At 39.3% G+C, this 121896-nt stretch overlaps 7 protein-coding genes across 11 annotated transcripts; 5 read left to right on the plus strand and 2 right to left on the minus strand.

Moving 5' to 3' along the window:
• The first annotated feature begins 52776 nt into the window (after positions 1–52776).
• On the plus strand, positions 52777–59585 carry AFG2B (AFG2 AAA ATPase homolog B). Its single transcript, XM_066559037.1, has 8 exons — positions 52777–53853; positions 54837–55022; positions 55630–55794; positions 56266–56475; positions 56880–57107; positions 57981–58115; positions 58767–58892; positions 59235–59585. Exons 1-8 carry the CDS (start codon positions 52777–52779, stop codon positions 59385–59387), a joined length of 2280 nt encoding a protein of 759 aa, XP_066415134.1. The 3' UTR covers positions 59388–59585.
• A 1831-nt stretch (positions 59586–61416) lies between these two features.
• Positions 61417–65279, plus strand: C13H15orf48 (chromosome 13 C15orf48 homolog). Its single transcript, XM_066559038.1, has 4 exons — positions 61417–61503; positions 61828–61916; positions 62663–62723; positions 63361–65279. Exons 1-4 carry the CDS (start codon positions 61462–61464, stop codon positions 63427–63429), a joined length of 261 nt encoding a protein of 86 aa, XP_066415135.1. The 5' UTR covers positions 61417–61461; the 3' UTR covers positions 63430–65279.
• A 7981-nt stretch (positions 65280–73260) lies between these two features.
• SLC30A4 (solute carrier family 30 member 4) lies at positions 73261–89798 on the minus strand. Its single transcript, XM_066558982.1, has 7 exons — positions 89408–89798; positions 84484–84630; positions 79443–79596; positions 78934–79192; positions 78558–78663; positions 76132–76266; positions 73261–75486 (listed from the first exon to the last, which is right to left on the minus strand). Exons 1-7 carry the CDS (start codon positions 89796–89798, stop codon positions 75332–75334), a joined length of 1347 nt encoding a protein of 448 aa, XP_066415079.1. The 3' UTR covers positions 73261–75331.
• Positions 89799–94094: 4296 nt separating this feature from the next.
• BLOC1S6 (biogenesis of lysosomal organelles complex 1 subunit 6) lies at positions 94095–100044 on the plus strand. Of its 2 annotated transcripts, none has more exons than XM_066559158.1 (5): positions 94095–94317; positions 95023–95167; positions 96128–96215; positions 96811–96897; positions 97684–100044. In XM_066559158.1, exons 1-5 carry the CDS (start codon positions 94251–94253, stop codon positions 97801–97803), a joined length of 507 nt encoding a protein of 168 aa, XP_066415255.1. In that variant the 5' UTR covers positions 94095–94250; the 3' UTR covers positions 97804–100044. The 2 variants fall into 2 exon arrangements, with proteins under 2 accessions (XP_066415255.1, XP_066415256.1); XM_066559159.1 differs by having other exon boundaries at positions 94095–94296.
• Positions 100045–101525: 1481 nt separating this feature from the next.
• SQOR (sulfide quinone oxidoreductase) lies at positions 101526–110150 on the plus strand. Of its 2 annotated transcripts, XM_066559155.1 has the most exons (10): positions 101526–101624; positions 102917–103162; positions 103508–103678; positions 104152–104205; positions 105750–105944; positions 106816–107025; positions 107493–107676; positions 108483–108550; positions 109386–109564; positions 109767–110150. In XM_066559155.1, the coding sequence occupies exons 2-10, from the start codon at positions 102935–102937 to the stop codon at positions 109822–109824; spliced, it is 1347 nt and encodes a 448-aa protein (XP_066415252.1). In that variant the 5' UTR covers positions 101526–101624; positions 102917–102934; the 3' UTR covers positions 109825–110150. The 2 variants fall into 2 exon arrangements, with proteins under 2 accessions (XP_066415252.1, XP_066415253.1); XM_066559156.1 differs by lacking the exon at positions 101526–101624 and having other exon boundaries at positions 102866–103162.
• Positions 110151–110509: 359 nt separating this feature from the next.
• Positions 110510–113331, minus strand: LOC136562372 (nicotinamide riboside kinase 2-like). The gene is made up of 8 exons (XM_066559157.1): positions 113192–113331; positions 112954–113044; positions 112530–112575; positions 112204–112390; positions 111895–111966; positions 111100–111206; positions 110808–110899; positions 110510–110700 (listed from the first exon to the last, which is right to left on the minus strand). Exons 1-8 carry the CDS (start codon positions 113215–113217, stop codon positions 110695–110697), a joined length of 627 nt encoding a protein of 208 aa, XP_066415254.1. The 5' UTR covers positions 113218–113331; the 3' UTR covers positions 110510–110694.
• A 2418-nt stretch (positions 113332–115749) lies between these two features.
• LOC136562074 (CDC42 small effector protein 2-B-like) lies at positions 115750–121649 on the plus strand. Of its 3 annotated transcripts, none has more exons than XM_066558687.1 (4): positions 115750–116439; positions 117824–118030; positions 118457–118558; positions 119094–121649. In XM_066558687.1, exons 2-4 carry the CDS (start codon positions 117977–117979, stop codon positions 119166–119168), a joined length of 231 nt encoding a protein of 76 aa, XP_066414784.1. In that variant the 5' UTR covers positions 115750–116439; positions 117824–117976; the 3' UTR covers positions 119169–121649. The 3 variants fall into 3 exon arrangements, with proteins under 3 accessions (XP_066414784.1, XP_066414786.1, XP_066414785.1); XM_066558689.1 differs by having other exon boundaries at positions 115750–116423; XM_066558688.1 differs by having other exon boundaries at positions 115750–116379.
• The last annotated feature ends 247 nt before the right edge of the window (positions 121650–121896 follow it).

Consider the following 121896-nt stretch of genomic DNA (forward strand, 5'->3'; position numbering starts at 1 on the left):
AAGCCAGAGATTAAATGAGCTGGGAGGCCAGTCAGGGAACTGGTTACAAAACCATATGGTGCTTATTTTTGAGAATAAGAAATCAAGTACTTCTTCAAATGAAAAAACACCTCATGATTGTCTGATAAGAATCACATTGCACAATGTGTTTCACAGATTAACTGCACTCTAGACAATCCCAAGGAGGAAGATAGTGATACCTTCAAAACCTAAATTCCTTGCAAGTACATCTGGATTAATACCACGTCTCTAATATCCCTTAGTATTATTATAAAAGCAGAACATTGAAAAAACCCCAAACAAATCCTAAATGCCATGCTCCAAAACCAATTTACATTGAATTCTGACCTTGGACACTGTACCCTAAGTTTTTGTTTCTTTCTTTCATTACACCATTCCAGGATAGCCATCTGGACACTAAACTCGCTGGTTTATCTTATATGAGGTCACACATGTTGGCTTCCATACACATCCTGGAGTAAATCAACATCATAATGAAGTATGGCAGCCCCAGAAGTCATCAATACAAGGTAAAATTGAAATACTGTAGCTGGCTCTCCAGAACAGGCCATTGTGGTGACCTACCACCTGGGGGACAGTGGTAGCAAGAATTCTGCTTCACAGCCCATGGTCCAGGTTGGTTCCTGATGAGACTTATCCTTTTTGGGTAAATTCACAAATACTGAAATGACAGCATTTTAAACTGCTTCAGCTAATGGGTCTTTACAAACATATAGTTGCACCTTTATATCATCATACCATCATACACTGCCCAACTTTGCTTTTCCACATCACACTGGAATTTAGTCCTCATCTGAAAATTATACTAATTTTAATGATAATCCCATAAAAGCTACCATTAATATTAAAAACTGTTCTATATCACAACTTTAAATTTGTGAAAATAGGCAAATCTGGATTGGTTTTTCTTTTCCTATATCTCAAATTGAACACTCAAAATTCTTGTTAATGAAGGAATTAGTTTAAAAGCATTTATGGATGTCATTGTTTAAAAGGATGTTCCCATGCTTATAAAAGTCACAGTGCATAAACCAGACAGAATTGTCTCTGACTAATATTCCAGTTTGTGGTTTTATTACTTTGAAAGACTTTGCTTTATTACCCCATAACACTTTTGTAAGGACTCCCTGACAGACTTGCAGTGACTTAAAGGAAAGACAATCTTTATTACTGCAATGTTGACTACTTTTTAATTTATTAGAGCAAAACTGATGTTATTTGTATTTTCCCTGCACATCAATTATTTCTAAATACTAGTGTATAATCTACACCTAAAAAATGTCAAATTCTGCAGGATGAGTAATTTCTACTTACTCCTAAGCCTCAGCTCCATATAATTATTGATCATTCTTTCACTGACTCCATCATACTCCTACTACTTAGAATTGAAGATTTCTTCCCCAATTTCACATTTAAGAAAGCAAACCAAACAAGTTTAATAACTCTTATTAGAAATGGTAACTCTTTTTACTAGAGAGGGTAAATAGGGAGATATGTCATACACATGAGTCCTTTCAGAGGTAAATATAACAAATTAATTACTTTGAGTCTGAATTGAAAATTACTAGGAAATCATTAGCAAAGCAAATACTCTAAATCACTGATTAAAAACAGGTAAAACAAACATGAAGCCATTACTTACTAATAGTTTTTAGTAAATGCCTAGATACATGCATATTTATTAAGCATTTTGTGCTAATGGGGACTTAGTTTGAGCTCTCCAATGCCATAAGCAGAATCTTACCTGGAATAAGACCTGACCTAATAAAAGTTCCACTTTTAAACAATCTACCAACAAATCATCACTGGTACACGAGGGCCTAATCTGTTCATGTGTGAGCAGTGCCTGTGCCATCCAGCTGCAGCTGGCTCCAAACCCTCAGCCTCCAAAAGCTGCCAGCCCAGCACAGGGCACCCCTGCTCACACAGGGCAGCTCCTAAGGCAGGAGATGGGAAGAGATACAGAGGGACACACATGGAGTGCTGAGGGGACAGGCAGCTGGACAGACAGACTGACTCCTGGAAACCTGCACTGCCCACCCAAGGGAGTTCTCCAGGTGAGGAACAGGAGCCCAGGGTGACCCATGCTGGGGTAGGGACAGCCATGAGGGGTGGGGGTCAAACAGCTGCACACAACCCCACCTTCAAAGGGACTGGGATGGACTGGGTATAATATGCAGGGAAAACAGAGGAAGGCTGAGTCTAGGAAGGAAGGGGGAAGATGATGCTTTTCTTAAATTGGACCTAGGAAGTATGGAGGCAGCATATATTAAATGATGTTCTCTTTTTCTGGATATTGAAATCAATAATTTGAATTTTGTGTTAATTAGCAATGAATTAACTACAATTTCTGGTAGCCGCATGACAGAAAGAAACCTTCCAGACTGTTTTTGAATGACAATGTTTTGCTTCAGTGCAAAGCAAAGCAGAACTTTAACCAGAATGTTTTATAAAGTGTTAACAGTGTTCTAGATTCTAAGACATATTTTCTTACTCCACCTGGTATCAAATCCCCTGACAGCAATTTCCATTGCTTTGGCAGCTACTGCTGCAGCCAGCCCCACAACGCCACCACCAATTATCAGCATCTAGAGAGATCAAACAGAGACTAAAGTGCATTCTATGTTCACTTATTCCATCACATGCTGTGTCTGCAATATGCCTTATCTTCAAAAGCACTTGAACCTTAAAGAGCATCAGAGGCTAAAAATTGTTAAGTACTTCAGAGAAATTAACAAAAAATCTTATCTTAACAATACAACATTGTTAAACAGCTGGTTTGGTCTATAAGAGCGGGTGGTCATCTGTACAAAAGGTACCAAATGTAGAAAATAAGAGAAAAAAGTTAGAAAAAGTAAGTTAAACAAGACATGAGTAGAGGCACTTTTTCTGTTCCACAAGACATAGACTTTAACTCAAACTTTGATAGCAAAGGATGCTGACATTATTTGTCCAGTTATGCAAGCGCTTTCCTTTACTCAGCTCTTCTCAGCTATGAATTCTGACAGCTGTGCTGCAACAAATCACAGGGCAGGGCTCAGTCTCAGAATGAAAAAACAGACTGGCATAAGGTCCTTTAAAAAACAGAACATCCTTCTGAAGCAGGATGTGACAATGCACTTTTACACTGAAAGTAATTGATCAAGCATTTGCCAAAAATAAATAAGAAATGCAAGGCTGAACTTAAATGTACATAACACATTCACTGCAAACTTCAATTGCCCTTGGCTGCACTGTATTAAGGCAGGTGAGAGCAAAAGAACTCCTTGATATTGGTGTCCTGCCTAAGCAGAAGCAGGTCTAGTAAAATGTGTTTTTGGGACCATCCTGGGAAGAATCTAGTCATAAGCCCTTGAGAAGGTCTTAAAAGGTTCTGATCAAGTAAATTCTGCATTCAGAAATGCTCACATTCATTTAAATCAACTTTTAAAGGATGGTTTAAATATCTAAAGACAGTACAGTACAACATCCCAAATAAAATCCCAAGGAATCAATTGCTATTAGGTATCTCTTGGAAAAGTCACGTAGGAGAGCTGAACTGCCTTCTTACATCAGTAATACAACTGTATTTTCACAGGAGAAACTTGTTCTGCTGTCCCTATCTGAGCAGTAAAATCCCTGCCTAAGTCATTATGTGCCAGCACTACTGATTTGTACCTATAACAAGTAAACAAATATCAGTGTAGATAAGTTGTGACACCATCAGATAAAATAACATTGTGGATGACACTCCTTAGGGTTCAGATGCCAGGACACAACTTAGAGAAGCAGAGCCAGATCCATAAACCAGATCAATTAGATAACTGATAGAAGTCTCTTAATAGCATAATGGACATCTTAAAGTAATAAATTTTCAAACAATACATTCAAAAGTAATTAAAATTTATACCAGTGGCTTGAAACTTAAGAGTTTGTTGGAGGAAAAATGCTGGAAAAGATGTATACCAAAACAGTGGCTCATAGCATAAGGTGCTTCTTGAGACTGCAGTATTTGAATTATTTATTTTTACCTCTGTGGATCAGCTGACAAGCCTGTACTTCACTGCTAGCCCACTTGCATATAACATGAACAGTGCAGAGGGCTGCTCATAGCTATTTCAGGAATTTCCAGCACAGATCCCCTCGGTAAAGTAGGGCACTGATGAGCGTATACTTTACATGAACTGGAAAACAGGTCCAACATTTCAGCTCCCTTCAAAAGAAAATATGTTTGAAACAGAGACTCCCTACATTGTTAAATTGTACAAGAATGCTTAAGTACCATGCATCTCTCCCTCTAAGTTACTGCTCAAAAATATTTTCAATTTATTGTTCCTCATTCAAAGTAGTAGAGGTAGCCTCAAAAATATACACTAAAAGGATGTTTTGTCTGAACTTTGTGTTCTCTTGGACCCCACTAGAATATACTTTTGTTACAGGCTTTTTTTGTTTCCAACATCTAATACTTGTAGGATGTTTCTTTGCAGTTTTTGTTGGGTTTTTTTACTCATTGGGGAATTAAGAAAATAATTACTGATTCCTTCAAAAGAGTTATGTAGGTATGTAGTAATTTAAACGAGAGCTGCAGCTGTTTTGTGCTTGTTCTGTCAACAAAAGATTTTCAAACCAGATAACTATGGGTTTCTCAGTCCTTTATGGTATTTGGCCTAAAGGCCAAGCAACTTCAAGACTTCACTTAACAAAATAGAATAGTATAAAGATAACTGGATTTCCAAATTGTTCCTTCTTTAAATCCTTTTCTTCTTTCAAATCTTAACTATCAAACTAAACTGGGCAAGGGAATAAAATCCTCTTTATCCCAAAGGAGTAACAGATACAAAACCAATTTAATATCAGTGATCTAAATGCTGAAGCAAGGTGCACCCAGGGAAGCTCTCCTGATTCCTTGGTTACAGACAGCAGAGAATTTAGTCCACTGTCAGTACTGCAGGAGAAGATAGGCAGTCATTCTGGGAATTCCTACACAACTCTAGAAAATTAATATTTTGTAGCTAAAGGTATGGAATATTTTTTCCTTACTGAACTTAATGACAAAATTTTTACTAGCTTTACTGAAGTGAAATTTCACGCAGTGGAAGGAAATGAAAGACTGGCAAAAACAAGAGTTGCTAATATCCAAGCTGAGCCACAGCAAGACAGCCATTGTATACACAGGCTTTCTGTACTAGAGAAAAAAATGTTTTTCTTCTGTGGGTACCATCTGATTCAGTGTCATAGCCATAGAACTGAGGTAATTATTTATTTTGGTACACAGGCAAATAAAAGGATAAATGTTAAAACCAAATATTTTAAGAGAAGTTGGTATTAAAAAAAAAAAATCAACATTGTTTAAGGCCCTGTGTTAGAACATTGGAGGGAAATCAGAGAGTTTGACACTAGGTTAATTAGATTTAAATAGTTTCAGGGAGAGAGAGAGAATGTGTAACAGGAAAATACTATTCATCTTTGTAGCCAGATTGCTTAAATTTACCAGAGCTGTCATCGAGACCTTTTAGAGACTAGTTGCATGATTTTGTTTATGGTTCTGTAAAGAGAAACAATATTGACTGCTGACATTTATCATGGCTTGTAATTTTTCCTCCCCTTAACTTCACTGTGGTTTACTACATGGAAAGTGATTTGTTTTGCTTCATCTTCTTCATCAAGAAAAAAAAAACACCCCTTTGAATAAGGTAAGAGGATGCAACTGAAGGCCCCAACCTAGATGATGAGGCTCTTTCAATTGCAAACACCCCACAATCTCCCTCCAAGATGGAAAAAATAATAGGTAGATTGTTTCCTATGACTTACTGAAAGTGAAGAGGGCCAAACCAGGGAGGATACATAATAGACACTTCTGTCCATCCACTTGCAAGCAGATGGGTCACAGAAAACTGCTTTGTACCATTGTGCTGATCTGGCCAGGGTCAGAGTTGCTGCCTAGACAAAGGGTTCACTGCCACCATTTGCACAGAGCTGGCTCCATCTGAACCCAAGCGAGGTTTCTTATTGGGATGATGTGAGGAAAACCAGAAAACCAAAAACATCAGACCAGACATAACTTATTCTTAAAGCTCATCAAAGTCTAAGGAAAGTTTTTCATAGAAGCATAGATGTTTAACAATTTAACACTAAAAGTTAAGCTCATTGTTTATGGATTCTCAAGCCACTCAAAGTATCCAAATCCTGGAACAGTTTTTGTGTAAATAAAAATACCAGGAAACAGTTGTTGTTGTTTTACATACACACACACACATTTAGCAGAGTGGCCCAGGGAAGGGCTCAAACATCCTCCTTGCTATGAAAGGGCACTTAATTTTTCCGTTATACAGAGAGCAGAAGAGAAATGCATAAAATTACTTTGCTACAGCCTGTTCTGTATGATGTGGAACACAGAGGACTACATTCACTCTTACCTCCACAGTGGAATGGTATATCATACACAGTGAGATGAAAAACACTTTTCAGATGATTTATGGATACAACGGTGGCAAGGCAACAAGTGGCAGGGAAAATGCCTTGTTTAATGAAGCAGTTATGTGCTGGATACCTTTACCAAATTGATTCAAATTTAAAACTGTTTCAATATGCAGCCTATGTACATAAATAATTGGTTCAGCATTCAAACTAGTTGTTTGTGTTTGGCAGTTTTTTTAATGAATTCCTTATAGAAATCTAACTGCCTTTGAAACTAGTTCCAAATATGCATTATTTCAAAATGTGTCTTATATTGAATGACAACTGCTCTTGACTATTATTTGGCCATTAATGCAAAGTGATATTACATGGAGAGCCAGAATTCAGAACCAGCTTTTGCACCTTTAGTTGTCAGAGGCAGCCGTTTTGGGAAGGTAATAAATTCTTTTACCAAATTCATACTGTCCCCAGGGCAAGGCCTCAAAATGAACACAGTAGCTTCAAAGACAGCATTACTGTCAGCTCCAGACTGCAGGCAGTCCTGTTTGCATGTTGTGATCAGTTCACACTTCCCATTGCAAACAATCTTAGATTACAGTCCTACTTATGTGAGAGATTATTTTGGAAAAATAATAAAAAGTGGTATGTTAAAGCTATGCCAAATATAAGACACATTTATCATGCTGTCAATGGAATTTTTTACCATATGTCTCAATGGATTTACTAAAATTAGTTTTGTTTTATACCTATAATAGCTATAGGTCTTAGGCCATATATAACGTATTTCACAAAAAGAAAGACCGTTGTTCAAGCAGCAGGAAAAAACCCAAAACACATGACATATGTGCCCTAAAAGAAAATAAAGCTCAACTTTTTGGGAAAGGAGTCAAAAGTACTTCTCTAGATCTGCTTGTGTAAAGGTGAAGCTAGAAAATGATGGAGTATCCCTAAAGCTCAAGTTGCTATAATTTCTAAACTGATAATCATTATTTAGTTTGCACAAATTAGTCTTCAGAATAAATATGGTTACATTATTCACAAATTACAAACTTATCTTTAATTATATATAATTTTCAAACATTAATTGCTACCCTGGCTTGTCTGTATTGTTCAGCAGAGAATTTTGCTTTTTGTCAACTTATGTTCCCCTTTCAATTTCAGTTGACGTTTTACCAAGGACTAGACACCAGGAGGAAAGTGCAACCTACTTCCTACCATGACATTTCTCTGGTAAATCCCACACTATAGGTGCTCACTATTAAGTTCTTCTTGTGAACACCTCTAAAACAGAAAATATAACTAAATGCAAAGGCTTTTTCCAGTCCAGATCATATAAATTTCATTTTATTTCCTTTAAAGGCACAAATTTCAACATCCAATGGATGTCTGCAGACACGGTTTCTCTGAAGTTTGAAAATTCCATCCATATATCCAATCCAGTAAAGTTTTATGTACTTATATTATTCTTAAAGAGGTGTAATCACTGGTTGACCTCAGTGGGATGGTTAGCGTGAGAGAAGGTGGCAGGATTGGGCCCCAAGTTTTCATAAATAACACAGAACATCTCCAGATGAACATTCCACTGTTAGTTTTTATAGTGCCTTCCACAGCCAGCCCACATGGTCTCTCACACACATTCCTACATGCCAGAACAATAACAAATTAAAGTTTGGTTTATAAAAGGGCCTTGGCTCAGATGCTGCTTATACAAGTTTGCATGCTGTTTACTCTGAAAAAGGTGTGGAACTGACCACAATGAGGTGACAACCTCAATTCCACTCACACATGAGGTGAGAAAACCAATAACAAAACTGCAGGATTAGGAAAGGACACTTTGTTTCTCCTGGCTGGCATGTGAATAAAGGCATTTTATTAAGAAAGAAATGAACCCTCTGTGTGAAGCAGACAAAGGAACATCTCTCTTCCTCCTTAGTACACATATGCATACAAACATTTTATATATCTATATATAAATATGTGTCTGATTGTACACACATATCCCTACTACAGATGTTGATCCACAGAAGTAGGAGTCCTAGATCACCACTGCCCTACCTTGCAGTCAGTGAAGATTTTCATTGACTTCAGGGAAACTGGATTTCAAAGCATTACACTCCCCCTGTGCTGAGCATTGGTTCAAGGACATTATTACACCCAAACCCTGCCTGTGCTTTCAAAACAGTTTAAGTGATTGAAGGGTTACATTCTGCTTCCCTGAACTATTTCAATTTACCTGCATTATCATTTACCTTGATACTCCAGAATACCCTTAAAATCCAATGTTGTCTGTTAAAATAGAATAAGGGAAATACCTTGGAAGCTGACTCAGTTTCATCTAAGTACTATTTCTGTCCAATTCAACATGAATGTTCTCACAAATATCAAGGGGACCTGACATTTAGCCCCAATTAGAACGATTTAAAAAAGGGAAACAAATATTTCACCACACACGCATAACTTCAAAGGGTTTTCTGCAATGTTTTTTTAAATTTTATATACAACCAAATGCATGATTGCAGACATCATAAAACTTGGTTGTCCCCATAATTAACTGGGGATACCCCAAGCTACATTAATTACTAGCAGAGATGCAAAAACTGAAGTATGTTTGCTTAAACATACGGTCAGTTCAATGCCAGAAAACATTCTACAAGAGATTACACAGACCAAGCAGATACATGTGGCAGGGACATTTCTATTAGAAACACTCTAAACAAAGCCATTTAGTACAGAGTACATTTTGCTTAAAAGATATACACATGGCATTAGAGCAAAGCTGGGAACAACTATAAGAACTTTAATTGACTGAAAAAATAACTGCCAGTATTTATAATTCTACAAAGAAAAGTGTCATAACGAGTTCACTGGGAAAAAAAAATCTCAGTTCTATCCTGCACGTGTGCACATGATATTTTCAGGCCATTAAGGCAGCAAAAACTAGAAGAGAATATTCCTTTTTTACAGTACTTTTTTTGTGAAGTATTACAGAAAACTGGAAGGTTTTTTTTACAATTCTGAGACGATACATAATCAACATCATTAAAGAAAGAAAAAGTGCTTCAGATACACAATTAATAGCTCTCTCCTGTCTTTGAGGAGAGAGGCAATAATTCTTCACTATCAGCAATTACAATGCACTTGCAGTATCTCCTCTGCTTGATTCATGAGTAGCAGGTAAAGTAAAGCAAAATCTCCCTCTAATCCCTGCCCATTTGCTGTAGGAAGGAAAGAAATAAACACAGAATACCTCTGATGTGACTTCTAAGTAACCCAAAGGAGAAGCAAAAAGATTCTGGAAGTGCTTAACCTATTACCTGTTCTACCCCATAGGGTTAATGGAATTATACAAGTCTAAGAAACAAAAGATTTAACTCACAGTAATTTTTGTATTCTAGATTCCTCTAAGGTCAGACAGAAAGGCACTGTTCTCATTTTATTTATTAATCCCAAAGAACATTCTAATATTTTGCACACTGGTTGCACAATATAGGAAGAATTGGTTTTCAGCACTAGCCTTCAATCTGTAGTCACTTCTATACGTCATCTCTAGCAGCTTTCATTCTTTGATGTTACGAGAGCATTACAGACCAGCATCAGGTCATTGAATTTAGGTTCCAGTTTTATATTGGAAATGGTATTTTCATTTATATACCAAATTTAAAAAGGCTTAATCCTCAGATCTCTTGTATAACCTATCACTGCTTCAATACCATGCAAGTCACAAACACTATAGCCCAAAAGTGAAATGCTATTCTAGACTAGAAGTTTGTGCAGAATAGACCACATTGATAAAAAAACCACCTTAAACCTACAATTTCTGTTAATAAAATCCTTTCCTTAGTCATTTTTGAGGGAAAGAAAAGGTCATTTTTTTATTATCTCTATATATGCAAAAGCAGTAAAAGTTCTGGCAGACCTAGAATCAACAGGATCCAAATCTCCATAAGAATTTTTTGAAAATTGGCAGACTTTAGCTTGAGAGCAAGTCTGTGAAACATTTTCAGACTCATACTTCTCCCCTCAAGTAACTTGTCATTGTAACACCTTTATTCACAGCCTAAACCTGTGTATATTTCTAAACTCAGTAATGTAGCTGTCCCCAAAAGAAAAAAAAAAAAGAAAAAGATTCTTCAGAACCATGAATCAACAACCTAAAACAAAAACAACTCATTCTAAGCCCAAAGACAAGCTGTAATCAGGCCAGAATGGGATCTGAAGCTGAATGTTACTGCTCTTTCTCTTATATTCTCTTTGTTTCCATTACAGAGCTAGAGATTATTTCAAGTTTTTGCTAATGAAACACAGCATTGTCTAAATCTGGAGCTTCATGAGCTCCCATGAGAACCTTTCCCTTGCAAACTTACCTATTTTAGGCCTGACCCTCCTTTGAGCACATTTACCAGATGGTCCAAGTTACACTTGGTATTATTAGGTACAATACAATAGACTATAGTCACTGCATCAAGTTAATAAGCTGATAAAAAATAACACTTAAATTTTGAATGCTTGCCTAAGATAATTAACATTAGCATAGGGTAAATTTAAGTCCTCCATTTGTAGAGCAGAAAGAATAATTACAGGAAACTTTGCTACAGCATTTGAAGAATTCAGATACATTTCTTCATTCTATGGTTTTAACTAGAACGTGAAATAGGTTAATTGATTACATTCCTTTGGGTGCCATAAGCAAAACCACAGGAATACTTCTGAATTTTATGGTCTTGGAACATTCTAGTTATGTAAATAATTTTGAATAATCATGCTTTATGTCTGAAAACAAATTTAAAAGTCATTAGGAAGGTGAGCCATTAAACACTTTAGTGTACATGTATAAGGTTAGTTACAATCGTTCTCCTTCCTGCAGGTCAGTAAACTCATTAGTTACATTAGTATTTTCTGAAAGGACAGATAACTGTAAATTACTGAAAATCATTTGTACAATTCTTTTGGTTTAAAATCTTCTTTAGCTGCCTCACATGCAGTATGCATCCCATATAATTCAGCATATTGCTGAACTCGGACATTTGGTTTTAGGAGATTTTGCTTTCTACATCTACATTCTACTAGTAATAATAGCACTAGTTTTATTGTTTCATTCCACACAGATCATGGACTGTGCATTCAACCTAATAATTTCTAGTGCTTCCTTTCTGACACAGTATCTGTTGGACACTTAAACATTTAAAATCCCCTTGCAACTAGTATTTGGTGCATCCAAGTCTAACCCTCTCCAGAAAATTAAGATTTTCCACAGCTCTTCTCAGACTCAGTATAGTTGGCAGCAATTTAAACTACATCCTTATGTCTTCTTATATTCTAAAGGAACTCCAACAGCTTTGTTTAGGACAAAAATATTTATAAAATACACACATAGCCCACTCCAGGTCAAAGTTTCCTGGATAAAGCAATCTATTTTGCAATAAGACATTAGACCTTTTCAAAAATAGCAGCTATTCAGTGTTAGCAGCTATTCAGTTAACATAACACTTGTGCTATTCGTCCATAGCTGTTCACAGAATATACTGACAGTTTTCCAGGAATGCAGGAAAAGAAAATAGCCCTTCATTGAGGAGTTAATAGCAAAAAAACAGCAAAGCACAAAAAGACTTGTGAGGGAAGATGGGGGCAAGGCATTTTTAAAACATATTTCCTTTCTAGCTGAACAGTGGCATTCAACAATTTACCAAGATAATCTTCAGGGGTTTGCCATTGCTCTCAGGGGAAAGGCAAATGTATTTGAGGAATATGATGAGGCACAGAACATTTTTAACTTGTTTCCATTCAGGTGGAATATACAGCAAGTAAAGGCACCATCTTTTCAATCACAGCAATGGATGAAGTCTACTCTAAACATGGAAGCATTACTAGAATGAAAAGCTTTTGCAGTCTGCTTTAGAGAAGGGTTAGCATCTCTTGCTGTTTGTTGGGTTTTGGGGTTTTTTCAATTTGTTTGCAGGAGTGTCACTATTTGCAAAGCAAGGGATTTAAAGGCCTCATTTAAGAGCTGAAATTAATGTGATAGACTTATGAAAAGTGTTTAGACTTACAGGTACTCACACAATTGGCTTTGTAGTGCTACCTCAAAACCTGCCAGTAGTAGATATCTGTCAGTGACAGCAAGCCTGGCTGCAGGCTCCTGTTTGTGTATTTACTCTGCCTTTCACAAGCCTGCTATGGATAACAGTGCAGAATGCTGCTAATCTACTTTAACTATGCCTATAATAGTCTGAATAAAAAATGTGACACACAACATGTGCACAAAAGTGTACACACTTAACGCCACAGTGTTGTAGATGTCTAACTCATTCGGTTCTAAAAATAGGAATTGCACTTGAATGATATTCCTCATGTGATTCATTTCATTTTTGTCTCAAAGGCTTCCCTGCCATAGGAAATCTTTTAGTTTTTTAATTTTATTTAATTCTTTAATATTCCCTAAACACTTCAAATGAAAAGAAGTGATCAAATACGCCTTTATGGCAACACAATTCCCCCATCTTATTGATTTCTCTTTGTTTTCTCTAATTTTTCATTGAAATCTTCAAAGAAGGTCCCTAAGGAAGCAATGGCTTATTAATTATTGTTTGGCTTATTCTTACAAGAACAGTAATTTAGATTATTTTATTATGTTCCAGACAATGATTGCCTAACCAGATAATGTAAGCAAAGTAAATTGGAAACTGAGTTTAATTACAAAAACAATTGCTTGGATTGCATTTGTGGTTGAGAAATACCAATTAATTTAGTTCACAGTGCAGGGATGATTATTGCAATATCACAGTGATAAACAAGTAATGCAGAAAAAAGCTTTCACCAAGGACTAAATTGTGCAATTGAAAAGAGTTGGTAAATAGGTGCTGTAGTATCTCTGCAGAGACTCCTAATCTTGGCTTTATTTCCCCCAGACTGGGGAAGATAAATACATTATAGTGGCCTAACGAGTGTTTTAACTTATAGCAGATACATTATTCACCAGGAAATAGTACATTTGGAAAAGACAGACATACATACTCTTATCCTGTTCTTATTGGCATCACAGTGATAAAACTGTGTCAGAGCCATTATTTCAGCCCAACATACCTGAAGCTGATCTTCTGGCACCACATACACAAGTCTTAGAGGCAGCATGAATCACTCTTGGTATAGAAAGTAGACACTTTAGAACTCAAAACCTGTGTTCATAGAAGTAGCAGATAAATCAGTTTCATACCATTTGGAAAAATGCATTCCAGTAGCTATAAATTGTTTAGCATCATGAAGTAAATTGAGTTGATTACAGGTAGATTTGAAGAGATTGTGGGGAGTGGTTTACTTTAAAAATTTACAGGGCAGTACATTTATTAATGCTCCTGAAAGACTCAACCTGAAACCAAGAGGAAGGCAAGATGGGACAGACAGGCTGAGAAGGAACATCCTCCAAAATTTCTGTTCTATTTTCAACTCCAATAACGACCAGACATTTCAATTCATTCCACTGACAGCTTAATTACATAAACATGTATTCCATTTCCCTCTATCTTAATTTACCAAGTACCTAGTTGAATTTATCTGCATTTATACATCTTCACAAGAGACATCCATCTATTTTGGGTTTGCAACAGCCTTTTACATAGCAAAGAACTGATACAAAAGTTTCAGTGAAGAAAGCCCAATACCACTTGTCTTTCCTTGTAAGTCATATTTCCTAAGCACTCATTCTTATCCTTCACCTTGGTGAATAATTCTCTTCATCTGGTCCACACCTTCCCTTAAATGTGGCAGCCAAGCCTGGTCATACTAATGGTAGAACACCATAACATGGCTCCCTTCCCTATAGCTTCACAGCACTGTCAAGTCACACTGAATCTCAGTGTAACATCAAGATCTTTTTCTACAGAACTGTTACTAACTCAGTGGTTGTTATCGTGGTGTTTAGGCAACAGGTATCTCCTAAATTCTATGTGTGGGAGCTTGCCATCATGCCAGTTACTTGTATTCTTTTTCCCCTTCTCAAAGCATCTCAAAACTTGCATTGGTAACTTTCAATTTAAATCTTATCCTGGAATAAAACCACTATGCTCTTCAGCTTCATCTCAAATGCAAATTCAGTGATTGAGTCTTTATTTCATCATCCAGATCACTACTGAAAATATTAAGTAGCACCTAACCCAGGACTGACTCCTGCCAATCCTCACTCAGTACTTAACTTTCCAGTTAAAGAAGCATTGGCACCTACCTCCAAATACTCCTACAAAACACTCTGGTACCCACCTGACAGAAGATAGGTTTTACCAGCCTGCTTGTATGAACCTCAGAGTTGAGATCAATGTCCCACTGCTTCTCCTCTAGTCACAGAGGAGAAGGGCTAATGCCATAGCAGACAAAAATTAAACCAGATTGGTATAATTTCCCCAAGAAAAGTTTGTTCTGACTGTTAATCACCTTGGTTTGGGTTTTGTTTTTTTCTTTTCCACAAATATTTCTTTTTATGAGAACTGAGCTAAAGTTCACTTATCTATAACAGTGTATCTGCTTGCTCTCCCTTCCCAAAGACAGGAACTGACTTTTTCCCCTTCCATTCTTTCACATCGTGACTAGCCTTCAAAGGAAATTCCAATGGATAATCCTGAATATTCCATGAACTGGCAGTAATAAAACTCCACTATAGATACATTAGGCATGTTACTTTGCTGTCAAGTGGATTGCTAGCATGTCTCTTGTGTATGTCAATACAGAGTAAGAAAACAGTATCAATGAGCCAGATTAGATGTCAGAAAGTGCTCAGCATGTAAAGTAGATGATGATCAATCCTTGCTATTGCAATCAGTTCCTAGTCAGTTAATATTAATGTGCTATTAAGACATTTTTTATATATATAAAAAACTTTTAAAAAAAAGAAGCCACTGGTAAAGCAATTCAAGTCATTGGTTTTCTTCTTCACCTAAGCTGACAGCTGTTTTGATCACTTGCAAAAGTCTTCTGTTGTAAAAATAAAGAGCTTACTGACATTTGAGGTTTTAGCTTTACTCATCCATCCTCTTCCTGCAGCCTGAGACGTTGACGTGACATTAATCCTGAGCAGCTGCTTTATACCACAAAAGGAATTTGTTATGGAATTATTTTAAAAGTGCAAGTAGCCAATTAATAACCAAACATATAATTTCAGAAAAACTTTACCAAACACTTGAATTTTTTCCTTATATAGTCACACTAATTTTGATGAAAATTTTAATCTGCAGAAAGGGCCAAGCGACTTATCTGACTTTATTTCTTACATGTGAAGATACTTTACAAAATAAACAGCTGAAAAAAAATTGGGTTTTTTCCTGTCAAAGTCAATGTTTCAGATTCTGTCACTACTAGAACAACTCAGTATCTCAATTGTTCCCTTAAATAAATTATCAATACACTAGTGGTGTATTGCATGGTCCACAATAACGCTGAGGATAAATGTGACTTACTGACACACATATTCCTTCCAGTATTATGTTTCCCATAATACTTTTGATAAGAAAAAGCATAAGCAGATCTTAAGCAGATCTTACTCAGCTGGATTTTACCAGTCAATGTCTTTAAATATGAACAAAGAGAAAAAAAACTATCTCTTCTTTATAGTCAATTGTGTTTAACACTAGCAGATAAGATGCTTTTCACCCCCTACATCTCATACAGGCCAAAAATGTCTCCAGTAATGTTTGTACTGTATTCATTTATCACAGAACAGGAGAAAACAGGGCAATAAAGTTCTACTGTCATCAAAAAACTTTAAGAAAAATTGCCCATAACCGAATTAAGTGTCGAAGCAAGAAGATCCAACCACGAGCAGCAGTTTCTTCTCTTGCCCAGACCTTCAGCACAATGTGCAGCTACAATCATCAGCCAGCAGCAGAGCTTACAGAATGGTCAGTGCATTCAGTGACCCCATGCACGCAGTTACGGGGGCTCTCTCTCACTCCAGTTGGTATTGCAGAGTCTTGTCCACAGCAATTATCTCTAAGTCTCTGCAAAGAGCCCTAGCCCAGGCTAGCCGTGTGATGTGAAACACTGAATCAAAGATGTAAAACTAATCCCCCAAGTGTCCAAAGCTGATGTAGCAACATATCTGCTGGCCTCAAATATTCACTCAAACAAAAGTTGCAGGTTTTCATGGGTTCAAAGTCCTTAATGTTTCCTGAATAAAAATGCTTATAGAGCAAGCATAAAAAAAGTAAGAAATCTAGGCTGACTCTAAAAAAGCATGAGATATCAAGACAGCTCTTTAGTAGAATTACAGAATTACTTACTGGATATCTTCTATGGTAGATGTAGTTTAGATAGGGGCAGTAATTTTGTCATGGCTTATCTACACACCCCTTGCAACCACACAGACAATCCCTGGGATTTACCATTAAAGCACAACATATGGTTCTCTTTTCTCTCTAAGTATGAGGCAGAAGTGTATAACACATGAAAACAGTATGTCTCAACAAACTGGGAAAATGAAGGAGATCATTAAGTGTAGTAACTGCAGTCAGATACATTTATGTTTTCAAAACAGAAAAAGCAACAATAACTATTTTATTTAACTTCCAAAACACTTGTACTCAAATATTTAGATTGCCTAACTGATTCTTCAGACTTCCAGTAATGTAGGTATCTAAAGAGTACAAGTCACTGTTTTGCTCACTGACAGACTTAAAAACCAGAAACAAACCTGAGTAGAGAAGTCACAGATGACAGAGCAGAAACACAGCAGTGCAAAAGCAAATTTTTGTGGAAGAAAACATAAGAACTTGCATATTTTCAAACAGGAATGCCTGCCAGGAATCTCCAAGAGCCTCTGGAGGTATTTGGGCTGTCAGTCACTGGCCAAGGCTGCTTCCATTCCTTCCTATCCGCTGATGCCAACTCCTATGTGTACACCTGCAAGCCAAGAGAGGCAACTTACTTCTATTGAACAGCTGAAAACCAGATGTCAGGGCATTAAGCTACTGCATATACAGTTTCAGACAATAGATATAATTACTGTCAATGGAAAGCATTATCTTAGATTTCAGGAAATTTGGAAAAAGTGCCAGAAGTGTTCATCAAAGTTCACATCAACACTTGGCTCTGTAACTCAGTTTGTACAGTCCCTCTCATCCCACAAGGGATGGTTAAGAAGCAACCTATGCAAAATAATTTATTGCTATGATTACTTTTTATCTAAGTCGGTGTCTCTTCCTTTCCTTACACATCCTGTTTAAATCCCCTTTGCATTGTTTCCTCTTCCCATCAAAACAGATAAGAAAATGCAACCTAACTCGATACTAATTATAACCCTTTCCAGACCTAGGTGGCCATAGCAAAACATAAAATACAACTGTTACAGAACAATCCATTCCTTGAATATTTTGTTGAGGCCTATTGTGCTATTGCTCTTGCTTTAACAATATGCTGCTGGAATTTAAGGTTCTGACAAGTTTATAGGCAAAGCTAGTAGGAGCAAGATGAAATAATGTAAGCAAACAACTCAGGCCATTTTTCATCATGAAGTCACTATATGTCATTTTAAGAATGCCCATCAATTAATTAGAAAGTTACATTTTACTGTCTAGTCTCATGTAGCTATTATTCTATAAAAAGGATCTGACAGTAAAATAACCAGCAGTTACAAATATTAACTGAGTGTAAATCACTTCTCTGCTTAATAGTGTCTGATATTCTAATCCCACCACACTGTGTTCTTAGTATGACATCAGTCAGCTGGGAAATTTTTCAGGCTATCAAAACATAATGACTGATACAATAGTCCTCTGCTTTCTTGAAGCATTAATTCTGAGCTGCTTGCATGCAATTAAGTGAGCCCTAATACAGATATCTTGTACTACCTTGTGAGGCTCATGTTGCCCCTGAACAGTAGAAGTTCCATCAGGTCCAGCATTTGAATGTTCAACTCACAGTGGGTAAAATAACTACATCTTTGTGAAACAAGCTTGGGTTACTTTTTTATTCCTAAGACACAGGCATAAGTAAAATAAAGCCTTGAAAGAAACTCCAGCTAATAGCAAAGGGTGCACCACTTCTGACCCAAAAAAAAGCCCCTTCAAGAACAAGAAAAGCTAAGCTTTTAGGATGGCAGTTGGAAGGACTCAATGCAGTATTCAAGAAATACCTTAAATGAAAATAACGTCCAGGATAGCAGGCAAGAACTCTGCTCATACTCTCTGTTGCCACATGGGCTGCATCCTACACTAAAACAATGGGTGGTAAATAAAATGGGCAATAGTAACAGCTGTCAGCCCTCCCCATTTGAGAAACACAGCAACATGTTCAGGTCATTCAGTCATATTCCATTATTTATATTTAATGCAAACACTTGTAACAGTACCCATACATTTTAGGAAAATAATAACCATTTGGAGCATTTTGTGGGAGTTATAATTTCCCATATTTCTAAAATGTGACCAAAACTATAACAAAACCAAAACACCATCAAGAAAAAAAACCACCCTATCAAGAGCTAGTAAACAAAGAAAACACACATCTTTCTGAGACACAGAGACTGGAGAAAGTTGCACAAGGAATTTGGAATGGTTGTCCTCCTCCTTTGCTCTTTCCTAAGAACCTGCTCTTGGTCACTGCCAAAGACAGGACCTTGAATTAGACATTGGTTTGACTCAGTTTAACTTCACCCCACACAAACTAATTAATTTCTTTGTCAAAGCTCCTTTTAAGTGCCAAATATAAAGGTCAATCTGAGTAGGTCTTATTTTTTTCCATAAAAGGAACAGTCATTCTTTAAATTGAAACGCAATGGGCCTGCTAAAAATACAAATTCATTAATAAATCACAATTTGTATTGACATTTTAAATTCTAAATTTTCCCTTACTTGTGATCATGCTGATATCATTAGCTCTATCTCCTTTTGCTAAAGTAACTTCTTTCCTGTTTCCTAATCAGCTGTGAGACGTGCATTTTTTTAAAGGATTGACTCAACAGCCGAGCACACTCTTAGACAGACAGTCAAGTTCAAAGACTTTTCTCCAAATCAGTCTCAGTTGCAAGAGCCTGAAAACTTTGGGTAAGTCAGTTGGTTTTGTAACTATTATAAAACAATATGATGTTGATCACTCCTGGAATTTAATATGTAGGGTATCTATCTTTTTCTTTGTAAAAAATTCAAATTTTAAGCAACGGAATCCTATTCAACATTAGAAATTGTCCTCTCGTGTGTACATAGACACATATATAGCATATATTCTCTGAACACAAACAATATTGGAAAACATTTTCTTGCAAAACTGATTTCACTTTTACCTACTAAATGCTAAAAGGAAAACAACTCCCTTAACTTGGCTACTAGAGAAAAACATTGTGTTTTCCAGCTGACACTGAGGATTAAAGAGTAAACAAAGACTTACTAAATTGAACTATCAACTCAATAGGCATTTAGTACAGGAATGTGTTTCTCTGACTCAGTATTTGGAAGAATGTCCTGTTTTAACTTCTGAAGTTATCATTACATAACCTCCAGCAATCCTCTGCAGGATTTGTATCTAATGCTACGGCTAAACACAGAGAATGTGGCCAGGAGCACAAGTTCTGTAGCCCTGCATATATATCACATGACTTAAGTTATCCTAAAAAGGAATACATCAAAATATCAAGAGCAAATTTTCTGAAAGGAAAAAATAGGAAGATCAGAAGTCTTGAAATACTGTAAATCACAGGATATGGCAGTGAAACACGAAGAAAAACACTCAGAAATGAGGAAAGCATGCATCGCAGAGTCAAGAGCCCAAACAGGGCAAGAGTAAAACTTATCTGTATCTTCTAATGCAGCTACATCCTCATGAATGAAGCCCAGAGCCCTATCCAATTATTTTTTTAAAGAAATTAAAAGTTAGATTCTTTTGTTAAAGAGTTCAAACATAAAGGGAACACAGACTTGTTCTTACAAGAGGAACCAAATTTTCTAATCAAATCAAATTGCTTTGGCACTCTCATAAAATGCTGGTGTTTAGAAAATCCACTAAGGAGGTAACAGTGACATTAATCTGCCATAGTAATGATTTTAAGCACAAAATCTGTTCTTAAGAAAAATGAGGAAAAAAGTTGTACTACATGTGCTTACTTAAACTCCAGTTAATTTGCCTTGGTCCCGTGTGGCTACTCCCACACAAGCACTGAATGGCAGTAATGGCACATTTTAATAGGAATTTAATTTAATTTAAGATTGAAGCAGTGCTGAGGAAAAAAACCCCAACAACCTGTTTTTCCTGAAACAGAACACACACAATGGCAGTGGGAACGGAAGTACAAGGCAGGATAAACTTACTTACCAGACCATAATCATTATCTGCTAAGGGATTAATTAAATACCAATGACAGACTTGTAAAAAAATGAGTCCTGGTTTCAGTTTTGCACTTTTTCCACAAAGTGACTGAGAATTAAAGTTCTTAATTTTGTCAAAATGGGTATTGATTTTTTTCTTGAAAGGAAGCAAAATAAGAAGGTAAGGATGGAACATGGCCACTTAACAATAATTTTAGGTGTCATCAGAAAGTCTGTCAGCAGATTCTTCTTGCTTTTAACTTTTTCCCTTTTTTTAATTTTAGTATTAGAAATTTTTTTGGCCTGGAATGTCTTTGGTTTTGCTCTCTAAATGTTTTCTGCAAGTTTAACTCTATGTCTGAGATAAAGCTGTTCAGAAGAAATTTATTAAAACTACATGTTGATTGCATTGTTAGGGTGTTCGTTGTATGAATATCCTGTAATGCTCTCTAAGTAGGAAAGGAATAGGAAAGGAGAAAATTAGAAGTAGAAATAAGGACTGTAAAACAAGCACTGTGTTACATGAGCTTATTTGATAACCTTTTGAGCCTATTGCACTCATTTTTGCCCAGGAAGTTTTCTCTCTCAAAACCAAGGAAACACTGCTAAGTTATTAAACTGCCCACCCAAATCATACTGGCACTACTCCAAATTAAAGTGTTACTTAGAAGCCCTTCTTGGATGGAACACTATTACAGACGGGACACACATTAAGAGGGATTTTAAATAAGAGCTTTCTAAATGTCATAATTCCTATGGTGTGACAGTAGCTTACAAGTGTTTTGGCAGGGCACCTTTGCCAAACTACTCTGTAGGCAATGAAGTAGATTACAGCTGCAGGGCACATCTGAGTGTGCTCATGTGTCTCCCAGGTGAGATCATCAAATTAAACCGGTATCTTTTTACCCCACTTTTGCACCTTCAGTAACTGTAGTACTGAAATAATTAACAGGTGTTATCAGTACCAATTATTTTATTTTAGCTGGTTTTATTCTAGAAATTATTGCAGTTTAGCTTCTTAAATCTTAATATAGATTTAAAGGAAACTAGTCTCAGCCTATCCAACTTATGCAATGGCCACAACACATGGCAGATGCTGTCTTCACGGATGATTTCTTGATGCCTTCTTCCAAAAATTTATACATGTTTCAGAAGGCTCTTCAGGCAACATCGCAAAGAATAGGCTTGCACAAAAGCAGGCAGCAGCAGCAAGGCTGAACAGGGGCTCCGGCAGCCCCCAGAGGAGCAGGGTGTGCGCTCCCGCTCCGCGGTACCGGGGGCTCCGGCAGCCCCCAGAGGAGCAGGGTGCGCGCTCCCGCTCCGCGGTACCGGGGGCTCCGGCAGCCCCCAGAGGAGCAGGGTGCGCGCTCCCGCTCCGCGGTGCCGGCGTCTGCGGCAGCCCCCAGAGGAGCAGGGTGCGCGCTCCCGCTCCGCGGTACCGGGGGCTCCGGCAGCCCCCAGAGGAGCAGGGTGCGCGCTCCCGCTCCGCGGTACCGGGGGCTCTGGGAGCTCCCAGAGGAGCAGGGCGCGCCTCCCGCTCCGCGGTGCGGGCCCTACAACGCCCGGGCCCCGCAGCGCAGCGCGGGCGCGCCCCAGGCCGGCGCTGCCGCTCCCGCGCGCCCCCTGCGGGCCGAGTCGGGCACTGCAAGGCGCGGGGCACCGCTCCCAGGCACGGCCCTGGTGGCAGCGGGGACAGGGCCGGCCCTGCGTGCGACAAGGACAAATCGGACACGGCTGGAGACACCACGGGCACCAAAGGAGAAAACCACATTTAAAAATGTTCACGTAGTTCCAGTCCTGATAACATTGTAGTACTACTTACTTCGGTAATCTCACACCCTAGGAAGATGCAATTTCACCAAGATGAAACATTCACTAATAACAAGTTTGAGATGGATATTTTAGCATGTAGAATCAATCTTCGTGGTAACTCTAACAGTGGAATATACTTTCAAGAGAAAAAGAATAATTTTATATTGTTCTTACCTAATTCTGAACGTATGTTCTCTCAAGTCCTAAATCTCCATGATTAGTACCCATGCTAGGTTTTCCTCCTGCATTTTTAATCTGTTCACGCAACAATTTCAAATAAGTTATGAAACAGTGAAATTGATTCAGCAAAACTGATTTTCACAGTCTAAACTATGTATTTTGATACAACAATTTTGTCAATACCATGTGTATATTACAAGCAGAAGTGAAAAAGTAATCTTGCAAGTACATATTTTCTCTTTGTAGATTTATAGTGTATTAACTACAAACCCCATAATCCTTAGTTCAGTTCAAAAGCTTTGTAAATTATTTGCCAGTAAGGGATTGGTTATGCTTGGAGGGTTACAAGTTCTGGAGAGTGTGCTGAATATTCCTGAGCCCTATAGCTCTGGCACTCAGGAATCTATAATCAATATAACAACTTCAGAAGTGCAGAGGTTCTTTGTGCATGCATGGGTGAGCTGTTGAAAGGCTGCTGAACTGTTAGGCATGACAAAGCTGAATATTACAGTGTCTAGAAATCTTTGTTGCTTGTGGTGCTTTAAGTGAGTAAATGGCTTGGAAGTGCAAAGATCATGAGGAGTTTCATTGCTAAAAGTAAAAAAAGGTTTTTTGAAGAAATGTTTTTCATCTTAAACACACATCAACAGAACAGGCTCCTGTATGCTTTACCACTACCAACAAAGTATCTTGATTTTACCATAAATTCTGGTATGAGATTTACAATGAAAAGAATATCAAAAACATTAAAAATCAAAAATTAATGAACTACAAAGAAAGTTTTGTAACTCTATGAATGAAGCATTCAGGAAAAACTCTACTTGTTTGAGGAAAAGATGTGCAGAAGTGTGAGGGAGACAAGCAGAAGGAAGGGAGAGGAGCAGAGAGAAAAAGGAGAGACACTGACTCAGAAGTCACAGGTGCAACCTGACAGGAAGAGGTTGAAGGAACACAACTTGCCAGTATCATCACCTAATTCAGTGTGTGAGTGCTGCACTGCACACTGGGGTTTCAGCCACACCAATGGCTTGTTCCCTTACCCACACACAAAAACTTAACCTTGCAGGGGAAGAATGAAAAGTCAAGGTTTTATCATCTAAGGCAATGTTAAAAAAAACCCAAAAAAACCAGATGCTTATGATTCCAACTTTGTTTTCATATAAAACATGTTGGCCTTCTGGAAAAGATTAGAAGAAAGCCAAGAAAGCTCTATTACAGAGAGGAAAACAATAGTTATGTTTGTAACCCATATTGAATATATGTTATGATGGTTTTGTTATGTCAGACATATTTTAAAAATCATGGAATGGTTTGTATTAGGCATGGACACTTACAGAGAACACGAATTGTTAAAGCAAGAAAGGAAAACTAGGTAAAATTCTTATTTAAGTTCCCATTAGGGTAGACCCCTGAAAACAAGCAGAGAGTACGCTTATTGTAAAATAATATGAAACTGGATTATTTGTATTCATGTTCATAGACTTTCACACATTTCAAGCTAGGAATTCTGAGGTATGGATTACTTGCACAATGTAGATACTCTAAGCATTTTAAAATATCAGCATAAAAACCTCAGAACTCATTATTTCAGTAGATTTAGCTCTAATCAGAATTTGGATTTGCCGACCTTTGCAGCAAAACGTTCTAGTTCTGATTCAACAAGTTCTTCTGCTTTTATGCATATCTTTACATTAAGAAGAATATTGAAACCACAGGATATTTTAAACCTCTATTTCAAGTTGAATATGCTGACTGGTTAAGGAGTTGTTGAATCAGTATCCCAGGAGAAGCACTTACAGCAAAGCAGTTGGATGTACCCCATTGCTGGATGAAGCTGTTCAGACACAGCGCTATCTGTCCCTTTACAACAAAGCTTTATCTGATATTTGGGATTTATAAACAAAAAAGACAAGAATTTAAAACAAAACCCCCTGTTTGTTAGTCATTGTTATTGGGTTTTTTAAAGGCTGCTTGATCTCCCATGTCTAATTGCATTTTTATTGTACATACCAATTTTAAAAACAGCTATTACACAGAAATAACCCAGGTGTATTTTTAGCTCCACTGACTTTAGGGCTTCCTAGCTCAGTTTTAAATTATTACATCAGGTGCCAAATTTGACTCCTGGGAGTACCTCCTAGGCTCCTTGCATTGGTTGGCTCAGAGAAGACAGCCCCAGGCACCACAAAAAGACAAATACTAATAAACAGAAAATTCCAATAAAGATTACACATAGCAAAGAATAAATCTCATTCTATAGAGCTCAGTTTCCACATTCACCTGATGACAGTTTAGCCCCTAGAGAAACATCACTGTTCATCTCTCACAATAACTAAACCTGCTGCTCTCACAATAACTAAGAACCTGCTGCTTAAGCTGCTCTTGGTATAGTATTGAGACTGAATTTATACTACCAGTCCTATGAGATATCTACCTATCAAGCATTTCCCTAAAACCTTTTCAGAGTGAAATATTCTTCTTTTCAAGAAAATAGAAGAAAAGAAATTTTTTAAAACCTCACATTTCTAGTATTCTCCCTCTGATCAAGCCCCAAATTCTGTTGCGTTATGAAGTCAGGCTGCATTTTCAGAGCCTAAATAGTAGAATACTTCTTATTTCTCTAAATGTTTTGGCAAAATAGATATCACCCCCTAGATAAATGCTGTATACTGTAGACAGAAAACTAAGGCTCAAAACAAGTACAGTGCATGAAACAGCTTGTGTTTATTTAAAGAGTATTGGAATGCCAGTGATTCTTTTCAGCTGTCCCATTACTTTTTCCCTCCTCAACTTCTGTTTAATTTTTTCCATGGTCCTAATTAGTTAACGCTCAAATTTGGAAAAGCCAGCAAACCTATAGTCCTGTGCAGCAGATGGCAAGATATTCTAAAGACTTGCCACGAACAGTAACTTGGACATCTTTTGATGCAAGACAAAAGCAAACACTTGGAGCAGCCAACCAGAATCAACTCTTTACAGTGACAGAGATGGCTTCCTACAGCTTGTAGGAGGAACAGAGAACTGAGTGTCAAATCACTGGCCACCCACATATATAGAGGTGACATAAATTAAGTACCTCAAGCTTGGTCACTGGTTCCAAATTAACAAAACATTTGTCTTTAATTCACATAACTTAAATTTTAAGAGTGTAAGGCAAAATAAAGTGTCAAAAGTCAACTGTACTGGTTAGTACCAGTTAACCAGTTGCTAAAGTTCATAGCTCAATTCAATGTGCAATAATTTCCTGTAACACAATCTGAAGCACATTTGGTTTCACACATCCCTCAAAGTATGTGTTTAATTTTGATAGATAGAAATTCTTTTATATTAAAAGTCACTGGCACATTTTGTTTTCACTTTTCACATTTTCCACAGTCAAAACTCCTCTATCATGAACTATGCATTTTGTGTTACAGGTACATCACTGCTTAGTTATTTTCCTTATTACTACTGTCAGTGTTTTAAAGCTGATACTTAGATTAATTAATAGAAAATTCATATAATTGTTTAGAAAATAGGAGTTAAACTTAAAAATACCAATCAGATCATCCTACTAAAAGTTCTAACTCTATGTATACCACACTTATCACACTCAAATCTGAATATAAAACACAAGCTTTAGAATTTTAGTTTCAGGCTTTATCAAACATCATTCAGTTTTAGACATCTGCATTGTCTGGCTAAATCAGATTTTAAAGATAGAAGTGTTACAGGCTTTCTCTTCACAACCAATGTAATTCCTCTGGAGATCTACATTCAGAGATGGGGTTTAAGCTGTGTGCACTGAACAGCTTTTTGGAAGAGTCTTAATTTTTTAACCAGAGAAATAATCGATGGAGTCAACGGGAAGTCTGAAAAACATACAGAATGAACATACTGCTTTGACTATCATTTCCCTATTTGCCTGTACTAAGTAAACCTGTTCATATATGGCTATTTCTCTCACCTATTTAAATTTACACTGGCTAATTACTGTAAAGATAAAGCCCAAAGGCTGTAAAACTGTCACTGAGCTATTGCTGGACAAGACTGAGAAGCCAACTGCTCAGCAAGGCTAATTGCAGTAGTCACACTAGAATTTCACTTTTGTCCCACTAAAAAGAGAACCTTAAATAAATGCTATTTAGTATACAAAAGTCTCAGCAATTCAGTGGTTCTTTTTACACCAGCGTTATGTAAAAACAAATTATTAGAGGTCTCAACTCTAGAAGACTCTACAGTATAGCAGAATAAATGTAATGGGGTCAGTTCACAGCTACTTTGGGCTGACTGCAAGCTAGAATTCCTGGATTTCATCCTTGTTCCTTTGAAGTGTTACACAAATAATTTACCATACTTTTTTTCACTCTAAATTATTCACTTATAAAATTGGGGTTTTTTAGATATAGCCCAAAATACATTGCACATAAGCTAAGTGCTTTCACCACAGGAAAGCAAAGAATTAACTATGAGCTTTGCAGGTCAGGGAACATGACATGAACAAAGTATAAATTATCCAGTCTCATCCTTGTCACTTAGAGCAAAAAACTCCCCAGTGACTGGTGATAATAGGCAGGGATGAGGACACAATAGTGGGATTTACAAGTTAGATCTTGCTGAATTCCCACTTGAGTTTGCCTTCCCTATGATTTCTTTTTTAAAAACAAAGATTTGAATCTGAAGTTTTTTTATGTCAGTTCTTCATCTTGCAAATGGTTTGAATGAAGAAAAACATAAATACACTTCCAGCCATGCATGGTATCAGGAGAATTAAGTACTAAACCATGGATATTTCACTAGGCAGATCACAGAATCACAATGTGCTCAGTTGGAAGGAACCCACAAGTCCAACTCCTGCTCCTGCACAGCACCATCCCCAAGAGTCACACCTTGTGCCCAAAGGTATTGTTCAAACACCTCTTGAACTCTGTCAGGCTTGCTGCTGTTTATTTTCTCTTTTTCCATTTGATAAATTGTCAAAATGACCACATGGTATTGGATGCTTCCTTGTAAATGACTCCTAAACCTTTTGCTAGTATAGAATTTAGTATTAACAGTCATGAAAATATGTAAACTTGCCATAAGTTACATAAAACAGATCACAACAACAGTCAAAAATCAGACTGCTAGACAAGACTGTATTAAATGCACAATGGCATATACTGGACTTTCATACAGAAATAATACCCAAGTATGTGAAGCCTCAGATATTTTTAGATTTCCCTTTCTTGGTAAATTGTAATGCCTATAAAATTCTAGTAAGACACTAAAGAAATGAACTCCAGTTCAGTATAAATATTTGTTCCAGTGTTAAAAGTATCTGCACAAGCTTAACAATTTATGTTATCTCAGAAAAACTACAGGTTTTTTCCCTAGATCAACAAGTGAGATTTATTCAAGACAGCAATCTCATACTTCCATGATTATTAAAAGGTTGTAAATATGGCATTACAAAAAGCCCTTTGTGCTGGCCAGCATTGACTTAGATCAGTAAATCCTAAAAACAAACCTTACAGATTTGAGGACTAATAATTTAATATTCTTCCCACAAAACTTGTTTGTGAACTCATTCATGAGTTTCTAAGTCAAGCACTTATTTCACTGACATCCTTATCTACCTAGCCAAAAAATACACTTGCAACTTCCTGACCCTTTTCTTAGGAAATTCCAGGATAACTTTTCATTTGCCAGCAACTAATAATAAGCAGTATTTAAGAGGGTGACAGGCAGAAAAATGACATTTCTGAGTCACTCTTATCATAATCTGTTGTACTAGGATCCCAATCTTTGTCTCTTTAAACTGGATTTCACAAGTTAAAGAAACTTAAGTGCAGCCAAAGTGTAAATAAAGAGGAAATTTAACAGGAATACTAGAAAGGGACTCTCAGGAAATTACCAGCCAATAAAAACTATCACTAAAGTCTACCTTTTGCATTTCACAGTTACAAGCAGACTGTTCTTGAGAATGATTGCAGGAGGACCTAGCAAATAATTTCCATGATCAGAGTAGTGGTGCAAAGTCTGTAAATGGAACTAGGAACATATTACAGTTAAAATTGAACAACTGGAGTTATGTTATGCCCTTTTCTGGCCACAGAGAGTGAAATTTCAAGTTATTAAGAGTTTAGAAGACATCAATGTCCCACAGAGTACTGCATTATAGAACATTGTGAGTCTGAATTTCAAATCAGCCATTCTGTACTCAAGTATTACAACCTTGGTTTTAATTACAAGTACAGGAGGTAAAGCATTACCAGCATGGCTGGGTGGTAAGGGTTTCATATGCCATGGGTTAACTGAGGGTGTGTGTTCACAGCCTATTTGTACATAGAATGTATGAACTCATATCAGCATGAGTTTGCATTTTGATTGAAAGAATTATTGTGCTCTCATGCTGGTTTGTTACACAATCTCCTGACCAAGAGTTTTGACCCTACAGGAAAAAAAAACCCGCCATATTTTTTGCAGACAAGATATATAAAATATTTATTGTGGAAGACAGGTGATATAATTTTGCATTTATACTATGGAAGGGTGAGGTATATCTGTACTCCAGTATAAAGTACACAAACAGTGATAACTTTAAATTAGTACTGTAGAGTCTGGAAATTACTAAGCCATTTCTGTGGGGGGAAAAAAAAAAACAAAAAACCTCCAACAACTACATGTAATTTACCCAATGACAAAACTGATGACTACTCTGACCTAAGCAATTAGTTCTCTTTACAGTTAAAAACATTCCAAATTTGAGTAATAAATTGTTTTTGTATTAAATATTGTTATAGTAAAAGGTCAGCAAACATTCCAGAAAGTTTCCAGAAGACATAAGACTATCACTTAGATTTCTGAGACATCCAAAAGTTTAAACTTCACCAAAAATTAAATATTTTGTTTGCATTGTTTCTCTACAAAATATTAGAAGGCAATATGAGTGAGAAAAAAAAAGATTAACAAAAATATTGCTTTAACATTTGAAATTATAATAACAAAATCCCATGTGTTGACAGAGCAGTAAGTCATATTTCAAACTGCACTTATGCTGCTTTTTGGGGACTTTTTAGAAGAATGAAAGCTGAACAGTTTGCTTCCTACTTCTTGTCAGAGCCAGAGAGTTAAAGCTCAAGACAGCTTTGAATCAGGGAAAGGTTGCTTTAGGGGGGATTAAGGCAGAGGACATTAGAAAGGAATAAAATGTGTAATAACTCCTCATTTTTGTTATCCTCCAGTGTTAACGTTGAAAGCAATTCCTTCTTTGAGTGAACCTAGTTGAGAGTATTGCCCAAAAGTTTATTGCATTTTACAGACATTATTTTGTAAATATTTCATGTCAAACTACCAAACTAAAGCAAAACACAATACCCTAGGATGCAAGTTTTTAAGAATTATTGCTTGAGAAGACTGGTTATGTTTCACATTAAGTAAAAAAAAAAGGGGCTTTTAATACTTCGAATCATTTTTCTCTTCACTCAGACCAATTAAAAAAAAAAAAACACAGAAGGAAAGCACAGAAAAATAAGGTGAAAATGCTCTCAGTAAACAAATACTTGCCTAAAGATGTGGCCAAAACCTGGCATCATTGATGCCAATTTATCAAGACACCCTGATTTTGTGACAAATATGACTGCTACATTTGTGAGCAGACCTGCAGTCTTTCTCTTTTTGTGGTAAATGTGCACAAAATAGCAACTTTTCTACACATCCCTGTAACACTTTCAAGACTTTAAACTACCTAGATCATATTGGTGTTTGATAATTTTTTTTTTGCAACAAGCACTAATACATATATAGGTGTTTAAGGATGTCACCCTTACTTTCCTCCTTTTTCATTCTGCAATCCATGTAAAAGAAAGCCCTTTCAGTTACCAGTGTTTTAAATCACAGATAGTTATTTAAACTTACAGTAGCACAGAAATCTAGTGCTAAAGTACCAAATGGGTGCTTAAGATCCTCTACAGACACTGTGCTCATTTATTAACAGCCTTCTTTAAAAGAAGGTATGAAATGTCATGTTCTTTTATTGGTGACATAAGTGTTTAACTTCTTCCACAAGATTCTTTAGTGATTCATACAGACTAAAGCAGTCTTTGACAAACCACTGCATGCACAAGCACAGAGCAAAAATAGTGGTTGACAGAGAAAGGAAATTAAAACAAGCAAAGCAATGTGAAAGATGTAGATAAATGAAATGAAAGCAGAAATGAGACAACAGTCTTTTTCACTTCCTTGAAAAATATTTCCTGTTGCCAGTATTTGCAATGATCTTCTCATTGGAATTCTTCATAATGGAGGAAAGACCTGCTCATTGCTGAATTTCACCCTAAGAACTGAAATAAAGGGGAAGCCTATTGACATTTTTACCTAAAGGCACAGTGAGTGTAACAATGCAGCTTTGAGGGGCACTTTAATGTCAAATAGAGGACCACATCACATGTCTTGTTTCCTGGAATCATTAAGTTAGTAGCATGCTTCCCTCTGACAATAATATGGCAGCTACTGGAGTCAATTTCAGAACAAAAACACTTAAGGCAGAGAGTTTTCCTTTACTTTTAGCTTAAATTCTAATTTACTTGTTTTATAGACTGGAAAAAAACCCAGTCTAGATATTTATAGAACTGTGAAATATGCTCTGCACTATCAATGCACTAGGTCATTTGGCTTAGACATGCACAATACTTCCCTTTAATACTGATCCAAGTACATGTTGTTCTGGAAACAGTTCAATAGCAGCATTTTCATCGAGAGCCAGAATCACTCGTTTTCCATTTCTATTGTCTTCTGCACTTTATCTTAAGTGGGGAAATGTCTATTAGTTGCAGCATATTTAACTTAATTTTATTTCGTTTTACAGGTGCTCTAATGCATTTGGATAACCTTTAAAGAAACAGCTGTAGGAAATGTAATTATCTTCAATAGTATTTCTTCAGATTATTTGTAGAACAAAGCCCAGTCAGGATAGAAGTTTCAAGATGGAAGTTTTAATCTTTACTAGGGATCTAAATGGGATCTCAGATCCACAGTCTTCAGTTTTATATTCCAAACAAATGGCATATATTTTAGCTCATTCAGATCTAGATGACACTGCCTTGACAATCTACTATTCATCTATTAAGCATGAAATCAACAATTAAAGCAAGTGCTTGGCTACCAAATAGTGCTCAATACAGAAATTAAGCACAATCCTATTGCAGTCCTGTATGGAGACACTGAATTGTGGACTGCCTCCCTTTGAAGAAATAAGTCACCATGGAACCTGACAGACAACATTCAGAAAGAACCTACAAGCACAATTAAAACCCCAGCTGCTCCCTGGCAACAGGTATCCATGAGATCCTGTACAACAGAGCCAGACAACTCAGAGTCACAGATCCCTATTAGATACTGAAATTATTTTCTTACAGATGGAAATGGAGACACCTCTTAAGCAGTGAAACAGTGCCTGGCTTCACAAAAAAATTACTTGTAAACAGTAACACATCACTGTGATTTACAAAGCCTTGCATTTAGTTTATAAGGACTCTGGCTTGAGGAAGACAAAAAAATAATTCAAGTACTAACAAGTCAGACTCTTCTGCAAATAAACACAATGCTAAAACTTCTTATTGTGACTTGCCACCTGTGAAAGAGCTTTTTCCTTCAAGGCCTTTTACACTAACAGTGGAAGGTGTTAACACAAAGCCTTTACATGCACAGGTTCAGTTTAACAACTCTAAGGGGCAAATGTTCATGCTCACTCAAAAAGCAAGTCCAAGTCTGAAGTTTACTATGAAAAACATTTCATAGTATCTTATTTTCCCTTTTAACATAAAATTTCACAGAAGAGTCAGGCTAGACAGCACTGCATCACTGAAACATCCACATTGACTGAGAAAAGTTAGACACATCAGCTTAAGTAAGCAGAAAATCAATATTCCTGCATGTGAAATACCAAATATTTTGAGTTTTTCCACACATGAAATTATTAGGCTCCTGAATAAGGCATTCATAGCTCAACACAAGCCATCCATTCCTTTTTGTGAGAGGCAGAACAACGCAGTGCTGGGTAGAGATATTCTAATGAACTGCTTCTGTACTGATCCATATTTAGAAGAAGAAAAGTTTAATTTCTGGAATGGCCTGCACAAGCTGCTTAGCCTATCCACAGTGCTGTTTACAGGTACCCCTTATCACAGCATCTAAGATTTATTTTCTTCATCTGGTATGATTTTCAAAGCTTCAAAAGATTCTTTACACCTCCCACCCCTGGAAACACTTTCTAAGCAGGTTAGTTTTCTGTAAGCATTTTTTTAGACCATGTTCCTTTAAAGCATTAAGAAATATTTTATATATGCTGGACATCTACAGATAACCTTTAGAAATTTACCTGAATGGTGAGACCTCTGAGTATGAGGTCTCACTGTTTACTATTTGTGTAATATAATAAAACACAAATATAAATAGTAAAATATATAAAATATAGTGTTTTACTATTTTATCATAGTAAAACCACCAGTTTTCCCTTGGTTAGTTTTGCAAACTCATTGATAACCTTTTGCAATACAATATTTGGACTGCTTTGCACTTGTGATCCTGGGGCATGAACTATATCCAAAAGACTTTTTTGTCATTCTGGTCCATTCCTAAATGGAATGGACTCAAAACTGACTAAGAGCACTTCCTCATCTACAGAACTTACAGTGTGTGCTCAAATAAGTTCTATAAATCTAATTCTTTCCAATATTTTTATGGCTTTTAACTAGCTGTATACTTATTAAATATATGCAGCAGACCAGTTCTTAAATCTTTGATCTGTTTATAGCCCAAATGACACTACTGTTTACTCCAGCCAAACTTCTACCAGAAAGTAACAATAAGCAAAATACAGCTTCATGAATGCTCATAAAATTATAATGTTCCAGCACGTAAAAGAAAATTAAAAGTATACAGAAACATCTTTCATTCCTTTTCTGGTAAAAATTATAAAAAGGCTACATGCACTTTAAATCAGTCTATTTTAATTTATGTTACAAATGCAATTCCTCCTATAGCTTTGAGCAAACCTACTTTAATACAGCAAGAGAGGATTCAAATTTACAAGAGAAGGCATCCCTTTCATATAATAAAACAGCTTTCTCCTAAGTTTCCAAGACAGGCTGTATTTTCTGTGTTTTATTATTAATTCCCCAAAGATATCTGGGGCCCATCAACCTCCTACAAACCATTGAAATAGGTCCTCCATTCCAAAAGAAACAGGAAAAGCAGTAGGAGACAGTACCAGTGATATTCTGTCCATGATAAAGCTGTTATTTTCATTCCTCCTATAGCATAACCAGACAGTCTAAAGCTGTCAGGGAGTTGGAGTGAAAACATAACAGTTGATGTGAAAATGAAAAATAAGTGTTGATGTCTCATGAGCTAAGAATTTGGATCAAAGAAAACCCAAAAGTATCAGCAAAGCTGTCTGTATATCATCAAGATTCCAATGAGCAAATCCTCAGCTGGATATCTGCCCCCTACACTCCATCCTGTGTACCAAGCACATTTGGACAAGGGTTCTGTCTCTCCCCAAATCAGTCTTCCCTACAGCCACAGAGGAGAAAAACAGGCAATGAAGTGACCCACGCAAACCCAAGCAAACTTTGGTCAGGTTAAATGCCTCACTGTGTAACTGCCAGACAACACAGCACAGCTGCTATCAGGCATCCCAGCCCCACCAACTCAAGAACAAGGAATTGAATGTTTCTGCAGAATGGGAATACTTAAGGGCAGCTGAACAACTTGGAGCCTTTAGCATGAAACGGGACAAGTCAGAAAGGTGTTGGCATCTGGTGTTAGTGTGAGAGAACCTATTCTGGGCACACTGAGTCCCAGAGTCCAGCACTCTAGAGATCTGCAACCAGTCATGTTTGAGACACGACAACATCTACAGCAATTACAAAATAACAGTGGAACAAAATACTTCAGTTTTAAACATAAATCAAGTTTAACCAGTTCAGTATCCAATTACAGACTGAATCCTCTCATCTTTCCTCATTTCCTTTTGATGTCAGGTGCCCTTTAACAGGCACTGTACAAAGTTTCCAGCTTTGAGACATCTAGAAGACAGCACTTCTGCTTTCCTTTTTTGAGTATACTTTAAGAGTCAGAAGAGTGAGCTATAAGTTTAGAATTTTTGTGGTTTAAGTCAAAATAACTCTAAAAAAATTATGAATAGCCTATCAGAAGAGCAATGGGAGATGATTACAGGAATATACTCAGAACTGCCAATATTCTTTACCTTTTGGAGAAAAACTTTTAACCCAAATACAAAGTGATCAAGGATAGCAATTTTCAGTTATGCTGTGTTTGTAAAAGAACCTATCTCTTCAAGAACAAAAATTAAATTTAATGCTAGAAAAAATACTCAAAAATTGCAACATAATCAGACCCTTTAATATTTTAGGGTTCTTAATTGAGAGAATGCCATGACCAAAAAAAAGTCTTAAAAGGTATTTAAATTCTTTTTTGTGGTTTAATTCATTATTTAAAAAAAAAAAAACAAACCAAAACCAACCAACCAAAAACCCCCACATTTGAGGAAAATAATAGGAATAACCCTTCATTCAACATGTGCCCTCAGTATGAGGATTTTTAGGCAAGTCCAAAGGAAGCTTTGCCCAGTTACTTGAGTGAATTCTTTCCCCATGCTGAGCATATTAGGGTGAAGTGAACCAGGCACCACCTCAGGTCACTCTCCAAAGAAAAAATTTTGGAAACAAAAAGATCTGAGGAAGATTCTGAAAGACTCTCAAGTGAAGCATATGTACATATGTACAAGATCTTGCAGTGAGACTAGTGAGTTTAATTTCTAAACTAGTGATTTTAATTCTTATCTTTAAGTGGTTGTACACCACTACAGCCAAGAAATAAATCCCATGTAGTCAAAATTGTTTTAGGTGGTATCGAGTCCTCCATGTGAACAGAAACTGCTGAACCACTCTTCCAAACACAAAACTGGTTCTGTGCATCTCTTAAATTATGATGCCTTGAAAAATGTGCATGACCTCCAGCAGGCTCTTCTCCAATTGCAAAGAATGCATAATCTTTGGTATTGCCAGTGATGCAGTTTTATTTACTTAATTGCTTTTTGATTACAGAGGAGCTCAGTCTTATTACAGATATTGATGCAATCCTTGAATGAGACAGTATTGTACCTACAATACTGCAGCAGAAGGACAGTTTCATGTGAAATCTAATGTCCAAGTGAACTGAACAAAGGATCTTGGTTCTCCAAAAAGGAGTATTTTGTTCTGGCACTGTTTCTAGGTCACTCTAAAACTAAAATTTCTAAAGATACTTTGATTAAAAACTAAGGATGACCTAAAACAAATATTACTGAACATCAGAAATCACAATCTTAAATCCGTTCCCATTTTATAAAGAAAAAAAGTTTTCATTTTGAACTTTAGGTGTGCATATAAATTGAAGTACTATTTCTGTAAATCCATGATCAGTCACCTTGCTGGCATTACACAAAATATTCTAAGACATCAGCAATTCTGCTTTGGTTCTACCTTTCTGAATCCCAGAGACTCCTTCACCAGTAAGGCACTAAAAACACACTGTCATCTATAAAGCTGTTCAAACCCCATGGAAGAACACAGAGGGCCAGGACAACACAAAGAAATCTACTCATTGTAACAGCCAAGCATCAGTTCAGCTTTCACACAGATCCGTCTCCTCACTAGAGAAGAACCGCTCACCAGAAAGGGAGCCAGTCTCAGATAATCACACATCTGTCATAACACAGAGATGGATACCAAAGTGATGAGAACAGTTAAAATTAATAAAATGAGAAACTATCATTATCTTTGTGCACTGAATAAGAGGAGAGTTAGACGGAAAAAATTCTGTCTTGACTGGGCAGATGCACTTACACCACAAATGCATGTGGACAGATGTTCAAATACACTCATATAAAACTGCTTTTGAAGATTGAGAACTACCCTCATCATTTGCTATATAAGGACAGGGGATCTAAGCTCTGTATTATTCAATTTTCAAACTATTTAATAAGAGAATCTGTTGCTAATGAAAAAGTGAATGTGTTGCTATTTCTGTCAAATCTGTTAGACAAGATGTTTGAGAAACACTCAAAAAGAAAGAAAAGCACAGGAATAGAAACTATCTGTAATATTCATCCCAGTAAGGATCCTATTTATTCCAATTTCACTTGTATGATGCAAAGAATATAATTGCAATTATGACAGCATGCAAAACTCAAGATTGATTGGACTGCTTTTTATTACTGCTCAGTGTGTGACTTGCATGTGTCACTAACAGCAGCATGATTTTAATACAGTATGCTGGGCAAAATGTTTTAAAAGAAGATTTGAACAAGAACCACCAACATCTGTTTATAAGCAAAACTTCTGCAAATAAAGCAGAGATGAAGTCAGGAATTTTGATCTCAACTTATCTGGTTATGACTAACTGCATTGATGGATGCTTTGTCTGCTGCATGTGGTGCACAAGTGGTGAAAGATTAAGGGCAAGACATCAGAGAGACAAGAAAAATTGCTGTGCATCAAGCAGTCCATCTGCTTTGGCCATACAACAGTTACTATCAAGTGACTAAGAGGCCAAATCTTGGTCTGCTTCTGAAACTGGGCCATCTAAAAAACAGCTTCAAATTCTACTCACTAATACACATTTAAGACTTCAGTGAATTCTCTGTGGATACATTGCTTCACATAAACCACTGCCAGACAAAAGCAGTAATTTTGGTTTATGTTTAAACTCAGGCTTCTTAAATGTCATTTAAGATGAGGTATGTTGTTTTATTTTTCTATCTGACTTAAAGAATAAAAATAAAGGCTTCAATGACTACAAATGTAATACCACAGACTGTAATGCTCTGTTAACCTCCTCTATTTAAAAAAAGTTTATATATAAAACCCACACAAATATGATTCACTAATACACACCTAAGGCACTAAAAATCAAGGACAGCCAAAAAATGACTGGTGATACCTCTCTCAAGAAGTTTGCTGCACAGCTTTTAGAAGTTCCCCCTGTTTAAAGCACACTGAAACATCCAAGTTTAGTTAAATAAAAAATCCCAGATGCACATATAAAATGTTTGGTTAGATGAGGACTGTCACAAGAGCAGCAAGATGTGAATTAGCTCCCAAACTGCAATCTCATTTCTTTTTTACCATTGCATTGCACTTGCTAAGGTGGGCATTGTACCACACACATCTGTGTTTGTGACTCACTTTTGTAGAAATTCATTAACTGCCTTAAAAATTTCTATAAAAGGAGAATTAAACATGGAAAGCCAAGCACTACCAGCTACATTGGTGTATACACAGGAAAAAATGTGGATGGTTTTATCTTTTGGAAGAGAATAAGGTAGGGTTATACACAACACAGAAAAATACAGTAGCTCCACAGCACCACATCAATACACAATGATAAACGAGAGGTGCCTTAAGCACTCTGTTCAAGTATGGCATCACAGAGACAATTAAATAAAACAAAACATCTTGAATTTTAATCATGTAGAATTAGTTCTCAGCACAATTGTTTTCTAAACTTGTTCAAAATTCAAACTGAGAAAACATCACTTGAAATTTCAAATGTACAACTCAACAGTATAAAATGCAAATAAACAGTTATTAGACTTGTAAGATAAACTTAGAGTTTAAAATTAAGTCATTAGCTGCAATATTGTCACCAATGAACACTTCAGATTTTCAGCTGTTCACCTGGTTATCAGCTTATGGCAAAACTGCCACACTAATCATGAAGATAAGTGAGCACTAGCATAAGAAAAATATTTCAGGAAGATGTAGCACTTCCATTAAAGACAAAAAATCCCATCCTAGGAGATTAAAGAGTTCATTCTGAATGTAAACCTAAGGACATTAAGTATTCTATAAAATTACTTAGCATTTTTTTAGATCATCAAAAGCACCTCATTTAATTAACCTACAGCCAAATGTTTGGAACACAACTTGGGTTTGCTATGAAAAACATACCAAACACCACATTTTCCAAACTAGTTTACTACTATTATTTTTAAAAACCCTTGACATTTCTCAGAAGCCGTTTTCCACTCATCATGCAGCCCAGTTACATGTTAAAGGGCTAAATCCTGTAATTATTCAGGCTAAACATATTTTTGAATAAATATACTGCTGCTTCTAAGTTTGAAGAACCTTGTCCAGCAGTCTTTGAACTCTGGCTACAGCAGGCTTTTTCCATTTTTAACATGCACGTTGTCAATACTTTTTTAATTTAAAAATAATAGTTCTCAGCCCAACAGCCAATAACCATTACATTTTTATTACTTTTTTGAAGCTGGCATACATAAAATAATTTTTTTTTTTGAGAAACCATTTGCTAAAACAAGTTTTTACTCCCAAAGGAATCTACTACTATCAGTCTCTCTACATTACCATTACACATGAACAAAATGGAAAGCAACCCAGCTTTTCAAATCAGTTGTCTTCCTTTAAAAAAAAAATACAAAGAAAACGGCTTTGCCTAATTTAATGAGGTTTTTCCAATTAAATATCTCTCTCAAAAGCAATGACACAAATTCCCCTCAAATACTTTAAGTGTGTTGTGTCAGAAAATTTGGTTTTGACATGATTCATACCATAATGTTACTTTACAGTTCTCAGGTGAAACCATTTTCTGTGACTTTAAACAAAGCCTTGAGCTGGAAGCTTACCAGCTGCAGTATTTCTTTCAGGACACAGCATTCAGAAGGATGCTCTGTGATGGGATTATCATTTGTGGTGCTTTGCAACACTAACACAGCATCTCCACAGATAGCAGAGACAGAACCAACTTCAGTACTTCCATGCGCGTATTTTTCCTCCCTCCTTCACAAGAAACAATGCTGCTGTTTCCACCTATCCAGGGCATCCCAGCATGTACATTGAAAGGTCCTAAGGGAAGTCTACATTACAACTTCAATTCAATATTTAAGTTTTGCACTGAAATAATCATGTTGGATATATTAAACTCTATGCTGGTGAGCCACATCATGCAAGGTAAGTACACTAATAACTGATCCCACAGCAACTGTAGCTGTAACAAAGGGAGCTTGTTTGAGTTTCCTGTCAAATTAAATGTTCTAAGCCAACATAATTTCATCTAGTAGGCACCGTTAGTGTAAAGTTTCGTTAATGTAGCTATGGGAGCCGAATTCCTAAAATGAACAATAAACTTTCTAAAAGAAGTTTGGCTGCAGAGACTAGGTGGCTTCCCATGAAATTCATGTGCATCTATCCTGCCTGCGTGTAGCAGCACAGATAATTGTTTCTGCCTTTCATTTCATGCATAGGGCTCTATCCTGCCATAGCAAAACTTTTACATATTTTGTCTGAGATTAAAACTCATTTGTGCTGTTCACAGTACACCTTTGAGACCCCAACTCCTAACTACCTGTCTTGCTGCCAGGAGCAATTACTTTGTCTCTCACCATGGGCACAACAGATTTTCCCACACTGAAAAGAAACCACAAATTCTCTATAAACAGGGAAGAATGGACAAAAGACTTTTTTCTTCCCTCTAATATCTTAAGTGTCTGATTTTTCTTACATCTTGCTGGGTTTTGTTACGTATTTTATTGGTTTTCAGAAGCATTCACGAGCAAACACGGGGAAAATCAATCTCAGTTGTTAAAAATCTCAAGCACTTCTAAAAATTGGAGCAAGTTAGAGCTATCTGTTTATATAAAGGCCAGAAAGCTCCATTATGATCACATAATGTAGGCATGTCCAATTTGTGGTTCTTGAGCTACATGTAACCTTCAGGCAGTTGAAGTGTAGCTCTTATGGAGCTAAATCACGCAACAAACACATGTGTGCCCTGAGCTGCTGAACAATCCAGACCTGCAGCTCTGGGCTAGCATTCATGGTCGTGCTTCTCATCTCCTTCATCACACAGAAATATCTGCACAGCTCCAACAGCAGCAGATAAAAGCAGGCACATGCAAAGTATTTTCATGGTGTTACCTCATAGCATTCATAACTATTATCTCCTCCTGCACTTCCCCCTTTAAGTACCCATTTCCCCTATTTCAAATGCCACCATCATTTCATCAGGTTGCTTGAGGACAGAGAGCACTCAAATTCTTGTCTCCATCTCAACACACTGCCTGACTACCAAACATGGCATTTTTCACTTTTTTGTTTCTGAAATTCTCCTTAAAAAAAAAAAAAAAATAGAGTTCTCTACATCACTCAGATTTTTTCCCTACTTGCCAAATATTTTTGGTGTTAATTTGGCACAAGTACCACCACATAACAGAAAGATTCAGAGTCTATTCAGTCATCGATAAACTACCTTGGAAAACCTCCTTATCCCTGAACACAGAAGATCTTTGTTTAAAGCACTGTGTTAAAGCTACACAGATATAAAACAGATCAAAATTTGTTAATTAAGAAATATCAAAACATATTTTAGAAAAAAATGGGGTTATATCAACTGTAAATTTGGGGGGGAAGCTTTTCTTTGACACATACATCAGAACAGCAATTAAATTATATTTTAAGTCTCAAGATTAGTTTTATGGGTATTTTACAATTATGCCTTAATATGTCAACAAATATATATGGCTGTATATAAGAACTAAAAAACTGCTATTAAAACTGATTTTGGTTTCATTTAAAATTTAATATTGGAATTTTCCATATTACTTACATCTCTTCATGATACCAGATTCTTGCATAGGGAAATATACACATGCTCAGAAAAATTATACTTACATTTTATTTCAGATTAACCTTCTTTCCAAACTGTTGCAATTACAATAATGGCTTCTTGTTTTTCCCAGCAGATGTCACTGCAAGGCAGGTGCAGAGAAGGCACGTATGTTAGAAGAATTGCAAAGGGCAGCATAAACTGCACAGGTTCCCTTGCCCACACAAAAAGGCAATTTATCAATCATTTAAACTCATTCTGAATTTTTTGCAAGATAAATTTAGTTTAACTGCTACAACAGCTATAAATTCTAATTTTAAAGTTTTCAGCTGTCTCATCCTTTCTATTTCTTTTTAGGACATTTGCTTTATCTTACGATTCTACTACGCATTGTCCTCTAATTTCAGATTACAGTAATTTCATTTTTTTCAAGTGCCTTTTCAGGTATCCAGTGGGAATCTGAAGCTGAGAGGCTGTTAATCCACTCACTTTATCAAACCTGGGTGTAACAAAAACATGGACATATATCTGGGGAGGCAGTCTCACAAAAGCTTTGTACCAACAAGCTACTTACTCCCACTCTATATTCAGTGTCATTCCAGAGAGAGATGTCACATGGCTGAGCAGGTCCTCAGATCCTCTTTAAAAACAAAAACATGAAAATACTTTAAACACTTCAATTTCCCTGCTTCCACCTTTTTATAAAGACAAAGGCAATAATTCAGAAAAAATAAACCAAAGTAAGAGAACACCTTTACAGAAATTTAAACAACTATGGCTTACATAGCTTTGGGCTTCAATGAAGTGAATTTAGAGCTTTGAAGAGATCCAGCCTGATCTCTAGCTTTCTAAAGTGAAAATGAAGATCTTAAAAATGGCACAATCTCTAACAGCTTTGAAAAAAGGCTGATAAAATGAAAAAAGTTAAGAATCAAAGCACTGTGGGTAAAACAAGCTACATGACTTGAGGAAAGGTGTTTCTACTGAGATGTTTAATTTCATAAGAGATTGGAAAAGCCAAAACAGAATCTTTAGTTTTATGAAAGCATTTGTTCAAGAAATCTACACAGAACATTCAGAGGGAAAAAAATAGTCTTCAGAAAGAATTAATCTTTAAATCTATTTAATCAGTAGTCACTTTCAGTCTTGTAGATCTATGGGAGAGAACTGCCACATGTGCCTCATGAGTTTAATTCCCTAGTCACAATTCACATGACTTCACATGCTCTAAGGATACTTCCTGGACATCTGCACTAGCAATTACTAACAGTGTACTCAGCTATAAGTGATTACACCATCTTGCTTCATCAGATGACTCCTCTGATCTCTAAAATGTGGTTCATGTGAAAGCTAAGTTTAATTTCTAATTTATTTCAGAAGTGCTGATTTCTTAGAATTCCCCAAATGAGAAAAAAGTTAAGTTCCCTAAGAGATTAATTGAGACATTGTATAATTTCTTTCTTCAAATTGCAGACCAACAAAAGTTTCCTACTAAAGAATCCAGCTTACTGAAGAAAGACAGCAAAGATGGTTTAATTGATGCATTAGCAATTTCAATAGTCCTGCTTTTCAGGCTACACCATTATGAAAAACGAACTGAATTTTATCCAACTGCATTTTAGAAAGGAAAATATTCATACTCTGCTAATCATCAAATACAACAAGGACATTTGAAGTCATAATTCAATTTGCTGTGACTGGATGCAGCTCCACCAACCTCAACAGGTTAATTATTCCACTGATATTTCTTCACAGACCTACATTCACCACAACAACAAACAGCTGCTTACCATTAACAAGACTCAATTTGACAAGTGGCTTTATTATTTTTTAATTATTCACTTTGATCTTCCACAAATTTTAGTCATCATTTTCAATTACAATGAAGTTATACTTGACAAGAATCTCCTTTGGGAAAACATTCTGGAAAAACAACATTTCCTTCAGGCTACGGACGTTCATGGTGCTTTTCAAACTGCCCCATCAGTTCGGGTGATGTAACAAGCTATGCCTATGGTCACGTTGTTGGCTTGATGGATTTTTGAATTTCAATCTATCTCTTTCTGTTTGCATAAGCAGTGCAAGTTTTCACTGTCAATGATCCATGTAACATGAATTTGGAAGAGCATTCTTAAGCTTCTGACTTGATACTTCAATGGGTCTACTCATTGCACAGTTAAAAAGGTTTAAACCTTTGCAGAATAAGGTATTTCTATTACAAATATTCCCAGCCTTCCCCTTTTTCAGTTCTGCTAACTCCATGCCTACCTGAACACATAGTTAGGTTGAAATCTTAAAACAATGTAAGTAACTGAATCAAATCATCTTTGCCACAGTTTTAGCCAGCCAGCTCCCTAAAGCACAAGGCAGGGTCCCCAAACTGATGCCATCAGTAGAATGTTGCTTAGTTACTCCAGTGAAAAAAGCTACTTGAGTTAAGATCAAAGTCTAATTACAACATCTGCATCACAGCACTAAGTTGGTCTCATTATAAACAGGATGAGTTTGTAATTCTTACACCAGGAAAAATTGAAGTAAAAGAATACTCCCTTATTAGGAAAAAGAACTCCTCATTGCAATTTTATAAAGTAATACATTGCTACAGCTCTTATGAAAGAACAGGGGTGGCCCTTGGTACCACCTGAACACGGACATAAATTCAAAGTAATTGCCAACTTCATGCATTAAAATCATCATTGCCTTCAAGTTATTTGTGCAGGCAGTAGCTCATTTGTTCTTGAGAACATCCTTCTCCAGGGTCAGCTTCGCCCTCTTGAATGCCAGAAAAAAACTCCACAGAATTCATCTTATTCCCAAAGCCTTAAATACATTTCCTATATCCACCGACAATGTTGATTTACAAACCTAAACATTTGTTTCCATTTCTTTGGTAGATAAGAAATTCAATTTCCACAACAATAGCTAAGGTAACAGGGAATTAATTTTAAGCAATATAACCCAAGTACTCTGAGCAACTCTGAAAGAGAAGAAATGGGAAAAAGACCTTAAAGATGAAGAAGCATGAGCAATAATTGAACCCTTTTCCATTCAGGCACACTCTAAAGAATTTTATAACACACCTAGGAATCTAGAAATATGACTTAGTCATTATTTCTGTGTGAATTTTCAATCTCGTCTTGTTAGAAGAAAAAAAAAGAAACCTCTTCCAACTTCCAAAGTCAGAAGCTAAGGAAATCAGTCACTGAAAATTCTTGCTATGGTTTTCTTCCATTTTTGTTCATGACAGTATTTGGGTGAGTTTACTTAACCACCAGCACCTGAAAGTCAGTATATTACAAGAGAAGATCACATTCTGGGAAATATTTTGCATTGAAAAGTTTTCTGAGGTATGGAACTCTTCCAAAAACATAGAAATCATTCCTATTCCCTTTGTCAAGTTGTAACAGTCTCACATCAGTAAGATCAGTCATCAAAGATTGGAGTGGGAAGTACAAAGAGCAACGCATTCCAGTAGCCTTAGATATCTTAAAACCATAATAGACAAGGCACCTTAAATACAGAAATGCAAAAACCCAGACAGTGGGTTTCAATTTTCACTTGAAAATTCATACAAGTTTAGAATAATTAATCTAATTAAGGGATGATGACAAGGGAAGACACGTCAATATTTGGGCATGATTATGTCCCAAGATATTTGTTTTAGCAAAGAGGAATGCTGAAGGCATAGGACCCTTCCCAAAGGCAAGGACTAAAGTTATTATACTCCTCACAGACAATTCCTCAATTGGATTGACTGTCTCTCCAAAGTCTCAAAAATACCTCTCCAGCTAAAGTATAAGAGATGTGCATAAATATGGATAAACCACACAGCTTCTGATATATAACAGCTCATAAATATCTGTAGAATTATTTCACATTCCCAAAAGGAATACATGCATCCCTGTAAAGACAGAAAAAGTGCACATTTCAATTCTAAGAACGCCTGCTTTTCCCTTCATACTGTCTTTCCCACCCTCATGGAACCCATTCCAGGGTTCCCTAGTCACAATCCACTGACCTTCTTTTTGCTGTCTTAGTCCCTTTCTACTTTGTCATTTGCTCCTGTCAAAGAGCACAGGTGACTTCTATAAATACTGTAGCATATTTGATGCTTGAAAGACAACTTCTTTAGCAGAAAAAACAAATACATTGCATTAGTTGAGAACACAATGGTTTAACTAACAGAATTCAAGACTTACCACGGCATGGGCTATAACTGTATGAAATTACTGCTGCTAAGGTGAAGTCAGATTTCGCCAACTTCATCAGCATTTCTCAGATAATACCAAGACCCCAAATGTCTCAGAAAATTGAAGGTGTTCATATACCTTTCCACAGAAAGAGAACTGGCTAATAGGTAAAGAATAGTTCCATCCAGTTTAATCAAAATTATAATCTAGATGCAACTGCTAACTATGACCCTTCCATAACAAAATTCCTTCCTAGTGAAGAAATATATTAATCCTTTCTTGCACTCTCCCTCACTCTTTGTATAAAAGCATAAATAAAAGACTAAAGAATTGCTATGACAAGTATTAACATGCTTTGTAAGGACTCTACACTAGGGAAATGACACAAGTCTCAGGGTATCTCCAAAAATAGTAATAATAGGATTTAATCACAAGTACTTCTTAGAATGCATTTGTTTCCTTTTTTTTTTTTAATGGAATAAAATATTCTACATTCCACTAGATAATTAAACTGTGAATAAAAGTAGGCAAATGGGACTCCACAACAATAAGCTACAAGAGATGACAATACGTGGTAACTACTCAAATAGTTTCAGAAACCCACACCAACTAACAATGGTTTATAGAGAACTTGGCTAGCATGCAAGTAAAACAGAAAACCTTACAAGGAAACAGTTCCCAAACAAGGAAGGCCATCTATGTAAAAAAAAGTTCTACCGTAAACATTGCTACATACTATCAACATATCAGCAACACTACTAAACAGATCTAGAGAACAACAAGGAGCAGCAGCTCTAGAAGAGTTAGAAACCAGCAATCAAATTTGATAAGTAGGATGGCAAGGCACACCCAAAGAAGCTGAAAACCAAGCAACACAGGCCTAGGAACAATGGCCAAAAGCCCAGGCCACCAGACAAAACTGTACCAACAGGAGCAGGTCCATAAACAAATGAGGCACTCCAAAGAGCTCTGTAAAAACACAACCCAACAGCTCAAACCATCAGCAGGGCAAAGCCCAAGGTCTGAGCTTTAATAGAGCTTGGGGCTCGTGGGCAGAGGTGTGGGTGGGGAGCCCAGGTAAATGTGCTCAGGGTAATTAAGGCCCATCAGATTCTGAGTCCTGAGAGGGCTTGGGAACAAAAACATTGAAACAAAAGGAAGCAAAAACAAGTGCATCAAAGGCTTCTAACATAATTAAGCACTGAGCTGCCCTCCTAAAAGCTGATTGTTTCCCATGATAACACAAATGGATTAATTGCTAATGCATTCACCTAATTTTACAGTCTCCAAAGGGAAGGGATTTGAAATTTCACAAAAATACTTTAAATAAGGGCATTGAACCTAACCATAAATAAAAATTATTGGGAACCAAAGCCAAGTGGAGTGAGCAAAACAAGTACCTGAAAAAAATAATAACCTGAGTGCAGGTGATCCTGGCCAGAGTAATACAGATGTTTCACATACATCTTATTCTTAATTACTCTAATTAGCTGCTGATTTAGTGTTTAGTCTTTGTGCTACCTCTATATTAAAATATTTGTTCAGAGATCAATGTATTTAATTGACTCCTATCAATAAAAATTGTAAATTACCTGATCTTGCTGGAGTTTTTAAGTTAAGATTCAATGCCATTCCTGCTCTAAAAATCATTCTGAGCAATAGTCTAACATGAATACTCTGTGACTGTACAAGGAAGAGATAACAGCTGTTCTGAAGAAAGTACCATGGCCTATGACAAAACCTGAAAAAGATAAAAAAGAAAACCGACCTATCTGACTTGGAGGAAAGGAGAGAAAAAACTACAACACATAGCTGTGGTGTGGAGGAAGTGTAAAAAAAATGGTTAAACATTTTTCAAACTAAGTTCTAAGTTGGAAAACCGACCTACTGAACAACCAGCTTCAGACCTAAAGCCTTTGAGTTCTGCTCCTGCTCAAAAGCAGGCACTGCAAGGATTCCTAGAGTGTCTGGGTAGAATCTTTTGACAGTTCTCAGTAGATTCTTGGAATGTAGGAATGTTCCTACAAAGTAGAGAGAATTCCTAGAAATTCTTCTACAAAGACTTCCTAGAAGGCACAGAGGGGATTCCTGAATGCACCTGGAAAATTCCTAGAAAACATGGGGCAAACACCAGACAAACTCCTAGGATACACTCAGAAAATACCTAGAAAACAGAAGAGAAAATAGAACATTTCTAGGAACCATTGGCAGAAATTCCTACAAAGCAAGGAAGGAAATCTTTCAGAAAGCACCATGAAAATTTTTATCAAGCCTAATAAGAAATAAGCCCAAGAAGAAATTGTGAAAATTCTTTAATGGCACAAGGGAAATTCTTAGACACTACAGTGGGAATTCACTGAAAGCATTTGGGAAAATTCCTAGGAAGCACTGGGAAAAGCCCTAGAAAGGTGCAAGACCATTCTACATAAACCATGTAGGTCCATGAAGTTCTACAGATCTACTATGAACCATGTGATGGATTCCCTCCTTTTATTTGTTTTGAACAGAGGTCTGAGTAGCATCAGTTGTTCTGGCATTGGAAGAGACCTTTAAAACTGGCATTTCCAATCCAAATTACAATTTTGCAAACCTCTTACACGGCCACCTCAAAGTTTTTCTCCTGTCTTGAGGAGACATAACCTACTTTTAGTCATTTCTTGGATTTAAACCATTCCATACCTTTGATAATTCTTGCTGCCTTCTCTGAACCTTTCCCAGTTCTAATACGTATTTTGAGGACAGGAGATCTGAAGTATAGGGATACCACAAACACAATGGGACTGAGACAGTTTTTGTTATATTCCTGGTTCCTTTTTAAATTAGGCTAACAACTGATTTGCTTTTTGCACATCAAGCAGTGAGCTGACATTTCCATGGAATCATCTATCCTGATGCTATAAAAGTGACCCTTCCCTTTGACTGTTCTTCCCTTTGTTCCCCTTTGTTCTCATAGCTGTATACCAAATTTAACATGCCACTTTGCTGCTAAGTCCCTCAGGTTTGTATGGCCCTTCTCTAACACTCAGCCAATCCACTCATTCCTATACCAAAAACACCACACAAGGACCTCAATATTACATATCCAAAAGAAGATTTAGTGAACCACTGGATTATTCATTATGCTGAAACAGATAACCCAGCATCCCTAGGCAGTAATGAAAAGGTGTTATAGACAAACAGTGACAAATTTAAAAATGTACCCTGTTAAATTATCTGCAGCTGTCCGTTCTCCCTTCTTTGAAAAGCTTTCACCTCAAGGTTTCAAGAGAAGGGAATGTGCAGTTGGGACTCAGTCACTCCCAAAGAAATGTAGAGCCTGAGCATAAAATCCTCTCCTTGGCAACTTAAGACAAGTGAGTTTCCACTGGCAGGCTCCAGGTGCAGGCACACATTTTTCCTGATGCACCTGCCATGATGGCAATGACTTCTGCTAGAGATGCACATCACTGATATCCACCTAAGGTGCAGTGATTTCACCAGAACTTCTGTCAGCACACAGAGACCTTCACACTGTCAGGCCTGGGCCTAACCCATCCCCTGGGCCTTGCCCATCCAGAATTCCTCACTGCAATGGAACTTTTTCCATGTAAAGATACAAGACTGGATGCTCACTAAAAAATTAAGTAAACACATTGAGGGTGGCCCTCCCAGAAAGACATGCAGACATACAAAAGGTCTTTCCATTCCATTTTTAAGCATGTCTTTACTATTTATTTATGAGCTTTTGTTATAACAAAGCCTGGTGTTTGAAATATGCAATATCTGGCCTAAGTGTAATAGAGAATTTATACTTAGTCAAAGAACCTCCACAAATACAAAAATCCTGCCCTAAAGTGTATACATGCCAGCTACTCACTTTGAACAATCCTTATTTGCTTAATAAACAATCAGACCACATCTTCAAATCCATCTACCATGAAAAAAGACCATGTTAAAAACACAGTTAACTTGTCAATTTAAAATGAAAATTTCCATTCCAGCAATAGATAGGGTAAAACCTAAAAAAAGAATCAGTTTAATATTTTATTTACTTTGTATGCAGGGAATTATTGTAACAACACAATTATTTTATTTCTTGAGTCATAATAATTGGGAATTTTGAACATTAGTCCACCAAAACCCACTACATATATAAAGGGAAAAAGAACCCAATGAAATATTGTTCTTTCTTTTTAGAACCTTTAAAAATTGTATGTTCTCCTGTAAAAGAAGTTAGTCTGGTGCACTAAGTATGAAAAAAAAACAAAAAAAAAAGGGAACATGATTCCCTAGAAATAGAGAGCAACAAGCCCAACAAGAAAAAGTAATGAAGCTGAAAATTATCTGAACATTCACTGAGCCAGTTTTTCAGTTTTGTATTAGAAATGGAGTGAAGACAATGCTGGATAATATCTGATTCTCCAAGAACTGATGACTACTCCCTCCAAATTATCAGATCTGAAAGGAGAAATACAGCCATTCTTGAAGATCAGCTGCCATCTAGTGAGCAGTGAGAAAACTGTTTAAAACATTACTTTCAGGGTTTTGTCAATTTAAACTAGATTCTTGGAGGAATATTGTTTGCCACTTTGTAAATTTTGGGATCTGTAAATTATTCAGGAGCATGGCTACTAAAAAGTATGCATTTGACATGAGGGCAATGTCACTCATCAAAGTTTTCTAAGAAAATACATAATAAAATATACATGTGATTCCACAGTTTGTTCAAAATAAGCCAATCCTCTGCTCTTTCAATAGGACATAGTAGTTTTTGGGGGGCTTCACTATACTAAAAAGAACTGAACTATCAGTGTCTTAAAGTAAAATAATCAGTATTACAGCAATAAAATACAGTAAAAACTTAAAGAAGTTTAAGTAAAAATTTACTGAAATGTGCTCATCAAGCAACAATAGCAGAGTTTTTACACTGGACACTAACTTTTGTCACTTTGTTATTTAAGATTAGATTTGCAGGTGTTTTCCTTCTCATAAGAAATCAGATTTCCCAGATGTTAGAATAAGTCTGTTAGAGGGAACCACTATATATGAATATAAACCACAAAGCTCATTGCAAATATTCAATTTTCCATACTTTCCTTTCCTAAACACAACTAAAACCAAGCAGAGGGTCTACTACTTACAGTTTGAAACTCTGAAACACAAATCTGCCATTTTAAACAGAGTATGTTTTTTGTTTAATCAAGTATGTACTTTAGGGCACTCATGTTTATGAGAATCTTTGATGGAAAGAAATAAAACAAGAGAATATGTTTATAAGACATTGTCTTGAAAATACATTTGCCTTCCTGGAATGAAAGCTCCATACCTGGTAAGTCTACATATTCCATATAAACATTTGTGTATGTGTGCAGTACAGAACCATGCCATGAAAAGAAAGATTAAGTAGATATCCAGGAGTAGAGGAATAGAAAATAAACACTGAAATGAGAAAATTTGGTCATGAATTGAAAGGAAGTCTATTACAGGTCCTTTTGCATATAATTAGGCTTAAAGAGAAGGCTTGCTGCTTTTCACACTACGCAGCCCTACAAAATTTTGTGAGCTCCTATTCAGCATTTAGAATTATTATGAACTGGTTCTCTTAACACAGCTTGCTTTTATTAATATGGCTTACTGAAATATTTTGTGTAGAGCCTTGGTTCGGTAAGGAATGTGATTAACCAGGACACCATCACAAAGGTTTTCTTACACTGCCCCACCTGACACCTTCAGGATACAATGCAGGACAGGTTGTAGTTGTGCTCAACCACCTTCTCTGGGTTTTCTGTGAATTTAACTGTGTCTGACTAGCATCAAGCACTTGAGATCCCAGTTCTTGTATGTCTGTGGTCTCAAAGTGTGTGTGTATTCAGCACATGTGACTTTACTTAAAACAAAGCTACTTTCAGGAATAAAACTGTGCACATACTAAATTTTATCTTGTAGCTCACAATGCTGACAGACCTCTTGGAAAATTTTTATAAAAGCACTGCACAATTCATGGCACAATCTAAGAAGGTGGGGGACCAAAACTTTTCTTAAATGCTGACTAAGCATTTGTCAGAGCACATACTGCATCAGGTTTACCAAATGAATTAATATCTGTGTCTTAATTACTTGTGTCAGCAGCTTCTCAAGCCAATGGTGTGGCTTCCCACGTTCTTTTAACCACCGCCCACAGCTGAGTCAACAGTGACCGTAGGTGACAGAGGAGCAGAGGGAAGCACTGGCAGGAGCACAGGAATGGGGACGCTCAACATTTGGGAACATGTTTCAGAAGCCCTGAAAAAACAGGCAGTGCTGAGGAGACAAAAAAAGGGCAAAGAAAGGAGAGTGGCAAACAAGCCCTGTCATGACCAGCTCTGTGGAGAACGAGCCAGATGACAATTAGAAACGGGGTCAGTGTATTTGTCAGTGGGATGAGGGTATAAGTCTCCGGGGCACAGCACTCACCTCACAGGCATTGCTTTGACAGCCCTTCAAAAGGGAAGGCCCAGGGCAGTGGCTGAGGGAGGGCATGAGGGAGATGCCGGACATTGAGTACTGTGGCCATTTCTGGGCCCCTCAGTTCAGGAAGGACATTGAGGGACTGGAGCAGGTCCAGAGAATGCCAAGGAAGATGGTGAAGGGCCTGGAGCACAAGTCCTATGAGGAATGACAGAGGGAGCACAGAGGGCTCAGCGTGGAGAAAAAGAGGCTCAGGACCTTATTGGTCTCCACAAGTCCCTGAAAGGAGGCTGAGGCCAGGTAGGGCTTGGCCTCTTCTCCCAGACAGGACAAAAGGCCACAGAACTCAAGCTGCACCAGGAGAGGCTTAGTTTGAACATTAGGAAAAAATCCTTCACAGAAAAGGCGACTAGATATGGAATGAACTGCCCAGAAATCACCATCCACGGCTGTGTTTAAGGAGAGACTGGACATGACACGGAGTGCCGCGGTCAGACTGACACGATGGTTGGACATAGCCTGTATTCGACAATCCCGGAGCTCCATTCCCACCGCATTCATTCTGTGATTCTGAGGAGGGCGCAGTGCGCGTGCTCCGCTCTGGCGCATGCGCGGGGCCGCCTGTCAGCGCGCGAGCGGCTCGGCGGCGCTCCGGCCCTTCCGCTCCCTGCCCGGGGTCCCGTCCCGCCCGCCGCGGGTCGGCAATGCCGGGCGGCCGCAGTGCGCCGGGCGGAGCGGGAGCCCCGCGGGAGGGCCAGACGCGGTGAGTAAGGAGCCGACGGGCCCGCGCAGAGCAGTAACCCTCCCTCTCGGAGGCAGCGATGGAGGCGGCAGTCTTAAAGCTGCTCCCGCTGGACCCGCGAGATGAGGGCACGCAGCGATGCCGCTTGGGACCTGGCGCGCTCTCCTTGCTGGGAGCCAGGATCGGCGCTCCGCTGAGAATCTCCTTGCCCGGCGGCTGCTGTGTGTGCACGGCGTGGCCCCGGCACGACCTGGCGGACGGGTACCTGCAGGCCGACCTCAGCTGCAGCACGGCGGGGCTGCCGGGCCGGGAGCTGCGCGGGCTCTCGCTGAACGTGGGGCGGCTGCAGCTGCTGCCGCACGGACAGCTGCGAGCAGCGGCCCTCAGAGTGGTCCTCAAGAGCGCCGCGCTGAAAAAGTCGACTCCCAGAGCGGTGTTGCAGGAGACAATCAGAGAGCTGCTAAGAAATGTGTATGTTTCGCCTGGTTATGTTGTTACTGTCGCCCCAAGTCCCGAAAATCCCGTGGTGTATGTTGAAATACTGTCTGCGTCTCCTATGGAGGAGGGAGCTGGATTGATAACTCCCCAAACAAGCATAAAAATTAAGGAGGTGATCACTTTAGAATGGTACAGACATCTGTCAGAAGACACTGCAAAAACTGAAATTGCAGGACTGGATGATGTGGGGAAGTCTTTGAAAGAAATGATTGATTTGCCTTTCCGCTTTCCAAAAACTTTCAAGAAGCTGGGTCTTTCTGTCCCGAATGGAGTGCTGTTAATTGGGCCCCCAGGGGTAGGGAAAACGCTAATGGTAAAGGCAGTAGCAAAAGAGTTGGGTGCGTATCTGCTTGGCATCAGTGGCCCAGCCCTCCATGGTTCAAGACCAGGGGAAGGTGAAGAGAATTTGCGAAGAGTCTTTGAAAAGGGCAGAGAGATGTCAAACGAGGGCCCAACCATTCTGTTTTTTGACGAGATTGATTCTTTATGCCCAAAGCGAGGAAGTTCGAACAATGCTCCTGAAGATCGTGTTGTTGCTCAGTTGCTGACGCTGCTGGATGGTGTAGGGAGCGAGGGCAGGATGGTCATTGTGGCAGCCACAAACAGGCCTGATGCCTTAGAGCCTGCACTGAGGAGACCTGGCAGATTTGACAGAGAGGTAAATAAACCCTGCTACTCATACACTCACATTTTTCTTTCCTTATTGAGGTGGTGGAAGGGGGTCTTCTAGTCATGTTTCATTCATAGTGGGTTTCTACAGGTTGGGACAGGTGTCTTGTTTCTATCTGTAGTTTGCTGGAACTTGAGTATGGTTGTTTTGGGGTTTTTTACTCAGAACACTGAGAGCTCCATATACTTGAAAATTGATGGGAGGAGTCTTATCGTAGAGACATTGACCTGATCTTCAGGGGGTTTGTTTGCTTACAGATGCTTAGCTTTACAGGATTGGATTTTTTCCATTTAAATCCTAGATTGCAGATGTGTGCATTTCTCCTTAAAAGTTCATTTTGACAGAGAACTAGTAACCTGTTGGATCAAAACTTCTGTTCAGGTTTCAGTAATAGAGGTTGGGTCTACTCTGGAAAGCTCCCATTAGTCTAGTATCCAAAGAAGAAAACCACATGCAGTTATACAACACACAGTGCTTGTGCTTGTATTGTTTATTTTCCTGGCTAAACCCACTCCTAGGTCACCAGTTTAATCAAGTTCTTTAATTTTATGGGATTTCTAGATTGTTGAGATGTATTTTTATGATGAAGTTTTACCAGATTTTCAATAATATGTGAATGTTTATCTATTTCATTTTTTCCTATCATATTAGTCTAATTTAGTGCTTGTGATGTAAGGAAATTATTATTTCAGTGTTACAGGACTTGATAAATGCTATCTGAGTGTCTTATCAAATCAAAAACTCTTTATGCAAACACTGTTCCCTTGGAAAGTAAATGGCATTTTAAATATTTGTCATTTGTACAGTGCTGGCAATAGGTTTCCTGTAAAACTCTTTAGTTGGGATATAAGTATTTATAAATTTTCAGTAGCCGATATAAAGAAGAGACAAAATTGCTTGCTTAGGTCTATGAAATAAATGCGTATGGCAAATTATCTACTTAAAATTTTTGTTTGTTCTGTTTGGTTTAGGTTATTATTGGGACCCCAACAGTTACACAGAGAAGATCCATCCTGCAGCTGCTGACATCTGACATGCCCATTTCTGCAGAGGTTGATTTGGCTAAGCTGGCAGAAATGACGACTGGGTATGTTGGAGCTGACCTTACAGCACTCTGCAGAGAAGCTGCCATGCAGGCTGTGTCCCACAGCTCTTGGGTATGCTTGCAAATCAGTCAAGAACAATGTCAGTAATATTGGTACTACCCTTTCCTCATTAATACTTTACTTGAAAAACTCAACAAGTTGAAGACTCACACCAAGCATATTATAAATATGTTGTTTTTGCTCTAAGTTCTCACCTTAGTTCTGTTACTGCATCTGTGGTTTAATAGTGGCATTTTATAGCCTGTTTGAGATAAAATGTGTTACATTCTTCAGTGTGTGGTGAAAATGGATTTTGCAACTTTTTTATTTCTGTTCATAAGATTGTAGAATGTGATGTATGTTAACCCTGAAAGCAACTATTTGATTTAGTAGACCACTGCCTAATGGAGCTATAATTTAGGGACTAGTACTTTTCTCTGAAACATTAATTTCTGTTAAAATTGGGGGGTTTTTCCTGTGTAAAAACTTGCTGTTAAAGAGGTAATATTTTACTTTATGTTGCATTTTTTGTGTCTGCAGTGTTTAAGCTCATTAGGTCAGGAATTGACTTCCTTATTAGTTGTATTTAGCCTTATGTGAAGTATTTTGCATATTAATGCAGCATTTAAGTATTGCATTAAAATGTTGCTAATATACTCTATCTGGGCTTATTTTTTAGGATTCAACTGAAACTGAAACCATTATTAACATGGGAGATTTCCAAGAAGCTTTTAAAAAAATACAGCCATCCTCTTTTCGAAGTGCAGTTGGACTAACAGAGTGTAAACCTGTGACTTGGGAGCAAATTGGTGGTCTTGAAGATGTGAAATTAAAGTTAAAACAGGTAATGTATTAAACTAATTTAGATAAACAACTAATTTCTAATAGGTACTCCAAGGTATTCTGTAACCCTGCATTATGGAAATTATTTATTTTGCAAATTACCTAATTATAAATTGTATTTTAAACATTATTACAGTGTTATCTTGTAATCTCAAGGTACCACCACCAAGCATAATAATATGGGAAAATAGGCATGTTTTTAGTAGCTGAAAAATACTTAACTTGTAGCCAGATAATTTGTCCATTCCTGAATATTTATCCATGGATGGCTTTTGACTGTTACCTCTTCAGGAATGCTTTTACTTCTGTTTCAAACAGAAAGTTTAAGCAGGGGGCGTTATATGAAGAAAGACTAAATCAGTATTCTCTGATTTCCAATTAATGTTTGCATCAAGGAGAGGAAATTATGTACTTGGCAGTTTTATTGATTGCTTGTTACTAAGAATTTCATCCCTTTTTTATGTACTGCCAGAGTATCGAGTGGCCTATGAAATTTCCTGAGGCATTTGCCAGGATGGGCCTGTCTCATCCCAGGGGGATTCTTCTCTATGGGCCCTCTGGGTGTGCCAAAACCACGCTGGTGAAGGCTGTGGCCACGAGTTGTCACTGTTCCTTTCTCTCTGTAAGTGGTGCTGACCTCTTCTCACCTTATGTTGGAGATTCAGAGAGGATTTTGTCTCAGGTACAGTTTTTAATTTGTGTAAGGTTCTGTAGTCTGTTTTTGCTTGATTTTTGTAAAGTACTAGTTAGACCTTAATTTTGTTGTTGAAAAGATGATAGAGCTCTCATCTGATTATAAAATAGAAATGATTTAGAGATTCACATGTAGATAAAGTGAGAGTCTATCCCTAAAATTATACCAATGTTAAACTTCAGATTTCTAGCCTTTGTTTTCAGTTCATTTAGGAATATATAAAAAAGAAGCAGAATTTGCCAAAAGTAAATGTAAAGTAAAAGTAAAAGCCAGAACAGCTCTTAAGAATCATTGCAAATATACCTTTAAAGTTAAGTAAAATACAGAGTATATGTAAGTGGGATTCTTTTTTCAGGCATTAATGTTTTATTTTATTACCATTTGTTGAAAAGGTTTTTCGCCAAGCAAGAGCAAATACTCCAGCAATAATATTCCTGGATGAGATTGATTCTATCTTGGGATCTCGGGCACTCTGCAGAACTGGCCATGGTGTCTCAGAGCGGGTTCTCTCTGTGCTTCTCAATGAATTGGATGGGGTTGGGCTGAAAGTTACAGAAAGAAGAGGAGGCAAGCTACAGCTTGAGGCTCAGTGCCAAGAGCAAAGTGATGAGGAAAGAAAGGTATTTATGCTCCCTTTTCTGTATAGGAAGAATGAGAAGTGCTGTCCAGTTGTTTCAAAAATTTCAGTTGTTGGCTTTCGCATTTTAATCTTCAAATCCTTGGACTTAAAAACATGCAAGAAGCTGTTTCACTCTGTCATCATTACTAGTTTTTAGAGGATACTGTACATAGGCTGCTGATTGTTTTTACATACACTGTTCCTCAGTGAGGCTTTGACCAAAATACCCACACAGGCATTACCAGTTGAGTGTTTATCTTCTGTCACAAAAATCCTTTTATTGACACTAAAGTAATTTTTAGATTGATTGTGCGATTTTTACTCTTAAACAAGTTCCTCCCTGAGCTTACTTTTTATAAGTACTTTCCCTACTTCATTTGCAGCTCTTTCTCACACATGATGCATACAAAAGCAGCACAGTTATGATCAGTTAGTTATTTAAACACAAACTTGTACCTTCACTTGTCAGTGAATTATTCACAACATTTAATATTTAGCTTTTTTGTATATAATTTTTTTCTTATTGTGATACTCTCTGGGGGAATAATAAAGAAAACAGTTCCAGAATTGTAGGATACTGGATTTTTTGCATATAAAAAGTTCCTTGTTCCAATCTGGTCAAAGGAAAGTCTTTATTTGTTGCCAAGGCAGATACTAACTATATTTCTTCTTTGTCATGTAATCTGCCCAGCACCAAGGCATTTTTTTTACCTCAAGAAAGATAAAATACTAATATTGAAGGGAAAGTAAATACATGTAGAATTACATTATCTTTTTGCCCTTCCTCTCTTCTCATTAGTAGTTAACTAATATCTTTTGATAATATCTATCTCAACCATGTTGCACTAATTTGTTTACATGATCTCTTACTCAGCTAGAGTTTCAGGAAACTTTGAACAAGGATTTCATGGTAGTTGCTGCAACAAATAGACCAGATATGTTGGATGATGCCTTGCTCCGTCCTGGAAGGCTGGACAAGATGATTTATATTCCACCTCCAGATCTGAAGGTATTACACATCCATACATGGCTTTAAAGGGAGAGATATTAATTGCCAGCATACTTTAAGAGCAAAAGGGGCATATTCCTGTAACATATGTTACAAGTGATGGGTGTTTCACTGGAGATCAGTCACCAAATTCCAGGTACAAAGAAAAAATTTTAAACGTAATAAAGATACTTGTATTTTAAACACTAATAACATTTTAACTGGTGTAGGTAGTTATCATACTGCATGTGGAAAATAGAGAAAATGTATATTTACAAAATCAAGCTACAGTTCAGGAAATATCAAAATAAGTTGTCTGTCCTTGCTTCAAATAATTTTTGTATACTGTTCCCAAGTCTAGTGTAGCTATTTGTCCTGAGCTTCACATAAAAAAGTTGTCCCAAAGCATGCCAAATCAGGCCTGTTCAGCCTAAAATACTGTGTTTTCATGAAGCAAGCAGTGGCTGTGGATAATAAACCTTAAATATATGAGACAACCAGAAGTGCATTATCTCCATTAATAGCATTTTATTCTTCCACCAAAACCAGGTAGTTTTGGTGCTTTTCTGGATTTTCCTTGGCTCTAATTTCAAGTTTGATACTGCTTTGGAGAAAGATTAATTTTTGGTTTGTTTGGTTTTGTTTTCTTGCATAATATGCACCAATTTACAGGGAAGACTTTCTATTTTGAAAATCTGCACTGAAAAAATTCCACTGGATACTGATGTGTCATTAGAAGATGTGGCAGTCCTAACAGACCTCTTTTCTGGAGCTGATATTGAAAACCTGTGCAAGGAGGTAAGAAATATTCCTGGCTCATCTTGAAATAAATTCTAAATAACAACTTTGAATGAAAAAAGAGAGCTAACTCATAGATGTTACTGAGCCATCTGCAGTAGAGGTACTTTGCCAATTTGCATTGAAAATCCAAAGAAAATGGTTAAAACAGAAGAACAAGGGTTCATTCTTTAAATAAAAAGTTATGGTAACCTTACTTGCATCTTTATCTCTTTTTAAATAACCATAAGTTGTACCATGCTGTTTTCAGATGCTTTGACTAATGCTTTTTTCCTATTTTAGAGTACTTACAGTATTCTTTACAATTTTAAACGTGCTAAGTTGTTTTTTTTTCTTTTAAAGGCTGCTTTGTTGGCATTGCAAGAGAATGGACTCGAAGCAACTGCTGTAAAACAGGAACATTTTGTGAAATCATTGCAGACTGTAAAGCCATCTTTAACCATAAAAGACTTGGAATTTTATGAAAAATTCTCTAATCAAGAATTAGCCTCTTGAATCTATAAAGGAGTGGCATAAGTATTTTTAAATATATTGCAAAGATTTTGAAAAGGTTTGCATCTTTCCTGCTTTTTAATACTGTACTTACTGTAGTTTTCAGGGAGTGTGAAATACAGTAAAGTGTCACTTTTGAAAAGTTCTGTAATTTAAATAATGAATAATAAATTAAAATCTTGTTTGCTTTGGGTAGGTTTACATCTGATGAAACAAGTAATTGAAATACTTAGATAAAACACTATGGAACAGCTTAGGGTTACTGTAGATTTCCTACTTTTAATTGCAAAAATGGCATAATAAGAAAATTTAAAATGTGTTGTGAAGTCTCCAAAAGACAGCAAATACAAAGGAAATAGAAAAGCTTTCAGGAAATTAAATAGGAAGAAGTCCCACTCTATATAAAATGTCAGGTGTTTTATATGTGCCTCTCTAGGCTTACATTCTTAAAAGCAGATTCCAAAATACAGTGGCAGTGAAAGGGTTGCCAGCGCTTAACTCCTTGGTGTAGGTTTGGAAGTCAGGGGTTTTGGGAGTAATTTTGGATTAGTTACTGCTTACTGTACAACATTTGGATTGAGTAAGCAGATACCAAGCGTGTAATCAACTCAAACTATAATTTCTTCTTTAGAAAAGGGAGTTTGCATAATGACAATTTCCGCAGAATTACTTTCCCCACCCAGCCATTCCTTGTCAATACATTTTTGTGGCTTGCCTTCTAAAATACACAGACACTTCTAAGGAAATTGGTGTTACATGTATGTAAGTGTGCATTTTAACTTGCTGGAGTAGGAAGGTTTTTATTATTTTTTATTACCTTTTCTTTTTCCCAGTGAAAATGCTTGGGAACAAAATACACCACTCTCAAAGACAGTTCCTTATTTCAGCTGAGGTTCAGAAATTATAAGCCTATTAACAATTATTTCTCTCTCATAACAAGCACACTAGGGACTGCACTGAGTGTGGTTTATAGTGAGATGGATCACAAAAGGAATTTCCAAGGCAATTGGTGGCTGAGGAAGGCAAAAGGCAGCAGTAGAAGCTGTTGTAACCTAGGAAAGAGCTCCGATACAAGCAACTGCCCTCCAGCTTGGCTTTCATCACCAATTTATAGAAAGGACCATCCTGTAGCTTTATTGGTAGCAACAAATAGACAGTGCTCATAAATACACAGAGTTTTCTCAGCAGCAGTGCTGAGAAAAAGCATGAAAACTGTCTGTTTTGCTTTCCGGTGTTTGAGAGTTTCCATTGGAATTGCTGCATCTCAAAGTTGTTACAGTGAGATGCTGCCAGCTCTTCAAAGATGCTGCTGCTGAATTTCCACACTTGCTCCCTAGGAGGACCAGCTGAGCTGTTTGTGCCCGGTCATGTCTGTTCCTTGCTGCAGGGAATGAGCAGAACGTGCAGTGCAGGCAGCCTCTCCTTCCTCTCACTGCTTTCTAGTGGGCTAGAGAGAAGGGGAGAAACCAACAGATGGAGTCACCTGCTCTCACCTCCAGCCTGCCCCTGGTAGTTTTTCTCAGAGAAGGATATTGGGAAGTGATAGGAGCTGTGAAACACAGGACAGTGATGAGAACCTGGGCCTGGGTTGAGCTTTGCTGCAGCGCGAGGGGACACGGTGACACCGGGCTCCTCTTTTGGTCACTATAGGCACCTCTTCGAGCTCGGAAGAGTCAGCTCTGTCATCACCGGGGCGTTTGCCTACATACCTGGAGAAGGGGACAGACAGGAGGACAAAGGAGAAGTGGAGAAGCCAGGTTGGAGTGCTGCAGGCAGGGAGAGAGAAGGGCTGGGGCGGGAAGGGCGCAGGCCGCGGCCCGCTCTGTCCCGCCCCCTCAGGGCCCGCTCTGTCCGGCCGCCGGGGGGCGCTGTCCCCCGCTCAGGGCCCGCTCTGTCCGGCCGCCGGGGGGCGCTGTCCCCCGCTCAGGGCCCGCTCTGTCCGGCCGCCGGGGGGCGCTGTCCCGCCCCCTCAGGGCGCGGGGCTCAAAGAGCGCGGGGCGGGCCCGGCCGGCACCTCCTGCCGCAGCCGGGGAGCGCCCAGAGCCGCCGCCGGAGCCGCTCCGCAGCCGCTGCCAGCATGAACAAGGGCATCTTGCACACGCTTAGAACGAAAAGAGAAGTGAGTTCGCCTGAGGGGTCCGGGCCGTGGTTACCCGCCCGCGGGGAGGGGATGCGGGGGGCTCGGGCGGCTGCACCGGGGTTGCCACTTGATTTCCCGAGAAAATGGGACTCGCCTAAAGTTCATGTGTTAAAAGTTAGGTGTGGAGAAGGGTAATACAGAGGTGAAAGTGAAATTCACGTATTAAAAGTGAAGTGGTGTAAAGAGTAATATAGAGGAAATATACAGGAACAGGTAATCTCTGCCTAGTTCTGTGTAACCCTTGCTCCCCTACTCGTGGGTCTGGGACATAAGATCAGCTCTTTTCTCTGTTTTATCTTTCAGCTCATCCCCCTGGCCGGAATATTGTCCTTCGCAGCAGCTGGGGCGTTCTCTTTTTGTATCTATTCCCTATTCTCCAAATCTGATGTGATGTAAGCAAAAACTTACTGCTTGGAGCTTACCCTAACTTGTTTTATTCAACCGAGTATTTGACTATCATGTTTTACACACAGAAAAAAAAAATTGTGCCAGGCACATGTTCCAGAGTACTGGAAGTACTGATAATGACTAAAGTATCTGCAGATTGTAAATAGTGAGGAAATTAATTAATTTGGAGTGTAGTCCAAGTTATTTCCTAACTTTTGATTTAATAATTATGGGGGTTTTGCTTTAGGTATAAGAAGTTTTAAATGTTATAATTAAGAATGTCATATAATCACAGAGGTAGATGAGATGCACATATATTGCAACCAGGCTATTGACTTGTATGTAAAGAACAGTGTTTGATTCCAATGGCTTGGCTGATAATTGGAGCCAAATCCTATACTCTTAAAGGTTTTGGGAGTATATTTATTTATTTTAAAGAGACTGGAATAGGCATTTTAACTGTTAGGGTAAAAGTCCCTTGTGTCTTTATTCAGTTTTGATTTTTCAGCTTGCTTCCCTCACAATGATATGTGAACAGTGCTGGTTTGCTTGGTGCTTTAGAAGCTGCAAATAAAACAAGCTATCATTGATTCCTATCCAGATTTTAAAATACAGTGCTCAAACCTGTAAACTTGTGTTTTAGGGAACTGCTTACTAAGGTGAATAGCTCTACTGACAATAGGCTGCTCATATGAAAATGTGTTCAAGGACACACCTTAAAACATAATACCTGTTTTATCTTCTTTTAAAGCATTCACAAGATTGGCAGTTCAGAACCATGGGAAACTATTGACCCTGCCAAGCCTCAGAAGGTAATTTGTACATATAATATATGTATAAATAGCATAAATTTCCAACACAATGAATCACTTTTTTCAGTTTGTAAGAACTAGCAAAATATGAACGAGAGAACAAGCGTAAAGTTGATGTGTATCTAGTTAAAAGTGGAAACAAATACTTCTTTCATTGCTTTATGTCTTTACCCTATTAGTTAAGGATCTCTTACACTGTAGGTCTGATCTTAAATTCATACTGTACTTCTGGTTGTTGTCCTATATCCATTCCCACCCCAAACATGCATTTACTCAATTCCATTGATAACAGTGGAAACTTGTAGTATAGAGGAAGTGCTGTTTACCCTTACCTTGTTCCTGAATTACAGAATTGAGTAAGAATGTTTGAGTACTGTAGCCTGAAGGAAAAAGATCTTAATTTATTAGAGCACTTAGGATAAGGAAAAGTAAAATTATTTGGTGTGATTACCTAATTAATATCCAAGTGATTTTTTTCAGCAAGTTATTGTGTCATCTGTTGCATATTTCTGAAAGGAAAATGTAAATCCACTAGAACTTCTTCAGCAATAAGCTGATCTTTGATATGGGGAGGTGTGGGAGTCGAGTAAATGCTCACTGGGATTTTACTAACTTTCATATTTTCCATGTCTTCCAGCTGGTAACAATCAGTCAGCAGTGGCAACCTATAAAAGAGCTGGAAGAGGTCAAAAAGCTGACGAAGTGAGAAGTTTCTGTTGCCCCACAAAGGTACCCTATGAATCTAGTGGAATCATTTCTGCACAAACTTGACTACTGAAATCAGTGTGCGGAAATGCTTCTGCTACATTTTTAGGGTCTCCCTACATTTTTTTGGCCTCTGGATGAGGAGTTTGATGTTGCTTTAGAAGCTGGCATACAGCATCCACATAGTCCAAAAATCTGAATCAAAATACTCATTTTCAATAAGCATTTGATGTAAATTTTTGAGTATTCAGATGGCAATTATGGATCAAAAAAGCCTTCATAGTTTTTGTAGCATTTCAGGATTTGTTTCAAAATACATTCATTTTGCCATTTTATTAATTTTTAATAAAATAAATTCTAAATTTGTACATTTCATGTAAATTCAAAAGCCTTTCTAAATTGGGAATCCTGGTCTCCTTTCAGAGATACAGAACTTTCTGTTCTGTATTTCAATGTTGTATAGAGAGACCAAAGTCATAGCCAGAGGATGTCCTTGTATGGCAGCATATGTGGTCACACAGTACATTTGCATTTTTTGTCTGTGTTAGATGTGGAGACAGATTAACAAAACTAATGCTGTGCTGCAAATACTAAAACTTACCTACCAAGGAGTCGAATAGGTTATTTAAGGGTGTATTTGAGACTGCAGATTTAGAACCTCAAAACCTAAGGGTTAAGCATGGCTAGAAGGAAAATGAAAATCAGGTAAATATTGTTCATGATTGAATTTTTTTGAAGTTACTAGAATTAGAAAATCTGCATCATCCAAAACTACAAAGTGTTAATTTCTTATTTTTGTGCAAGGTTGTTCAAGTGCAAGCTGCAATGTACTGCACAATTAACAATATTTTTAAAGATTTCTACATGCTATTAGGAATATCTCTTTTATCAAATAGAAACTAGCTGATTAACATTAGGAATGATTCTATGAAGAGACAGTTCTTCTTTAAGCTTCTGTGTGTTTGATTATGGGTTGGCCAGGGAAAGAATGCAATGGGCAGGGTCCCAGTAAAATCATGAGACAATAAGTGCATCCAATGGCAGGACAGTCCTTTTGTAGATATTTTCTGTATGTGCCCTCTTCCAAGCAGTTTCTCAATCTATTGCACAGTTTCTTTTACAATGGATGGTCAGAATTCATAATCCTTTCTGTGAGGAAGAAAGCAAAAGTGAAACAACTGCTAATTGGGAAAAGTCCCCTTAAATGAGTAATGGTCAAATGCTTTAGGTTATTCTGCAGCAAAGACAAACTTCATTTAGAAAAGCTGTCTCCTGAATTCCAAGGTGGCTTGGCTTCAGAAGCTGTTTTCTTCAGCTGAGGAAAAAAATAATCTAAATGTTGCATAAATATTTGTTTATCTAGTAAGGATGACTCAGCAGCATTTCTGCTTTAGAGTGAGAGGAACTACTAGTCTTCAGAATAAGTCCTTAGCTTGTGTTTAAGGAATGACATTGCAAGAAGATTGAATATCATAGAACCACAAAAATACGGAGCTCTGAGGAATACAAGTTTTAAATGTTTTAAAACAGAAAATATATTAAAAACTTTCTCTGTATTTCCACATTTCTACTGGACTGTAGCAAAACCAAAGTGCCATGCTCCAAGTTGATGCATTAATTGTTTTTCAATAAGTCACTTTTTTTATCTGCAAATACTATGACCTAAGTATCTGTCAACATTGGGAAAATAAGTGTAAGTAAATTTTAGTTAATTTTTGTATTTAGCCACATTTCAGTGATGTTTCCAGTAGCACATTAAGCAGTGTGACTGCTGTCAGTCATAGGTTGTTGCTTATTTTATCGTGTCCTGAAGCATAACAGCTGTGCTAATAAATCTGTTTTCCTTTGTAAGCTGTTCTGTTTTTCTTTATTAATATGGATTTCTGGGGAGGGTTTTCACACAATCTAAGAAATCAAAAAAAAAATTTTGGCAGTTCAAAAAGATTATGAATATTGTTAAAGCTCTTAGGGTTTTGTGTCTTAGAAGACTGTCCCTAAAAATCTGTCTACTGCATAGAGCATTTTTTTCTTATAAGTAGCATACACCAAGAGCAATTACTGTGTCTCCCCAGTCAGCTACTCAACATAAATCTATAAAGCAATGTACAAGTTATTTCCTTGTTCTACAAACACTAAAGATTCAACGGTTGAATTTTATGAGCTGATGTTTACGAGAACAGTAAGGCTTCCCTGATCTGTGTCATGCAAACCCATGAGTTTTCATTCCATGAACAATTTAGAGGCTATTGAAATAATTTAACCACTTTCTTATTTCTCTCTATTTCCTTTTCTGTCTTTAGTCTCCTGCTCCGTTCTGTTCTTGGTTTTGGTTTGGTTGATGTTGGGTTTTTTTAACAATCACTATCTTTGCTCACCCTAGCTAGTACTTTTACATGGAACTATATCACTTCCAAATTTCATATTAATTATGAAGTTTAATAAAAATGGTCACTGGTTTGTTAGAGTTTCCAGTATAGGTTGGAAGCCATTAGAAATGTGTTTTAATAGTTCTAATCACTATTAGAAATCCATCCTTAGAATCTATGGTCATGCTTCTCTAAATTTTTCTATGTAGTCTATATGTAAATAGTTTTCTGGAAGAACAGAAGAATAGAAGGCTGCCTTTTGCAGTGTATATACAATGAATTGATAATTTTTGTTATTACAGTAGTACTTCAATGCCGTAAATCTGCAGATGTTGTGGTGATGTGGCAATCAGAGTGTGTTGGGGCTGTTTCTTTGCATGTGATAGCCCCAGTATCAGCATTTCTCCTTTGGCTCCCCTGCATTTCTCTGCCACAAGGTGCTATTACTGTAGTTCTGCACTGTCTGGTTCCTTCAGTGGTGGTTTTCTGCAGAAAACAGTAACTTACAGAGCGGGCTGATGCAACTGCTGAAGGAAATGGTTCATCCTGCAGTTGTTGTCTGCCTTGGTGCAGAGGGTGGCTGTCCCTAGTACGAGCTGTGGAAAACAAACAAGAGTAATGGGAATGATTCACTGAATCCAGTCAATATTTGGTGTTGGACACTTGTGAAAAAGCTTTCATGTTAAACAAACATGGCACAGTTTTCCTTTGCTGTCCGGCACATCCACATGCTGTACAGGAGCACACGGACAATGAAGTCCCATAAAAAGTGTAACTGAAATAGAAATAAAAGCACTACAGCTGGCTTGGCCTGGGGCACTGGGCTTGGTGGGTGTTGCCCCTCAGGTGCAGATGTGAACAGGGAGCAGGCAGCTTGTGTGCCCGAAGCTCTCTCCGTGGGGCAGCAGCCATGGCTGTAATGGCCCCTGGGAAGCCGTGAGCTGACACCGCATCCAAAGCACCTCGGCCTGTGCGCCTCGCCCTGGCCAAAGATCACACACCCTCACCAAGGTGTGCCAGCCCTGTTTATGCTGGACCTTGCCCAGGTGAACAAGGGGTTTACTTTAATTAGCGTTTGCTTTTAGATAATTTTGTTGTGCATACGTTCTGGCCAGAGCCATTACTGGGGAGGTGTTGCCCTTCAGGGCTCACCCAGGATGTGGGAGAGCCCCTCACAGCACAGGGAGCCCAGGGCTGGAACAGATTTCACCCTAACAAGGGAGAGCTGTCCTGCAGCATCACCACGATTCCTGTGTGGGGACTGAGGGCCACGTGAGCAACGTGTAAGAGTGGGGGTGGCAGAGCACTGGTTGGGAGCCCTAGAGACAGTTTGTCTGGGTACCAGGATACAGGCCAGTGCTGGCCTCCACTGCCAGGTTACCAAATTAGTTTAAATAACCCCTCATCTCTTACCAACAGGGGCATGGCAAAGGCTTTGGTTTGGTGTTGGTTTTCACATTTAAGATTTCCAAGGTTTGGCCTGGTGTGCCAGGCCGGCTCCGTGGCCTCTGTTCAGGGGGTGTGACACTGCACGGCTCTGTCTTTTATCTGATGCTGCTGCTGCACAAATAAGGAAGTAAATGCAGAAAGTCCTGATCCCTGATAGTAACAGAAAAATCTTACCAGTTTTCCAAAGAAAAGCAGTCATCCACTGCTAATAAATCACCAATTCACTACATTAAAAGAAAGGGAAACATGGGGGTTTTATTCAAGCTGTTAAAATTTCATGTGATGATGCATCTTTCCCTTCTGCTGTGACTTTTATAATTCAATGAAGCCTACATTTTTTTTAAGACTGTTAGCACTATGCTGCCCATGCTGTTTTATTAAAACATTATTAAATATGTTAGCATTATGCTGCCATTCCTGTGTTTAGTTTTCCTCTTGGCAAATGCTTTGAATGAAACATGCTATGGTCAGAAAAAATTAATTCATCTTCAAGACTACAGTATCCACCTTACTCCCTAAAGCAGAAATGCACAGCACAATCCCAGTCACAATGACTTGCAGTTCTAGTCATTGCCTCATTGCCAAACTCTTGCCCATAATTTCCATGTTACAATAGCATGTTTTACAAAGTAGATGAAAAAACATCAGTTTGAAGTTAGGTGAATGTTTTATACTGATTTCAGGGAGGCATGGAATTAATACAGTAAAGTTTGTAGTGGTTGTATATACGTACTAGTATGTGTTTTTTAAAAATTCTCTCTCAAGAAAAATTAAAACGTTTAAGAACTGGGCATGTCTGTGTTCAAGTTCCTGTATTTTTATTAGTTCACAGAGGAGGCATTTCCACTACACAAAACAGGGTGTTACAGGGAAGTTGGTGTTTGAGGATTTACTGTTGAGAGTGTCACTTCTCAGTAGGTGTAAAGGGCACAGGTGTACACCCTCTGCAGTAAACAGAATTACCACCAAAGTCATAGGTGGATTCCCTCAATAAAGAACCAAAGTGTTTGACCTTCCTGTCTGCTTTTAGAAATCCCCACAGGTGTCCGGCTGGCAGTGCCACAGGTATAACCTGCATTCCTTAAGGAACAGTACAGCACAGGGTATTGCTGTAGCTACAGTACATTTGTTGAAACAAAGTGTAATCAGTTACAAAAAGCAAAAGCTAACTGAAGTTCTTTATCTACTGGGCTTTTTTCTTCTTCACTAAACAGATGAAAGAGAGTATGGCAACCCAACAAAGAAGGGAGATGGGGGAAACGCCAATATTCTTTTTTCATACAGTAATGAAAGTCTTTGGTGTAGGCTAGACAGGTAAAATGTACCTTGTTTAGGAGAAAAGTGACTGTAAAACCATCAGATGTCTTAGTTGAACTGCACAACAGGTCAATTTGCAGTCTCTAAAGGAAATTGGTATTGATTTATTTCTGACCACCACAGTTTGCTCCAGGTACAGTAGTATGTTCCATACTTGGTTGCATGGTAGTGTAATGGAGTCTAATGTTTCCCAGTTGCTATCTGCACTACCCACATGACCTGGCTTTATATTTTCTTCTCTCCTTCCTTTTTTTGTACACAAGCACACCTTGTATCATAAACAAAATATGAACTCTTAAAAAATAAAAAGAAAAATTTTAAAAAGCCATGCAAACAACCCTGCAGTATTAATACCCCTACTTAGCCATAGCAGGGGGTGGGCTGATTAGTAGGGTTTAATTTTGTTATTACTCCAACTCCATGAGCAGCTTCCTTCTAGCTCTGACAGCTAAAATTAGGAACTAGCTCTTCTCTTGATCCTCTCCTCAGAGCAATCTCAGATGTAGTAAGTCTGTGGAAGAAAAATATTCTGCTTTCATTGCTTCTTTACAAAGACAGTTAATAGAGTTATTGTAACGAGATATCCTGCATAGCTATTCACATCTAAAACATATCTTCATTTACAGCTAAGTGCCCATGAACCTTTAACATTTGATAAGCAGAGAGTTACTGTCCTTTGATTTTTCTATTATATGACTTGAACTTTGCTCTGTGGCAAGTTGAGGAAGCTAGGTTGCTTGAAAACCATCCTCAATTATTCCATCTAGGTTCTGTTTCAAGCAAATAGAAAGAAACCAGTGTATAACTGGTTGGGCAATTTCTGTTTCCAGTTTAAGGTGTGTCTTTTCTGCAATAGCTTAGAAAATACAGAATTGCTCAATAGCTTCAAGAAATGAAAGAAGACTTTACTGGAAGTATGTTGTGGTCTGAGTTCATCAGCCTCCCTGATCTGTATTTTCTCTCTCTGAAGTCTGTTCCACTAAATCCAAAACCACCACTGTATAAGCAATTACAGAAAGTAAACACAACAATATTTGTCATTTATAATTGTACCTGCCTAGTTTGAAACAAAATCGTTTCCCTCAGTTTATGTTTTTGATTGAAAGTGTTCTCTGATTCTTCAGAAGAAAGCACCGTCAGGAATGTTTCAGATGGAAGAATCTGTTGTCCTGGAAACATGAATTCAGCACCCCAAAGAAGGAATACTTATTTTCATAGAAACAAAGGGCTTGCATGATAACTTACCTTGTTAAGTATTAGTATTAATTAATATAATCCAATTACATTTCAGATATCTGTAGCCTCAAATAATTTCTATTCATATGATTTTTTTTCCTTAGATGTTTGTACCTGGAGGAAAGCACTGGAGCTTGCATTCCATGTATTTACCCATATATGCCTTCAAGAAGTGTCTAAAGTCCTTCCCAGTAACTGATCAGGCAGTCTGTGCTAGGTTTGTGCTTTTGCTTATTGCATCCATTAAAAAGTTAAATCCCCCGTGGGGTTTTTTTAGGAAAAAATAAGAGGGTTTGGTGGGGGTTTATTTTAGGGGAGGGCGGGAGTGTTTTGGAGTTGTGTTGCTGTTTCTTTACTGACTAATAAGACGTGTAATAGAATATATTCCCTTGGCAGCGGGAAGTGTCCGTGGCTCTGCTCAGCACACAGCTCTTGGTGAACGCTGGGAGCGCTGCGCCATCGCCTGGAAAAGCCTGGGAAGCTCCCGGTGGGGAGAACCTTTGTCCATACAGGTATGTCAGACTTGTTCTCACAGGGGAAACGGGAGCACGAGAAATCTGTAAAAAAATGCAGAATACTTGTATGCTACGTTGAACTATAGAGCACCATCTTAGCTATGGAAGTGTTTGTTTACAGTGTCTCAAAAATTCTGTTTTACAATTAAAAGACCAGATACTAGACTTAGGTAACTGGTTTTATAAGTTCATGTTTCATCAGTTTATTTAGGGATTTATTAAATAATTTCTTTGTGTGTGCTTTTGGAAAAGAAATTGAAAGATTTCAGGGACTTGGGCGCTCTTAATGCACCTGGGATAAATGCAAATTTTTAGTCTTCTTGCCATCTGGGTCCTTTTGTTTATTCATCAGCTGAACTAAAAATCCCTGTGTATCAGTACTTAGTTTGCTATGTAAAACAATGCAAAACACACTCGATACAGACAACACTGATGATTTATGTGCCCTCATGTACTGGCTGATAATGGTCCTGGAGAAACAACTTATCTTTTTACCATGTATAATAATAAGGCAATCACAAAACAGTCATCTTAAGGGTAAAATTGTACTTTTGCTTATGAAATGGCTTTTTTTCCCTATATAAATTGATGCCAGGTGTAAATGATGAAGGTGTAAATGCTTCATTGCTGTAATAAAAGCAGTTATTTTATCCTGCATATTTAGCAACAGTTGCTTTCAAACTGTGCAATACCAAGAGAAAACAAAGATAAAAGAGCAAAATACTCAAAAGAGCAAATATAATGATGAGGATATCATCATTTTACAGCTTTACACACAGAAGGCAGCTACACGTGTGTTTTAAGAGCAGATTGCTGTGGTGGCTGCAAAACAGAAAATGGAAAGGATCCATATTTATTCTAGTAGCTTCCAAAGTTGTGTCAGGTATTTCAGAGAATGAAAGAGCATGTAGGGTCCTTACTAGAGCATTCAGCTGTAGAAAATGGAATAAGAGTAGACCAGTAGGGGATTTTCCAGCTCCAGAGCACAGACACTGTTAGTGCCCTGTTGTTATAAAGGGGAGGAGAGGGTGAAACTGGAAAGGAAATTAAGGATGGAGAATGTGGAGGACATTTATATTTTTTTAATGGTAGAAAGGAAATCTAGAGTCTTTCAGATTAGGTCTTTCCTGTGAATTAGCAACTTGGTTAGAAGGCTTTATTTTTATTTTATTGATCAAAGAGGAAATGATCTTGGGGCAAAGACAGGCCTGTATTTGAACAGCACAGTTCTTGGGGTGTGTTCCACCCCTGGTGCAGTGAGAGAAGCTCCTGGTGACCCTGGAAGAGTGTGAGCTGGACATTAATAATGAAACTGTGGAGAGGACAAAATATGGCAAAAAAACAGAGAGGGAAACTGAGAGCAGTGGCATAACGCAAAGAGCTGGTTAAACATGACTTTTGAGCTACATGTGCTCACTCCTGGAAAAATGGAATGTGTTTGGAGAAACCAGCAAGAAAAAATACCTTGGCAATGCCCTTTTGGATAGAGGGAAATGAGCTGGATACTTCCAGGGGATTGTCCCCTTCTCTTGAGATCCCAAGGGAACTTCTTCTCTGGCAATGGATTTGGTTATTAGACTAGGAAGCTGCTGCAGAATGTACCATGTCTTTTACCCAACTACTCATCTTTGTTCATTACACTTACAGTTATTTGTAGAGGGAAACAATGCTTTAACAGCCCTGCCTGTGCAGCATCAGTGCAGTGTCCTCATGAGATCCCACCAAAATACCTGAACAGAATCCTTGCCACTCATTACTTGATGGGTGTCTTCTGGGATTTTTGCTTCTATGTCAGAAAATTACTTTTAAATGCCAGCCTTCTGCTTTTCTGAGTCACTCTGCCACTTGGGAGTGATTCTGCAAGAAATAGCAGATATGTACAGTAGTGAGATAATTGAAGACCAGATTCAAGTATGACATTTTAAATGGTAATTCTGCTGGTGAAGAAAGAAATGCTGCTGGTATTGAAAAGACAAAATGTCAACACAATTAAAAATAAAAACCAAACCACATAATTAAGCAAGGCAAACATTCAGAAACAAAATATGTTTCTGATAATTTTCTTCTTAGGACAAGAACACTTCAGAAGGGAAGAGTAGGATGTGAGGGTTTGCAGTCTACTCATATGAAAATGTTTTCTTGACTCATATGAGTAGGTTGTCATCAAAACTGTATCTGTGCTTCAGAAAAGGATGGGTGACAATCACCAATTTAAAAAGGAAAAACCTTCTCCCAATGTGGACTTTCAGAAGTGGCAGAATTTTCTTGGGATTTCATCTGTTCAGTCAGCAAGAGAATTCCAGCACAGCTCTGGAAACCAGGGATACTGGTTGTGGAAACCTGCTTGGATCTTGGAAGTTTTTTGTTTAGAAAGAAGTTCTGTCAAGTATATGCATTTTCATTTCAGGCAGAGGATTTGTTAGAAGGAAAAGAATAGTGTAAGAGTGTGTAAACTATCTTAGCCACATTAAATAATCTGGCCTGGAAAAACATGAGACCTTATTTATAATAATGCCCCTTTTCTCTAAGCTGATACTGAAAACAATCTTGGAGTAGCTATAAAAACTTATTGATTCTTTTATTCTTTATTCTCATTCCATCTTTTGTTGCCTTTTCTCTGAACTTCCAGTCTACAGACCTTGGTAACAAGGGCCCCTCAAGAGTGAATGTAGGGTTTCAGGAATGTTTTGCCAGTTGCTTTATGATGATACTTCACCATACTTTGTCAGCTTAAACTTTCTGAAGTGCAATTATTGCATGTGAAATCACAAGTCTTAAATTGTTCTGACTAAAGACAGACTTAATTAATTCTATGTATAGCATCTGCAAACTGAGTTAAGGCTGAGTGTTCAGACATTTAAAAATACAGCTGCCCTAAGAATCAGATTGCTGTAAGAATTCAAAGATGATGAGAGAGAGAAATACAAATAAATATTTTATAAGACAATGTGAAGTTTAATAATCGATTTAATAAAACCCACAATAAAACAACACACCTTTTTTCTTCAATTAAACAAATGTATAGTAAATTATTAAAAAACTGCAAATACAATACATGTCTACTGTACTTCAACATCTAATTACATCAACTGTAAACCCCAATTTAATTAAAACCCATTTGAGCATTAGTATGTGCAAAATACCTGTTGTTTGTGGTTTTTGCCAGTAAGTTTGAAAGGATGGGATGCACATTTTTCATGAAGTGTGATATGGCTTAATTGATGATAGTGTTTCTAGTGTTTTGCAGCATTACCTTCCCAAGCACAGTGCTGCTTTTCAGCAGCACACACTCCCATGCTGTACACCAGTGTTCCTGTTTCTTGCCCAAACAGATACAATCCAAAAAGGGAGGAAAAGAAGCCAAAATTGTTACCACCAAATCAGCCTTATGAAAATGTGAAACCTTAGTGAGTTTCAAAACAGAAAATAGCTGAAGTATTCACAGCTGAATATCACAATAACCATAACTGGGCAAAAGCTTTCCTTTCTGATCCACACAGAGAACTACTTTTCATGTCAGTGGAAGTTCTGCATAAGGTGAAAGTACAGAATAAACAAAAAATATTGAAGCCAAGTTCTTGCCATCTTCTGAACTTTGTACATCGTGTTCTTGCTGCCCTTCGCTTCTTGAATGCCATTGACGTCAGAAGCAGGTTAAATCTGGGCTTGTAGGTGAATGATAGCTTAGTGTAAAGATTTATTATCTTGGGTACATTCACAATACAGGGGTTCCACTATGAGGCCAAACAGTTCCACTTTGTGGACTCTGAGCTGTCCAGATGAATACACAGTCTTTCAGGTTGCCTCCTCTCTGTAAATACAAAAGGGCCTTTCTGCCACTGTAGGTTGTTATGATATTGTTGTCCAACACCTTCAGGTTACAGAGCTTGCTTGGATTTTGCTTTATCCATAAGCTAAGTAGTGGGAACTGCTATCACAGTGGCATTCCTGTCAGGATGCTGCCACGCTGTGCTTAAAGCAAAGATGAAAGGTCAGAGATTGTGATGGATGGAATTGTTCATGTCTAAAACTTCTGCTCCCCACTTTCCTGTTAGATGCACATATCTGTAGATTGCATTTGAGAGTATTTCCAAGTCAAATATCACTTCTATCATTTGACTTTTCTTTTAAAACAAAACAATCATGGAAAAAATTATCAATTACAGGACATTTATTAATTACAATTAGAATGCATGCTAATGGCCTTTTAATGTGAATCAAATGATGGTTTAGACATTCAAGATTATTAATAATAAATTCCTCTTACAAGTCAAAACTTTATAAAATAAATAACCTGTTTCTAATGTATAAATCCTATTCTAAAACACATTAAAGATAACTGATCACTTAAAACACTTTGGGTCCAGTGTTGGGTCTCTAGATAAATACCAGAAGTCTGGGCAAAGATCTTCCTGTCTGGATCTCTGAATGCCCAGATTAAAGCTAACTTTCTGGTCTGGGTACAGTAAATTCTGTATGTTGCAGTGTCTCCAAAGAGACAGTTTCCATGAGAATTCAACTTAATGTATGCGTTCATAGTCTGAGATACTGTCTGAAAATTACTATTGAAAAAATACTGAAGAATTAATTTGGGGATCATGATATATTGTGCAACCCTGGTATGATCAGCTTTAGAGACTTTTGACTGAAATACTGAATGCCTGATGCTCCTCTTGGAGTGCAGGTACTTTGTGGTACATAATGTTTAAAGGGCAATATTGGACTGTAATTTGTGAGGTATCTGCAGAGCCGCGTTCCAGTTTGTAAACAATAATCCAAAACCAGCTGTGTTTCAAAACCATAATAAATTGAATAAACCAGTACAACGGAGAGAGTGAAATAAATGTTCTGTAGGGCAACCACTGCACTTTTCGCAGCACCAGTTCTCCCTGCTGCATGTCCCATGGTACAAATCCACATATTAATGGTTACTATTGGATAATTTTCATTTTGCATTTATTGCTCTCAGTCTTTGACTACACAAGGTAAAGAATAAGGCAGCAGTTCCCAAAACATGAAATTAGGCACTGGAACTCTGACAATTCGCACAGGTTTTGCTCATTTCCTGTTTGTAGCTCTGAAGCTGGACAGAGCACTTGTACATTCCAAACGTGTTCAGCAGCAGTTGCCGGGCCTTGGACTGAACGTCCTCCCATTTAGATGAACTACCAGGAACTGCAAAATTAAGAAAAGAATTAATAAATTCACTCCTTGAGAAACCTGAGCAATGCAAATGTTCTCAAACTTACCACAGTGCCACCAATGAGAATAATTTTTGCTCACACTTTATTAATTTCATATTGTTCTTGTGGTCACTGTGTGCTCTCTCTTCATCAATTTACACCTCTCTTGATAGAACTCGGTGTGTATTTGATACTATCCCCCCAAAAACCTGAGCTTTCCTACTAAGAACTGATATTCATAGAATAGTTAGATGTCTGAATCAGCACATGTTTTGGCAAAACATTTATTTTTCATATGTTAGACTGTTAGATGTTTCATATGTTAGATTGCACCCTTTTTTTCCTTAAACATGTAAGAAAATTTCTGAGGAGAAATTTTGTGTTGTTTTTTTTCCATACCCAAAGAATCTGCATTGGACATTTTAGTATGAACATATTTTATTTGCACAGTTCTCATTTACACCATCTCTTTCTTGGCCAAGCTGTTCTATTCCTTGCTGTACAAAACCAGAGTTAGTAGATTTTCCTTCCCCAGAATGATATTTCTTGGTTCAATTTAAATAACAATATGAAGAGGAAGTGGTGGGGTTTTCCTAAACTTGGATTTGATTTAGAATTATGCTATCCAGCAGCTTACCTAGTTGCAAGTGGACTATGGCAGTTGTTTTTCCTGCAGTGAGAGACCAAACATTTAAATCTTCTATAGAATAAACATCCTCAATTTTCATCAAGTCTTCCTTGATGCGGTCCACATTTAAGTGCCTTGGAACTCCTGTGATACCAAACAAGATAAAATTAATTCTGTCTTCTGGAGAGTCTCAGTAGCCTTTAAAATGTCACAACAAATCTCAATGTCAGAGGAATTAGAATTTGTGCTGTTGGAGGTGATTAGTAACTTCTATGTTATCAACAGAAAATAATATGGAAATGGGCCAGTTTAGTCTGGTATGGATACAGAAGTTGTACAGGAATTGCAGTGGAATTGTATTCACATTCTGTCTCAGTGGAATCTGTCCTGTCCAGAACCCATGCTCTGGCAACAGCAGCATTAGATCCTTTGCAATGATGTACTTTTGTTGACAACTCCACTGCAGCTTCTAACCCTTAGTAACTGCTTAGGTTGGACTCTAGGGTCAAAATCTGTTAAAAAAACACCAAACAAACTAGGGCCTGTCTCCTGAAACTGCTTTTGAGGTATCTGAGATCATGTTCACAGGATACAGTAGTCCATGTGCAGTGGTCAACACAGAGGACTGTGTTTTACAGAGTGTCCTCTCTGCAAATCAGAGATCAAGTCCTTTTGGTATTTTCAGCAGCACATCTCTAACTTACCACCACCATCCTTTTTCTGTACAAAGGGCAAAATCAAAATTTTAGATTATCAACTTGGGTCAAAAACTAATGCAAGTACTGAATAAACACTTTCTGAGTAGTTTTGATGCTACAGTAGCTTTTATTGCTTATCTTCTAGTTTTATGGAGTTTCTTTATGTATACTGTGAGGAGTTCAGCAATTTGCTTCTCAGATTTCTTCAGACTTTTTGCTTGACTTCTCTGAACCTGATGCCTTACTGTCTCTTAAATTACGTAATTTCCAGTACTGTCTCTTTTGAAAGTCCAGTGTCTAGGACTGTCTCACATGAAACAAAATTGTCCTTCTAGTGGAGACCATCAAAAATGATTTAGCTGATAAATAACTAGCTAACCTTCTGGTATTTGTACAGCTTTCTTTTTCCCAGGAAAAATGGACTTAAATTCTCGTATCTACATCATACTTGGGATGGGCTTCCATTCTTCCTTATAAATCTATATTAAAAGCTAGAATCTCATTGCTTGTGTTGGACAGCTATTTAATTTTTTAATTTAGCATTTTTAGTATAAAGAGGAACGGAAGTTAATACCAAAATTTGATACAACTTCAAGGGCCTTGATGTTGCAGCAGCAGTTTCCAGTATAAATGCAAGTCTGTTGTCTGGTGATTCTGAATTTGAGTTGGAAAAGTTTCCTAGCATGCATAAAGCCCACATACCATCACTTTCAATGACGTAATTAATATAGAGATTTTTATGACAACTGGGATGCCTATGCAAACAGCTACAACACAAAATATCTGGAATCTGATACTTCATTAATTTGTCTTATCAGTTTTCTTCAGCTAAATCTGTTGCCTTGGAGCTAATTGAGGATTTTGCAAATTTCATCATTTTTGCCTTCTCAGTGAACTTCTACTTTGTTAGATTTTTTTTTAATCTTATGTGACAGCAAAAGCACTTAACTGAAGATTCTGAGGTTTCTGATTTCAACTTGTTACATAATAAAAGTAAAGTCGATGGTAATTCACATGAGACAGTTAGGAGTGTGCAGTTAAAACCTAGAATTTTTCTCCCAGCCCTAACATCTTCATTTTATAAAGTAATAGTACTAGATCAAGCAGTAATAGTTGCCATGTAAGCTGTGATAAAGCAAAGGATGTTGCTGACATGTTTCCCTCTATGTCCCACAAGATAAGATCCTTCAGCCCATGTTCAGCTTTTTCTTCTCTTTTTTTTTTTCTGCATTTTACATCACTCTTAACTTGCAGCTTCCCCTATGGGAACAGCAGATACACACAAGTAATACAAAGGCTCTTGTGGGAAAAGGGAAGACAGGACTGGCATGAACCATGTGTCCAGCCATTTGCCTGTGCTTGGTGCCTCCTTTTACCTGTATTCACATTCACTTTGACTGTGCAAGTAATAAAAGTGAGAGTGTAGAACTGAGTCTGGGCAAATGTTCACTTGATTCAGCTGAGAGTCACTGCAGACACACAAGAAAGTTCTGTACATTTCACATCTGCACCTCCTGATGGTAAAGAGTGTGCAGATACAGGACTTGCGTTGTTCTGGCCACAGTCAAATACACCTAAGAATTGCTACAATTTAGAGGAGCCATAAAGAACCACCAGACTAAAGCAGCACCAAGACAGACAGGTCTCCAGGTACAATACACACAGAGATGGGGATCATGATGTCAAGAAAACTGGTATTTTCCATGTAAAGTACTGCAGAATGGGCAGAGATCTTACCTTCCAGAATAATAACTCCCGTGTCACACAGAATTCGAACTGTTGTAAAAACCACCAATATGGAAAATACATATGTACATATAGGATCAGCAATCTTGTATTCTGGCTGCAGAAGGGAAATTTCACAATGTCAAAGGATGTATGAAAACAAGATCACTTAGAAAAATGTGACTCAGAAGACACAGTTACTTCTAGTTCCAAGTCAATATATATAGTAGAGAGAGTTTTGCTGATTTTGCATGATGTAAGAAGCTTATCCTAAAATATCATTAAAAAGCTATATTTAATAACTTATAAAAACAGGCCCCTTTTGACTTTAATCACCAGAGCTGAACTGCCAAGATTCCCCGTGCCTCCAGGAGAGGCCTTTCCTTACCTTAAAGCGGATGATGTAGGCAGCTACGAGCACCCCAATGCTCTGTACCAGGTCCCCCAGGGCGTGCACAAACGCTGCTCTCACTGCCAGGCTGCTGTGCCCATGGCTGCTGTGCCCATGGCTGCTGTGCCCGTGGCTGCTGTGCCCGTGGCTGCTGCCCTGGGCTGCGCTCGGAGAGCTCGGCTGAGGTACGTGAGAGTGAGCGTGGGAATGGGAGTGGGAGTGAAGGTGGCCAGACTGATTCAGCAAAAACCCCATTCTGAAAGTGAAAGAAGAGAAATGCTTCAAGAAACAGGCTTTAGGGTTTGTTGGGTGGGGAGGATTTGTTAGGATTTTTTTATTTTAAACCAAATAATTGAAAAATAATACTCGGTGTAATTTCTTGTCTTATTTGGGAAAATTAAGATGTCCAGCAAAACTACATCCCATGACAAAGTTACAGACCATGAATGTATTAGCAGCTTATTGAGAAATACATTTATGAGGGTTAATGGAGAGAGAGATCTTACATTAAGTTAACTGCAACACCGACGGCTGCTGTGATGAGCATGATATCACCATTTATTTCATAGTCCATATGGATAGTTCTCTGAACAGCCTCATACAACAGGAATGCCATAAGGATATAGACCAGCAGTACACTAATGATGGCTGACAGTACTTCTGCAAACAAAAAGGAAAGAACATTATAAAAATGTGTCTCAGATCCACTTCTATTTCCAAATTAGAATGTGGACAGGGTCTTGTTTTAACTATTTTATCCATACCATACCAATATAAACAAACAAGTTATGTGATAAATAAAACCTGTAAAATAGGATTAACCAACTGACTTTGTTCTAATAAACTCCTTCACATGTCCCTGTCATCATTATATACCTCAAATTATGTTTTCTCTGAAAACTTCTGCACAGGTGATGATCCTGACTTCTTCAGATACCCAGAACGTTTGCCTGAGAATTCACAGGCAAAGGCCTTGTCCAGGGATGAGGAGGAGAGGTGATCTCAAACATTACCAGCCTACCCACAAATAAGGGAAACCTTGATTTTAAGTGTCCAGAGTATTTAACTGGGTTTATTTATTATTTTTATATATCCTTTTTTATTTAGGATGGAGAAGAAATTACAAAATGTTAAAGAAATCAAACAGTACAAACTTGTCACACATTATACTCTTAAGCTCCTTGACATAAGTGTTTGTAAATGTTATCTGAGGCAGATTTCAGCTACAAAGGCTTGCTTAATGTAAGTTTCTGTATTGCTGTGATATGCTGTTCTAATATTATCTAATATTTACCAAATATTATTATTTCACAAAAAGCAAAAGCATTATGACTATTATTTTGGCATAGGAATTTTATCTGATCAGCAGGGACTTTCAAAAGGAAACATATATCTAAATAAAAATAAAAATTAGAAAACTAGTAAAAACTAGTATTTCATTGTCCTATGCTTTCTGCTGCCATTTATATCTGTGGAGAGTGGTTACAGTTCTCTACGAGGTTCCTGCTATTCAGATGGGAGTAAACAGGGCTAAATATTTTATAGGTTGGGACTTTTGTGCTGCCTCGGTACCCAAGTCATGAAATTGTGCTGGTGATAGCACACAAACCTGAGAAGGATGAGTCCACACTACAGTTTTAAGGTCTTACTATAAAGAAAATAGGTATTTCCAAATGGGCCACTAGATTGCTTTTATCATAAATGTACTTTTACCCTCTAGCTTCATATTCTGAAAACTATCGCCTGCAGCAGCTGAAACTTAAAAAAAAAGGCAACACAGCTGGCAGAGAAAACATTAGCCCAGTTAAAGACTGTCTCAGTTATAATCAAGTTAATACAGGGTATTACAAAAAGCCCTGGGAAAACCTTAATGCTTGCTCCATTGTATTGCATATAAATCTGCAGCCATGCCTGAGTAATCTGTAATCATTATGCATAATGCTCATTACTGTCACTTGCCAGATGGATGACTGGGATCTCAGCCTTCCTCTGTGAACTCAAAGATCAGAGGTGGAATTAATTTACTTGGAATTGTAATGGTTGTTCTTCCCCCTAGTTCCACACGTTGCCCTGATTTATTCTCCAGTTAGGGCAAAATTCTGCCCTTGGCTGTACCATAGTTCTAAGAATACTCATCTGAGAATTGCCTCTCTTCTTCCTCTGCTTTCAATCTGTCAGCCTGAAGTACAACTTGGGTTACTGCAGATGTCTTCTCTAACACAGAAGTGTTTTAATTTTATTTATTGAGTATTACAGCTATATCAGCATTTTAATGTCACCAAAATCAGTTGATCTGTGCACTGAATTATAATATCATTATGGGAGAAGAAACTCACACCAACACATTCAGCTGCTGGGTAGTGTGTCAATGCCTGGATGAGGAACAGCATTACCAGGCAGTAACAAGGCTCTGAAAGTCAACTGTCATAATCTGAGATGATTTCAGAGCAACTTGAAAATCCTGGAAATAGCCACAGAAATGGAAATTATCTTTACAAAGCTGGCAGATTATTCAGGGCAACAGTCCTAAAAATACACAATACATTGCTTAGAAGGTTTTCCAGAATGCTTTTTGAAAAACTTGTGAAGCCATAGCACATTAGCATTTACCAGAGAAATAATATAGTGTGCTTTTACAATCTAAACCCATATTTTCTGCAATGGAAACCAGTGTTTTCCTTGCAGTTTCTTCCAGAGTCACTGTCATGTCAGCATTGTATATTTGTGCTGAGATCTTTCCCTTCTTGTGAAATGAACTGTGCACAGTCTCAGTGGACTGGCTGATTCTGTCATTACTAACATTGTCTCTGCAGCAATGGACGAGTGCCAGGTTCCATATCTGCGCTTAAATCTGCTCAGTGTCTTGCTGAAAAGGAGGTATGGGGAAACTGAACTATTTTTGGCTTCAAGAATTTAATTCTTCTTTAACATGACTGCAGTTTCCATTATTTTGTCTTCACTTTTCTAACCTATTCCTGAACCTGTCGGCTTCCTTTTCATAACTGAAAAGGGAATAAAACTGAAGATGGAACTTATATATTATGTATTCAAAGAGAATTCAAATAAATGAAAATTAGTGCTAACTTCCTTCTGGAATTTGACTAGACAACTAACAGGTCTGTTGCTTTTACAAAGTGATAGTTATGGGAATAACTGAAAATTCATCATTCTGCAAACAAAAATGATAACAAGTACCAGAAACATTGTACATTAGAACATTTTCATGCCTACTGAATGTATGGATTATCTTAAAACTTAATGCAGAGCAGGTCAGTGATGACACAGTTCTTGCACATATTCCCAGCTTTAAACAAATAATCCACATATTCTTCTGTGACAGATACCCAATCTGTACCCTACTTTTAACATGCTGACATATTTTAACATTTCTCTTGTGAAGTTTAAACTATTGCTGAACTGATATTATTTGCTGACAAGCTTCTTACATATAGGTTACTTGAAAAAATGTGTTACAACAAGGATATACCCTAGAAACTGCTTTGTTCCATTGCCAGCACTCACTGATGTGTGAAACTGGGCCCTCAGGCCACAGCATTCAGACTGGGTGCCTAAAATCAGGCAAATAAATTTCACAAATGTGATTTTTAAAAAGACTATAGTATATATAGTAATTTTGAACCATCCCATCTTCTGTACTTTGGGGGTCTCTGGCAAAGCCTTGACTGACTTCCTCTTCCTTCCTGCAGCACAGAAACTTCTCCCCAGCCCCAGGCTCTCCTGCTGCTCATCCAGGATGGCTGAAGTAAAAAGGAACCCCTGGAACCTGTGCAGTCCTGCTCAAAGGAGGGTCAGCCACAGTGGCTTGCTCAGGGCTGCTTCCAGGTGGGTTTCATGTATTTCCACTCCACAACCTGTTCTAGTCTTTGACCACCTGCTGGCACTGCGAGCAGAAAAGGAGGAGCAATTGTTGCAGAACTGAGAGGCTGCTCCCTGGAGCTGCTCCTAGAGAGAAGGGCTGTACAGATTAATTTTATGGGCCACATCTGCCCCATGGACCACCACTGGGTCAGTCAGGCTAGTATTTGACTAGTATATTTCCTGGGAGTAAACTGGAAAGAAAAAATATACAGAAAATTAGATGGCAGGAATCCTCAGGGATTTCTTCTTTCACACTGATTGAAAAGTCAGCGAAAATTTATGGAACTCAATAATATTTTAATGGTTAAGTAAGGTCCTTTTATTTTTTTAAGATAAACCCCTGTTTTAAGCTAGGTGTGTTCAAGGTTTGTGCTATTTGATTTTAGAAAAGTTACAAAGACATGTAACTACCCAAATTATTTTGAAATAGGGTTAAAGTATGTATAAATGCTAACATCCTTCTGTAGAGTATGAGCAAATGCCAGAGGCATACCTGCAAGGTCAGGTTTCAGCATCAGAGGAGCTCCTATCACAAAATTAAAACTTCATGAAAGAAAAGTTTGTAATGGGAAATGCTGGCATTGCTAATGCTCTCTTGCTAAAGCCCCAAAGAGCTTAGCTAGTGTACAGAGTTATGCATTCATGCACTAGTGACTAACTGATGACAAATGACAAGGAGTGATGGAGTTGTTGAATTCTACTGCTGTTCTAGCAGCCAAAATAAGAATTGCAAATAGTGACTACACAAGAATGAAATTCCTTGAAAAATGTATGCTATAGAGTGTTATAGAAAACAGGTAGAAAACTGGGACACTAGAAATTACCTATTTCATGAAAAAGATACTTTGAAGTTTTTGCTAAAATGTCTACAGACCTGCAGCTGTATATTATATCCAGTTAGTAGCCACATGAAAACACCCTTTATCATCATTACATTTCCAAACGTGAAGTAATAAATCCTGAAAATATTCTTCCAAGGGTTGGTCCATAATTCTGTTTATACTTCTTTTTAGAGACACCTAAACTGGACAGAGGTTAAGTAACTTGCTGTATTTTGCAAACCATGGGGCATTTTGACCTCAGCTTTCTGTGGTTTGGGGAATGCAAGAGGAATACTAATTTGTATGAGCTTTGGCAGGGCAGAGCTCTCTAATAATATGTTCTACATAACTTCTTAGTTGTGGATTAAAATGTAATTTTTCACATTGAATAGGACCTTTTTCCAGTATCACAATTCTGCTGAAGTCAACAAGATTTTTTAACTCCTGGGCACTGTGAATAATCTGTTGTGAACAACCACGGGCTGACATGCACAGCTCCTGCACCAACAATGTCACCATGAATTCAATTCCCCAGCCTTCCTCTTCAAGAAGGAAGATGAATCAAGCATTCAGAATTGGAGGGAGTTGCCCTGCTCCCACTGAATGAAATTCTGCCGTCAAACTTTTGGCCAAGTTTGGTTTTTTGTTTTTTTTAATCTATTCACTTGTAGCAATACAACCTAAGCAGTGTATCCCAAATGGCCAGTGACAGGACATTGAGAATTAGTTAAAGCATCTCTTAGGTTTGTTACTACTTTCTTTCTAGCTACCTGTTCTTCTAGAATTAGGTGGTCTTTACAGGTTTTGCTTAAAATACTCTGTACCAGCAGAACTGATAGCTACATACCTAAGCGATGAAATCCAAAAGTGAACCTCTTTGTTGGAGATTTTGCAGACAGCCAGAGAGCGAGGAGGGTCAAAATAATACCACTAAGGTCAGTGAGCATGTGAAGTGCATCTGTCATAATTGCTAGGCTGTTAGCAACATAGCCACCTGAAAACATAATAGGAAAAGTCAGGACATATGACATTTTTAATTATTTTACATAATATCCTCTTGCACAGCTTATAGTTATTTATTTTCAGAATAGTATATAAGAGCCCTTCTTATACCCACTAAACATGGAGGGGTGTTTGCCATTACAAGCAAAATGCCATGCTGTAATTTCAAGCTACCATAGTTAAAAGTGCAGTCAAGTGTGCTTTCTATTAAGAGTAACATAAAAAGGATTCACTCCTGTTATTCTAACAGAGACTACTTGCATCACAATGTTTGCAAGATCAGGTCCAAAACAGTTTTGTATCTTTTCTCTACATATTACTGCACATGTGTTTAATCAACTGATTCTTTTGTTAAACTACATCTGTTAAACACTCTGACATAACAGAACAGGAACAGAACTCCATAGATTCAATGACCATGAAATTTACCCTGTCACTTTTTTATTTTCATTACTTTATCATTTAACGTTAATTATTCCCCATCCTGGCAGAAGTGTGTAAGTTCTTGCAATATCTATTGCAGACAATGACTTTCACTTGTACAGCATTTTTCTTTGTTATTGATTACCATAATTTTTTCTTGTAATAATGAGCTGCATTGAGACAAATAACCTGAGATCAAAGGTTAATATCTTTGTTCCAATTCACTTGCTAGAGCTGCTACTGGATGAGTGAGAGATTTAAACAATGCACCTCTCACCTAAGTATCCCTTATACAGAGGGGAATCAAGAACAGGCTGTGTTGTCTCCCATATGCTTGAAGGTAAGCCCATTATCTCAGAAAAGATCAAATCTTCAGTGTCAGCTCAGCGAATATTTGGTTTCTCTTTTTACCTTGAGATTGTCATGCAGCCTGTAAATTGTACTGAGCAAAGTGTGCAGCTGGTGTGCCATTTGGCAGGCTTCAGGCTCCAACTAACATTTCAAATAAATCTTCATATACAATTAAAATCGTCTTAGTGAAGAGGCTGACCAGAGGAAATAGCGAAGGGGGAATTCACAACTGGCTGATAGTTTTTAAGACTGGTCATAAAACCTTTGTATGTGTGTGGCTGAGGGTGTTCTTATGTACACACCTGCAGAGAGAGGTACTCTCTCCTCGCCAGCCAAACGCAGAGCACAGCTGTCCTGCAGTACTCTTGTGCTGTGGCCACCTACCAAATGCACTACATTTCAAACAGCTCCTTTCCTCCAGCCCCTGTCTTCAATTGTTCAGAACTTTCTATGTCAAATTCTTCTGAGGCTGAAATTCTCCAAAAGGCCATCACAGCTCAAAAACAATGACTTTTTAAGATTTAGCAATTCAGCGACTTTTTGAATAAAATGAGTTATGCCTTTCCTTTCTGAATTGTGTTCTCCCATAATTAAAAAAAATATTTAGAAAGTGCAACTCAACCTCTTTTATAGTCAACAGAGAAGAAACAATCATTTATATGTGAGGACATTTAGTTCAGCAATTTACATATATCATTATTTAGAGTATATATGTTGATCCATATGTATTATTTTGAGAATCACTTCATCCAAGAAGAGTCAATTCCACTTCAGCTAGCCTCTGACTTCTAAAGATTTTCAAAATAAAAGTATAAGGAAGGAATTCAGATACTGAAGCTAAACATAATGCAGCATGTGGATTAAGAAAACATAATTGCCATTTAGGAAATCCTGAAATCAAAGGTTCTCTGTTTCTAAAGGTATTGGTTCATCACGTGGTTAAAGGTACTGCCTAGGGGCTGTTTAGATACAATTGGCAACTTGGAAAAAAAGACATCTGTAACCTTTACAAATAGCTTGATGGCTCACCACTGTTTTCAGTGACCCATGAAGGACAGCAGTTCTCCTCATGGATGATCAATTAGAAATCTCTAAACATAGCTGAAAACATCAAAACCCTGTGAGGAAAGCTAATTAGGACTTGCAATATGTTTTTCATTTCTTGATGCACAATGGTTTCCCCAAAGTGTAAATTGTTATCTAACTGGTCATCAAATGAACCAACAAACATTGAGATAGGCTGAAGCAATGAGTTTGGAAAAAGTATGCCAATCAAGATCTCACAAAAAAAGCTGCTGAAACAAGATTTCCTTCATCTTGACATTGGTAACAGACACCAGAAAGATTTTTACTGAAAAAATTAATTGTCTGATAGAATCTTCTGCCTTTCTTTTAGAAACTCAAATCTGTCAAAGATCATAGAAGGAAGTCAGGTAAAGTACCCTACACGATCAGAGTTTCCCAAATACCTGAGCTTAAGATCAATTCATAAAGTTTGGAAATTTCAAACCAACCAAAGACAACACAGTACAGGGCTGGAGTGAAATAAATGAAACAGGTGGGACACTGACCCAGGACTTGGGGGCTGTATCTCTAATTACTCTTCTGCTGATTATTATTTGCCCTGTGACAAGTCATTCAGATCCAGATCCACAGAATTACAGAGCTATCCAAACCCATAATTTATTCTCTGTGGAAGATGGATGCCTGAATATTTGATGGGTCTGACCCTCAGTGCTCTGATTCTGTGTCCAAAGAACGAAATATGGCTGGGAACAGCACACCCAGAGCTGAGGAGGACAAGTCCACAGTACAGCACCAATACTCTGTACAGACAAATCCAGCCTGATCAAGCCCTGACTGTGCAGGAAGAACAAAGATGATGTGACAGTGATCAGAGTATTTTTACTCTCAGCATCTATTATTTCTAGAGCTCTCCCTGCACTAGCTATGGAGAGGTCTCCAACAGCATGAATTGGATCCAAAGCCCCAAACAGAAACACTCCCAGTGACCTGAGCATCAACCTGCCAACAGCTCGGACATTATTCAGTAAGAGGCCCTTCAGATGAACTAAATTCAGTGTACATCAGAACTCTGATACAATCAACTAACATCACTCTCCTGTTAAAGGATGTCTAAGCCTAAAATACAACACTATTGCTTATCAAATTTACCTGAGTTCATGCTGAACCAAAATCTCAGCCACAGAAAAAACATGGAGCCAGGGGGTAAATGGAGGCATTCAGCCAAATCCCCAAAGGTTTGACACACAGTGCCTTAGCCATAATAAGCTGATGTATTGTGGCCTGTTATTAATGACCAGCCACACACTGAGACATGCTGAAAGGCAAAGCCACTTTTTTCCATTAACCCACATTCCTGAAATAAGGCCCCAAATAAAACTGGTGCAGACACAGTCAATACTCTGGTGTCTCTCTGAAAAATTGAACATTTCTTGTAGGGGTTTTTTTCCCCCTACATCTGTGGGACAAACTGCAATAGTTATCTTCTAGCAACTATTTTGTTCCCTATCCATCTTACACAAGTTTGTCTTAAGAACACAATTCACAGTTGTCCTAGCAAAAGCATCTAAGAGCATGAGCTCACTTCACACAAGTACTCAATTGACTCAATTTGCAGAAGTCAGGAGGAGGATGTAGATCCCATGCTCCTGTTCTTCAATTCCAGAAAGTTTTTATAATTTGATTTTTTGTGTGTGTTTGAATTATGGCAAGCAATTAATCTGATTTGCTCTGATTCAGACTTGAATGCTGAAATTTAAGAAATTTAAAAGCATTTAATTGCTATGGGGAGACCTGGCTCAACGTACATATGAAGGTACTGGCACTGAGCAGTGCTCCCCACAACTCCAAATCAGGGGACAGTGGGTAAGAACATTAAAGCATTTTCAGGAGGCTGAGTCACACCCAACAGACACTTGCACTGCATGGCTGTATCCAAAATACAGATAGCAACAGGACACAGTAAATGAACAGAGATTAACGGATAAACACTGAACTTTGTAAAAATGATTAGACAGTGCCAAAGGCATAACATTTAACAGCTAATCTATGCATCTCAAGGACACTCGTATTTTATTTCAAGTCTATGCTGCTATAGCCTATTTGATAAAGCACAGTTGTATAATGTTGGTGTATAATGCACTCCTCATCCTGCACAGCATAGCCATTGGGAGGGAGCAATAAAAGCTGAACTTGAGCAATAGGTTCATTCTTCTGACCAACAATCAGGTGCTTATATTGGGAACTAATTTTCAGGTAAAACCCCACTACTTCTGCAAGTACTAACAAAAACCACAAATAATTTAATGCAACTACTTGGTACTCATATGTTGTAGCAGGAAGCGTTAAAGTAACAGTCACTTTAAATGACTGTGCTCATAAGATTTATGTCTGGATGGAGCACATGCTAGTCCAGAGCACAGCAGGACATCAAGAAGTTCTCAAGGGAGTGATGTCTCCGTTGGATTGCTGTTGATAGCTCAGGACTTGTCTTTTTAGTTCTAAGTAATAGTGTGTATTACTGTATCTGGATAAAGACAAATACCCCCGAGTATTACTTCCATTATTATGGTAAATGTCACATTTAAAACTGTATTTTCCTCTTCTTCTCTTGTTGCAAGCACAGCAAGATTTTATGGCCGTTGATTAAAAAATACTGCGATTGAAATTGTTCATGCTACTTCTCCTTTGTTAAAAAACAACTTAAAAACTTACAAGAAGAAATAAAATCCATTAGACAAAGAAAAATTTGTATATTTTATGCCATTTCGAGGAATTGATGAAAAATTCAGGTAAGGAAAGTAGCAAATTCAAGGAAAACACAGGCGGATTTTATTCCCTCTCACTCTCTGCACGTGCAGCTCATCTCTCTGGTCTCTCTAAAGGACTGATGGTTCAAAGCCAAGGCCAAAGCCAAGACCAAGCTGGGAGGCACCGCGCCGGAGGGACGGCACAGCAGGCCCCCGACTCACCTATGAGCTCCCCCGTCATGAAGAGGAGGTAGAGGAGGGCAGCGAGCGTCAGCCGCTTCTTCACCTTCCTCTGCTTGGAGCGCTCCCGCCGGCTGCTGCAGCCGCTGCAGGGGTCCGGCCGGCCGGCCCGGGCGCTGCGCAGGGCGATGTCCCGCTCCAGCAGGGACTCGTCGTCGGACGGGAGCCCCGGGGACGCCCCGTTCACCGGCGTCTCCGGAGCCGCCTCCGAGCCGTCGTCCGCCACCACCACGCGCAGCTTGTTAAACCTGGGGAAGTCCTCATCCCCCACCTCGTCCGAGAAGTCAAAGGCACTGGAGTCGTTCAGGAACAGAGGGTCCTCGCTCTTCCCTAGCAGGGACTTGATGCTCGCCCAGAGCCCGGCCCCAGCCATAGCGGCGGCGCTCGGGGGCCTCGCCGGGCGCGGCCGACCCGCCGCGGGCGGCTCCGCTGGCGCAGCTGTGCCCTCGCAGGCGGCGCCCCGACCGCTCGTCGTCCCGTCAGGGCATGTCCCCTACATCGCCCCGCCGGGCCCCGCGCAGGTCGGACGGAAAGGGGCGCGGGGCTCCGCCGCGGAGCGCCCCGACACTGCCGGCCCGCAGCGCCGCCTCCGCGCCGGGCACCGCGCCGCGAGGCGCTGTCACCGCCCGAGCCCCGATCACCCCGCGCAGCGCTCAGCCGGCGCGGCCCCGGTCACGCCGCGGCCGGGCAGGCGGCGCCCGGCGCGGGGCCGCCTCCCTGCCGGCGCAGGGGGAGCGCCGCCGCCGCCATGCGCGTCACATCCCTCCGCTCCGCGCTCCGCCGCGGGCGGGCAGCGCGCCGCCCTCGCAATCCTTACGCGCTCCCGGGGCCGCCCCGCGGGCGGCGGCGGCCGCAGTTGCTGGGAGTCGCGTCCCCTGCGCTCCCGCGGACCCTGCCGGCACCGCGCCTGCGCCTCCCGCGCGGTTTCACCGCGGGTTCGAGTCCCGCCGCCGCCGCCTCGCCGCGCCCGCGCTGCCCGCGGAGCGGGGGGACCGCGCTGCGGGGCTCGGGGGGCGCAGGGATCCGCCCGGTGCGGCCCGCGTCCCTCGGGGTGGCCTGAGGGGCTGTTCCCCTCCCTCCGTGCCTTTGTGTTCAGCGGGTAAATGCTATGCGAGGTAGAGGCTAAGAACTGCCAAAGCCATACAATGCCGGTATGGTCGTCCCTGATAGGCAGGAAGCTGTGTTCAGTACGCTGGAAGCCTGAACTGCATAGTTCGGTGCTCTCGCTTCAGATTTTAAACGGCAGAAGTTTGCATTGTATTGCTTTTGTCTTTCTCTTCTGTCACGGCACTGTTCTTTACATTGTTTCAGTAACTCTGTTAAGGTACAGTTGTAGGAAGTTTCAGATGCCTTTCTGCACATTCCTTAAAGGATGTAAGGAGAAACAAACCTCAGGGACCCTGCTGTTCCTTTCATAGCTGTGTTCTAATACAAAAGTATATTAGATTCTTGCCTTTATTAATTTTAATGAGAGGTTATTCCTGCTCGGCATGGTCTGAGTACTTGAAATTTTCTTCTGAATTTCAGCCTACACGTGTTCTGCATCAGTTTGTACCTATGGCCAAATTCTATTACTGTCTTCAGTCAGTTTGCTAAGCCATAAACATTTCTGGGAAATCATGCCTGTCAGAGAGAAAGTACATGTCTTGCTTTGTTACTGGGTTGAAGGAGGTTACCAAGAGAAGACTTTAGAGTTGTATAGATGTGCAGGATTTTGGAGAAGGGCACTCCTTTCCTGGTCAAAGGCTGATAGCAGATTCTGGTAGGCATCAGGGCAGTGCTGGAGGCCAGGGAGTGAGCCCCTTCTTGGAACTGGCCCTGTGGGAAGGGGAGTCCTCTGTGGTAAACTGGCCTTGGGTGGAGGTTGTTTATTGTTGTTCTCTTAATGATGTCCAAAAATAGACAGTATGACACTTTATATGAGCTCCCTTGCCACTTTACAACATGGCTGTTTTTCTGAGTGTGAATCTCAGGTTATTTTTCTTCAAGTGGCTAAAGTGGTGCCATCTCCTGCCCTTTTACCCACCTCATGATTCCCCCAGCATTGTTACCAGCACAATTGTTCAGGGGCCAGACAATGAACTGAGTCCCTGAAATGGGTCAGAATTAAACAATGCGTATTGGGAGGGTTTTGGATATATTTGTATATGTAACTGAGACTGCTTGCATGATCTCAGCTTGCACAGACATCCATATGACAACGAGGGGGCAGTGAACAGTGTGGGAGTCAGAATGAGCAGCCAAGGACGGGAAACCAGTTAAGCCAGCCTTGCTGCCCAGGAAAGTGCTCCCAGCTGTGTTCCAGTTCACCCATTTTGGATGTTTCTGTTCTCTCTGCGTGATTTAACTCACTCTGTGTTTCAAGAGTTTCACCACTTGTACCAGCACAGAGTGAGTGAAGGACACACAGGCATGAGCAGCCAGGCTCCAGGAGGCACCAAAAGAACTGCATTTAAAACTGTCTTAAAATGTTGGGCTTTACACTGGAGCTTTGCCACTCCTACAGGAACAGAAACTTCCAGCACTGAGGAAGGGTATTTAGCTGGGGGGACTAACACACTAAACCAGGGCACCAAGGTTTGCTTTGCTCACCTTTTACTGAATAACTAAGACCAGACGTGTTATCAAGTCAAGAACCAGCTCATGCATTGGAACCAGACGTGTTATCAAGTCAAGAACCAGCTCATGCATGGTTCATTCTCTGAACAGAACTGTTTGTACCAGCTACACTCAATTTCTTCATTGTAACAGCCAAGGCTCTACTCTTTCTATAGTCTCATTTACTTAATGAGGACAGAGAGTCTCTGAGAGGTTATCTATTAATGTGAAGTATTTCCTTTTCATGTTGTCATCCCTGAAGTCACGTGGCACCTCCAACGCTGATGGTTTAAAACATCCTATTTGTTATACAATTCAAGCTAACTTAACTCCATTTTCACTCACACTTCTAGGATGGGGCATGGTTACAATAGATGTAACTGCTTAAATCAGTTGCAAATAAAATCCAAAATGCCTATGTGACAGTGTCCATTAATGGTTTCTGAACACAGTTGCTACAACATAAAATGAAACACAATTATGTGGTGTTAACAGTATTACAAACATAGGCACTTGGGAAATAGTTACTGTGAAACAGGACATTTTGCAGAAGAAAAGGAACAAAAAAAGGTTTCTATCATCCTCTTTTTTGGAACATTTGGGTTAACAAACAGTTAAATTTTAATTTGTCTAGAAAACCAGATAGCAGTTTTCTATTCCAATCCTTAGTCTATTTCTGCAAGACGTGGGAAGGCCTGGAACAGGCAAAGCAGGAGCACAAATCTGAAACTCCCACATCTCAAGTGAGACTATTTCAGAGTCATTATCTCACTTGTTCTTACTAGAAATTCCATCTGGAAACGGCAAAGTCTTTCCCAGTGAAACTTTCAACAAAAGTTGTGGGTTTTCCCCCCTACCAAAAGCAACTTTTAAGTAAAATTGCTAACCAGTTGGGATTAAGATTTTGAGTCTGTTCAAGTTAATTAACACCTTCCTCTTGTTGCTCCTTTAAAAAAGCAGGAAAATGGGTAAGTCTTTAATCTGATGATGGAATAGTGACATAATTGTGAACAAAAGTTAATTAGAATATGCATATGAAGAAAAATGCAAATGAATTGCAACAATCTTTCTGTTAGAAATGTTAGTTTTAAGGTTGACAGATCACCTCAAAAGCCCATTTTTTTGCCTCAATCTGTTTCTGAAAAGCATTAGGGGGACTGCCTGAATTGAATTTAATCGTTAAGGTTTGGGTATATATTAAAATACAGCCTTATTTTTTTTTTTTTTTTCTGAGTGGTCCTTCATTAGTTTTTCCTATAGTTGCACCTGCATTTCCTCAAAAGACCTTTGTAGGTAAAAGAGGAAAAAACCTTAAATCCTACCATAGAAAATACTTGCAAGCTGCTCAGGGCAGGATGCTGATAACACCAAGGTGGCAGTTTGATCCCCATATCGGCCAGTCATTTAAGGGCTGGACTTAATGGTACCTCTGGGCCCCTTCCAACTCAGAATATTCTAAAATACTGTGTGAAGTGATTCTGCTCTTGCACACTGTTGGGGAGATGCAGAGACAGAGAGACAGACGCATATACAAAAGCTACAAGTAGTGTAAAGTTTGCACGGTTTCTGAAGAATCCAAATCTATAAAATACAAGAGCAAGGATGTCCCTACGAAAGGACACCTGCAGTGCCTGTAGGTGTTTCCTGTGCGGCAGCAGCTCCCTGGGCCGCGCTGTGCTGCTCCCGCCGGGCAGCCGCTGTCCCCGGGCAGGCCGGGCCGGAGCTATCGCACCCCGCTGCCCGGCGCGGCCCCGCTGCCCGGCGCGGCCCCGCTGCCCGGCGCGGCCCCGCTGCCCGGCGCGGCCCCGCTGCCCGGCGCGGCCCCGCTGCCCGGCGCGGCCCCGCTGCCCGGCGCGGCCCCGCTGCCCGGCGCGGCCCCGCTGCCCGGCGCGGCCCCGCTGCCCGGCGCGGCCCCGCTGCCCGGCGCGGCCCCGCTGCCCGGCGCGGCCCCGCTGCCCGGCGCGGCCCTCTCGCGTCACTTCCGTGCCAGGCGCGGCCCAGGCCCGGAGCGCGGCGGAGGAGGCTGCGGCGGCGGCGGCTCTATGGTGCGGCGGCGGCGGAGGGGCGCGGGCCGAGGGGCGCCGGGCCGGCCCTCTCGGTGAGGGCAGCCGGACCCGCGTGCCGCGGGCTCGGGCGGCCCTGCCCTGCCCTGCCCTGCCCTGCTCTGCTCTGCTCTGCTCTGCCGTGCCCTGCTCTGCCCTGCCGGAGGGCGCCGGGAGCGGCAGCGATGAGCGGCGCGGAGCGGCCGGAGGGGAAGGAGGCGGCGGTCACGGGTGAGCCCGGGCGCTCGCTGGGTACGTGAGGGGAGCCGGGGCCGGGCGGGACGCGGGTGCAGGGAGAGCCGAGGAGAGGCTGGAGCCGCCGCCGGGAAGCTCCGTTACGGACGGGCTCCCTCCGAGGGCAGGGGCTGCCTCCCGCAGCGTTCTCTCCCGTGCGGGGGCCTGTAGGGTAAAGGGTTTTATCTTCCACGAGCAGACAAAAAATAATCATAGAGTGCCCGTACGAGAATTCCAGGCTGTGAAGTTCAGTTCTTGGAGTTCGGCATGAACTCTTGGTGTTTTGAGTGACAGGCGAAGACCTTTCATGGCCTGGCTTGTTCTCAGACTTTGAAAGCAAAGGTTGAGGGCTGTTAATGTTTAGGTACTCTTGATACATAGTCAGAACACTGATGTTGCCTATTTTTTTCTTCAGTAGACTGGAGTACTCAATTTTATTTTTTTTTAAGATATATATGGAACAGTTATATTTCCCTCTTTCTATTCTGCTGCTGTTCACATAAAGGGGTTTATCAGCTCAGCTTGTGATACAGGTCTGAGAATAAGGGAGGAATAAAGAAGAAGAGGAAGATGAAAGTCCAGTTTAATTGAAAAAGTGCAGAGAATTTTAATGTGTTTTAATGCATTTAATTTTTTGAAAAGGAAAATAAGTTGCTCTAGGTGAAGCTTGAAGTGTGTGCTGACCTGCCACACTCCATTCAGCCTTGCTGTTGTTTGGTGTAGGTCCCAGTGATGCGTCTCCAGATGAAGGAGTTGTAGAAGATCTGCCTTTAATAGATGAGAAGGCTGTGGAGCAGCTGACTGAAGGATTGATTTCCCACTATCTGCCTGATCTTCAGCGATCAAAATCAGCACTGCAGGAACTTACGTAAGCAGATTTTTGGAACCAACTTCATACACGTGCATACTTGATTTGCTGCTCTTTTCAATATAATGTGCCAGCTCCCTTTAACTGGAATATAGTTTATCAGCATTTCTGTATCCTGACTCGAGCAGTCTGAATAATTCAGTGATCTGTGGGAGTAGCAGGGGGTGTATAAGCTGCAGTGCAGCCTGTGAGCACTATGGCTGAAGAATGTGTAACACTAGAAGAGTAAAATGCCCTAAGCCAGGCCGAGCAGAAGACCTAGATTTCTTAAATGCTTATTCACTTCTGTAGTGCAAAAGTGTGCTAAAAGCTGGATTTATTTTGCTTGGAGACATGCAGTTTGTATTCAGGGCAGCTTGTAGTGAGATATTTATTGTTCAGTCTCTAAACCATATTGCAAAACACTTGAAAAATACAAGTAAGGAGCTAAACAGATAAGAGTTCTTTGTACACTGATACCTCACTGATAACCAAGAATGGTTGATTTCAAATGCAGATCAGATCTGCCATGGATACAGAGATACTGGAAGGAGCTTTACACAGATCCATCTCAGTTTTTGCAGGGTACCTTAGTTTGGGTTTCACTATGCATGATGTGGTTATGCTCCTGCCAAGGGCAGCCTTTGTCTGGAAAGACTTGAGCTGATTTGTGTGGAATGGAGATCCTTAATAATCACCAGGAATTCACACAAGTTCTGTACAGAAATAACTTCGTCCTCCATCATGATGCAGGGGCACCCAAGTGGAAAGTCAAGAGCTAATTGTTCTTCTTTTCAGTCAACCACTGCAACCTGGAGAGTGCCTCTTCAGGGTTTTTGGGATATTTATCCTGGATATCCTTGTGCTGTTGGGAAGTGTGTATTGATACTATTTTGATTAAAAGTCTATTTAAAGGGCTGGTTGAAAAGCAAATGGGGTGCTTTACTTTGGGTTTATGCATCTTTTTTTTTTTTGTTTTAGACAGAACCAAGTGGTACTGCTAGAAACATTAGAACAAGAAATTTCAAAATTCAAAGAGTGTAACTCCATTGTTGATATCAATGCTTTGGTAAGTATCAGTAATGCCTTTTAAATTCTAGATTAGCATAGATTTTCTTGCTGAAGCATTCCTAGCAGCTTGTATCTTTTTCTTAATGACCTACAGAAAGAAAACCAGCTCAGATATTAGGGACAAACTGCTGGAGAGGGTGGGAACCAGCATGTTTCCCTTAAATAGGAAGGGCAGTGGGAAGAGAGGGCAGGCTCAGGCAGGCAGCATTGGTGGGACTGGCTGTTCAAAGCCAGCAGCCAAAGCAAATGTACACATTTTTCCAGTAGGATTGAGACTCCCGCATGGGAGTGCACCTCCCCAGACTAGCAGGAATGGTGCATGAAACATTCCTGTATGGTGCATAAAATTGTAATATTTTTGTTCTTTTTCATTAATCTTAACTCAGTAGATTACTGTGTGCAACTGTTGTATTGTAGTAGTTTTCTATATTAATATATGTGATATGTAAATTTTATATATAAACTTGAACATGTTTGTTCCATTATCAAACTGTTCTGGTAACCACTGTTTTTGATTGCTATTTTACTGTGTAGCTTTATAAAACAACTGTTCTAACTTGACAGTCAATGCTTTAACAGTTATGGTTTTTAAGTTTTCAGAAGCTAAACATTATCACAACAAGTTAGTGAATATTAGAAATGAAATGATGATGCTGCATGAAAAGACATCAAAGTTAAAAGTAAGTGGGATAAATATTTTTACTTTCCAATACAGATACTTACTTATGTATTATTGACTTCCAACTTTTATTTTGGATGCATGCTGAAAATTCTGATTAAAATAGAATTTTATCTTAAAATGATGTTTTCAGTAGCTCCAAGCCATGTATGTTTTTATCCTTTCACTTGCTCCTAATGGTGCTCAAGCATCTTACACATCTGAACTACTCTTTCAGTGTAATCTTCATGTTTAGGTGGTGTATGAATCATGCCTTGTTCTGTTGCTTTAGTCCACTCCATTCCAAGCAGTTCTCTTTGTTGTTTCAGTTTCATTTCAATGGAAACTAGATTGTCACCAATGTAAGAATTTCTCCTTCTGTTTAATGTACCATGAACAGGCATAAGTTCACTGGTTTCATGCTATATAGACAGCCTGGTTACATTCTGGCAAGATTAGTCAGTGTGTTCAACAAGAGAATTTTTGCTTGGAGGCAGTAAATTGCATGGTAAGAACCGTATCAGGTATACCCAAAGGATGACTTTTAGTGAGACTGAAGGGGGCTCCAGTTTGTGTTTTCCCAGTGTAGGTCACAAACTTCCCATTTCTGAACAGTAGCAAAGTGAGAGGAATGAAGCAAAAAGGAACAGTTTATGCTACATTCAGTCATATGTAGTATGAGTCATTTGAGTCACCCTCAAAGGAGGGTGTGTTGGAGAGAGGCAGAATGGGAGGGATTTGTTTGTTGCTTCGGTTTAAATATAAATTAAATAAAACTTACAGTTATTTTCTTGTATTTTCTGTTTAGAAAAGAGCACTTAAGCTGCAACAAAAGAGGCAGAAGGAAGAGTTGGAACGGGAGCAGCAACGTGAGAAGGAACTTGAAAGAGAGAAACAGTTAACAGCAAAACCTGCAAAGAGGACCTGAAAACAGAGCATGCAGCAACTTGTCTGAATTAATGATTTCTACATTCACTGGAATTAAAGCAGACTTTGCTTAAATTGGGCTACAGCTGTTGCTAGCAACAGTCTACTCTCTGGAATTATAAATTCCAGAATGGTAATAATAGAGTCGGTAACATTCACATTTTTTGATTTCAGCCATTCAAGTTGCCTTCTTTTGTAATGCTATGCAGTTTGATATTATAATGTAAGTTAATTTTTATATATATGTATATAGGAGAACTTGGCATCATAGTTTTAAGTACCTATCTGTTTTTGTTTTCTTTTCTTCTTTTGGTGTTTAGAATTCTGAGAGATTTGATGACTGGCACATGTTTTTCAGACAAAATGCAAAGAACTTCTTAAAGTTCAGTTCTCATCACCAGACTTCAGTGGCTGCATTTTCACTGAAACTGCTTTGTTTCATGCAGTTGGGATCTGTCTTTGCTCATAAATACTGATTTCTTGTGCAGCCTTAGTTTGATCCATCTCTAAAGAACTGAAGAAAATATCAGTGTAAAAGTTCACTTCATTGCAGCAATCTTTTTTTTTTTTGTCATCAAGTAACTTAAGAACAGCTTTAAAGTAACTTCTGAATAAGTTCCCAGCTGAAAGGATTGGCAGGGGAGAAGCAGAACACTAAAGATTGTCAAAATTATGCGTGCACAATGCAAAGATTAATGATTTTGTGCTTCCAAACATTTAAGTCAAACCAGGAAACTGTTGCTTCTGTAATGGTTTATTAGGAAGACTTGTGTGGTCTAAGCATATTTTTGTGGGATTAGAAGTTGTAATTTCTTTATCTTGTGTGACAAAATAAAACATAACCAAAACTAAACTTTTCCACTTCATGTGAAATTCAGCCACTTGTGGGAAAACGACTGCATTTAGTGTTTTTTCCTTAACAAATGAATTATTTGCACTTCAGGGCTATCTAAGAGATTTTTTAATAAGAGTCCTCGCCCAGAATGATGATTATATTAGTGTCTATTGATGAGAAATTTGGAATGGAGGTTGATATCCATTTCTCTGAATGTAATTCCTATCTTGCAGCACTTGGTGTGAACTCCCATTCAAATGAATGTACAAATTGTCTAGACTAGTGAAAGAGCTTTAAATTATTTGTCCCTACAGGCTAACAAACTAGTTATTTTATAATTGTACTTCTTTTCAAGTATATCTGTGTTTCTTTTTAAGTGATAATGTAAATGATGTTTTTGAAGTAAGATAAAGGGTAAGCTATGTAAAGCTTTCCATAAAAAATGTATAGGAATGTATCACAGGGGCACAGTTCATTTTACTTTTCCTTCTGTTTTAGATGACTCACACAGTGTGCACCTTCCTGGACTTTCTGTACTGTCATTTTCTGAACTCCTAATTTCCTGTTCTTAATATTTGTTATCTTCTTCTGTGAAAGACGTACTCTAACAAGTATCCAGGCATCATGCAAGGTAAACTGGGATAATGTTTTGGGGCAAGGAGAACAAATTACTTAAAGCAGTCTGAAGGGACACTGAAATGCTTTTAGTGAAGCAGTATTAGATTAAAACTTTCCCCAGGTATTTTCCCCTGAAGTTGACTCATGGCCATTAATTGCCAGTGGATTGTTGGCCTCTGCTGTGGTTTGTATGTATTTCTAAGAGAAATGTAAAGTATTTCCACAGTCCATTTTTTGGAGCAGAATGTACATAACTAAATGTTGTCTAAGTATTTTATTTTGTGAGGTAATTTCACAATCAGATTCTGGGAATTAAAATCGTTCTCATTAAACTATTACATGAAACTGGATGCCTCGGTATCCAAATCAGGATTGAATTCCTTTGATATTTCTTGATTTGTATGCCCTCACAGAATCCAGTTTACTATATCAAGTCATATTCTCTCTCTCTGTCAAGAACTGTGTGTTTTTTTCAAAGAACTGTGGTTTTGTGGGATTTTGTTTTGTTTCAAAAAAATCATGGTTACTTTAATTAAAACAAGAGAATTCTAAGAAATTGATACTTTTGAAATTTGGCACATTTCAGAGTTTTGAATAATTTCCAATCAAAGGGGTAAAAGTGGACAGTGCTTACTTGAGGAATCACATGCACGTACATAAAAATGAGATTGATTAACTTTTCCCATAAAAGCATGATAAGATCTGGGTTTTCTATGAATAAGGACCTAATTTTATTAAATGACCTTTCTGTAATAAAGGAGGAAAATTAATAAAAATGTATAGGATGAAGTTTGTTCCATTTACATAACTTCTATTAATGTGTTCTTAAATTACTTCAGTGAAAACTATAATTCATTATAGTTTGTTCTACATCTATAGGATGTTCTACCAAATACTCTTGTAAGTCTTAATGCATAAAAGTAAATGCTCTATTGGATGAAATTAACAATACTGACATCTAAAAATACATGCTTGCATCATCATGCACAGCTTGAGTGAGCAGTTCTGTTGCTGTGTACACTTAGTCGTGCTTGATTTTATAAAAAGTTCCTTATGGAGTAGATAAATGTGGTAGTCCAGGGTTAGGGTTAGGCAGTGTGTGCCCAGCCCTCACAGCAGCTCCCACCCTCTCATCCTGCCTGGACTTTGGAAAGGTTAAGGCAGTGCTTGCTCCCTACGGCTGCTGGACGCCTCTGTGCTGCAGGTGAGGAGTTTCTTCATGTTTGGTTTGTGAGTTTCTGAATTATGGAATTCATTTGAGTAATTTTTTTTTAATTAAAACTGCAGGCTATATCTGTAAGCAGTCTATGGGGAAATATGCATGGGAGCTTAAAGAAAATACTGCAATGTTTAAAGGCAGTCTTAAAAATACATGTTTAAAAAAACAGGCCAACAATTTTCTCATGCACAGAGATGAGGATCAACCTCTTAGAACAAAAAATGTGAAAAAAAGGCTGCACTCTGATTATACAAAGGCCACTGGACAGGAAGTTGAGAAAGTCATAAAAACTATAAAAATGGGCAGTTTGGGTGTTTTAAAGGATGTAACTATAAACCTTGGGGCCTTTTTCTCTTTAGAGAAGTCTCTTTTATTAACAATACGTCTGATCTCTATGACACACTCTAAAAAATATGTGTCTTCTTTCAGTACATTTTCTGTCCAGTGAAACCCAGGAACTCTGGGTGTTCAGCAGCTTTGAAAAGAGAGCCTTTGCCTATCACTGGGGGATGCACTCCATCAGAGCTCATTTATTATTATTTATTGATCTGATCTAGTAAGTGTTTTGGTGGTATTAAGCTTAATAATTTTGCTGGTTTTCTGTCTATGGAAAAGGGCTCCTAGATTATAGTTTAGGGCTGGTGCTCACAGAGAAAGTTCAGATATTGAAGTAACTGGAGAAAGTTCAGATATTGAAGTAGCCGTGCTCCCTCCATGGCAGGTACTGTATTAGTGGTGATTCTGCCGTTGGTAATGGCGATGTGCGTGACGCGTGCCGTGTGTGTCCAGGTGGGACTGGGCTGCTGCCTGGGATGGAGGCCAATGCTGAATGCACGGCTGGGTTACCGGAGATTGGCAGGGGGCCAGGTTTAGGACTGGAGTTTCAAAACTTTGGGAAGCAAGGGGTTGGAGCTGTGGGGGCCACCGGTACCTGCCCGGAGGGGAGCGCTCGGCTCAAGCCCTCGCGGGGGCTCCGCGACCACCGCCGGCTGCGCCACCCGGCCCTGCCCTTCCCGACCGGACCGCGGCCTTTGCCCGCGGCTGGGCAGCACCCGGAGCCCCGAGCTCCGCCCCGCCGCTCCCGGCACCGGCGCCGATCGCACACGGCCGACGGCGCGGTCCGTGCCCGCCCTGCTCGGCGCAAGGAGCGGTGAGTGCGGAGCGGGGAGCGGGCCCGGGGGGTCCGGGCCGCCGTGAGGTAGCGCGGGTGTCCGCTGGGGCCGAGCCGGGAGGCGGCGGGGGCCGTGCCGGTGGGCAGCCTGCGGGGAGCCTGAGGGCCGCAGCGGCCTCGCCCAGCGCGGAGCGGGTCGTGCCCCGGCCCCGTGGTCAGGGCCGTGCTCCCCCCGCCGGGCCGGGTGCCTCGGCCTCGGGGCCGCGGAGCAGCAGCGGCCGCTGTGACCGGAGCTGAGGGGCTCGCAGGTCTGGAGCCGGCCGGGGCTGCCCGCCGAGCTCGCACACGTGCATGGGTGGAGTACTTCACTGCTGATCTGGACTAGCTGTTAAAGAATAGTTGCAATGATCTGTACTTCTTGCCAGTAGGACTTGTCTAACTCTCTTTGTTCCAAGTTCCTTCAATAAACTGGTCCGATAAAGCAGGCAGTCTGAGGAGCTTAGCATACGGGAGGTGCCCTGGAGAGGAAGAAATTGCAGTTGTACTGAGAAAGAACTCTGCAAGAACTGCCGTGCTTGGGTTACGTGTTTGTTCTAGGCTCTAGTTGAGATACTGAGGTACTGAGCTCTCCTGCTCAGTCTTAACTATGATTTCTTTAAAGTGCGTTTTCTTCAGTATTAAACAGACTTATTCTAAAAGTATACAAACAAATAGCCTTAGAGTGAAAGGGAAAAGAGATCTATAAATGGAAGTGCACATTTTTAAATAGCTGCCTGCACAGATGATAAACAGCCTTCTGAAGTTAAACTAACTTCCCGTGGATTTGGGTGTTTTGTTCTGAATGGGGAGGGAATGAGAAGAAAATGTTTGCATCATGTTTTGCATCTGCAAAACAAAATTATTAGCATTGGTTTTACAGTGGATGCCTCTGGGATTTTTCCTTCTCTGTCCTAAATTGTAACTGTAAGGATTAATAATGGGGCATAGATTATAAAGAATTATAAAGAACTCATGATACAGAGACATGAGGGATGTCAAGATAGCACATAAAGGAGCAGAATGAGTTGCTGAACTACATCTGGTGTAGTGGAGAATTTTTGAAGCTGACATTAGCAGATTTTCTTGAAAATATTTGAGGTTTCAGGTGTAATTTTGAAATTCCGGTTGGTAAGTAACATAAATGAGTAAATAAATGAAAAAGCTGTAATTCTTGCCTGATGACTTGAGGAATTTATTATTATAATTTTTGCCTTGAAAACTAACCCAGACATTTAAATAGATATAAATTCTGCCTCCTCTAATTGTTACTGGTGCCTTTCCTTATCTCCTAGCTTCCCACTTAATGAAAGATGTCAGCAGTTGGAGCAGTGTTTTCCTGCTCCTGTCTCCGTTCTAGTGTGTGGCTGCTGAAACCAGGAATGCAGAAGATGAGCTCCTTACACACAGCAGCCAGGTGTGCTGTCAGGGATTATTATGAAGTACTTGTGTTGGGTGGAGGCGCTGGTGGAATCTCCATGAGTGCTCGGATGAAGAGGAGAGTGGGGGCAGAAAATGTGGCTGTTGTTGAGCCAAATAAGGTGAGTGTCCCTCTGCTGTAAAGCACTGTCAAGGATAAGCATTTTACATGTGACCAGATGGGTCTGATTCTCATCCCTCTGCAGCCCCACATGTTTTTAGCTGTGGAAAGTAAGCCAACTAACCATCTTTCAAAAGATTTTATATGACACTTTCTTTTTCGTGACATTTGTACATCCCTGCAGCTTTGTAATGGAAAAATCTTGGTTGCTTATACAGCTGTTTATACACCTTCTTTTGTTAAGAATAGTACAATGTTTAGAGCACATTGCTCTGAGCATTTGGAGTGATGTGCCTTTAAGTCCCTTTAAACAATTTTGAAATGTCCATTTGAACTTTTATTTCAGACTCATTACTATCAGCCCCTGTGGACCCTGGTTGGTGGTGGTGCAAAGCAGCTGGCAGCTTCTGCACGTCCCATGAGAAGTGTAATGCCTTCAGGTGTTGAGTGGATCAGATCTCAAGTTACAGCATTGGATCCAGATAAGAACTATGTCTGGCTGGAGAATGACATCAGGGTAATAATGAAAAAAAAAAAAGTTTTTTATTTTATGTCATGAGTTCTGTCCCTTTCCTGCAGATTCTCTTAGAACTGCCTAATGAGCAAGGCCTCCAGCTTCTAGGAGGCTGGGAAATTCCAATTAGTCTTATATACTTGATCCTAAAATCTTTTTCTAATAAAAACTGTGGTAGATAACTAGGTTAGAATAACATCAACTTAAAATACTATTATCATAAGCCTTTGCCCTGTTTATGGTGAACTGAAGAGAGAGAATATTTTTGCTCCAGATACCTGTGTATAACAGAGGCTATGTGTGTAACTCATAATGCAGTTAGCATTTTAACTAGAATTTTTCGAGCTTAATTTATGCTACTGATGCTCCCTGTATCTCCTTCCTTGTGACTCTGTTGCTGTCAGGTAACTGAAATTTACTTTGATGTAATGCTTTGGTTTCTTTGTCTAAAATTCTTTTTATTCCTTACACAACAGGTATCTTACAAGTATCTGATAATTGCTCTTGGAATTAGTCTGCATTATGAAAAGGTATTTGTTTTACAGTAATCATATATTTACTAATTTTAATAGCATCATGTACATTCAGAAAAGCAAATGGCTTTTCAGAACTGTTTATACTGCAAGGTATTGAACACTATGAATTAAAGAGCTAGAAGGCAGACTAATGACTTTACTCCTACCACAGATCTCTGTGTAATAACCCAAATTACCCTTGGGAAAGCCTTTTATGACAACTTTGTTGCATCTCTATGGCAATATCAGTAGATGGGGCAGCAAGTTAAGTCCAGAGCTTTAAGGCAGCTGTAATAATGAGATAATAAGGTGTGCTGACTGGAGTCTGAGGCATCTCTAATGTACACAGGATGAGGTAAACAGAGCAGGCAGTAAAATCTGACCTGCAGAATTAATTTGAGCTACCCTCACCTTTCTTAAAGGATGCACTTCTACAGGAGCCAGCTGAGTTACCGGGCTTGAGTTTAAATAGGCCCTGGGGCCCTTCCCCTGTGAAACGTTTCCTGTACACTGCACACAGTGACACTCTGAGGAAAATGTTGGTGCAAGAATGACCACAGTGATATGTAGGAGGAGGAAAACACAAAAGCAAGATGTCTGAGCAATTTGACTCTTGTGGTTTTACCCTGACCTGAATATGATGTAGTACCTGACAATATATTTAAGTATCTGTTTGAAAAGCTTTCAAGATATATGTCAAGCAAGAGCTGGTCTCAGTTAGCTACAGTCACAAATAAGCTCTGGTGTTTAGGTCAGTGGAATGAGGAGTTGCAGCATGTTCAGTGACTCTCATCTCAGTCTTCATATCTATTGCTTCAATACAAGCTGATAAAAATAAATTCAGTGTTCACTAGTAGAAGCCATGTAACACAGTTAATCACACTCTGTAATGAAAACTCAGAGTAACTTCAAAACAAAAGTGGACACTTGAAAAAGGGAGATGGTTTCTCTTCACCAGCAGTGTATTCTGGTGCAGACTGGAACGTCCCAAACACATGGCAGTGCATGTAACATGACTCTATATTCTCACAGAATTTCTGCAATCCGTTATTTTAAAATGGGTACCACTTCCTTTCTCACAATCAGATGCTCGGGTCATAGTAGGAGTATTAGGGAAATAATTACTGGATGTAGATTAGTAAAAACAAAATGATCCTAGGCAAATCTGCAACTGATTACAGAAGAGTTTAATTCACCTAATAAATTTTCATAATGCTTCTTTTTTTTACATGATTTTTACTTGTGATGATGTTTATATATTGTTACTCTGAATTTCAGTCTAAAAAACTTGGGACTGGGTCTGCTCTGAAGACTTATGCTCAGATGTTGCAGACCAATTTCACTAAATATACATCTACAAAATCATATACTAAATTCTGAAGGAAATGACTGTTTTATTGCTAGGCCTATTTTTAAAAATACCAAGTAGCAAGTAAATATGGACTTTCTTATTGATAGAAACTTCTTATGTAGTTATTTCTCAGTCTGTATTTAATACTTGTCAATGTTGACAAAACTTTTGCCATCTGTACTTGAAATCCTAATTTCTCTTTTCCTAGATCAAAGGCTTGCCTGAAGGTTTTAATCACCCTAAAATAGGTTCCAATTATTCAGCCCAGACAGTAGAGAAAACATGGAGAGCTTTACAAGATTTTAAGGAAGGAAATGCTATCTTCACTTTTCCAAATACTCCAGTGAAGTGTGCAGGGGCTCCTCAGAAGATTATGTATTTAGCAGATGCATACTTGAGAAAAGTAAGTCTTGTACCCTCTCTGCCAGTGCTTTTCCTCACAGTTGGAAGGAAGGCTTGTTCTAAGGGTTTCATATTATCTTTAAAACAAATATAAAAGACATGAGAGTGCTGTGACTCAGGATTATTAAAGTGACTGAGTTGCTTTTTCATTTTTAATGTATAAGGAATGTATGTAAATATTTAACATATATTTAATGTCAGAGAAACTTGTAGAATTCAGAAATTCAGTTCAGAATTTCATACTGAAATAATGGCTTGCTCTGCTTCTGGTGAGCTGCAGATACAACTCTTCTCAGCCTAATTTATTACTATAAATGGTGCACCAAAATAACGCTGGCTGGAATTACATCATTCTTGTTACTTTAAGTACTTCATACTTGTTGCCATTTGTCTACTAGTCTGAAAAGTGGCTATGCTTGCTCCTTGGGGTGGTGCATTGTCTCAGCATCAGGAGGAGTCTTAGCCAGGCAAGCTTAGTGGAAGCAAAAGACAACGACAGGTGGAAGCATCAGGCTTCATATGTGTTTAAGTTTCATGAGCTGCCTGCTGGGTGAGTACCTGAATTATGCACAGAAGTGAAGATTTTTGAAAGCTTTTTAACACTAAACTGCTTCAAGAATTTGATCTGCATAAAGCAGTTCCTCAGTGCTTTGCAGCCACCTCTTCTCAAGAGTTGTGTGTGTGAGGTATCTTCAGTGTCTCACGCTGAAAGGGTCTACCTTCTAACATGCTGTGAAATATTAATTAAACATTCATTAATAATTGAACTGCATGAATAGTTCTATCAGTTCTTCAGTAGTGCAGCACAGTTCTTTTGTCTCTTCTTATCACAGTTTCTTAATAGAAAAGGCTAATTGGATCTCCTCCTGCAGACAGGAAAACGTTCCAAAGCAAACATCATATTCAACACCTCACTTGGTGTGATTTTTGGTGTTAAGAAATATGCTGATGCATTGCTTGAAATAATAAAGGACAAGAACATTGTTGTTAACTACAAGCGCAACCTCATAGAAGTTCGAGCAGACAAGCAAGAAGCTGTGTTTGAAAACTTGGACAAACCTGGAGAGACTGAAGTTTATCAGGTCAGGAGCTTTCAGACCCCTCATTTGGTTCTATTTCTTTTCCTTGTGTACTGCAAAGTAACTTTTACATTGTTATAACACAGTCTGCCTCATTGTGCATTGCTGTTTCCCCCCGAGAGTACTATCTCTAACTTTAGCAAAACATTAAAAATTTTGAAACCAAGGTGGAGAGAAGAAAAAATGTCTCATAAATAATGCCTGGAGTCCTGTATGCCATGGGAATGTCTCAGGTGTGTATGGAGGAAGGCAAATTTCTTCCAAATGGAGTTGCTTGATAAGATTCATGTTAATTAAAGGATGCACTTGAAATTTGAGAGCAGATTTTCATTCTATATACTTGTGTTTAAAAACCCAAAACAGACACAAACCCAAGAAACCCTCTCTCCACACTGTGTTTATTGCCTTATACAAACAGGTAGAGTTTGTTCTGATGAACTAACCATTGAGTGTCTTTTCTTTCTGTTCAGTATGAAATGCTTCATGTCACACCCCCAATGGGGCCACCTGCTGTACTCATCAACAGTCCTGTCTCAGATGCAAGTGGCTGGGTGGATGTAGATAAGGAGACTCTACAACATAAAAAGTATCCTAATGTCTTTGGTATTGGAGACTGCACCAACCTTCCAACATCAAAAACTGCTGCAGCTGTAGGTAAAGTTGCATGTGTAGGTCTGTGTGTGTAAATGACAAGAGTGGAGTCAGTAAGCTTTTTTTTAGTTTGTTACTCCTGAGGTCATGACTTCAATTTTGGCCCAGAGTCTCCTGGACCAGCTAGCTACCTACAGACCATGTTGATGCCACTAACCCAACAATTCTCTTGTTCTAGATGCCTCACAGATTAACTAATTCTATTTTTTTGTGTTCATAGAATGTCATATAATGAATGGTTCTTGTATTCCATCACCATTCAGTAATGAACCTTTCTGCTTTATCTTAGCTCCTCACGCATGTGTCACCTGATAGTCACTATCAAAAAATCACATGTTCTGGCCTTGTAGCCACAGGTTCCACACTTAAAACACTTTAAGTGTATGGTCTCACAACTAATAAAAGGCAAATAAGAGTAGAAAAAACCCCAGGCTCTACAGTATGTTATTAATGTAATGAAAGGGTGGAGTACTTAACTTCAGTAAATGGGTCCACAGTTACAGCACTCAAAATGAAACACTACTTCAGTGTGCCAGAATGTCAGTGTTTGATAAGACTGAGCAAGTATAATTTATCATAGGAGAATGGGCATAGGCTAAAAATATCAGGTCAAGTTTCATTAAACTTTAACATATTCGAAACAGTGAGGACAAAGCATTAGTCCTTTTTTTTTTTAATCTGGGTCAGTAAACTTACATGTAAGTTCAATTGCAGCTGAATTGTCCAACAAAATGCCTGGGTACTACTGTTTGCTTTAGTAATGACAATTGTTGGCTGAAACAGTACATTTCTATTTCTTTTTTATTTAGCTGCACAGTCTGGAGTCCTTGATAAAACCATTTCTCTGGTAATGAAGAACAAGTTGCCAGTTAAAAAGGTACTTACAGTTCTTGTCTTAGGGAGAAATTCTCTTGAATGTTTTCTCCCTTCTTATGCAGGAAGTCTTGCAAGCAGCTGAGTGTGTGAACCAGAAGGTAGGAAAGGCTTTGCCTCTGCAGTTGTGGTGCTAAATGGTTACTTGCTGCATGTCAGAGTAGTAATGGAATTGCACAGTACATGATACTGCCATTGAAAGGTATTACCTCTTTGAAGCCCTGACTTCTGAGGTTGACAGAAGGTTAGAGGCTGATTAGTCAGGGTTTTCATCAGTGCAAGTGATTTACTTACACTGTTAAGGTAATACCTGCTCCAGAAAAACTCTTGCAAACTTGCTTCTCCCATGTAGGATATGATCTTTTAAGGAGGTAAACTGAAGCTTCTGTACTACAGCTGTTAAGCCTAAATTATGTTCAAATTTGTCCTTGAGCCTTTACTTTTATTTTACACATGGCTTCCTTGGGAGCACTAACCTGAATATCCTGCAATTCTCTGGAAATTCTCATTGAAGTTCCTGTGCCTTGCTGAAACAAACACCAGCTCTCATCCACATCTGCTGGTCACCAGTTCCACTGGTTACAATGACCAGCCATTAATGACATTATGCCCTATTTTGTTCTAGATTAGGTCTAATTTAAGCAATGTTAAGCAGATCTGCATTTGAAAGAGTGGCTTAGTATTAGGGTTAACAAACCAGAACTGGCTTAGCAGCAGTTTCACTGATATTTACACTGGAAATGCAGAAACCTCCTTGAAAGTTATTTTGAAATGTGAATGTTAACCATGGCCTTTAGGCTTTGGTCAGAATAATGAGAAGTGGGTATATTTCATTGCAGTATGATGGATACACATCCTGCCCACTAGTGACAGGCTACAACAAGGTGATTCTGGCTGAGTTTGACTACAACGCTCAGCCTTTGGAGACCTTTCCCATTGACCAGAGTAAGGAGAGAAGAACCATGTACCACATGAAAGCTGATATGATGCCTCTGCTCTATTGGAATGCACTACTTAAGTAAGTATTGAAGAAAAACAATCAGGTATAGAGACCTGTCCTGGTTTAGTTCCTTGCTAGAGTACAAGCAGAGTACATCCTCAGTTGTGATCAGAGCAACACTCTAATGCTCATCTCTTCACAGTACAGTATCTTATAAGAAAAAAGACCTTTCCCCAGGCCCTACTTTGACAGTATGTGAAAGAACTTTCTCTGTTTCCAGGGGATACTGGGGAGGACCAGCTCCCATCAGGAAGCTGATGCATCTGAGCTTGAAGTAACTGCTGTTCTTCAAGCAGTCCTCAAGTCTTCAAGTTCTCAGCATTGATTAAAACCCTCCAAAGAAGTGGACTGGTTTCACACTGGATCACTATATATCTTCCCTCTTGGAGTACCTGGCAGACATTTAAATTTGTTTTTTTTAAATCAGGCTTTGGTCGTTAATTTACATTTCCTTCTGCTATGGATTAAAGCCTTTTTAGTGCTCTTCCCATGCTCTTTTATGTAAATTGACACTTAAACTACTTCTGTATTTGCACAGGAATCTGACCTTGCCTTACCCTACAGATTACTACAGGAATTGCTAGAATAAATACTTTCAAAGCAATTCTGTATGCAAAGTTTTCTTCCTGAACCTAAACTGATTTGTCTGCATCCAAAATCAATGCATGCACTGGACTGAACAGTTATTCAACGCTAGTAAAATGGCCTGAAAGTCTCCAGTTCTCTTATTTGTGAAGAACGTCAATCCTAATCTCGAAGCATACCTGCTGCCTAATTCTTAGAGGAATGCATGCAGAGTTTTGAAAGCAGAGAAGTCAAAGCAGTGTGTGTGTATATAGATACACACACTCTCCTAGGACAGCTGAACCACTTCACATCAGTTCCACTGTAATGTTTTAACCTGTGACTCTAAGAACATCATGAAAAGAGTCACCTGAGAAGGCAAACTAGACTGACGCAAAATTTAGGATCACAGACAAGGGGGAAGTGCTTTTTAATTATGGCCATACAGAACTCAGTTTTCAAGGGAAAGGTTGAACAAAGTTGAATTTGGGAGTTGAGTCTTCACAGAAGCTGGAACTTTAGAGGCAGTCAGGTAGACAGCGTGGAGCAAACAGGAATTATCTTCACTCACAAGAATCAGCAGCTTATTTCTAAACAAAAAAATAGATGTGAACATATTTTGAGTTACAGCTTCATACTTTCCAACACAGGTTTTAAGACGTTTGCCTTTGAATTGCAACATAACCTGGACACATACCTGGGTGTTAAGCAGTTCTTCAATCTTATTCTGGATCTGTCCATACACATCATTAAACAGCTCCTCCTTTGATTTTGTCCCATTCAAATGCACTTAAAGAAAGTAAAATAAGAAAACTGTAACAATGTCTCTGTATGCTTGCCAGATCCTCACTTAAAAAGCATGCACCTAGCTGGCATCAGAGAAATATACTCCCTCTACCTGCCTCACCTCCCCTCATGCATCTAACCAGTATGTATTGCACAGGTTTGAAAAGCAATCTCATAAAGTGCTTTTGTCATTAAAGACATACCCACATCAACTCCAAGTTCTTCCATTATCTTCCTGTGCTTGATGTACATAGGCCAAACGTGGCCATCAAACAATCCAGGTGGATCCGGTACAGTGTAATTCCTTGAACTGTAAATTAAGGCATTGTTACTCACAAGTACTCCAATAACAATTCAGGGAAATGACAGATCCTTCATTGGGCTTCTCTACACATTAGCCTAAGCCCACTGACTCCAGTTTGATGCCTGAGCTTATCAGGAGTTCGGAGTTAGCAAGAGCTGCAAGCATCAATTTATGCAAATAAACTGAAATTTGATGTGCAGGTTAAAAGTGATTAAAATGCAAAAGGAGCTCCCAAGACAGACTGATCTAAATATTGGTGAATAAACTCTTAAAAGCTTTAGCAGAACTTTGGATAAATTAGCTGTCTGCTTATTCCTCTTGAAACATAATTTTTTATTTGCAGTAAGAACAGAGTATGTGTGCAACAACACAGCCAAATGTAAAAGCTCAGATGATTTGAGACCTGGGAACTGTGTAACTGGAAAACCAGCATAGTAGAAAGCCTAGTGAAAGGTGTGTGCAGAAACGGAGCGTCACATACACGACACAACAGCTTGGTGGGAAGTCATAGGTCAGTTTGGTGAAGGAAGCTACAGTATTCTAACTCAGCAGCTACATTTGCCTTTATTCCTTCTCATCTAAAAGCTTCAGAGAAACAAAGCCTTGAATGGGTAATGCTAAAGTCTTTTAAAGTCTTTGAAAGTATTACTTGAATGAGTTAGATGTTATTGGGCTAGAACTCGGGCAAACTTACCTTCTTCTCCTTTTACACTCTTCATATGGAATGGAAAGAAAGTACCGATGGTGGAACACATCAATCAGTGGCCTGAAAGAGACACCTGTTTAGTTACACCTCGACTAATTAGTAGCAAAACCCAGAAAAGTAAAACTATATCCATTTCCTGTACTTAGAGCCACCTTTAGACTTATGACAACTAAACTTGGCAGTAGTCAATGCCAGCTATTAACTCTTGGTTTAGAAATGTCTTTTTATTCCCTTGGAGGTTTGCCCATTACATAAAATAATGTAAAAATCTAAATGTATGAAGGTGCAATTGATTACCTGTAGGTATAAAGTAGGAAACCTTCAACAATAAGAATGTGGATTGTTTCATTTTCTCTCTCCTTATCTTCCAAGATCTGGGCATCCAGTGTGTTGTTGATCCCATGAGAACGTTCAAACTTGACTGGGTTTTTTATCCAAGCATTTATGGTACTCATCATAGCTTCCATATCTAATGCACTAATCACTAAGACAAAACAGACAACTATCATTAAGCAGCAATTAAATATCATCTAGTGATACAGTCAGTACAAAACAGTGCACATAAAGAATCAATATAGTCTAAGATTTTGAGTTATGCTTTGAAAACACTAACAAAGGCTTACCATCGTACTGTTTAAACCCATCTTCAACTTCTATCTCATCTTGGGGCTGAAACAGTAACAAGAAAAAAATAAACAAACCTGCTTGGTCAGGACAACTACTGAGAAGCTCAATACCCGTTTCAAAGCAAGATTCAAGATCCAAACCCTGAAGCTACAAAGGGGAATCTTAGCTCTCCACCAGTTTCCTTTGCATGCAGATAAAACGAGCGGTACGATAAAGCCGCCTGCTCCTCTATCTTCCCACGGACACGAGCACGGAAGCCGTGGGGACCCGCTCTAGCGCAGCCTTATCCGGCCCCGCCGGGAGCGCACAGCCACGGGCAGGGCGGCGCAGGGCGGGCAGCGCGCCAGCAGCGCGGGCGGAAGCCCGCGGGGGTCACCCCGCGCCCTCCCGCGGCCTGCAGGGACCGGCGGGCGCGCTCACCTTGAAGAAGTCATCCTGGTGCACCACGCTGCAGTTGGGCAGGGCCCGCATCAGCCGGCGGGTCAGCGTGGTCTTGCCGCCGTTGGTGACCCTGCGGCGAGAGCGCGGCCGTCGGGAAGCGCCACGTGGGGCCGGTCCACCCCCCCACCCCCACTGCGGCACCGGGAGGGGCCGGGACGAGAGACCCGCGCCCGTCCCGCGGCCCGAGCCGCCGTCCCCGCCCGGTCCCGGCTCTCACCCGCCGATGCCGATGATGATGTTCATGGCGCGTCCGGCGGCCGCCCGGCCCGACTCCTACTGCCTGTTTCTGAGGGGCGGGGGGGACCCGGTGTCTCCGGTACCGGCCGTCTAGGTGCCTGAGCCGGGACCCGGGCAGAGGGAAGGAAGGGGCCGGAGAAAGAGGAGAAGGTGGAGAGGGGAGAAGCCAAACGTCAACTGCTGGGCAGCGCCATGATCGCTCAGAGCAGCAGCAGGGCCGGTCCGCGCCGCGCCGCGCGCTCCGCAAAGGGGGGCGGCGCCCGCGCGCGCGCGCCTTCCGCTCGCGCTCCGCCGCGCCCATTGGGCGGCCGCCTCCGCCGCGCAGCCAATAGGAGGCGGCGGGACGCGAGCGGCTCGCGGCGATTGGCTGGGGCGCGCTCACTCACGTCCGGCCGTGTTACAGCGCGACCGCTCGGGGGAGCTCGACGGCCTCGGCGCCGGGGAAGGGCGGAGGCGGGAACGGTGGGGGCGTGGCGCCCCCTGCTGGCTCTGGGACGCGCGCTCCCCTCCTGTGAGGGCGGAGTTGCGGCAATGCCGGGCGCTCGGGCCTGACGGAGGTTCGGCTGGACCCCGCTCCGGACACCGGCCCGGTTCTGCAGGTTCTGCAGTGAGGAGCTGCGCTGGGGCCGAGACCGGCCGTGGCTCCCCGTGAGGGCGCGCGAGGCTCCTGAGGGAGCGGCGGGGCGCCCCCTCCCGCTGTCCCGGGCAGCCCCGCGAGCATCGCTGGGTCAAGGTCACGGCGCCTCCGCGGGCCGGGCCGGGGCCTCGGGAGGCCCGGGGAACACCGACCGCGATATCGACACCGAGAGATTCTCCTCTGTAGCCCTCTCTAAATAAGGGCAATTACTGCTTTTCCTGCTGCCCTCATATGCTTTTCCTTGGCTGTCACGTTTCGCTCCTCTGCTGTGCCTGAGGAACTCTACCGTTTGCTTTTTTTCCTTCTGTAAAGAAGGGAAATTTATGATCATAGCTTTTTTTTAGTAACAGTAAATTTCATAATTTACAAGCCACTTAGTCCGTTCAACATGTTTACATTATTGGCGGTGGATGTGTTGCCAACCATTTGCTTGTTTTTTTCATTATTTTTACTGTTTTTTTCTGGTAAAACTGCAAGCAAACCTTAGTTGATTTCTCTTGCAGTTGTTTTAACTTCCAAACAGAACACACACTTTGGTCTCTTGGCTTTTCTTCTTATTTTAAGGGGAACAGACACTTAGTTGAAAATAAATTTTTATTTTCAAGATTAAGGTAATTTAGCTCATTTTCACTTTTAAACAGAGGGACTGCCTTTTTGTGGTTTAGGGGGTTTTAAGTGTAAGGAGGTTTTTTGGTGTCTTTTTTATTTTTGGTTAGTTGGTTTGGTTTCGAAGAATTATTTTTTAAATATATGTCTACTTAGCTTTGGAAAGAAGGGTGTCCTCAGAGAGTATATCCCAATTTCTTAGGTTAAAAATCCTACACAAGTAGGATTCTAAAATCCTACACAGGTAAAACCTTATTCCCAGCTTTCTGCAAAGCTCCAGGATGGTGGACCAATATATGCATTTATGATACATAGTAGCATTATTATTATATCGTTTGAGGAATGCATCCCTGTAATGTGTACATACACTGGTAAAATCAGAATGCAGCTAAGTTCACTCTACAGCAGATTTTAGCTGTTTTGGCCCCAAGGTTCTTCCAAAGTCTAAATAATTGTTTTGTACTCTTTACCTTTTTACCAAGCAAGATGCACTCTCCAAGTTTCACGCTCAAAACTAATACAAGTTTTGCTGTCTTTTGCCACACCTTGTCATTCAAGTATGTAAACATACAACAGTTTGAGGATTTTAACATGATGTTGATGTCAAGCAAGCAAAGGAGGGATAATGAACAAATTAGAAGCATGGTGGTTTTTAGAAAGGCACTTAGGCTGAAATACACTGCTCCTTGCATGAACTCAGCACTGACAGAGCTGGAGTGAAAATGACAGCAAGTGGGCCCAGCAGAAATCCCAGTTGAACACTGAGCTGGGGCAGGGGGATGGCAGCCTGTGACAATATTCACTAACTGTACCCTCATTGTCCTGCACTAACAGCTCGAGGCAAGGATTTTGCATGATCTGACCTTGAGTCTAAAGGCCAGTTGGGAAGAATAATTATCTTTAGTGATGTTATTTATCAACATTACCATATGTCTCCCCTGATTATGTAAAGACTCAGGTTTTTGGTTCAATTCAGGCCAATATTTTCCATTGATATTTTACAAGTAAAATACAAGAAGACTTTGAATACTTTTTAATACACAGCAATGGTAGGAGAAATTGATTGTTACACTCGGAGAAGTTTATCTCAGCATTCCCAAAGCTCTGGGGCACTTTAAGTCCCGGGCTCCAGCAGGGCTGTGCATCCTGCCAGCACATCCAGGGCCGTGTCTGCGCGTGCTAGCCATTCCCAGGCCCTTTGTCTCCTCGCCTGGATGATACTGCTGCCATGGTGAAAAACAGAGAGAAAGAACAACAGGATATTGTCCCGTTCTGGTCTGTGTGCCAACTGTGACAAAATGTTGTTTTCTCCTTGCTTCGGGGATTCTTGTTGGCTTTTGCTTGTCTTTGGTGAGCCTGGAAACATTAAGATGTTTTTTAAATTCTTCTGGTTATTGTGGAAACCTTGAGTCTCTGGGAGCAAGGTGGTGTCCCATGCCCTGGCACAAACGTTCCTGTCCTGGGGGATGATTCTCTGAGTCATGCAGAGGAAAAGAAGCGTTCTGATGTAAAAGACAACAGGAAGGCGTTCAGCACGCCGTGTGCCAGCAGGACACCTGCAGAGCTGCCGCAGGGTGGAAGTGAGCCACAGGCTGCATGGGGAGTGCTGAGAAAACTGCACGGCTGCACAAATCTGACGCCAGAGCAGGGCTCTATTTTTGGTCTCCTCTCTGCGTTTCTGACACCTGTAGGGACGCGTGAAGTGCACTGGAGACTTGTGCAGCACCTCCCGGAGCGGAGGAGCCGCCGCAGGGCATGGGAGCGCAGCGGAGCGTTCTTGCTTAGCCAACAGGACTAATTATAACCCAGGAATATGAACTGTAAATGTGCTGAAGCTGCCAAGACGGGAGCTGGGTGTGTGCCAGCGCTTGAATGAGGACACACCATCCTGTCAGGACTCTCCGGGAGCAGCAGGCAGCGCCGAGGTACGCACGGAGCCCCACGCGGGGAGATGGACACACACACAGGGGTACGGCAGGAGGACGGTAGGCGCTCAGCTGGTGCTTGGGGATGGGCACAGGGTCCGTCAGTCACTCTGCTTTCCGAATAGGTGATCTCTGTGCACTGACACACTTAAGAAAAGCTTAGCTTTGATGTGGTCTCGTTAACATGCAACAAACCCCAAAAATCCGCAGTTAATGTGAAGTGCTGGCAAAAGCTTTGACTTGTGCTTGTCTTTATGGTTGTGTGAACCACTGTCCCTCTCGGTGGTGGTAAAGACCATTGTGAGGGCATGAGGTGAAAAATTATAATTGAGGCAGATAATGAATTGTATTAAACCACCTAGGACAAACTGGAATAACATAAGACATTCTGCAGAAATAGCATGCTTTGAAAGATAAATCACAGAAATTTTAAAAATCTGCTTGAAGTGAGACGTGATGAAATGTGAGAAAGCCACAAAAGTGAAAGAAATAGATGTGGTAATTACATAATTGTGGGACTACATAAGAAATGCCCATGAAGGAGGAAATGCCTATGAAGCTTATGCTGGTCTGCTGTGAAAGCTTTAGTGGGGGTTCAGAAAGACTGAATTGATGAAACTATACTGTTTAACTTCTGTTAAGCTGTAAGCTTCAAAAAAAAAACTTTCTTTAACGAACAGTTGTGATATTGTTTTAATGATCTGGGGTATGAAAAATTTGATAGGAAAGGCTACTCTATAACCCAAGGCTTGCTTTCAATAAAGATACATTAAAAAAAAAAAAAAAAGTCAGTAACTACTAAAAGTTGGGCTGTCTCCTGGCTTCGTGCTACTTAGGGTCAGTGAGTTTCTTGGTTGTGTCTCCAGTTCAGGATTGCTTTGTTAATATTTTGATACATTCTGGGAAGCTCTAGCCTCTGATGCATGGTTGTCTTGCTGGTATGCAAGGCTTTTATTTTCTCTTTTAAGGGCTATTTGGAATTGTAGAAGGCTCTTTGCTTTGAGCTTTTCCCTATCTAAGTAGAGTAACCATACATATGTAAGGCCTCAGTTTGTAAATGTTAGCAGGTTAATCTGTTCAAAGCTGGTTTCTTACAGAACAGTAAAGTTTCATAACTTAAATTACTTATAAAAATAATTCATAAGTATTGCTTAGCTTTGTTTATAACCAGATCACAGACTGTAAAACAAGACTTGACTTAATTCTAGCACTGATTTAATCACCTTTCTATAAAGAACTTCCAATACTGTCTGTAAATATGCAGAGTTCTTAACCCTGATTTGTGACGTGAACATAGTGATTTTAAATTGATGCTCCTCTCCTTTACAGGAGTGTTTAAGAATGCAACAGTCTTGGTTTAGTCTTAGGAACTGCCTATTGCTCAATAACTGTTACAAAACTTTGATATATTTTAATATAAATTTAAATATTAATCTCTTTGCAGGTATACTTATCAGATGCATTCTGTGATCTCTACCAGTGAACCTGCACAAGCATTTCCTTTCTAAGCTCACTCTAGGAACTGTACTGTCCTTGCACTGCTCAAACTCCCAGAGAATTGCACTTAACAAGACCTTTTTACCTACTGAGAAATATAATGACTGAGTTCCTGGTTTGTTTTAACTGGTGCAATGGTGAACAGCCCCCACCGGTAGGTAGATGCACTACTGCCACCCTTTATTGGAATTGAAATTTTGTCTTCCAGTTACATGGGAGCACTTTCATTGCTGTTGTTTTGATTAGTTTGGGCAAAGTAATGCAAAAGCTAAAACCAGTCCTGTTAAGCTATGTTTGAACTGTGTGTTCTTTGCCAGAAACTTAGACAGTGTGACTGTTTGCAGTTCTCAGGCCCTGACTTTCCAGCAGTAAAGAAAGCTTTTGCTGGTATTCAATTAGCAGGAATAAAAGTGACTTTCATAGTGTCCTACTGTGAACAGTCTGACACTTCAGCCTGCTTGCCATGAGGTGTCATTTGGGGTCAGTCCTGGCTATCTATTTTTATCTTGGCTACTTGTTTCTGGCTGAAGGCTGCTGATGTTTTCTGAATAGAGACCTAAGATATTTTATTTTCTCACAGAAGAGGCGCCGGAGGCTGGACCGGAATATGATAGGAGAGCCCATGAACTTTGTGCACACTGCGCACATCGGGGCCAGGGAGATGAGCAGTGACTATTCCTCAGTAAGTGGGCACTCTGGGGGGGGAGAGGCACACATCTCCCCTCAGTAACCTGCAGAGCAGGTAGCTAATAAAATACTAGGTAATTATAACACAGAGAAAAATCTTGAGGGTTTGTTTTTTTCATCAATAGAGTAGCATCAGAACAGAACTGTCTTTTGGTTTGTAAATATGAGATACTGTGGGAGATACACTGAGAAGGAAATGCTCATTTCCTCAGTATCTTTACACACTATGAGAACTTTTGGATGCAGATTCTATGGATGCACTTGATACTAGAACCAAATCACCTTGAAGTCAAAGCTGTGGAGGGTGAGCGATGTAAGAATAAGTGGATTTTGTATAGCAGAACGGATCTCAAACACTGACTTAAAATAGTATTTAACAGTCCTGGATTTAGTTATTATTTCTCCCTACTGTTGGGACTCAGCACTGCAAACATATGGCCCACCTGTCCTCTCAAATTGATGCCTTTAATAATTGCTCTGGCAACCAGAATTTATAAGATGTGTCTTTTAATAGGCTTTTTTTTCCCTAGGCTGTGTCAATTCAGGACCACATGAAGTCTAAAGGAGGCTACACAAATGGGACTTCTGCAACTGTTGAAATATAGGAAACTGAGAGAAAGCTGAAATCTACTCTGTCTTATGAGGACTCCCTGGACTAGACTGTGCTTTCATATTCTCTAAAACCTTGTTATCATGGAGTAGGGAGAGTACCTGAATTAAAAATAGGTCAGTACAAGCTTTGGTGTTCTTTGCACAATATCATCTGAAGGAGTTATTGTAAATTATCCTTAAAATGGTCTTTCATGGTAGTGTTGTAGTAACAACTGTAATTTGTCACTGTGGATGACTTCCTAACTCTGTCCCAAAAGCTTCTCGAAGCTTTCATATCAGATGGGATTGGAGGTCAGTATGAATTGTCTGGAATTTTGGCATCTTTTTCTCCTCTCAGGAAATGCAGAGGACATTTAATTGGAAGGTATCGCATGATTTCACTTCTTACATGGGCTAAACTGAGTTGCTAAGTATGACCTTGTAGCTGTCAGATAACTTTGGACCTGTTTTTTAGATGCTTTACAACCTAATGCATAAATCTTTGGTATTTTTTAATGCCTTTTGATAGTGAATGAACTCTAATGTAGGATAGTTAGCTGAGTCTGCAAAACACAGTGAAACTTCTGCCTTGCCGAGATAACACTTTCGTATCTAAAAATGGAGCTTTTGCAAACATTCAGACTCTGAAATGAGACTTAGAGCAAGAGCTGTGTCCCTCAGTGACTGGGCTGCCTCCCATCCATGCACACACACAATTACTGCAACACAGCTAATTGTACCTGCCAGTTAACTTCCAGTGGTGCTACAATATGGTAACAAGTGTGTGTTAGTTGTGCTTGACTACCATTGAATTTTAAACTAAACACGTTTAAGATCCCTCTCTTTGTTACCTCTCTGTAACTGTAACCACACAGGACTTCAAGGGATATCTTGCTTGTCTTTCTGGCTCCTTAATTTCAAGACTGTCTGTTTTATATGAAATTGATCTTTTCTTGCATGTGGTGTAAGTGATATGGCCATGCGAAGGACACACATTTAAAGAAAATTTAAAGAAAATTGTGAAAAGTTGCAGGAGAGTATTAAATGGAAACAGCACTTTGCAGAGTTCCAGCACTTCATAAATATTTAAATAAATATCCATAAATATTTAGACATACTCAAACTACAGTTTATTACTTAGTTCTTATTCATCTTTCTATTAAGTGACATGACAAAACTGCTGAAGCAGGACTCGGTTTTAGTCTTACCCAATCACTGCCAATTGTTCCCCAGCTCAGAATTCTGTATGACTGCCATTGTAGAAACAGGAAATCTGCTTGCTCTCATGGGATTAACTAATTATAAGTGTTTAAATTGATGCCATATCAGCACAAGTTATGCTGGAAGTCAGCAAACTCTGCCCTTGCTCTCGGCAGAAGATCAGTTACGAACTTTTTTCCATTTACAAAAAATTATAGCTGTCAAATCTTTTAACTTGTATGATTCTGTTTCTAGTTGTGATACTTCCTAAATCTAGGCTGCTGGCTTCGCTGAATTGTTAGGCTGCCTTTTCTGAGTATACTAGGGAACTTAAAACATGAATGGTAGCTCCGTGTTTCTGGATATGTTCAAAAAACCAGCTTTTCCCCTCCCCCATATTTTATCTTTTAGGTTCAAAAAGGAAGAGGGAGTATTGCTTTCTGTAACAGTCAACAGCTGATCATAACATTCTGTAACCACATAAGAGAAATCTAATATCCATGTCTTGCTAGATCCTTACCCTTGAATTAGAATGCACACCAAATTTTAATATATTTTAAAATTAGCATCGTTGACTGTACATTTAGCTTTTGCAAGTCTTTTACATTTCTGTCTTTTAACTTGAGATATACTCTAACAGCCTAGTTAAGATACAGAGTTTAAAGAATCTAAATCCTATATAGTGTTGAGGAAGCAGAAAGTGGCCAAGTTGTTTGAAAGAATAGATTCTAATTAATCTGCTATTATATAGTTAATGCATTCAGTTATCTATACCTGCCCAGAAAAAGTGGTGATAGGACAGTTGTCATGAAGAAAATGGGCTGTGTTTTGTGAACACTGTAAGAAAGCACATTGAACAGGAGTTTGGGTTTCTTGAAGACCCATTCAGCAGATTTAAAATTAGTGGTATAACTAGAAATAAAGGTGTTGGTGAATATTTCAGTTCTTCTCTCTAAAAATAAACGAATAGAAAATTTGTTATTAAACACCTATTTAGAGAAAAATCCTAGTTTTGATCATGTAAACCAAGTAGCACTATCTGGTGTGAAAGTAACCTATTTTCATCAGACTATATAATATTATATAGGACCATAATAAAGTGCAACATCATTAAAAAGAAATGTTTTGCTAGTACATGAAAAGTATCATTACTTTTAAAAATCTAACAAACATAACACATGTCTTAGGGCTTAGGTATTTTTTGTTCTATATTTAGAAACCTTATGTACCTGTAATCTGTCATGTAACTCAGTATGAGCCTATCTTATGAGTTATAATAAATATGTTGAACTGGGCACTTGCACTCTTTTCATATTGTGGAAAATGTTGATACTTTCTCTGCACCGAAAACCTGTTGGTTAAGTGGATGGATCAGCATGGCTTGAACTTTTATTGCACAGAATGAAATTTCTCCACTAGAGAGCACAATTTTACATCAAGTCTTCTCTGTTCTATGCAAGCTCTTACTCCACTGTGGGGTTTGGTGGATTTTTGAGCTTGACTGAAATAAAATACAGAAATAATACCAATTGATCAAACTTT

Source organism: Molothrus aeneus, chromosome 13, assembly GCF_037042795.1.
Source record: "Molothrus aeneus isolate 106 chromosome 13, BPBGC_Maene_1.0, whole genome shotgun sequence".
NCBI lineage: Eukaryota > Metazoa > Chordata > Aves > Passeriformes > Icteridae > Molothrus > Molothrus aeneus.

Excerpts from the sequence above, each read along its gene's own strand:
- LOC136562372 (XM_066559157.1), bottom strand. The coding sequence starts at position 113,217 with ATGAACATCATCATCGGCATCGGCGG. Across the intron at positions 112,391-112,529 it reads TGGGTTTAAACAGTACGATG|TGATTAGTGCATTAGATATG; the intron begins GTAAGCCTTTGT and ends GTTTTGTCTTAG. Across the intron at positions 111,207-111,894 it reads GAGTGTAAAAGGAGAAGAAG|TTCAAGGAATTACACTGTAC; the intron begins GTAAGTTTGCCC and ends CTTAATTTACAG.
- BLOC1S6 (XM_066559158.1), top strand. The coding sequence starts at position 94,251 with ATGAGCGGCGCGGAGCGGCCGGAGGGGAAGGAGGCGGCGGTCACGGGT. Across the intron at positions 96,216-96,810 it reads TTGTTGATATCAATGCTTTG|TTTTCAGAAGCTAAACATTA; the intron begins GTAAGTATCAGT and ends ATGGTTTTTAAG. Across the intron at positions 96,898-97,683 it reads AAAAGACATCAAAGTTAAAA|AAAAGAGCACTTAAGCTGCA; the intron begins GTAAGTGGGATA and ends TTTTCTGTTTAG.
- SQOR (XM_066559155.1), top strand. The coding sequence starts at position 102,935 with ATGTCAGCAGTTGGAGCAGTGTTTTCCTGCTCCTGTCTCCGTTCTAGT. Across the intron at positions 103,163-103,507 it reads CTGTTGTTGAGCCAAATAAG|ACTCATTACTATCAGCCCCT; the intron begins GTGAGTGTCCCT and ends CTTTTATTTCAG. Across the intron at positions 108,551-109,385 it reads ACAAGTTGCCAGTTAAAAAG|TATGATGGATACACATCCTG; the intron begins GTACTTACAGTT and ends ATTTCATTGCAG.
- AFG2B (XM_066559037.1), top strand. The coding sequence starts at position 52,777 with ATGGAGGCGGCAGTCTTAAAGCTGCTCCCGCTGGACCCGCGAGATGAG. Across the intron at positions 58,116-58,766 it reads TTCCACCTCCAGATCTGAAG|GGAAGACTTTCTATTTTGAA; the intron begins GTATTACACATC and ends ACCAATTTACAG. Across the intron at positions 58,893-59,234 it reads TTGAAAACCTGTGCAAGGAG|GCTGCTTTGTTGGCATTGCA; the intron begins GTAAGAAATATT and ends TTTCTTTTAAAG.
- SLC30A4 (XM_066558982.1), bottom strand. The coding sequence starts at position 89,798 with ATGGCTGGGGCCGGGCTCTGGGCGAGCATCAAGTCCCTGCTAGGGAAG. Across the intron at positions 84,631-89,407 it reads CATGACGGGGGAGCTCATAG|GTGGCTATGTTGCTAACAGC; the intron begins GTGAGTCGGGGG and ends TTATGTTTTCAG. Across the intron at positions 79,597-84,483 it reads TTTTGGATTTCATCGCTTAG|AAGTACTGTCAGCCATCATT; the intron begins GTATGTAGCTAT and ends TTTTGTTTGCAG.
- LOC136562074 (XM_066558687.1), top strand. The coding sequence starts at position 117,977 with ATGACTGAGTTCCTGGTTTGTTTTAACTGGTGCAATGGTGAACAGCCC. Across the intron at positions 118,031-118,456 it reads ATGGTGAACAGCCCCCACCG|AAGAGGCGCCGGAGGCTGGA; the intron begins GTAGGTAGATGC and ends ATTTTCTCACAG. Across the intron at positions 118,559-119,093 it reads TGAGCAGTGACTATTCCTCA|GCTGTGTCAATTCAGGACCA; the intron begins GTAAGTGGGCAC and ends TTTTTTCCCTAG.
- C13H15orf48 (XM_066559038.1), top strand. The coding sequence starts at position 61,462 with ATGAACAAGGGCATCTTGCACACGCTTAGAACGAAAAGAGAA. Across the intron at positions 61,917-62,662 it reads TTCTCCAAATCTGATGTGAT|CATTCACAAGATTGGCAGTT; the intron begins GTAAGCAAAAAC and ends CTTCTTTTAAAG. Across the intron at positions 62,724-63,360 it reads ACCCTGCCAAGCCTCAGAAG|CTGGTAACAATCAGTCAGCA; the intron begins GTAATTTGTACA and ends CATGTCTTCCAG.